Source organism: Muntiacus reevesi, chromosome 9 (genome assembly GCF_963930625.1).
Source record: "Muntiacus reevesi chromosome 9, mMunRee1.1, whole genome shotgun sequence".
Classification (NCBI taxonomy): domain Eukaryota; kingdom Metazoa; phylum Chordata; class Mammalia; order Artiodactyla; family Cervidae; genus Muntiacus; species Muntiacus reevesi.
Window position 1 is genome coordinate 41,729,255 of NC_089257.1, and position 144,179 is coordinate 41,873,433.

Sequence of the window (144,179 nt, forward strand, 5' to 3'; positions counted from 1 at the left end):
AGCATATCCATTGTATATATAATAAGCATAAAAATGGTACATAAAATTGTTTAAAATGCTTTCCAGAAAAGTCACCAAATTTTTTAGCATAATTGTCTTTGAGATTTGCCAACAGTATTATATGCAACTTGAATATATTCATTTTCTTAGTTGTAAGCTTTTGTTTGTTGTTCAGAATATAAGAAAGAGCTGCAGAGATTTAGCTCTTCCAGTTAATCGTGCCTTTCTTTACTCCACATATTACAATTAATAGGATAGAATAGGCTTCTAGAACGCTACATATTCTTTCCATTTTCTTGATATCCTCAGACCCAAACACAATCTCTGCATGGGAACTTCTGGAGTAATTTCATTATACCTGCTACTCTTATATATATGAGACACTCCTATCATCTCTTGACTTTAATTCTCACTTGGAAGCATAAAACTCCTTTTTAATATTTTTTACTTTTTTTTCATTTATTTATATTAGTTGGAGGCTAATTACCTTACAATATTGTAGTGGGTTTAGCCATACATTGACATGAATCAGCCATGGATTTACATGTATTCCCCATCCTGAACCCCCCCTCCCACCTCCCTGCCCATCCCATCCCTCTGGGTCATCCTAGTGCACCAGCGCTGAGAACTTGTCTCATGCATCAAACCTGGACTGGCGATCTGTTTCACAATTGATAATGTACATGTTTCAATGCTATACTCTCAAATCATCCCACCCTCACCTTTTCCCACAGAGTCCAAAAGTCTGTTTTATACATCTGTGGCTCTTTTCCTGCCTTGCATATAGGGTGATTGTTACCATCTTTCTAAATTCCATAAAAATACATTAGTATACTGTATTGGTGTTTTTCTTTCTTTCTTTTTTTTATCCATTTATCTTTATTCATTGGAGGCTAATTACTTTACAATATTGTAGTGGCTTTTGCCATACACTGACATGAATCAGTCATGGATTTACATGTATTCCCCATCCCAATCCCCCCTCCCGCCTTCCTCCCCATCCCACTCCTCTGGGTCTTCCCAGTGCATCAGGCCTGAGCACCCGTCTCATGCATCCAACCTGGGCTGGTGATCTGTTTCACCCTTGATGGTGTTTTTCTTTCTGGTTTACTTCACTCTGTAAAATGGGTTCCAGTTTCATCCACCTCAGAACTGATTCAAATGTATTCTTTTTAATGGCTGAATAATATTCCATTATGTATATGTACCATAGTTTCCTTATCCATTCGTCTGCTGATGGACATCTAGGTTGCTTCCATGTCCTCGCTATTATAAACAGTGCAGCGATGGGGTACCCATGTCTCTTTCAGTTCTGGTTTCCTCAGTGTGTATGCCCAGAAGTGGTATTGCTGGGCCATATGACAGTTCTATTTCCAGTTATTTAAGGAATCTCCACACTGTTCTCCATAGTGGCTGTACTAGTTTGCATTCCCATCAACAGTGTAAGAGGGTTCCCTTTTCTCCACACCCTCTCCAGCATTTATTGCTTGTAGACTTTTGGATAGCAGCCATTCTGACTGGCCTATAATGGTACCTCATTGTGGTTTTGATTTGCATTTCTCTGAAAATGAGTGATGTTGAGCATCTTTTCATGTGTTTGTTAGCCATCTATCTGTACGTCTTCTTTGGAGAAATGTCTGTTTAGTTCTTTGACCCATTTTTTGATTGGGTCATTTATTTTTCTGGAATTGAGCTGCAGGAGTTGCTTGTATATTTTTGAGATTAATCCTTTGTCTGTTGCTTCGTTAGCTATTATTTTCTCCCATTCTGAAGTCTGTCTTCTCACCTTGCTTATAGTTTCCTTTGTTGTGCAAAAGCTTTTAAGTTTCATTAGGTCCCATTTGTTTATTTTTGCTTTTATTTCCAATATTCTGGGAGGTGGGTCATAGAGGATCCTGCTGTGATTTATGTCAGAGAGTGTTTTGCCTATGTTCTCCTCTAGAAGTTTTATAGTTTCTGGTCTTATATTTAGATCTTTAATCCATTTTGAGTTTATTTTTGTGTACGGTGTTAGAAAGTGTTCTAGTTTCATTCTTTTACAGGGATTGACAAGTTTTCCTGGCACCACTTGTTAAAGAGGTTGTCTTTTCTCCATTGTATATTCTTGCTTCCTTTGTCAATTATAAGGTGTCCATAGATATATGGATTAATCTCTAGGCTTTCTATTTTGTCCCATTGATTTATATTTCTGTCTTAGTGCCAGTACCATACTGTCTTGATGACCGTGGCTTTGTAGTAGAGCCAAGTCAGGCAGGTTGATTCCTCCAGTTCCATTCTTCTTTCTCGAGATTGCTTTGGCTATTCGAGGTTTTTTGTATTTCCATACAAATTGTGAAATTATTTGTTCTAGTTCTGTGAAAAATACTTTGGTAGCTTGATAGGGGGAAAGGCAATTACATCCCACTTCAGTACTCTTGCCTGGGAAATTCCATGGACGGAGGAACCTGGTAGGCTGCAGTCCATGGGCTCGCTAAGAGTCGGACACGACTGAGCGACTTCACTTTCAGTTTTCACTTTCATGCATTGGAGAAATAAATGGCCACAAACTCCAGTATTACCTGGAGAATCCCAGGGACGGGGGAGCCTGGTGGGCTGCCATCTATGGGGTCGCACAGAGTCGGACACGACTGAAGTGACTTAGCAGCAGCAGCAGCAGCTTAATAGGTATTGCATGGAATCTATAGATTGCTTTGGGCAGTATACTCATTTTCACTATATTGATTCTTCCAGTGCATAAACGCGGTATATTTCTCCATCTATTTTTGTCCTCTTTGATTTCTTTCATCAGTGTTTTATAGTTTTGTATATATAGGTCTTTGTTTCTTTAGGTAGATATATTCCTATGTATTTTATTCTTTTCATTACAATGGTGAATGGTATTGTTTCCTTACTTTATCTTTCTGTTTTCTCATTGTTAGTGTATAGGAACACAAAGGATTTCTGTGTGTTAATTTTATAGCCTGCAACATTACTATATTCATTGATTAGCTGTAGTAATTTTCTGGTAGTCTTTAGGGTTTTCTATATAGAGGATCATGTCATCTTCAAACAGTGAGAGTTTCACCTCTACTTTTCCTATCTGGATTCCTTTTATTTCTTTTTCTACTCTGATTGGTGTAGCCAAAACTTCCAAAACTATGTTGAATAGTAGTGGTGAGAGTGGGCACCCTTGCCTTGTTCCTGACTTTAGGGGAAATGCTTTCAATTTTTCACCATTGAGAATAATGTTTGCTGTGGGTTTGTCATATATAGCCTTTATTGTGTTGAGGTATGTTTCTTCTATTCCTGCTTTCAGGAGAGGTTTTTTATTTTTTTTTATCATACATTTATGTTGAATTTTGTTAAAGGCTTTTTCTGCATTTATTGATCTAATCATATGGTTTTTAATCTTTCAATTTGTTAATGTGGTGTATTACATTGATTGATTTGTGATTATTAAAGAATCCTTGCATCCCTGGGATAAAGCCCACTTGGTCATGATGTATGATCTTTTAAATATGTTGTTGGATTCTGTTTGCTAGAATTTTGTTAAGGATTTTTGCATCTATGTTCATCAGTGATATTGGCCTGTAGTTTTCTTTTCTTGTGGCATCTTTGTCAGGTTTTGGAATTAGGGTGATCGTGGCCTCATAGAATGAATTTGGAAGTTTACCTTCTTCTGCAATTTTCTGGAAGAGTTTGAGTAAGATAGGTGTTATCTCTTCTCTAAATTTTTGGTAGAATTCAGCTGTGAAGCCATCTAGTCCTGGGCTTTTGTTTGCTGAAAGATTTCTGATTACAGTTTCAATTTCTGTGCTTGTGATGGATCTGTTAAATTCTTCTGTTTCTTCCTGGTTCAGTTTTGGAAAGTTATATTTTTCTAAGAATTTGTCCATTTCTTCCAAGTTGTCCATTTGACTGGCATATAGCTGCTGGTAGTAGTCTCTTATGATCCTCTGTATTTCAGAGTTGTCTGTTGTGATCTCTCCATTTTCATTTCTAATTTTGTTAATTTGTTTCTTCTCCATTTGCTTCTTAATGACTCTGGCTTATGGTTTGTCAATTTTATTTACCTTCTCAAAGAACCAGCTTTTGGTTTTATTGATTTTTGCTATGGTCTCTTTTGTTTCTTTTGCATTTATTTCTGCCCTTATTTAAAAGATTTCTTCCTTCTACTAACCCTGGGGTTTTTCATTTCTTCCTTCTCTTGTTGCTTTAGGTGTAGAGTTAGGTTGTTTATTTGACTTTTTTCTTGTTTCTTGAGGTAAGCCTGTATTACTATGAACCTTCCCCTCAGCACTGCTAAAGTGTCCCATAGGTTTGGGGTTGTTGTGTTTTCATTTTCATTCATTTCTATGCATATTTTGATTTCTTTTTTGATTTCTTCTATGATTTGTTGGGTATTCAGAAGCATGTTATTTAGCCTTCATATGTTGGAATTTTTAATAGCTTTTTTCCTGTAATTGAGATCTAATCTTACTGCACTGTGGTCAGAAAAGATGACTGGAATGATTTCAATTTTTTTTGAATTTCCCAAGGCTAGATTTATGGCCCAGGATGTGATCTATTCTGGAGAAGGTTCCGTGTGCACTTGAGAGAAAGGTGAAATTGATTGTTTTGGCATGAAATGTACTATAGATATCAGTTAGGTCTAGCTGGTCCATTGTATCATTTAAAGTTTGTGTTTCCTTATTAATTTTCTGTATAGTTGATCTATCCATAGGTGTGAGTGGACTGTTAAAGTCTCCCACTATTACTGTGTTATTGTTAATTTCCCCTTTCATACTTCTTAGCATTTGCCTTACATACTGCAGTGCTCCTATGTTGGGTGCATATATATTTATAATTGTTATATCTTCTTTTTGGATTGATCCTTTGATCATTACGTAGTGTCCTTCTTTGTCTTTTTTCACAGCCTTTATTTTAAAGTCTATTTTATCTGATATGAATATTGTGACTCCTGCTTTCTTTTGGTCTCCGTTTTCATGAAATATTTTTTTTCCAGCCCTTCACTTTCAGTCTGTAGCTGTCCCTTGTTTTGAGGTGGGTCTCTTGTAGACAGCATATATAGGGGTCTTGTTTTTGTATTCATTCAGCCAACCTTTGTCTTTTGGTTGGGGCATTCAACCCATTTACTTTTAAGGTAATTATTGATAAGTATGGTCCCATTGCCATTTACTTTGTTGTTTTGGGTTCGCGTTTATACAACCTTTCTGTGTTTCCTGTCTAGAGAAGATCCTTTAGCATTTGTTGAAGAGCTGGTTTGGTGGTGCTGAATTCTCTCAACTTTTGTTTGTCTGTAAAGCTTTTGAATTCTCCTTCATATCTGAATGAGATTCTTGCTGGGTACAGTAATCTGGGTAGTAGTTTATTGTCTTTCATTACTTTAAGTGTGTCCTACCATTCCCTTCTGGCCTGAAGAGTTTCTATTAAAAGATCAATTGTTATCCTTATGGGAATCCCTTTGTGTGTTATTTGTTGTTTTTCCCTTGCTGCTTTTAATATTTGTTCTTTGTGTTTGATCTTTGTTAATTTCATTAATATGTGTCTTTGGGTGTTTTGCCTTGGGTTTATCCTGTTTGGGACTCTCTGGGTTTCTTGGATTTGGGTGATTATTTCCTTCCCCACTTTAGGGAAGTTTTGAACTCTTATCTCCTCTAGTATTGTCTCATGGGCTTTCTTTTTGTCTTCTTCTTCTGGCACTCCTATGATTCGAATGTTGGAGCATTTCACATTGTCTCAGAGATCCCTGAGGTTGTCCTCATTTCTTTTGATTCTTTTTTCCTCTCTGTTTCATTTATTTCCACCATTCTATCTTCTACCTCACTTATCTTATCTTTTGCCTCCGTTATTCTACTGTTGGTTACCTCCAGAGTGTTTTTGATCTCATTTACTGCATTATTCATTAATTGACTCTTTTTTATTTCTTCTAGGTCCTTGTTAAACATTTATTGCATCTTCTCAACCCTTGTCTCCTGGCTATTTATCTGTAACTCATTTTGTTTTCAAGATTTTGGATCATTTTTATTATCATTATTCTAAATTCTTTTTCAGGTAGTTTCCCTATCTCCTTCTCTTTTGTTTGGTTTGGTGGGCATTTTTCATGTTCCTTTACCTGCTGAGTATTTCTCTGCCTTTACATCTTGTTTAGATTGCTTTGCTTGGGGTGGCCTTTCTGTATTCTGGTAGTTTGTGGTTCCTTTTTATTATGGAGGTTCCTCCCAGTGGGTGGGGTTGGATGATTGGCTTCTCAAGGTTTCCTGGTTAGGGAAGCTTGCGTTGGTGTTCTGGTGGGTGGAGCTTGATTTCTTCTCTCTGGCGTGCAATGGAGTGTCCAGTAGTGAGTTTTGAGATGTCTATGAGTTTGGTGTGACTTTAGGCAGCCTGTATATTGATGCTCAGGGCTATGTTCTTGCATTGCTGGAGAATTTGCGTGGTATGTCTTGCTGTGGAACTTATTAACTCTTAGGTGGTAGTTGGTTTCAGTGTAGGTATCGAGGCTTTTGGATGATCTCTTATTAATTAATGTTCCCTGGAGTCAGGAGTCCTCTGGTGTTCTCAGGTTTTGGGTTTAAGCGTCCTGCCTCTGGTTTTCAGTCTTATTCTTCCAGTAGCCTCAAGACTTCTCCATCCTTACAGTACTGATACTAAAACTTCTAGGTTAGTGGTGAAAAGATTCTCCACTCCTTTCGAAGACAATGGGCTGCTTTTCTGGGTGCCTGATGTCCTCTGCCAGCATTCAGAAGTTGTTTTGTGGAGTTTGCTCAGCATTCAAATGTTCTTTTGATGAATTTGTGGGGGAGAAAATGGTATACCTATCCTATTTCTCTGCCATCTTAGCTCCTCCTCTACCTTTTTAATTTTGTATTCGGGTATGGAGTGAAGTGAAGTGAAGTCCCTCAGTCGTGTCCAACTCTTTGCAACCCCGTGGACTGTAGCCTGCCAGACTCCTCTGTCCATGGGATTCTTCAGGCAAGAATACTGGAGTGGGTTGCCATTTCCTTCTCCAGGGGATATTCCCAACAAATAATGTTGTGACAGTTCCAGTGAAGAGCAAAGGGACTCAGCCATACATATACATGTATCTATTCTCCCCTAGACTCTCCTCTCATCCAGGCAGTCACATAGCATTGAGTAGAGCTCCCTGTGCTATACAGTATGTCCTTGTTGATTATCCATTTTAAATACAGTAGTGTGTACATGTCCATCCCAAACTCCCTAACTATCCTTTCCTCTCGTCCTTCCCCCTGGCAACCATAAATTCATTCTCTAAGTCTATGAGTTTCTTTCTCCTTTGTAAGTTCAATTGCAACAATTCTTTTTGGATTCCACATATAAAGGATATCATACGATGAGAATTGGACAAAAAAAGAAAGCTGAATGCCAAAGAATAGGATGCTTTTGAGCTGTTTTGTTGGAGAAATCTCTTGAGAGACCCTTGGAGTGCAAATAAATCAAACCAGTCAATCCTAAAGGAAATCAGTCCTGAATATTCACTGAAATATTCAGTGAAATATTCAATTAAATATGCTGAAGCTGAAGCTTCAATGCTTTGGCCACCTGGTGGGAACAGTCTACTCATTGGAAAAGACCCTGATGCTGGGAAAGATTGAAGGCAGGAGGAGAAGGTGATGACAGAGGACAAGATGGTTGGATGGCATCACCAATTTGATGGACATGAGTTTGAGCAAGCTCTGGGAGATAGTGAAGGACAGGGAAACCTGGATTGCTGCAGTTCATGGGATTGCAAAGAGTAGGATATGATTGAGTGACTGAACAAATATGATATTTCTCCTTCTCTCTCCGACTTACTGCACTCAGTGCATAAAATTCCTTTTGACCTATATTCTGGTGTTTCAACCAAATTTTTACTCTCACTCTATGTTTTTTCTTCTCAAACATTAGACTGAATTTTGGCCCATCAAATATCCCTACATTTAACCTTAGAATAAATATATTACCTTATGTGGCAAAAGGAACTTTGCAGATGTAATTAAACTAAAGATCTTGAGGTGAGGACATCATCCTGAATTTTCTGAGTGGGCCTGAGGCAATCACAAGATTTTTGTAAGGAGGAGGCAGGCTGTCAGAAGAGAAGACACTATACTGATGGCTTTGAAGGTAGAAAAATGAGGCCATAAGCCAAGAAATGAGAAACATCTGCTAGGTTCTGAGAAAGGCAAGACAGCAGATTCCTCTCCATATCCTTCAGAAAGAACTTGTCCAGTAAATACCTTGATTTTGGCCCAGGAAGATTCATTTTGGATGTTTTAATTTCCAGAGCTGTAAGATAGCAATGTTGTACTATTTTAAGCCATGAGTTTGTGGTGATTTGATTTAGCAGTAATAGGAAATGAACATATCTACCTTACCAAGCATGAGTATCCTGTGCTTCTTTAAATATAAGTAATTATCTCCAGTGACTGCTTTTCCACTAGCTGCTTAGAAACAGTTTTAAAATACATTATTAAGACTCTCCAGCAGATATGGCTATCACTCAGTACCTAATCTAAATTTTCCCTCTGGCTCAAAATCAAGCTACTTGAAAAAAAAATGCATAAATGGTCTTAATAGTCTAAGTCTTTTCAAATCATTTTAAAATACATTTTGTTGGAGTTTAAAACCTGCATGGAAATAAATACATGATTTAACAAATTTTTGTAAAATTGAGCATCCACAAAAATATCACCTAAATAAATAACACCCAAATTTCCTCTGCAGCCTTTCCTGAAATAACCTTAACCACTGTCACCACATTAAATCCCTCTCAGACTTTTATGGTGTTCAGTTCATTATTTTTCTTTTTATTGTGATTATATAAGTGTGCACCCCCAAACAACATAGTTCATTTGTATTTAAACTGAAGTAAAAATCATTTTCTCAACTCCTTTTTCAATCAAATTTTGTCTCTATTGCTCTATTGAAACTGCTTGGGCAAAGGTCCCCAATGAACTCTAAATTATCAATACCAGATCAAATAACCTATTTCAAATCCTGTCTTCTCATCCCTGGACCGCCAGTCAATGATACTATCAACTACTGACTTCTAAGATATCTGTGCTTTCTCAGCTCTTCCAGCACGTCTCTATTCTGGTTATTCACTGGTCTCTCTGGATAATTCTACTTGCTGCATTTTCTGGCCAGTCTCTGAGTACAAATGTTGCCCTCCTCAATCCCAAATTCAACCCAGGGGAAGGGAAGGGGTGAAGAGGCAATACAAAGAAACTATTTTAACAAAGATCAATCTGTTACAAAACCAATTTATCTTGGAAGAAATCTATTAACATTATCACTCATGGAAATAATGCTCTAGAGATACAACTCTCAATATATTTACAACCAAGATATTTACAACTTAAGGAAACAATCCTCTGGATTTGGAGAAGAGTTGGAGGATATAAAGGATTGTATGTCCTGGGTATATAAATACAATGCAAGATGTTTCTGGGGACAGAATAGCTATAATCAGTGTGATGATTTTGATCTCTATGGATTTAAGAAGAGCTTAGGCTGGAAACAGAAGAAAGGAAGCCTGAAGCAGAAATGGCTGTGTGTTCTAAGTTTATACCATAGATCATTTGGAGATCTGGCAAAGACCCACAAAAATTAGCAGTGGGCAGCTCTGTCTGGTATATGCACACCTGATGTTTCTCTGAGACCCTATACCACAGGGATTGGATATAAGCCTCCAGGGAGAGCCAGAACCAGTACTTTATAAACCTGCTCACTTGGTACTATGCTCAAGGCAGGGAGCCTCAGGAGGCTCCAGCTGCACCATGATCCACAGAGGTTGTGTCCCTGCCTCGAAGTCTGGTGAGTGTTCAAATCACCTTGGTCGAGTTTAATGCAAATCACACTGTTTGTATACTTGAGATGGAAGTCAAGAGAAGTCATGAGCTATGCTAGATATGGTTGCAAGCTTGACTGTGAGAATTTCTGAGGCAGAGTGGACGTTTGTTGGAGGGATCTAGTATCTCTTATCCTCTCATATGATACATTGTACAGTTTTGGGAAACCATCCCTGACTCCTCATCCAAAAATCAGTCAATTTTTTAGATTAATTTTTAGGCTTCCCTGGTGGCTCAGATGGTAAAGCACCTATCTGCAATCGGGAGACCCAGGTTTGATCCCTGGGCTGGGAAGATCCCCAAGAGAAGGAGATGGCAGCCCACTCCAGGACTCTTGCCTGAAAATCGCATGGACAGAGGAGCCTGGTAGGCTACAGTCCATGGGGTTGCAAAGAGTTAGACATGATTGAGAGACTTTTTAAGATTAACTGCAAGATATGTTTCATTTATATAAAACATACATTAGATAATTGATAATAATTAATGTAAGAAAGAAAAGGAAATAATGAAAACAGAAAGGAAGGCAGGAAGGCTGGCAAGTAGGGGAGGAAGAAAAAGTGAGAGACTAAAAACTGGAAATATGGTTTCTAATTCTCACACTGCATTGTAACAGAGGTGACACCAAGTATTTACCAGTGAAGCTCTTACAATGAAGAAATAGTCTGAAAAGGAATGGTATAAGGAACTGATAATATTAAATCTATAAGATTTTTGAAAAGCATAATAGCTCTGTATTTATACTTTGAAGAACTGAAATGATTTAGTCTATATAGCGTTCCTCAGGTCCGTGCAAGTAACTCCAGGACTCTGTGCAAGTTAGTGTTCTAAAGCGTCATTAACACCTTTAAAGATCTGTATGGCCACAGAGCCACCTAGCATTGGACAACATAGAAATGTTTCTCTGAAAGTTGTACATTTTTGAAAAAAGAATTTTAAAATTCATATTTACATAATCTCCTATAAATATTAGAAAATGTTCAACAAAATGTCATAACCACTTTATAACAAAGAGACAGTTAAAGATGAAACTGTCGAGGGAAACATTATCCAGAGAGAAGTAAGTATTGCCTCATGCTGCAAGCTCTGGCCGTTGTCCAGAGGTGTTCTCTTCCATTCTGTGTTATCTCCTGTCATTTTAGCATTTCTTTGTGAACAAATCCAGACATTTTGTAATGTGGGTCTCTTCTCTGTGTACACATGTGTCAAAAATGTAGAGCTGCTCCTTACTAAATGTTAACATTCAAAAATCCTTTAAGACTGTGGGAGAGAAGTAAATATCCAGGTGTCTCATTTTATCAGACAAGAATGCAGACTGGAATATTTCAACACAGAGAAAATCTAGACTCAGTTATTTAGTGAGGGCTTGGAACCCTTCTCCTTCATGCATCAGAACCAATACAGGATGCTACATTTCCATAATTACTTAAGTATCACAATAAAATGAATTTGCTTTCTGAGACACAAAGTTTTACATTCTTTTAGGGATGTTGCAGAATCTCTTTTATTCATTTGTTGTTGTTGTTATTGTAGTCTATAAATCATGTCTGACTTTTTGTGACCCCCTGCATTGTAGCCTGCCAGGCTCCTTTGTCCATGGGAATTCCCGGAGAAAAATACTGGAGTGGTTTGGCATTTCCTTCTCCAAGTGTTCTTCTGATTCAAGGATCAAACCTGCATCTCCTGTTTTGCAGGCAGTTTCTTTAGCAATGAGCCACCTGGGAAGCCTACATTGTATTCACACTACAGCTTCATCTTTATCTGTCTCATCATTATCAAGTGAGACATTTTGTTGAACAGTTTCTAATATTTATAGGAGATTATGGAAGCCTGAATAAAATATTCTCCCACGAATAATAATGCTGAATTTCAGTTGATTTTTTAAACTTTTATTATCTATACTTACAGAAATTTCATTTTATTACATTTTGAGGGGAGTGCTTTTTCTCTCTGTTGAAAATATACTGTGATTAACAGTATATAAATAAAATTTGTTAGGAGGTCAGTTTGATGGATACAAAGAATACTCATTGCCCACCTCTCCCTCTGTAACTGCAACTCAGAGAGGTTTTTTTTTTTTTTTTTTTGGAACAATATAGGTAATTCCTAGGACTTATCTGCCCTCACATCTCAATTAGTGTACTCACATAAAATTCCAGTATTCTTCTTTGGATCACAGATCCATTTCAAATATGATAGACCTGCTTCTGCTTTTTGCTGTCTTTACAGATAGCTCTTTTCCTTTTCCTTCTTTTTCTTCATCTTCATCATATTCCTTCACTACTTGTCCTATAATTGCTATCAATATTTACTATTAAATTACCCCACTTGTTTTGGTTCTGATCATTGTTACGCACCCTCCACAGAAATTCTTCTTTAGTTTCTCTTTAGACTAACAGAATGGGTATTGTAGGTATCTTTTATTACTTTATCTGGTAACATTATAGTCAGTTTATGAAAAAGAATTAGAATATCATGAAGATTAGTTAGGGCTTCCATGGTGGCTCAGACGGTGAAGAATCTGCTAGCAATGAAGGAGACTCAGGTTCAGTTCCTGGCTGGGGAAGATCCCCTGGAGAAAGTAATGGCTATTCTTGCCTGGACAGAGGAGCTGTGTGGACTACAGTCCATGGGGTCATAAAAGCTGATCATAACTGCCACATATATGATTGCCCAAGAGGATGTTAACAAAGAGACTCACCATTCAATGTGAACAAAGTTTCTTTAGAATTCCATGAACTCAAATTTTTCACTTTAGTCCTTTCTTTAATAATTGTCCTCAAGGTACCCAGAATCATTAAAAAGGTGAGTCATGGAAAGTAGGATACAGATTCACAGTTGGGATTCTTTATCTGTCTCATGGTCAGTGCCCTCATGAACTAGTTTGTGAACGTGTTCTCTGGTGACCCATGGGTTACAGGACCTTCAGAAACACAACTTGTATATCGTATATCAGTATGTGACTTAAATTGAGTACATAGCAGGAACTCAGTAATTGTGTAAGACCACTGAGAATATATTGTATCTCCAACAACAAATACTATCTAGTCTTCAACTTCTTCTTCTCACATGTCTGTACCAGCTATTCAGATATATTTAGAGACCTAGAAGTAGGATTGAGAAGAGACTTGAGTCCAGTAAACAAACACATCAAGCTCAAACCCTTCCTGGTGTCTTCCTGTCAGATATTACTTTTGATGTCCTGTCTGCCAAAGCAAAATATACATCTGGTAATATCAGTTCAGAGTTAAAACTAACATTTCTATATACATTATTTCCTAACCCCTGAGCATTCATTAGATATGATTATCTGAATCTTGGTTTCCTTACAACCCTATTATATTATAAAAACTGTTTTAGATTATGCACATGAACTCTGTGCTCTCAATACAGAGTTCCCCTTTGCATTTTTTATACCTTGAAACATCTTCATATGAGGAAGGAATTTTCTATATGTGAAGGGCCAAATTTGATTCTGATAACTAGGACAAACCACCAAGAAGAGAGCAGAGCATTATTCCCCAGGCAGAGGTCAACAACCCTTTTGGCATCAAAGATGGTTTGCCTGGAAGACAAGTTTTTGCCTGCCAGACCAGGAGGGTGGGTGGGTGGCTTAGGGATGACTCAAGTGCATTACATTTATTGAGATTTCCATTTATCACATTTATTGAGATTTCCATTTATTTCCAATACTATTACATCACTTCCACCTCAGAAGATCAGGCATTAGGACCCTGAGATTGGGGAATACTGTCCTAGGGAAATTTCTACGGGATTACAATTCAGTATTATGACCAGAGCAGTATTACTCTAGGCATGGGCCAGGGGTACCACATGGGATGAGGTGATAGAAAATGCTATGAAAGAATAATATTTTGTTGCTTCCACAATTTTTAAAGGAGAAAATTCTCTCAGAGTTATGTTAATTCCTGTCAACAATAATGCCAGCAGTTTCTTCTTCATACTGATGGATTTCCCAGGACTGGAGACTGCTCATTGCTGGACAGCGATTCCTGTCTGCATCATCTATGTTCTCTCTCTGCTGGGCAACACCACCATCCTGCACATTGTCAAGTCTGTTCCCAGCCTCCACACTCCCATGTACCTCTTCCTCTCCATGCTCTCAGTGGCTGACCTGGGGCTCGCAGTTTCCACACTGCCTTCCATGGCAGCTGTTTTTCTCCTGGGGCAGAGGAAGGTGGGAGCTGCAACCTGCTTTGTGCAGCTTTTCTTCATCCACACATGTTCAGTAATTGAATCTGCTGTGCTGCTGGCCATGGCTTTTGACCGTTGTGTGGCTATCCGAGCGCCCTTACGCTATGCCACCATCCTGACAACCAAGCGCATCGGGGCCATTGGGCTGGCCAGTGTGACCCGTAGTGCTGCCCTCCACCTGCCTCTGCCTGTACTCCTTGGAAGACTGCAATTCCAACCTGTGAATGCACTGTCACATTCCTATTGTGTTCACCCTGATGTTCTGAGGCTGACCAGTTCCAGCACAGTTGTGAACAGTGGTCTTGGGCTCTTTGTGATGCTCTCCACACTGGGGGTGGATGCAATCCTCATTCTCCTCTCTTATGTGATGATTTTGAAGACAGTATTGAACATTGCTTCCAATGTTGGACGGCTGAAAGCCCTCAATACTTGTATTTCCCATATTTGTGCTGTATTATTATTTTATACACCACTGGTCAGCCTGTCTGTGATCCATCGCTTTGGGAAAAAGAAGCTGCCAGCTCAGGTATACATGCTTCTCTCCTATTTGCACTTTCTTGTACCTCCAATGCTCAACCCAATTGTTTACACTGTCAAAACCAAAGAAATTCGAGCACGCATTCTGAAGATGCTCCAACCCAGTAAACTCTGAGCCTCAGGGTTGAAATCCTGGTTATGATTACCAGCTTGCTGACTGAAGATTTCTCAGACAGAAGGCAGAGAGTACTTTTCATACAATCTATCAACTGATTAGTCAGAAACACTGACCAAAATACATTATGGTGTTTTTCCAGCCTGCTTAACAGTGCCTGCTTAATGAAAAGCAAAACAAAACAAAACAAAAAAACTAACCAACAAATATGTTTCTTATTTGACAAAGTCATTATCAGTCTGCGGACTACTCAGATTATTGCAGAGGAAACCGACAGCCTCCTGAGAATATCATCTTCATGTAAAAGCAAGCAAATTAGAAGAGTAGGATTCCAAAATGACATCTAATGATGTCTTCCAACTAAAAACCTAAAACAACACAAAATTAAGCTCAAAAGAGCCTCACTTTGTTGTACTGTCTGAAAATTTGACAAATATGTGAAATCAAAATATGTTTTTCTTATGATTTGCATACTAACTTGAGATGTGGGTTACACTGGTTAATGTAAACCAAGTAGAATATTTCAGAAAACTGAAGTGCATTTTGAAGAAATAAATACTTTAATTATTATAATAAAATAAAATGTATTACAATGTGAATATTAGGCAGATCAGTGTTTCTTTAAGTTTCATGAGGCATGAAAAGCAGCTACAGACTCCAATATTCTTCAGCCCTCTGAATGTAATTAAAGCACTGCTCCTCACCTTCTAGTAAAGACATGGGATATTCTGAGCCTTCATAAGCTATTGTGTTATAGTCTTTGAATGATAAATACCATGTACAACTGAATTTTCTCTGAATTTTAAGGAGGATTTAAAAAGTAAACAAAGTTGTCATCTTACAAGGCCATTTTTATGAGAACTGACTAGGCTTTCATAGAGAAGTCAAAGCTAGAGAAACTGATTCGCTCTGGTGTCATGGTTTTTTTCTTTCAAAAGTAAATCTTGAGTTAACTTCTTTGATAGAACTGCTCTATTACAAACATAATCTGTACTAGTGATATAGGGAAAAGCAAATTTTGACTCTAAGTTGCATCTGTTTCTTTCATTTTAATCTTTGCTTACCATTGCTTTTGTTCACTAAAATGACATTGTCTATACATAATGGCCTGCCATAGGGAACCCTGCCCCTCTATCTGAATGTTAAACCAAAATGCCTTTGTTCAGGACCCTGTCCACATGTAGATATCTACAGGAAGGAAGAAATTAACACATCACTTCCCTGAGACTGGCCATTCCAGGAGATATTTGTAAGATTAATGACATTCTCCTTTTACTTCCTCACCTTCCCACCTCCCCAATCTGTGCTATATTAAAGAATCTGGAATCCAGACCCCAATATGATGTTATCTTTAGACAATATTCTGCCATCTTCTACAGCAGCCAGCTTCCTATATAAGGTCACATGCCTTGCCTCAACACCTAGTCTCTCGGATTTATTGATTTGTCATGTGTTGAGCTTCCCTGATAGCTTAGTTGGTAAAGAATCCGCCTGCAATCCAGGAGACCCTGGTTCGATCCCTGGGTTGGGAAGATTCTCTGGAGAAGGGATAGGCTACCCACTTCAGTATTCTTGGGCTTCCCTTTTGGCTCAGCTGGTAAAGAATTCACCTGCAACGCAGGAGACCTTGGTTAATCCCTGGGTTGGGAAGATCCCCTGGAGAAAGGAAAGGCTACTCACTCTAGTAATCTGGCCCAGAGAATTCTGTGGACTGGCTGTAGAGTCCATGGGGTCCCAAAGAGTTGGACAAGACTGAGCAACTTTCACTTTCATATGTGGTAAGCAGAGGGAGCTTGGATTTGGTAACACTAGGTAACATTAGGTCAAGTAGGACTATCACTCACAGGCTAATAGTTTCCTCCATTAGGAAGAGAACTGCTCTAAATTTGCATTCAATTTCCCTGTCTGAGCCTGTAAAATACAGTCAGGCAGAAAGCCCAGATGGATATGAATTTCACATCTTGTTTCCTTTATCACAAGAAATCAAAGATCTTCCTGCTTGTTTTTCAAGGTTTGGTATATTTTACATATCTCACCCAGAGTTAGAGTTATTTATTTATTAGTTGGAATATGTTTAATATCCATTATTTCTTTATGACATATAACACGAAGGTGGAAATTGAAGTGGAAAATTTTTCGAGCCTTTCTATTTTTCTGCATTCATACTCAGGGATTTGACAAGTAAGTGTGTCTACAAAAATTAAGCTTTCATTTTATTTTGCCTATACTGTGAAACAAAGAGCTTTACAAAACATTATTTCATAGTAGCATTAATTGTCTTGGTTTTCAATGCTATGGCTAAATTTCTAATTTCTGTTTAACTATAGAGACATGTCCTCAAAGTTGGAAAGTCTTTCATTTTATTGAACTTTAAAATTTCTGTGGCAACAATAGAAAGTTTCTCTGCTGCATTTATATGACCATCATTATCATATAATTTATTTAATGTTTAATATGTGCTTTTAAAATAACTTACTAGTGATTTGTGTATATTATTATATTAAAAACTCACTATAGTATTATAAAATAATAATCAGATAATTATTTGAATATTTGAATAGCAAGCATTGATTTAAATTTTTTAATGGAGTACCTGGTTTAATCCTCAAAACTACAGTGAATTAGCTCTTTTCACTATTCCAATTTTATGGATAAGGAAACTGAGTCAATGAGATTAAATAACATACCCAAATATTCTGAGCTATTAAGCGACAGAGTTGAGATTCAATCCTAGACAGTCTAACCCCAGGGCCATTGATGTTAATCATATATCCATTACTTCCCAATGGTAGTAGTGTTATATTTTAGGGACATGAGAAATGAGGCCCAAAAGAGCCTACACATCTTAGACAATTATCAGTAAAGACTTTTTTCAACTCAGGCCTTTCTGATGTTGAAGCTTGTACCCTCAAAAAGGCCAACTGCTTTTTAATTGGTATATACAGGGACTCAGTAACTGAAAAATTCAGCCTTGGTAGGTCCAAAGAACTTCCAATCACAACAAAGTCTTTGGCCCATTGCAAAACTTGCTTGGCAGTGACATGGTTAAAGGCAGTAGCTTCCCCAAAGCCCAGAGTGTTCATCAAGGGAGGAAATTCAGTAATGTACCCAGGAGAGGGGTGGGAAATGTTCTCAGATCTTATCTCCTTCTGGTAAGTAAACAATCTGTGGGGTTTGGAGTGGAAAGAAGGAGCAAAACCAATTTACCAAGTTTCCTTATTAGTACTAGTTTAAAGACTTGTTAATATGTTTTGAATTAAGACCCTGAGAAAGGATATTATATTGAAGATTTAGAAGAAGAAAAGGGGCTCTTCATCTTCAGATACTATCTAGGAGCTATTGGATAGGTTTTCTAAAGAATTTCTCAGAAGTGTTGTCATAACAAATATAACTAATTAAATGGGCAAATAGGAGCTAGCAACTTATTTTCAAAAGCCTCCACTGTCTTAAATACAGTCTGATATGTGTGTACCTGAATTTCTAGGCAGATGGATTCTATGCTTCTTAGGGAGATAAGCTAAAGTGAGGAAAACTTTAAGGAACAGAATGGCATGGGGATTGCTGGTTTGTGAAGACAGTTTGAAAAGATGGTCTATTTTTCCTTGCAAGATGGAGGTGAACAAAAAAATGTGAATTGATAAGCCTAAGGTGATCAAGATTAATTGCAATTTTGTCTAAATCTCTGAAGAATCAGCATTGAAAATGTGCCTTGGATTTTGATTATGGTAAGTAAATTTTCTAAATTAAAGGATGGACCAATATTCACAGTTATTATTTACTTTCTAAACACTTTATAGAATATTAGGAACTCTTCTATCCACTGTCTTAGTTTATCTTCAAGTAAAACTATCAGATTGACACACTATGAGAATTAGTACAATTCACCCATTTCCATTCTTAAATGATGGGAGAAGTAAAAGTAGCATAGTATATGTGAGTGTGTGTATGCAGTGTGAGAGGAGAATACTTTATGAATGTGAAGCCTATTCTCTGATTATTTCCTATTACTATCCTGACAGAATATTCTCTCTCAATGCTATTGATCCGAATCCTAATGTGCCTAAGGATGCTATAGTCATTCCCTGTGGCTCAGTTGGTAAAGAATTCGCCTGCAATGAGGGAGACCCAGTCCCTGGGATGGGAAAATCCCCTGGAGAAGGGAAAGGCTACCCACTCTAGTATTCTGGCCTGGAGAATTCCATGAACTGTATAGTCCTTGGGATTGCAAAGAGTCAGACATGACTGAGCAAGACTTTCACTTTAATGTGCCTGCAGAAGAAAATAAATACTGGTGTTAGAAAAATCCAGTGTGGCTTCCCACTTTTTACCTTGATGCCACAGGTTTTCTCCTAGTTGGAAATCTGTGCACAAAACAAAAGGAGGGATTCCTATGAGGAAGTAGCTCACAGTGCATCCTTAACTCTTGTGGAAACAGCTCTTGTTTAAGTCTGAGTTTTGTCCAAGTTGCTTTGCTTGTTTATTTATTTAGTGTTTTATTGCTGGAGCCTGCACCAGAGGCAGGTACCCAGACTTTTCAACCATATTATTCTCTTTCTTACAATGAAACCCCTTCACTCAGCAAATACTTTTTAAAAGAAAATAAAACAAGAAAAATCATCACATACACATGAATACACACACAGACAAACAAAACTTTCCCTCTTCTAGGCAGTCAGTTTAGCACAAAACATAAAAAATAATAATACACACTACATATATGAGCATCTCAATGCCTTTTTTCAGAGCTCCATTTCTCAAAGACTAAGTAAGTGAAATAATGCCAGGAACCCTGAATCTGCTTATTTTAGGGGCATTCATTGTACTTTTCCTATACATGTAAAACCTGTGAGTGACGCAAAGGGTCTTTCAATCTGTTAAAGCAATGTTAAAGATTCTTCTTTAACTTTGAAGAAACTATGCAGAGTGAAGATAGGATGAGAAATCAGTAATTGACTAGAAATTTCATAAATCTGCATGTAAAAAGGATACAAAAGCATTTGCAACTTCCTACAGCAGCAGATTTTAGTGGACAGATTACCTTATTAACAATTTGATACTTTTCAAACAGATTCTTTACCCAGTGAGCCATCAGGGAAGTCCTGAATTTTTTTTTGTCTTAAATAGTATCCTTGTTTATTATAATCTCTACATGTTTCTTTAATCTTTATTGATCTATGGTAAACCCATTTGGTACATCCTACTATAATACTCTGTGTTTGTGACTGTCTTTGCTGATCCCATCTCAGAATTTAGCACTAAGGTGCAAGGTTTCTTTCTTTAAGAGTGTTCCTTTTCTCCTAACTCATGACTTTTAATTCTCACCCACTTTTTTGTTTTAGTGGGACTTCAAGAGCACTGCACTCAACTGTTTACTAAGCAATACTATTCCCAAGAATGTACCACAGTGACTCTCAGACTTTGGTTTGCATCAGAATTACCTGCAGAATTGGTTAAAGCACCTTAATTCTGGGCTTCTTCTTGAGAAACCATCATTCAGTAGGCTTGGGTGGGACCTAATAATTTGTACTTACTACAATTTCTCATGCTGCTGCTATCACTAGCCCAGGGTCCACACTTTCAGAGCCACTTGCTATATATTCAGCACAGAAGAGAACACCAACCTGAAGCCCCAGCAAATGGAATACAGTTTTCTTAAGTGATGGTATTGGTTCTAGAAGTTTCACCTAACTCTCTTATTTCTGTTGCAATTACATTCTGTCGTAGATACCTACCTCCTAGTTAACCTGTGTGCTAACATAAGGTATTCCTTGATATATCTATATAGGACAGGAAAGACTGGCATGCTGCAATCCATGGGGCCACAAACAGTAGGATATGACTGAGCAACTCAACAACAACAACAATAACAACAAACCCAAGCACTCAATCACATACACAAAAATCTCCAACTTTCTTGTTCCTTTTCATCCTTCTGCTTTCTTCAATTGCCCCCTCCTGAGAGAACTTCAATGTAAACTGGCAGTCTAAAATAACACCCCCTTCTCTTTCCACATTGTTTATTTTCTTCACATATTTAAAATAATATTGACTCATGCATCACTTTTTTATTGAGATCTCATTATTTTTTTCATCATTCTATTTCCTGGATCTTGAACATTGCCTCAGACAGTTTAATTACTGACTGAAAATGCAGGCATCTAATCTGGTGGTAAGAAAGTAGATTATAAAAGACAAACCTGACGGGGCCATTATGAAGGAACTTTAAAAAAACAGGAATTCATGAGAGTTTTTCGTTTACTTTGATTTAAAGATAAGGTTTGTGAGTACCTCAAGTTTGTTTGACTGGCCTTTGTCTTCCAAGCAACAATATTCAGAATAAAAAACACTAAGTCAGAGAGAATCACTTCCAGTCCTGGATCCACCTTTCACTGATTTATTTTTAAAATAATTTTATTTATTTCTTTATGGCTGTGTTGGACCTTTGTTGCTGCTTGGGCTTTCTCTAGTTGCAGCAAACTGGGGCTACTCTCCAGTTGCAGTGTGCAGGCTTCTCACCACAGCAACTTCTCTTGTTGTAGAGCATGGGCTCTAGAGTAGGCTGGTTTCAGTAGTTGCAGTATGTGGGCTCAATATTGTGACTCCTGGTCTCTAGAGTACAGGCTCTGTAGTTGTGGCGCACGGACTTAGTTACTCCATAGCATGTGGGAACTTCCTGGACCAGGAGTCAAACCCGTGTCTCCTGCTTTGGCAGATGGACTCTTTACCCCTGAGCCATGAGGAAAGCCTCCCTCCTTTTATTATCTGTGTAAACTTAGGAAAGTTCAGTATTTGAATTTTTAATGATTAAGTTGCTTTGTCTGGAAAAACTGATTTGCTACATTCTGAAGTTTGAATTGCTATAAAATGGTATATATGAAAATGTTCTGTAAAGTACTTTAAGTGAAATAAAAAGGTAATGAACTATAAGAAGAAAAAGTAAAAGAATTCTCAAATATGATGACTTCCTTTTCAAAGAGAGGGTAATACTGGATTGCATTTCCCCTGGCATATAAAATGAAATGTGATAAAGAAAAAATATCAATACCATCTGAAAAAACGTCTCTGAGTATAAGATTAAGTAAGGTTCTTCAAAATTAAATCACCCTTTTCATTGTGATTCTTTAATGTTTTATATTTCTGGAAAACTGCAGTAATCTTCCTTTGTTTATGATTAGGTTAGGAAGGAAAGTGAAAAACCTTTCAAGCTGAGTTCTCTTTCACTGTATTCTCAAAAATGGAACTCATAATGGGCAAAGTATCGGAAGGTGGTTGAGATGGCATGGAGTGACACAGCAGCCAAAATTCAAGGGAGAAAACACAGAGAAAACAAAAGATCTACTCTCAGATTTTGGTACTCCTCCAGAAATTACTTTTTAAGTGGAGCCAAATCCTGATTCCTTGGCAAACAAATGTCTTTTTCTAGTTTCTATAATCTCATAATGCTGAATAGTTACTGATGATCTTTAAAGTGTCTGTTCAATATTCGATGAGTTAGGAATCATTCTGTTTATATGTTATACATACGCATATAAGACAGTGAATCATAGACATTAGACAATGAATCATATTTGGATAAATGTCCATAACTTGATATTTTAGATTGCATGTAGAAAGGCTTCATTTGTGTGCCCACACGGGTGTGTTAATGTGTTAAAGGGAACTATGTTTTAGTATGTTTAGTATGTTTTAGAAGGTATCTTTCTGCAAAATTCTCATGTTCACCTTATTAAAGAAGTACTTACTGAAAAGTATGTGAAGGAGATCCTGACAGGGAGTGAGGAAAACCGAACTCTGCTTTTAGATCAGACACACTGACTTCACAGGAACTTGGGTTTAATTTCCCGGTAGGTATAATGTAGAGTTAGAACCAATATGGTCTCACTCCCTTTCAAGAACCATGATTCTGATTTAGGGTTAAATTTTGTTGTGTGGCTCCTGATACAATCTTATTACATATGCAAGATTCCTTTGAATCATTCAAACTCACTTTTTTTTTTTTTAAGTGTTCCTGATCTATGAACTAGGGGGAATACTTGAAGAAATTAAAAGGCTGTGATTATCAGAGAATCATTTTGGGGAGTCTTTTCAATGTATTAATTCATAAAACAGATTCTGACCCAGTAATCTTTTAATTCTAGGGCGTGTGATTGTATTTCTGTTTGGAATTCCACCCCTCAGGTCACCATGGCAGACTCCAACCACACGGGCACTTCCTTCTTCCTCACAGGCCTGCCAGGCCTTGAGGCTGTGCACACGTGGCTCTCCATTCCCCTGTGTGCCCTGTATGTGGCTGCTCTGGCAGGAAACAGCCTGATCCTGTGGGTGGTGAGGTCAGAGCCCTCCCTGCACCAGCCCATGTACTACTTCCTGTCCATGTTGGCTGTGACCGACCTGGGCCTGTCTGCCTCCACCCTGCCCACCATGCTCTCCATCTACATGCTGGGAGTCAGGGAGGTGGCCCTGGATGTGTGCCTGGCCCAGCTCTTCTTCATCCACACCTTCTCAATCATGGAGTCCTCTGTGCTGCTGGCCATGGCCTTTGACCGTTTTGTAGCCATCAGCAAGCCCCTGCACTATGGCACCATCCTCACGAGTCCCAGGATTGCCAGGCTGGGCCTGGCCATTGTGATACGCAGCGTCGGTCTCCACATCCCAGCCCCGATCATGCTGAAGCAGCTCCCTTACTGCCGGACTCGCCTGCTGTCCCACTCCTACTGCCTGCACCCAGACGTCATGAAGCTGGCCTGTGCTGACACCCACATCAACAGCGCCTACGGTCTCTTCGTGGTGCTGTCCACACTGGGGGTGGACTCTGTGCTCATTGTCCTGTCCTATGGGCTCATCCTCCAGACAGTGCTGTCCATTGCATCCAAGGCTGAGCGCCTCAAAGCCCTCAACACTTGTGTCTCCCACATCTGTGCTGTGCTGCTCTTCTACACACCTATGATTGGCCTGTCCATGATCCACAGATTTGGAAGACGAGCTTCCCCTTCCAGCCATGTGCTGCTCTCTTATCTGCACTTTCTCACACCTCCAGTGATCAACCCAGTGGTTTACACCATTAAGACCAAGCAGATCCGACTGAGGATGCTGCACCTCTTCCGCTCAGATGGGACTGGCATCAGAGATACTCAGGATCGTTAAGTCTTTGGTAGAGAGAGAAAAAGCATGCAAGACTCCATCATAGTTTTCTAATGAGCCACTGAACATAAAGTACGTCCCATAATGAAGAGAAGAATACAGGGATGAGACACACAACATCTTCCACAGAAAATTCTCAGTCATGGGAATAAATAACCACATCAGTGACTTATTTTTCATTAAACAAAGTTCAGCCTCTGTTTTAAAAGGAAAGTTCATAAAATTTAAGACTCAAGGGGAGAATTACCATTGTAAATGGAAAAGGGACTCTAAAGAATTACTTGCAAACTTTACAAATGTATTAAAAAAAAAAAAAAAGGACATTAAAAAAGCTTTTCCTGGGAGTTTAGGATAATTTGGGGCAAACAGGGTTATGGGTATGTTTGGAATTCAGTGATATTAGAAGTATTTTGGAAAATCTCCATTAAATATAATCTTTATGAGGAAATGAATTCTTTATTTATTGTTGACAATTACATCCCCTTTCTTTAACATAGTACCTTCTATTTATTAGGTGTTTGGCTTGTATTTATTGAATTAAAGGATAAATGAATGCCTGGGTTATATTTTTGAGGAAGATGGCAAGAATGGAGTATTCATAAGGCAATAAATGTAACTCTAGATATGTGAAAATCAAGCATAAGGGTACTTCTTATTTTCCCTTTTAGGGCATTTCAGGATTTTGCTGTTTCCCTCTATTTCTCAATATTAATTTCAGATATGGTTTCAATATTCTACTTTTAAACAGCAAATATCTTTGGCCAGAGTTATAATCCCATTTTTTAAATAATAAGAATGAAAGCAAGAAGATTGTTCCTTCAAAAGGCTCATAATATATAATTTTAATAAATTGAGCTTTGATCAAACATTTTAAAAGCAAAAGTATTCATAGTAGTGGTAATATGGTAAATGTTGCTACGGGCACTTTATCCTGGTGTTTTTTTTGCTGCTTTTAGGACTGCATTAATGATCTAATAGGTAAATATCCTCTTAATCATGAAAAAAAATATTCTCAGAAACTAGTTTTTTATGATCAATAAATTAAGGAATGAGGGAGACCAGGAGAACATTCATGGTTCAAATTGTTGCTAATTACAACTGCAAATAATCTAATAATAAAAGTATTTTCATGTCATGAACTGTGCAATTTCAGCTTATTAGTCACTATTTGTACTGAAAATAGGAAGCAGAGAAGTGAGATTCACCTAAGAAGTGGTATTATTTTGCCACTTTTTATGATATACTGTGATAATTGTCATTCTGTAATTGATGTATTCAATACACTGACTGCACTCAATATGCCAGAAAATTTGGAAAACTCAGCAGTGGCCACAGGACTGGAAAAGATCAGTTTTTATTCCAATCCCAAAGAATGACAATGGCAAAGAATGTTCAAACTACTACACTGTTGCACTCATCTCACACACTAGCAAAGTAATGCTCAAAATTCTCCAACCCAGACTTCAACAGTACATCAGCCAAGAACTCCCAGATGTTCAAGCTGAATTTAGAAAGGGCACAGGAACCAGAGATCAAATTGTCAACATCCACTGGATCACAGAATAAGTAAGAGAATTCCAGACATATATCTACTTTTGCTTCATTGACTACACTAAAGCCTTTGACAGTGTAGATCACAGCAAACTGTGGAAAATTCTTAAAGAGATGAGAATACTAGACCACCTTACCTGCCTCCTGAGAAACCTGTATGCAGGTCAAGAAGAAACAATTAGAACCAGATATGAAACAACACACTGGTTCCAAATTTGGAAAGGAGTATGTCAAAAGTCTACATTGTCACTTTGTTTATTTAACTTATATGCAGATTAAATCATGTGAAATGCCAGGCTGGATGAAGCACAAGCTGCAATCAAGATTGCTGGGAGAAATATAAATAGCCTCAGATATGCAGATGATGCCATCTTTATGACAGAAAGTGAAGAGGGACTAAAGAACCTTTTGATGAAAGTGAAAAAGGAGAGTGAAAAGTTGGGTTAAAACTCAACATTCAAAAAATGAAGATCATGGCATCTGGTCCCATCAATTCGTGGCAAATAGATGGGGAAACAATGGAAACAGTGACAGACTTTACTTCCTTGGGCACCAAAATCACTGCAGATGGTGACTACAGCCATGAAATTAAAAGACATTTGCTCCTTGGAAGAAAAGCAATGACCAACCTAGATGGCACATTAAAAAGCAAAAGCATTACTTTGCCAACAAAGGTCCATCACCTAAGCTATGGTTTATCTAGTAGTCATGTATGGATGTGAGATATGGACCATAAAGAAAACTGAGCACCAAAGAATTGATGTTTTTGAATTGTGGTGTTGGAGAAGACTCTTGCACGTCCCTTGACCACAAGGGGATCAAACCAGTCAATCCTAATGGAAATTAGTCCTAAATATTCATTGGAAGGACTGATGCTGAAGCTGAAACTCCAATACTTTGGCCATCTGATGCAAAGAACTGACTCGTTGGAAAAGACCCTGATGCTGGGAAAGATTGAAGGCAGGAGGAGAAGGGGATGGCAGAGGATGAGATGGTTGGATGGTATCACTGACTCGATGGACATGAGTTTGAGCAGGCTCCAGGAGCTGGTGATGGACAGGGAAGCCTGGCATGCTGCAGTCCAGGGTCAGACACAACTGAGTGACTGAACTGAACTGATGATGAAAATTATCCATGAGTTTCCATTAATTTTCTGATTAAACAGTCAACTCACTGGAAAAGACCCTGATGCTGGTAGTGATTGAAATAAAAAGGAGAAAAGGGCAGCAGAGGATGAGATGGTTGGATGGTGTCACCTTTTCAATCGACATGAACTTGGACAAACTCTGGGAGATGGTGAGGAAAAAGAAGGCCTGGCATGCTGCAGCCCATGGGGTCACAGGAGTCAGATACAACTTAATGACTGAACATTACCATATATTACACTATGAGTAAGAGGGTCTCAATTTATAAACCCATGTACAAATAAGATAGATGCTTAGATCATATTATTGTGAATTTAGGGAAAAACAAGAGGCCTTCCTCTTTCAATAGCACTATCTATTTGCTGGGACGTCAGCTTTCATTAAATTTTTAAAAACAAGATAGTACTTCTATTCTCAAATCATCAAACTTGCGATCATAGCATAATACAAAATGCTATTCATTCATTTGTTTATTCAATCACTCATGTCTTCACTGACTATATTTCACTGGAAGAGTTATCTTAATTTTGAGATTATGTGTTTCCTGAATGTTTTTAGTAAAGTATATTTTATGAATATAATATTACTCATAATAATTTTAAGAAACATTAGAGGATAATAATATGTAAAGTCAAAAGTTGGCTTGCATATTTAGTTATTCATTTACACATTTTTCTTTGTGAGTGAAATGAAAAGTCTAAGATTCAATATTTTAAATATATTTCTGTTAGCCAAGAAAATGGTAAAGCTTTTCATTTTTTGGAGCAGAAGCATTATAATAGATGTGTTCAGCAAGCAGACACTAAAATATATTTTGAATTTGAAGGTTTTATAGAATTGCTATAGTTAAATGTTATTTTTATGACATACAGCAGATGATAATGTTCACATTTTCTTCTAAAATTTATTTCTATTAATTTTATTTTTCTTATCTACTTCAGGAAATATTAAGTAAGTCTGATGTTCATATATCTTGCTTTATTTTTCCTTGATATCCCTTTGGTCAAAGTGAATATGCTGAAGGAAAAGGGTAATTAGAAATAGAATTAAGAAATAAGAAAAAGAGAGATGGGAACAGACATAATTGAATTTAAACTAGGCAAAAGAAATAAGTCATGTGAAGACATCCTTCACATGCTTGACATTTGCAATGGAGTTAATAATACCTCTTTTGTTATATGAAATGTGGGCTCATGACAGGTGAAATCTTTCTCTCCAAGACTTCTTTAAAAACCCAATAGAACTAGTTCTTCTATATCCAATGATTGATTCATTTCTTAATCAATTATGCATTCAATAATTATTAAGTTCATAATTTAACTAAACTAGTGTTCACTCTCACAAGTAGCAAGGTGCATGAGAAACAGTTCCTACAGTAGATAGAATAAGATTTGAGAAAACATATTACTTATTATTAAAACCAATATACATACCGAAAGTTATAAAGCACTCTTAAAATCTTTTTTTTCTGCTTAATTTACTTGTCTTTGAAAAAGTGTAGACATGTGAATTAAGAAATTTCAATGAGAAGTGTAAGTTTTTTATACAACTCTATGCCCACCTGCAACTAGATCATTTGAGTTATATGAAAAGAGTTTGTATGCTAAAAGAGTTCTGGGCAAAATGATTTATATTTTGTTTCTTGGTATCACAAATGTAAGTGGCTATACCTTCGTGACTTGGAATTTTTATATTTGAATACTATATCCTGAATTATTCTTAGATACATTTAATCCAATGGATTATAAACACTGACTTCACAAGACATTATCTCAGGGATTTCAAAAGGTTCTGAGTTGCAGATTTCTGTAAGAATAAAATTATTTCTCAAAATTAAGTAAAAACAAACAGACTATGAAAGTTGATTGTTTCTATTCCTGGTGAAACTAAATTTCCTCAGAAAAGACTGAACACATGTATAAAATTTTAATATATGCTACTGATGTACCATGAAAATAGATAAAATGCTGTGAGCTCTAATAAACTCTTACATCAACATATGATTTTTTCCAATCTTTAATAAAGGTAACTTTAGCAGATTTATAAACACACTTATCAGAAAGGTAATATAATAATCATGGACAAATACAGTATGTCAAGAAGCAAAAAAGAAAAAAAAGGGTTGTGCTAGAATACTCAGGGAAAACATCATGGATGGGCAACCTTAATCACAGTTAGGATTAGAAATGAGAGACAATAGATGGAAATGATTTCCAAAACTCCACTCCAACAATTTCATACTTAAAGGAGATTTGTGAAGCACATGCTAAGTCAGTCTTTATAATTCCAGTGGACATCAACTCTCTCCTTTAGATCTATTGTCAGTTCTATTTCTGTTTATAAAGTAATCTTTTATTGGTAACTCTGGTGCCAACATAGAGTGTAGACATTCACTATGTATTTTCACACTTAAGGTTGATGCCATCATTGACTTGAGGACGTGTCTACATCACAGAAGAACTGATTCTTAGGGGGAAAAGCAGGTTGAGAATTCCTTGGCGGATCTGCTTGGTCTTCACACTATAGATGATTGGGTTGAGCACAGGTGGAACTAGGAGGTAGATATGCGCCATGAAGATGTGGATGAGAGGGGATGAGTGTTTGGCAAAACGATGGACAATAGAGAGCCCAATCATAGGCACATAAAGAATAAGTACAGCACAGATGTGAGATGCACATGTGTTGAGGGCCTTAAATCTCCCCTCCTGAGATGAAATTTTTAATACTGAGTGAAGGATGGAAACATAAGACACAAAAATACCCAGAGAGTCCATTCCCCACAGCAAAGTGATCAGAACTAACCCATAAATAACATTAAACTTAGTGTCAGCACAAGCAAGGCGGATCATATCCTGATGTAGACAGTAAGAATGAGAAAGGATGTGGGAGTGGCAGAAGGGAAAGAAAGCCAGCCGGGCCAGAAGTGGAATCATGGCAAAGGCACTTCTAAGCAGGGCTGCAATTCCAATTTTAGTGATAAGTGTTGGAGTGAGAATGGTAGCATATCTTAGTGGGTGGCAGATGGCCACATATCGGTCAAAGGCCATGGCCAAGAGCACAGATGATTCAGTGAAGGAGAAAGTGTGAATGAAAAACATTTGGACCACACAGGTGTTGAACTGGATCTCCCTGGAAATCGACCACAACACCCTGAAGAGTGATGTCATTGTGGGCAAGGACATGCCCATGTCAGTGAGAGAAAGCACGGCCAAGAAGTAGTACATGGGCTGATGGAGCCTGGGGTCTGTCCGGACAATATGTAGGATAGTACAGTTACCCATGATCCCAACCAGGTAGAGGAGACAGAATGGGATGGAAATCCATTGGTGAAATTCCTCATATCCTGGGATACCTGTGAGATAGAAGGTGGAGGAGAGGATATTGCTGGAGTTTGCAGATGTCATAGGGCTTACTGTTAAACCACAATCACACTCCAGAAGGGGAACAAATGAGAAGATCAGCACCTGTGTCACAAAAACAAAACAAAACTTCAGAGTGTCCTATAATCACTCCTAGATTCACCCTCACATTTTTGCTTGTTTTTCTTCATTTCATTGCTGAGTGTCATCAATTAAGAAAAACATTTACTTTTATAGCCATAAGGACTTTCCCTTCTCCTCAGATGAAGAACTATTAACAAGCTGACTGAATATACACATTTTCCTTCAAAGACACTGCCCACAGAGCAGCATACACTAAACCATGGGAGAGCACATTATTAATTTTATGCTTTTTTTAGAACAATCTTGGCCAGAGTCACTGGTCTTATGTGCTACGCTGTGCTTAGTCGCTCAGTCATATTGGACTCCGTGATTGCGTGGACTGTAGCCTTCCAGGCTCCTCTGTCCATGGGGATTCTCCAGGAAAGAATACTAGAGTTGGTTATCATGCCAAAAGGGATCTTTCCAACCAGGGATCAAACCCAGGTCCCCCACATAGCAGGCAGATTCTTTACCATCTGAGCCACTAGGGAAGTCCACTGGTCTTATGCTGCTGCTGCTGCTGCTAAGTCGCTTCAGTTGTGTCCGAATCTGTGCGACCGCATAGACGGCAGCCCACCAGGTTCCCCCATCCCTGGGATTCTCCAGGCAAGAATACTGGAGTGGGTTGCCATTTCCTTATACTAGACCTTTAAAAACAAATGACTTTCTATAATACTCCAGTATTCTTGCCTGGAGAATCCCATAGACAGAGGAGCCTGGCATGGGGTCACAAGGGTCGAACACAACTTAACGACTAAAGAGAGAGAGAGAGAGAGAGAATGACTTATATGAAGTTCTTTGTCTGAGCTTGAAAGATTTTTCAGCAATACTCGAATATCATGCAAGACATCATTACACTATTCAGGCAAGATTTGGTCAGGATGGTTCTTATCCTTACTAAACATAAGTTTGACTACATAATTGATACCACAGGGATGGGATCCACATGTGCATGCTAAGTTGCTTTAGTCAAGTCCAACTTTTTGGGACCCTATGGACTGGGACCAGGCAGGCTCCTCTGTCCATGGGATTTTTCAGACAAGAATACTGGAGTGGGCTGCCATTTCCCCCTCCAGGGGATCTTCTTTACCCAGATATAGAACCCACCTCTCTTAAGTCTCCTGCATTGGCTGATGGGTTCTTTATCACTAGTGCCACCTAAGGATTATATCCACATAGAGTCAACTCTAATATCAATATGTTCTGTGATGAGCATCCCCCTGAGGTAAATACAGGTTAAGATGATATAGAAGAATATGTGGATTTAAGAATTTTTAATTGTAGAATATATAATATATGGAATGTTAAGCAAATTATAATTGATTTTGAATCTGATTTGAAAGATTCAGAACATTCTTCCTCTTATGTTACAGTACTGATTAATCATTTAGAGACTTTTTTTCTACAAAAAATTTTAAACAATAGTTATAGGGGTTGTTGAGAGATTAGAAACTTATCCATCAAAGCAAAAATAAGAGAAAACAACAAAAGTAAACTGCATAAAAAATGCCTACTGGCATCTGACCTTCACACTAAAACTTTTATGCTCAAATGAGAAAATATATCTTCCCCCACTAGGTTCCAGGATTTCTTCTGTGGTCAAGAAAGACATCTCTGTATTAAGAAAGGTGAGCCACTTCTCAAAACCCACTTGCTCATCAACTGCCCAGCCTCCATGCTCACCAAAATATTGGTTTAAGAATTTAAAGTCTATGGGACAAATTACCTTCCACTGTAAACTAATAAATCAGCATCTTCTGTCCTGGAAAGTCTCTTTTGATGTTCTGGGAAATGAAATCCCCTCGGTCTCCTCTAGTTCCATGTAAATAAACTTGATTATAGAAGATATTTCCTCAAATTGCTTAATAATTTTCTAAGAAATGCAAGATCCATAATCAAGACATCAAATAAGTAAATTTTAGAAACAAATTCAATCTTTCTGACTGTTCATATTACACTTAAGTTCTAGCCACTTACTGTATGAACTGAAACTTCTTATGCCCCTGCTTTAATTTAATTTCTCAAATTCCTATCTCCTCAGCTTCCTTTCTAAAATTGCACTGGTTATTACTTTCAATGCTCAGATTTTCCAATATTATCCCTTCTTTTTGTTGATTCTTTCCCAATTGCTATTCTATAATCAAAATTTTAAAATATGGTTTTTATCTCACTGCTTAGTCAATTCAGACCATTTTTTGGATTTTATAAATGTTCTCTCCCATTAACATGAAGTAGAAAACATGAAGTTTCATTGAGAACTGGAAGATACCTGATCTAGAGGTCATCTTTCATCATATCACTGATTTTGTTCTGAGGTTTTAAAGAGACAGAAAACCTCTTGATGAAAGTGAAAGAGGAGAGTGAAAAAGTTAGTTTAAAGCTTAACATTCAGAAAACTAAGATCATGGCATCTGGTCCCATCACTTCATGGGAAATAGATGGGGAGATAGTGGAAACAGTGTCAGACTTTATTTCTTGGGGCTCCAAAATCACTGCAGATGGTGACTGCAGCCATGAAATTAAAAGATGCTCACTCCTTGGAAGGAAAGTGATGACCAACCTAGATAGCATATTAAAAAGCAGAGACATTACTTTGCCAACAAAGGTCCATCTAGTCAAGGCTATGGTTTTTCCAGTAGTCACGTATGGATGTGAGAGTTGGACTATAAAGTAAGCTGAGCGCTGAAAATTTGATGCTTTTGAACTATGGTGTTAGAGAAGACTCTTGAGAGTCCCTTGGACTGCAAGGAGATCCAACCAATCCATCCTGAAGATCAGTCCTTGGTGTTCATTGGAAGGCCTGATGCTGAAGCTGAAACTCCAGTACTTTGGCCACCTCATGAAAAGAGTTGACTCATTGGAAAAGACCCTGATGATAGGAGGGATTGAGGGCAGGAGGAGAAGGGGATGACAGAGGATGAGATGGCTGAATGGCATCACCAACTCAATGGACATGGGTTTCAGTAAACTCCGGGAGTTTGTGATGGACTGGGAGGCCTGGCCTGCTATGATTCATGGGGTCACAAAGAGTCAGACACGACTGAGTGACAGAACTGAACTGAACTGAACTGATGTAGAATCTGTTTCTCTGGTTCTGCAATCACATTAACTTAAGTTATATTCTGGTTTCAAAGCTTACTCACTTTCATTTAGATGAAATGACTCTTTTTTCTCTGTACCAAAGTTGCTTCCTCTGTAAACTGAAGATACTAATAGTTTGATGGGATGTGCTGATGTGAAGGAGATATTATGTGTTAAATACTTGGTATAGAGCCTTTTCTGTGATGATGATAGTGATGAAATGAGAACAATGATGATGACAACATCAACAATGATGATGATAACAATAACACCAACAGTGACTGAAGTATAATGAGAGGCGGAAGACAAAGGAAGACTATTAAGTATTCTCCCCTAGAGGAAACACCATGAGTGGCCATCTTACAAGTGACCTAGATGCTCTGAGAAGTAGAAAACGAACTGTATCAATTTAATCTCCTTTTCCTCTGCTAAAATTTCAGTATAGCAAGAAATATGAATTGCTCCTTAGTATTTTTTTAATGCAGAAATTCCTCTGATCATCATGATGAAACTACATATATACATTTCATTTTAATCAGTACCAATATTGGGGGTTGTAAGAAGAGTCCAAAATAGAATGAGAAATCTCACCAAGAGTATGAATGAGATTTTGGGGACTTCAGTGAACTGGAGCCTGAGTGAACTGGAATCTTCAGTGAACTGGAATATAAGCAGTCACATTAGCATTCTGTTATCACAACATAAATATTCATTACTCTCCATATTCACTAGTATCTGGTCCATCTATTATTTCACAGTCCCCATGTTTTAGCTCCCATTTGGTTTGACAATCCAATACCTCTTTGTCCTGATACTGAAATTTCAAATTCATTCACATAGTTTTTGATATCTTCCACATCCCCGGAGAAGGAGGTCAGTGGAGTTAGGTAATAAATTAAAAAATTTATAAGTCTTAGAGGTTTAAAACATAATTAATAGAGTGAGTGAAGTCACTCAGTCATGTCCAACTCTTTGCGACCCCATGGACTGTAGCCTACCACGCTCCTCCATTCATGGGATTTTCCAGGCAAGAGTACTGGGGTGGGTTGTCATTTCCTTCACCAGAGGATCTTCCCGACCCAGGGATTGAACCTGGGTCCCCCGCATTGTAGGCAGATGCTTTACCGTCTGAGCCACCAGGGAAGTTTTTAATTAAAAACTTTTTTTTTTTAATTTGAAGTTTTTAATTGATAGTTAATATCATGTTAAAAATCACTGATACATGGGATTAGAAGGGATCTAGAATTTTATCTGCTGTAATCCCACTCTTATTCTGGATTCTTCTTCTGTTATGTCTGGTAATATTCTGTTATGCTGTGTAAACAGTCATGTCCACTGACAGACAGGGGACTACTTGCCATGAAAGTCTTGGGTATATTAAGCAAGTTCTCTCTGAAAAACCTATGTCTGGCTTGAAACCTCTGTCTATGGGTATGGACAATAAAGATTTGGAGAAAGTATGCCCTCTAATAACCTGAGAACCTCTTCCTTCTCAAACCATTCCCCTGGCCCTTCTTTTCACACTTTGGGTGTCTGCCCTGCTCTCTTTGATCTCTCAGACCCCGTCTGTATTTTCCTATTACCTCCCAGTTTTACTGTTCCCAGTCATTACCTACTTGGTAGAATAGTTGCTCTTGTCATGAGTGACTGCTCTAATTCTCAAGGAAAGAAGGATGAGTTTATAAGTCTTCCTCCAGCCCTTAGAGATGTGAGTCCCCATGAGAAATTCAAGACTGCACCTGTAACCCTGTCTGTGCCACCCTTGTAGTTTATGGCCCTTCTTCAAATCCTCTGTTTTCCATTCCCTAATTCAGTCCTGAATATCCATTGGAAGGACTGATGCTAAAGCTGAAGCTCCAATACGTTGGCCACTTGATGTGAAGAACTGACTCATTGGAAAAGACCCTATGCTAGGAAAGATTGAAGGCAGGAAGAGAAGGGGATGGCAGAGGATGAGATGATTTGATGCCATCACCAGCATGATGGACATGAATTTGAGTAAACTCCAGGAATTGGTGATGGACACCAATTCTAGGACACCAGCCTAGGGTTCACAGTCCATGGGGATGCAAAAAGTTGGACATGACTGAGCAACTAACACACACACAGCCTTCTTGCCTTTGCATTCCCAAACTGCATTATCAGTTCAGTTCACTTGCTCAGTCATGTCCGACTCTTTGTGATCTCTGGGACTGTAGCCTTCCAGGCATCTCTGGCCATGGAATTCTACAGGCAAGAATACTGAAGTAGATTGCCATTCCCTTCTCCAGAGGAACTTCTCAACCCAGGAATAGAACCCTGGTATCCTGCATTGCAGGCAGATTCTTTACCATTTTTGCTACAGGCAAAGAACCATGAAGGCTATAGAGAGTCTCAAATATTGATCACCTTGATATCTGGAACAAACATGGTAGTGCAACATGTGATCAAATGGTAGCTTGTATCCAGAATGTGGCTGGGTAATAAAGATGTTGGGCTTCCCAGGTGGCTCAGTGGTAAAGAATCCACCGGTTAATACAGGAGATGCAGGTTTGATTTCTGGGTTAGGAGATTCCCTGGAGTAGGAAATGACAACCCACTTGTATTCTTGCCTGGAAAATTCCATGGACAGAGGAGCCTGAAGGGCTACAGCACATAGAGTCACAAAGAGTCGGATAAAATGAGTCACTGACAGGCACGCATGCATGCGATAAAGAATGTTAGCTATGGAGTATCCAATGAGGACTTTATTAAGGACTTAAACTGTTGAGGGACATAAAGTCTATAACTTAAAGGCTGGGAATGACTCTAGTTCAGTTCTGTTACCAAATACTAGATAAAAATGAAACACTTATGTGAGTCAACTCCCTCAAAACTGTTACAATATGGAATATGTGAGAAATATCTATTAACTTCCACTCAACTTTGCTGTACTCTTAAAATTACAATAAAAAATAAAATGTATTTGAAAGATCATAAACAGTAAAGTCAATGTGATCGCTCAAATCTTGATTCTGTGGAGTGGTACTTTCTTCACTGTGTTGTTGAGTTCTTCCTGCTAAATAGATTATATACACTGGATCAGACTATGAAGAACTTTCACTCAATGAATAAGGTTCACTATGTCTGCCAACAATATCGACTTCTAAATGTCTATTTGTGATTATACCATGCAGCAGGGTTGGCATGTGGACTACTCAGGGTGAATAAAACTGACTTGCTCAGTCATCAACAATACTGACTTTTAAATGCTTAGTACAGGAACTCTTTTAAAAATGTGTTCTACTGTTAATCTTTGCAGTTCTGGTCTTGAGACTAGTAATATTGATTTAATTACAAGTCTTAACACTATTACTGATTCACCCAACTAAGATACTGTAGATTGCATCCATCAACAATACTGACTTTTAAATGCTTAGTACAGGAACTCTTTTAAAAATGTGTTCTACTGTTAATCTTTGCAATTCTGGTCTTGAGACTGGTAATATTGATTTAATTGTAAGTCTTAACACTATTACTGATTCACCCAACTAAGATACTGTAGATTGCACGTATGTCATGACTTAGTACTCTTCCAGTATTTAAGATACTCATTGAGAACTGGCTCTTTCAGGAATTGAAAATAGAAGTAATTATGTCAGTAGAAGCAATAGCTCTCATAATGAAAAATTACTTATTAAAAAATTCACCATCTACTAATTGTCTATGAAAATAATAGGCTATTTCTATCATAGCACTAGAAACCCTTTGGAACTCCAAATTAACACATCTCTTTTTGAAATTACCAGAAAAAGATTTGAATTTACTTGATTTCAGTGGTACCAGTTGCCTTATACTTTTCCTTATACTTATTTTTAAAATATGAACTTAAATCACTTTGACATCATGTAAGTTTGATATGATCAAAGATCCCAAATTCAGATGATTATTAGTAAGTACAACTATATTCCTTCATCATGATGTCTATATATTTCTCATGTATAAAATAGAGGGAAATAAAAAAGCAATTTCAACCTCTCATTGCTGAATTATTTGGCAACTTAAGTGTAAGCTCAATTATGAATGATTCATTCTGATGATGAGAAGGTAATGGGCAAATGTTCACATTAACGGGGATATAGAGAGCACTACCTAGGCCACAAAGCCCGAGAGTAGATACAACTATGAAAGGAAGACTGGTTGTCTGGTTACAGGAAGAAGGGCATCCTTAAGCTCTTTTCCAGATCTGCAATGTTCTGTGTCCTGACCACAGTGAGCTGCCTCAACAGGCCACTTTGCCCTCTGACTTCAGGTTTGATTTGATCAACAACAGAAATGGCACAACACAGGAATACAGAAAAAACCTACAGCTGGAGGGTTTACTCCCTTGATTCCCCACCAACCCTCACTGTGGCTTCCTCATGGAGGCTGCATCTCTCTATAGAAACAGGAAACTCAGGCTGAGTGTCCTTCTCTATATCCTTCCTGTCCCTTCCATATTTTGGTAAATTTTTTTTTTTTTCCTTGACACTTTAGGACTAGTGTTGGCAGCAAATTCTCTTCTGTAATACTGTAATATATACATCATCTATATATTTATAAGACATACAAATAAATATTTCTTTTTGGTTTTCATAAATCATGCACACATATTTTCAATTACCCCCTGATGCCTTTATCAAAGTCCTTATGCAGTTTGAGAATGACTTTTCTTCCCCTAACAGAACCTTACTTAATACAAAGGAGAAATTTCTACCTCATATATATGTGTACACCTTCTGTCAATTTCTATATCTGTCTCTGGTTTATCATCATGACTATCTACAAGCTTATTATATATTCAAGTTTTAATATGTGCAATTATCATTTTTTAAAAGGAAGCTTAATGTTCATTTTTTGGTTAATCAGACCAAAAAGTTATTTTTTCTTCCAAAATGGGGCTATTCAACTCAAAAGCATCAGTTTCCCAAGTGTAAGAGACAAAGCATTAGGTAAATTTTTGCATATTTAGTTTTTCTACATATAACAAAGAGAAAAAACTGTGACTAATGAAGAGTAAGGAGAGGACAGAGTGCAAGTAAGCCTAGATATGAAGGAGAAAAGAAGACTCTTTTAGAAAGGGAAGTCAAACAAATTCCTTAATAGACAACGCACGTATGACAAGTTTGCCCTGCTGCTCAGCTTGCACATAGTTAGGATGAAGAAATAATGCTACCATCATGTGTAAATCTTAACAGTAACTCTATGGCTGATTCGTGTCAATGTATGACAAAACCCACTGAAAAATTAAAAAAATAAATAAATAAATAAAAAGTTAAAAAATAAAATAAAATAAAATAAATAAATAAATAAATAAAATTCTTTTTGGTATTCTCCAGTGTTCATTGACCCACTCCAGTTCAAAATCTGTCTTCTTATCTGATTTAATTTCAAGGTATATTTTGGCAGAATTTTTTCTGTTTTCAATTTATTTGAAACTGCAGAGTTTATTATCTATTTTAATTATGTTTCCTGAGTTTAGTTTACTTTTTAAAAGAATTTTTGAAAATTATGGTTCTGTATAGTTTTATTTTTAAAGTTACTTTCTGTGTTTCTCTGCTTTCCAATTAATCTAGCCATTGTTGTTCAGTCATTCAGTTGTGTTTGACTCTTTTTGGTCCCATGGCAGGCTTCCCTGTCCTTCCCAATCCCTTGGAATATACTCAAACTCATGTCCACTGAGTTGGTGATGCCATCCAAACATGTCATCCTTTGTCATCCCCTTCTCCTCCTATCTTCAATATTTCCCAGCATCAGGGTCTTTTCTAACGAGTCAGTTCTTTGCATCCGGTGGTCAAATTATTGGAGCTTCAGCTTCAGCATTAGTTCTTCCAAACAGTATTCCAGTCATACCCTTGCAAAAAATATTGATTTATGATTTTTGGCTTCCCATAATTTAACAAAGGGGGGTGTTGGGGTGATTTAAAATAGTGTCTGTACAAAAATTATTAGTTAGGATTCTCATTAAATTCTCTAATTGTCTTAGATCCATTTCTATTCTTTCATTAAAATTTGTACTTTAAGCTTAGCTGTTGACAATATCTTTCTTCTTATTTTCTAGGGAATTGTAAGAAACAGCAAGGGTGGTGGGCAGTTACAATTCATGGTGATCTGGAGGGAATCTCTCTTTTTTTTATTTTTGTTCAAAGTTCTGAACATGTTATATTAGATTTAATAAGAGTGTACATTGACCAAATGATTTTTACATTTTTTCTTTCCCATTACACTAGTAGAGAGCCCCTTTTGTGTGAAGTCTGGATTTGTCTTGTGAGTTTTCTCCACTGATGAAAAGTAAGTCTATGCATTTACTGTCTAGCTTTTTTCTGACAATCATTTGAGTAGATGTAAAGGAGACAAATGCAATATTTTCATTGATCCCATCTCTAAAATCAAACATTTGTTTGACTATTATGTGACTTAAAATATGGAGAATGAAGTCTAATTTGCCTCAATGGAAACAAAATGTAGCTAGCCATCAACACCAACTCTACTATATATTATCTCTTTTTCCTTTGAATAGTTAACTTCTCTGTCTTAGTTTTAACATGCAAACTTGATTTTATCCTAAAATCTAAATGGAAAATATCACCATAAAATAGCTGAATGAAATAAATTCCCTCTTACTAAATCTCCTGACACAAAGATTTTGAGATGATTTAAAACAAGCAAGTAATGATAGAAACAAGTACAATTATTTTCCTTGAGGTGACATGTAGAATTTATTGACTATCATGGAACTATACATACAAAATGTGTCTAAGAATTTCTGACAGGTTATCTTCAGGATGAAGAAAATGAATGTAGAGGTTGAAAGGGGATCAAATATCTTCTAAGTGTGAGCAAGCCCAATCCTTTCAGATAATAATATCTTTAGCAAGCCTTGGCGAATCTGCTTTGTCTTGATGCTATAAATAATTGGGTTGAGAACTGGTGGAACTAACAGGTAAATATCTGCCATGGTAATATGAATAACGGGAGAGGAATGCTTTGCAAAACGATGCACTAAGGACAATCCTATCATTGGCACATATAGAATGAGCACAGCACAAATATGAGAGACACATGTGTTGAGGGCTTTGAGTTTCCCTCCCCGGGACGCAATGCGCAACACAGAGTGGAGGATGAAAGCATAAGATAAAAAGATTCCTAGAGAATCTACACCCCAATAAAATGCAACAACAAACAAACCATACAAAACATTGAATGAGATGTCAGAACAGGCCAATTGGATGACATCTTGATGTAAGCAGAAGGAGTGGGAGAGAACATGGGAGTGGCAGAAAGAAAATGTGGGGATACGAACAAGAATAACAGGGAGGACAGTGGAGCATCTGATTATGATGAACACCCCTATGTAGACGATGCGCTGTGGGGTAAGTTTGCTGGAATACCTCAAAGGATCACAGATGGCAACATAGCGGTCAAAAGCCATGGCTAGGAGCACAGCTGATTCCATTAGAGAAAAAGTGTGAATGAAATACATCTGGGCTACACAAGTATTCATCTCAATCTCCTTAGCATCAAACCAGAAGGTTCTCAGTACTGTGGGCAGGGTGGAGATGGACATGCCCATGTCCGTGAAGGACAGCATGGCCAGGAAGTAGTACATGGGCTCATGGAGACTCTTGTCAGTGTGGATGATGTGAAGAATTGTACAGTTGCCCACTATTCCAGTCAGATAGAACACACAAAAGGGGATGGAAATAAAGTGTTGAGCATCCTCATAGCCAGGAATCCCAGAGAGGTAGAATGAAGCCAACTGTCCAATACTTGAATTAGAGCTTGTCATGAGGCTGTCCCATGGAGCCATTCTTCTACCATAAAAATGTGAACTCCTAAAAGGAATAATAACACACAACCTTAAAGCATTCATTTTCTCTGACAAGGATATTTGGTGGAAACATTTTAGAATGTATGACAGAAAAAACTAAAGCAATGAATGCATGGATTTAGTTTTAACCAATGGATAAAGCCCACAAGAATAATTAAGTAACATTATAAGGTATGAACTGTGCAGTAAGGGTGCATAGTTGAAAGAGGCACACAGACAGGCCCTCAAACTTGTCTAAATGGGAATCAGATCCAAAAGCATCTGAGGGTAAATAGGGTTGACCTAATTTACAGTCTAGAGTATTTGGAATTTGGTTTCTCTTTCATATTCTCCACCAAGGTTTCTTTATGTACTTACCCCAAAATAATCACTCAGATGGTAAAGAATCTGCCTGCAGTGTGGTAGACCCTGGTTCAATCCCTGGTTCAATCCCTGGGTCAGTAGGTCAGGAAAATTCCTTGGAGAATGGAACGGCAACTCACTCCAGTATTCTTGCCTGGAGAATTTCATAGACAGAGGTACAGTCTATGGAGTTGCAAAGACTAACAGTAATACCCTGCAATGAAACAAAAGTTTTATTTAAGTGAATTTCAATCATTTGTTCCACTGATAATAATTGATATGAGAGTTATGTCAGTTTGTTGATCGATCCCTTTTATTGTCACTGGAACTCACAAGTTTTCTGATGCTTCTGTGGACATGGCCTTTGGCCATCTCTGACAGCTACAAGAAAAATAACCATCACAGCCTCATCATCCCTAAATATCAGAATGAAATTAACTCACCCACAAACTGCGATTCAGTGGTCCACTGTAATTGCAATAACATAGTGCCATTCTCTTGATATTTTTGTTTTGCTCCTCTGCTCACTGCTTTAATGTATTTCATTGAAAAAGATAACAAGCCTTGTCCCACAATATTGTATAGACAATTAAATAATTTATAAAAATGCTTACCACAGTCCCCCTTCCTTTTGAATTTTTACATTTTGATAATCATATTTGTACCATAAAGTATCTCAGTGGTGTCAACAGAAAGAAATGTTTTAGATAAGTAAATGGAGGCTTAGAGACTCAAATGGTTTGCCCAATACCCCATAAGTACAATAATAGCTTTAATGAATATCAGTTTTAGGGTTCTGCTCATGTGCATGGTGATTTCTCAGAACAGCAGCTAACTCATCTACATGGTTGCTACAGTTATGTGACTGGCTTGGTCAGTGCTTGAAGATTCAGTCATATGCCTGACATCATGTGCTAGTCCTAATGCCACAATGATATTAAAATAAACAAAGAAAGTAGTTCCTTCAGACATTTAAATAAATTAGTACTTAACTAGTCTATATGTTTACTACCAGGCTGTCTGTCACAACAGCCATATAGCATCTTAGGCCTATTATCAAATCCCCTGAAATTTAATCATCTGGGCTTTTTTCTGCATGATTCAATGACTCTTTCATGAGTAGTTCAGTTCAGTTCAGTCACTCAGTCGTGTCCGACTCCTTGTGACCCCATGGACTGCAGCGTGCCAGGCTTTCCTGTCCATCACCAACTTCCAGAGCCTACTCAAACTCGTGTCCATTGAGTCAGTGATGCCATCCAACCATCTCATCCTCTGTCTTCCTCTTCTCCTCCTGCCTTCAATCTTTCCCAGCATCCGGGTCTTTTCCAAACAGTCAGTTCTTCACATCAGTTGGCCAACGTATTGGAGTTTCAGCTTCAGCATCAGTCCTTCCAATGAATACTCAGGATTGATCTCCTTTAGGATGGACTGGTTGGATCTCTTTGCAGTCCAAGGGGCTCTCAAGAGTCTTTTCCAACACTACAGTTCAAAAGCATTAATTCTGTGGCACTCAGCTTCCTTTATAGTCCAACTCTCACATCCATACATGACTACTCAAAAAAACATAACTTCGACTAGATGGACCTTTATTGGCAAAGTAATATCTCTGCTTTTTAATATGCTGTCCAGTTTGGTCATTGCTTTTCTTCCAAGGAACAAGCATCTTTTAATTTCATGAGTAGAGATGTCTTATTAACACAGATCTTTCCATAGCTTAAGAAAAACAGGCACTCTTATTCAATTCCGTAAGTTTTATTCATGAATCATATTCAGGTCCTAATATCCAAAAGAACTTTCAAAATCTTAAAATGATTTGTGTATTGTCTTATTTAAACCACTAAATACTTATATGAGATCAACACATGTCCTTTGCTATTCAAATCCACTAACATATCCTCTTGTTTCAATGCCCAAAATATTTTAACTTATTCACTTCTGCTGTTTACCACTGTCATGATTTCTCTTCTAAACTATTTTATTAGCCACTTACCTCATCTAATACTTTCCACTTTTGTGTCATTCTCCTCAAACCAATTCTCCTTGGAGCAGTGAATTCTTAAAGACAAAAACAAGTCAGTTCATTTCTGTGTTTAAAATATGTTAAATGACCTACTGATCTCTGAATGAAAGGGAAGCCATTTCAGTACTTATAATATCCTTCTTCCCTGTGTATGGAAAAAAAGAGGTGGATTATACATGTGATTTTTCCCTTTCCTGTCCATCTTTGTGCTATCATTCTCAAATCCCCTAGATTGCCTCATACACATTTTGCTACTTTTGACCTCATTGACACTCCTGTTCACTAAATTGCAGGCCTTCTTTCCTTCTTTCAATTTGTATAATCAAGTTTCTTTCCTCATCACTCTATTCAAATACTCTTTTCCAAAGTATTTAAAATAAAACACATTTCGTCTCATATTATTGCTTCACATGATATATTTTTTCCCTGCAAAATTCACTATTTTTTCACTTCATTCAAATTCTCTAGCTCCAACTACCCAAAGCCAATCTTTTACCTTTGACCCACAGTTTCTTCCCTTCTTTCCACTGAGAAATTGAGAGTGATTTTCCCTCCCAGATCTGCCCTCCCCCATAATGAACTTACTCCTGTCTGTAGGCCACTTGTGTTTCTCTGTCACTTGATTAACTTTCGCCACTTTGCTTTCTTGCTCATAGTTAAAGTGCTCAAATTGGAAATAGTGTTTTCTAAGGAGTGTAGAATGTTTCCAGCTTATACATCTGTGATAAAAGAAGCTCTTCATTTCTCCTGGTTTTTTGGGTCTCTGGAAGCCTGAGGGAATCATAGACACTAGCGGTACAATAAGGAATAGGGACTTGTGAGCCTAAGGGAGCGATGTTGTTCAGGATGAGACAGCAGGAATTCCACAGGAACAGAGAAAGCTCCAGGGAGACACAAGTGGACAAATGCAAGGAAACTCTGACTCTACCGCTGATGGCTGCTGAGTTTAGATACACAATGGGAGGTTGGAGGGTTCCAGCTGAAAAACTCCTTGGTGGAAAAAAAGAACTATGAATACTAAAACTACACAATAAAATAAAAAGACTACAGGCGAAAATAGATATTAGTACTGGACAGATGCTAGCGATTACCCAGGTCCTAGGGAATACCTAGACGATATGGGATCTTCCCTAGATGTACGGGTGATTCACAAATAGATAAATTCTTAGAGGGGCTAACATAGGTGAAAATAACCTCAAATTCTGATTTTATTAAAGAAATATGAGATTATCAGTGGCAATAACCATCTACCAGAAGTGTATACATATCCTGGAAAGTTGTATAATATTATATTACATTATCCTAGGCTTAAATTATTTCTAGTTTATTTTTACACATAATATTTGGCCATAGCATAACCAAGCAGAAAAAGAAACAAGTAATGTGTTATAAGATTAATATTAAAAATAATAATAATACATGGATAAACATAGGGGATCCAAAAATAAAAATTTTAGATAAGCTTTAAAATAATTATGAATAAACATAGTGAAAAAAACCAGAAAGTAAGATTTAAATATTCAGGAAGAAACGAATATTTTTTAAACATTCAAATGAAAAATGTATAATTGAAAATGCTATGAGGGAGCTATAAAATTGAAAAGGTAAGTAAATGCCCAAATCACAGGATTCTTATGTAGTAAATTCTAGATTTAAGTTCAGGCAATGGTGTTCAGGATGAGACAGCAGGATTTTCCACAGGAACAGAAGAATGCCTAACAGAGGCAAAAGTGGACAAATTAAAGGAAATCCTGACTTTACCTCTTCTGGCTACTGAGTTTAGATACACAATGGGAGACAGGAGGGTTCCAACTGAATAAATACTTGGTGGAATAAAAGAACTGTGAATACTAAAGACTATAAAATAAAATAAGGCGACTATAGAACTAAAAAATAGACATAGAACTGGGCAGGTCCTAGAGATTATGCTGGTCCTCTAGAATACCTGCTGCCAATGCAGGAGACACAGGAGATGTGGGTTCAATCCCTGGGTCGGGAAGATTTCCTGGAGAAAGGAATGGCAACCCACTCCAGTATTCTTGCCTGAGAAATGTCATGGACAGAGGAGACTGACAGGCTACATACAGTCCATGAGGTTGCAAAGAATTGGACACGACTGAGCAGATAGGCATATATGTCAACTATATCGCAAAAAAACTAGAAGGAAAAAACTTTGCCATTATGTGTCATTTGAGATCCACACATGAGGGAACACTGCCATCTTGTGCTTGTTAGCAAGAAGGAACCCTTAAAATTTTGTAATTATCAAACCAGTACCTTTTTATCACTATATAAACCAATGGAAATTATTCTGTTCCCTAAATGAGGTATCTATGCAAGAATGATTATTAGTCTTCTCTGACTTAGATGACACCTGAAAGTGAAAGTGTTAATTGCTCAGTTGTGTCTGACTCTTTTTTACCCCATGAACAGTAGGATTTCTCAGGCAAGACTACTGGAGTAGGTTGCCATTTCCTCCTCCACGGGATCTTCCCAACCCAGGGATCCTTTTGTTTAAAATCACTATTAAGATAACATCTCTATGACATCTCTTAACTTTCTTCTCTCAATTTTATGCATTCATATATGATACTTGATAACATCTTAGTGCATTATCATCTCTATGTTATTATCATTTGTGTATTAATCATTATATTAGTACTTATCATACCCATCCTGCTTCCTTATTTGTTTAGTGCTAGATATTTTTTGGATAGCTACTACCTAGTAACTTTCTACTTTGCAAATTTTGTAAATGAAACACAACTTTATTGTCAATAACGGCAATGTTGATTATATATTTCCTATGTCTTCTCCACTAAGTTTTAAAATTGCTTTATTGAGAATGATTATGTTTTTGCACTGCAAGATTTAGAAGCTCTAAACAGTCAGCAAAAACAAGACCTGGAACTGACTGTGGCTCAGATCATCAGCTACTTATTACAAAAATCAGGCTTAAATTGAAGAAAATAGAGAAAACCACCAGGTCATTCAGGCATGACCTATATAAAATCTTTTATGATTATACAGTAAAAGTGACAAGTAGTTTTAAAGGATTAGGTCTGGTAGACAGAGTGCCTGAAGAACAATGGACAGCAGTTCAAAGCACTGTATAGGAGGCAGTGACCAAAAGCACATGAAATAAAAAGAAATGCAAGAAGGCAAAGTGATTGTCTGAGGAGGCTTTACAAATAGTTGAGAAAAGAGAAGTGAACAGCAGGGAAGAAAGAGAAAGATACACCCAAATGAATGCAGAGTTCCAGAGAATAGAAAGAAGAGAGGCCTTCTTAGAAGGCCTTCTTAAGTGAAGTATGCAAAGAAATAGAGGAAAACAATAGAATGGGAAAGACTAGAGATCTCCTCAAGAAACTGGGGATATCAAAGGAAAATTTCATGCAAAGATGGACATGATAAAAATCATGGCATCTGGTCCCATCACTTCATGGTGAATAGAAGGGGAAAAAGCAAAAGTTGTATAGATTTTATTTTGGGGGGCTCCAAAATCATTGTGGACAGTGACTATAGCTATTATATTGAAAGACATTTGCTCCTTGGAAGGAAAGCTTTGACAAACTTAGACAGCATATTAAAAGCAGAGACATCACTTTCGTGACAAAAGTCCATAGAGGCAAAGCTATGGTTTTTCCAGTAGTCATGTAGGGACGTGAGAGTTGGACCATAAATAAGGCTGAGCAACAAAGAACTGATGCTTTCAGATTGTGGTGCTGGAAAAAACCCTTGAGAGTCCCTTGGATAGCAAGGAGATCCAACCAGTAACTCTAAAAAAGGAAATCAATTCTGAATATCCATTGGAAGGACTGAGGTTGAAGCTGAAGCTCTGATACTTTGGCCATTTGATGCAAAGATCTGACTCATTGGGGAAGACTCTGATGTTGGGAAAAACTAAAGGCAAAAGAAGTGGACATCAGAGGATGAGATGCTTATATAGCATCACTGACACAATGGACATGAATCTGAGAAAACTCCAAGAGACAGTGGAGGACAGAGGAGCCTGGCGACCCTCATGGGACCACAAAAAGTCAGACACTACTGGACAACAGCATTGAGATACCTATGCCAGAAAACACATCCATTTTAATTGTACATTTTCATGCATTTTACTTTATTGAAAGACTTATTCAACTATTGCTGCTGCTAAGTCACTTCAGTTGTGTCTGACTGTGTGACCCCATAGACGGCAGCCCACCAGGCTCCTCTGTCTCTGGGATTCTCTAGGCAAGAATACTGGAGTGGGTTGCCGCTTCCTTCTCCTCTGTTTTGTCTAATGTCCATTATATCATAATGCATACTTACTTGTTTACAAAAATCCCACACAAGTGAGTTGATGGGGGCAGTAGCCCTGGAGGCAGCACTTCTGGAGAAGAATTTGGCACCATGTGTTCAAAGTCTTCAAAAATACAGACATTTGACCCAGAGTTCACTTCTTAGGAATTTAACTTAAAGAAATAATTAAGAACCTATGCAAATATTCAACCATTACCACACTAATTTTAAGATATCTCCATCATTCCCAAAATGAACCAATTGTCCATTAGCAGTAACTTTTCATTCTCGTCCTCAAACCTAGGTAACCACTTATCTACTTTCTGACTCTATATATTATCCTTACTGGATATTTCATATAGATAAAAGCATATAATAGCTGGTCTTTGGTCTCTAGCTTCTTTTACCTACTGTAATGTATTTGAGGTTCATCTATGTTATAATATACATTAATACTTTGTTCTTTTTATATCAACAAGAAGCATTTAATTTTGGGGGTAGGCCACATCTTATTTATCCATTCACCAGTTGATAGACAATTGGGTCACTTCCTCATTGGGACTATTATGAATAATATTCCTAGTAAAATTAATACACAAGTCCATGTGAACGTATCTTTTAATTTCTCTTGGTTAGATACCTAGAGGTGGAATTGCGAACTGTGTGGTCACTCTATTTAGTATTTTAAAAAACTGCCAACATATTTTTCCAAGTTGGTTTCACTCTTCTATATTCATAGCAACAATGAATATTTCAGTTTTTTTCACAGTTACCAATACTTTTCTGCCTTCATGATTATAGGCATTCTAATGGGTATGAAGTAGTATCTCACTGTGATTTATATTTGTATTTTCCTAAGAATCTATGATGTAAACAGTCTCCATTTGATCATTTTTTATTTTGCATTCTTTGGGAAATTTGGATTAATGAATTTTAATGCCATTCATTTATAATGATTTTTAAAGATTTTAGTGAAATTTAACAGCACTTTAGGAATTTTTAAAAATGTATTAAGTGTATAAATCATGCCATATTTTCTCTTAGCACAGCACAAGATATTCTGAGAAAGGATGGACATGGTTTAAACTTTCATGTTCAAAAGGGCATAAAAATTCATAGTCATGGTAGCAACTCTTCAGCTGTCAGCAGGGAAATAGTATATGTATTGAATACTTACTGTACTCCTATATAGAGCTGTAGGGGGAAAAATGCTTAAGGGATAGCTTATTATGTCTTTGGAAATAGAAATTAGAGAGATAAATATCAAATACTGATGAGTTACATATGAAAGTCAATTCTATAAAAGATATAAATTGTAATGGTTTTAATTAGCCTTGAAGGTTAGTCAGGGAGGGTCACTCAGATGTATGATGATGGAACAGACCACCATGTATCATTATGTCTGGCATATGAAAGGAAATTTTAAAGTTGGTGAAAGAAATAAAAGAAATGAGGGAAGTGAAGGAGGAAGGGAGGAAGAAAAGTAGAGTCTGTAGATGAAAATGCAGCCCAGCAGACACTGACAGCAGCCTTAGAGATTCTAAGTAGAGAACCCAGCTAAGAGTGCCTGCAATCCTCAAAATAATGGATCTGGATGAACTTGATATTCAGGATCATCTCAGAAACAAGCACCTCCGAGTTGGTTTGTAGACAAGACCACATTGTACATAGATCCAAAGGTCAGGTCTCAGATATTTGCGAGTTGTCCAGATATCTTAGAGAGGCTGAAACTAACCAACTGCCCAGCCAACTACTTTCTCATAGTAGATAGAAGGCAGCTTTCTGTTGTCCTCGCTTACTGGCCTAGCTGACATTATATTATCTAGCTGCAGGGATTAACAAACCCATGGATTAAAAACATGGCTTGCTAGGATATCAAGGATAATAAGAAAAAAACAAAGTTATATTTTGTTAACAAATTACAATGCATCTGCATACTTTGCTAAATGTTTCACATTTGTCATATTTTGAGTATAGCCCCAAGGTGGGTATGGTTTATTATGCCCCATTTACAGAAGATAAAGTTAAGCCTCAGAGGACTATCCATTCTCAGACATAGAGCTATGATTAGAGTACTTGCCTCTTACATTCCTGGAGGAGGAAATGGCAACTCACTCCAGTATTCTCACCAGGAAAGTCCTATGGGACTCTGTCTATGGACAGAGGGGCCTGGTGGGCTACAGTCCATGGGGTCCCAAAGAGTTGGACATGACTGAGCATACACACACACTCTTCCATTCCAAAACATAGTTTCTTCATAGAACACCATGAGAAAACAGGTTGAAGCTAATAATAAACCTTTATTATAGTGCAATAAGCTGAGATCAGTTCCCAAATCAGAGAGGAGCAATCTCTCCTTATCTCCTGCTTATCTATCTTCAAAGGAAATCCCTTACACAATATTTTTTAAAGAAATGAAGACAAGATATTTTTCTCTAGGTAAATGGATAAATTGTGGTATACTGATACAATGGAATGTCACTCAGGAATAAAAATAAGTGAGCTAATCAAGCCACAAAAGGTATGGGAGAAACTTAAGTGTATATTGCTAAGTAGAAGAAGTCTATATGAAATGCCTACAGTGCAGTATGATTCCAATCAACTACAGGACATTGTGGGGGAAAAAAAGCTATAGAGAATGAAAAAGATCAGTGGTTGTCAGAGGGGTTAAAGGGAAGGAAGAATAAATAGGTAGAATCCCTACAGGGGATCCGTGGGGCAGTGAAACTATTTTGTATGATGCTATAATGGTAGATGCATGTCATTATACATTTGTCAACACTCATAGAAAATATAACACAAAGAGTCAATCCTAATGTATAAACTATGGATTGTAGTTAGTAAAGTGTCTATATTGGCTCTTCAGTTGTAACAAATGTATCACACTAATGTTAGAGGTTAAGATTAAGACAGAGCTTGGTGGATGGGTTATGGGGAACATACATAAACTCTGCAGTGTCTCATATTTTCTGAAAATCTAAAACTGCTCTATAAAGTAATATATGTGAATTTTTAAAATCTTCATTTGAAAAGTGAGAGTTTTTCAAATATTCTATCATACTTTTACCTCAGTGAAATATTAACACATCCTGATAAAGAACAAGTGGTAATGTACTGACATATATTTTGTCTTTGTCATGAAAGTAATGAAAGTGAAAGTTGCTCAGTCGTATCCAACTCTTTGAGACCCCAGGGATTATATATAATCCATGGAATTCTCCAGGTCAGAATACTGGAGTGGGTAGCCACTCCTTTCTCCAGGGGATCTTCCCAACCCAGGGATCGAATCCAGGTCTCCTGTATTGCAGGCAGTTTCTTTACCAGCTGAGCCACCAGGGAAGCCCCAGGGAAGCTTATGTTGCAGAGAAGTCAAGTAATAGGAAATCCCCGTGGTTTTTTTTTTTTTTTTTGTCTTGTTTTATTTCTTTTTTTGTATTATTTCAGGCTTGCATATTAAGCTGGCAAAATGGCAGAGCTGTTGCTCAGAAGTGGCTCTGGGATGGAAAATTACCAAATGCAGTTTAAAACTGGAAAACCTAATTTCCCAAGAATGAAAGGAAAACTTAGTCAGCTAATCTAAATAATGACTGTGGGTTTCAGTTAGAGAAGGAGTTACTCAGCATGTAAAATACCCAAAAGACTTCTCAGCCCAGAGGTTATTCCCTGATCTGTTTTCATGGATATCTATGCACAATACAGATGAACCTATAAATATATTTATTTTTCTGTATCCTTATAAGCTAGACATTCCCTTTTGTCTAGGACCTGGCAATACCACTGGGAATATACAAAGAGGAAATTTAAGACTGTCTTTTTTATGTTCTAATCATTTAGAAAAACCATGCATCTAAAAGGTAAGTTAGAACAGTTTCGTGGTTATAACTGTAAATTCTGTCATTAGGATCTCTGGATTTTAAAGCAGGCTTTACATACTCATTAGTGATGTGACCTTGAGAAAGTCCTCCAATGCCTGAGTTCCATTCTGTGTAAAACTGGGATACCAATAATAACTAATTTATCGGGTATTTGTGACCATTAAATTAGATAATCCATGGAACGTGGTTAGAACAGATTTTAGGAAAATACTTAGCACATAATAAGAGACTTGATACCAATTTGAAATTATTATTTTTACCAGTACTGTTGTACTGTCCATTCCTATGTTGGTATCTGATATGTCTTCTATGTAAACATGCTGATATTTTCTGCGTGTGTTTTACAACAAAGCCAGGAACCATTAGGACATAGCCACAGAAATGAAGGAAAGCTTCAGTCTAGTGAAGTTAATAAAATTATGAATTTTATTATGAATTTTAATGAAATAACTGTTCAAAATATCCTTTCTTGGAGTTTTCATTAAAAGCTCCTTTACCTAATCTATGTGTTTGCTTCTTGATGAGAAGTTTTGTTTTTCCTTCCTCCCTTGAATTTCATGAAAGGAGGGTGAGAAAGAGAGAGAGGAGGATAAATTTATGTTGATAATTTGGTAACGTGCCCTACTTCCTTCATAAGGATTGGGATAATGTGAAAAGGATTTCAGTTAACTCAGGAGAGGATTGTCAGGTGTCTTGAAATGCAGGGTAGTTTTCCATCTGCTAAATGGTGTGACAGCCTCACATGAGAGTGAAGCATGGGCAGATTCCAGATTTTTTTTTTTTTTTTTGGTTCTTTTTGGATTAAATAATGTTTATTATCCATCACTTTAAACATGCTAAGAGTTGCAGTCAGAAAGTGTTGACTTATATATATGATTCATATTTATATATATGATTTTATATATATATATATATATCTACCAAATGTACCACTTTGGGTTATAAACATGACCAACTGAATTTATGTTCTATGAGTCTGAATAATGGATAATTTCAAATGAGGGATTTTTGAAAATTTTCTTTATACTTTTTGATATATTAACAGCAAGAACTGCTGCTACTAAAGAAAAGTAGCTGAAATTATGTCTTAATCTTTTATTTGTGAATAAAAAATTGCAGTCACTCTATCTACTCTTTGGAAATTTCTTTCAAAAATAGGTACTGAATAACAGTAGGCTATGACTTTTTTCAGTGATCTACTTGCTCTAGTAAGATCATTCAGTACTCTGAGTTTCATTTGTGTTCTCTGACTCCATTTCTTGATCCTTGAGAGCTAGTCTTATGATGGTATGGATAACGCTACAATTTTTTCACAACAGTTTAAATGTCATGTTAATATGAACATTATCTTCAAGAGTTCAGATGGGAGACAGATGAGTAAATCTTTTTTTCTTTTTTTTATTGTGGGAAAACTTAAACCAAGGGAAATATCTCATCCCCTCAGGATGGAAAATAAGAATTCAACCTTTCATGCTGCCTTCAATTCTTTATCAGTCTACCATCCAACCCATCTCCTCCCATTAAATTTGTCCACTGAAGAACAGAATATTAATTCTCTCCAAACTTCTATTCAGTGTCACAAGACAAAGGAGAGAGAAAAATTGCCTTTTCAGTATTTAAGAATTTATTACCAAATTAGAGGGAAACACTATACCCACAGAACTGTTAAAGGTTCAAAAGACATGTATAAATTGTATAGTTATAACAACTGGCTTTACAAAAATTTAACTCAACTCCTTTTTGATTCACAAATTTTTTTCACAGAGAAAAAGATGTTCCATAAAAAGGAACTGGTTTGCCCATGATGGTTCATTTTTTTGAGTACTTTGCTTTCATCCATTATCATGCCAAAATTAATGGTTTGGATTTGACTAAGCTGAAGGAATAAATGCTCATTTTTGCTGTTATTTACTCTGGCTCTTTTCCTTCTGTTTTTCACATAAAAGACTTCTGCCACTTCTCTACAACAACATCAAACTGTACATCCACTCCCCTCACTGCCTTCTTGCTGACTGGTATCCCAGGATTAGAAGACTTCCAAATTTGGATTTCCATCCCTTTCAGCTTCATGTACCTTTTGGCTGTGATAGGTAATGGCCTGGTTATGGCGGTGGTGATCTGCGACAGAAGCCTCCATGAACCCATGTATCTCTTCCTGGCCATGCTAGCACTCAATGATGTTCTCCTTTGTACTGTCACGGTGCCCAAAACGCTTCTTATCTTTTGGCAGGGCCCTTCCATATCAACATTTCCTGCCTGTCTCACGCAGATGTTTTTCGTTCATGCTCTGTTTGTCTCTGAATCTGCGGTCCTACTGGCCATGGCTTTTGACCGCTATGTGGCTATCTGTGCACCACTCCATTATGCTACCATACTTACAGGCTCTCTCATTAGCAAAGTGGTCCTGGCTCTGGTAGCTCGAAGTGTGACTGTGGTCACCCCTGGCGTCCTACTCATTCTCCGCCTGCACTTCTGCCAGAGCAACGTCATTCACCATACTTACTGTGAGAACATGGGCATCGCCAAATTGGCTTGCAATAGCAATGTCCCTAATAGCATTTATGGGCTCACTGCTGCTCTCCTCACCACAGGACTCGACTTTGTCCTTATCTCCCTGTCCTACTGGTTAATCTTGAGAACAGTCTTCCAACTGCCTTCTAGGGAAGCCCGGACAAAGGCCTTTGGAACTTGTGGAGCGCATACATGTGTCATCCTGATATTCTACACTCTGGCCTTCTTTTCCTTCTTTACCCATCGCTTTGGACACCATGTACCCAGGCATGTCCTTATCCTCCTGGCAAATCTCTACTTACTGGTACCACCTACCATGAACCCCATTGTTTACGGGGTAAAGACAAAAGAGATAAGGATGCGAGTGCTAGGACTCTGCCCAACCTAAATGATCCAAGAGTAATAAAGCAACAAGGAACAGGGCAGTCCAGGATTGAGATACAGGTTTAAATGTCGTCTAAATCAATTTGGACAGATTTATTCCTGCAACACCTATGCAATGAATAAAGCTTTAAAAATTTGTATTTCCAAATGTTATCTTCCTGATATTGGGTTAAAAGGAAGCTAACAAGGAACTGCTCAAGTACCACCAAGAATTATTTCAACATACTAAGATAATGTGCCACTGTAGTTGCATATGGCATTTAAATATCCTTTTGGTAATAAACCATGCCTCTTCACTTCAATTTGCTATAGACAGGTTGATATATAAACTGTACATACTCAGAAATTAGTTCTGATTCCACTCTTCACCATAACATCTGCAGGGCCCAAAATATGAAAGAAAGAAAGTGAAAGTGGCTCAGTTGTGTCTGATTCTTTGCGACTCCATGGACTATACAGTCCATGGAACTCTCCAGGCCAGAATACTTGAATGGGTAGCCTTTCTCTCCTCCAGGGTATCTTCCCTACCTAAGGTTTGAACCCAGGTCTCGCACATTGCAAGCAGATTCTTTACCAGCTGAGCCACAAGGGAAGACCTCAAAATATACAAATAATTAATAAATATTTGTTGAATGGATAAATATCTTAATTAATCAAAATAAATGCTAATGATTTTATGTAACAACCCCCGATATATCTCTATATATTATATATGACCTACAACTAAAACATTCATTTCATTTCTTCTCAAAAAACTTTCCTTTAGCATCCACAAAGTATGACTTTCTTATCTCTTCAATACCTTAATGTATTAAAGATTCTTTTGGTGACAACGAATAGAAATTACCTTTGGTTAGATAAAGGGATCAAAAAGCAGGATATTTCATGGTAACATTCTGTGGGATGTTATGACAGCCAAGGATAACTGCATTTCTATTTCTCAGGTAGGACTAACGTCAGGCTGCTATTAGACCTCACCAGCAGGAATGGAAGCTTCTTAATTGAATTTGGGCTTCCCTGGTACCTTAGCTGGTAAAGAATCCTCCTGCAATGCAGTTTGATTCCTGGGTTGGGAAGATTCCCTGGAGGAGGACATGGCAACCCACTCCAGTATTCTTGCCTGTACAATCCCCATGGACAGAGAAGCAAAGAGGGCTCCAGTCCATGGGGTCGCAAGGAGTCAGACACGATTAAGTGACTAAGCACACACACCTGGTCTTAACTACAATAACTGTGGGACAAAATATATGATTTCTGTAAATAGGATCAATTGCTAAACCTGGATCAAACTGTTGTATTTCTTATTCTGATTTAATGGGGATAAAATTGTGTCAGGGTAATTCTGAAGAAAAGGGAAGTATGATAGTGGTCTGGATTCTGTTCACTGGATTCATTTGGTATGTTTATATTAGCACATGCAGTCATCCTAGTTTAGCTCTTCCTACAGTATATTCTATTGCATTCCATAGTATTAGGACAAACTTTATCATCTATGAACTCTCATAAGATAATTAAGTAAGTGAAGTCGCTCAGTTGTGTCTGACTCTTTGCGACTGCATGAACTGTAGCCTATCAGGCTCCTCCATCCATGGGATTTTCCAGGCAAGAATCCTGGAGTGGGTTGCCATTTCCTTCTCCAGGAGATCTTCCCCACCCAGGGATTGAACCCAGGTCTCCTGCATTGCAGACAGACGCTTTACCATCTGAGCCACCAGAAAAGTCTAACATAATTACTGCAATGTAATTCCTTATTTCCACTAGGAAACATTCACCTCTTGATTTATAAAGGAGCTAAAATACTTCTCTGGCATCAAACAGTAAAAAAGTGCATCATGAACATAATAGAAACATATACATGGCCAAGTGGTTGCAGTAATTTGACTGTCTTGAAAATATTTATATTGTTATAATTCTTTTTATAAATACATGTGGCTGTTTATAAGTTATCTGTATAATCATGTAATTACCCATTTTGTAGGTTTTTTTAAAAAGGAAATTATGTTGTAATAGTTATTCAATTGAATGATTAAATGACTAAGTGTGCTAATGAAATATTTTGCAGCAATATTTTATATAGATGAAAATGCTAAACACTTAGGTGGTGAAATGGATACTGACCTCCTCTACTCTGATTTTTTGCTTGCTATCATGTTTTTCCACAAAGTGTTTTCTGCAGCATGTTGTTGCTCAGTCACTCAGTTGTGTCTGACTCTTTGCAGCTCCATGGACTGCAGCATGCCAGGCTCCCCTGTCCTTCACCACCTTCTGGAGTTTGCTCAATCTCATGTCCACTGAGTCAGTGATGACATCCAGCCATCTCATCCTCTGTTGCCCCTTCTCCTCCTGCCTTCAATCTTTTCCAGCATCAGGATCTCTTCCAATGAGTCAGCTCTTTGCATCAGGTGGTCAAAGTATTGGAGCTTCAGCTTCAGCATTAGTCCTTCCAATGAATATTCAGGGATGATTTCCTTTAGGATGGACTGGTTGGATCTCCCTGCAGTCCAAGGGACTCTCAAGAGTCTTCCCAAGACCACAGTTTGAAAGCATCAGTTCTTTGGTGCTCAGCCTTCTTTATGGCAAGAATACACAGAAGGACTATACAAAAAAGATCTCAATGACCCAGATAACCATGATGGTGTGATCACTCAGCATAAAGATGATTAATGTATAGCACAAAGGTTAATGTTAGATATAATGAAAATGATTGCATTGCATTTTTGCTTAATAACAGGGGATTAGAACACAAAGAAGAATTATTATTTGGCCTTTTGTATATTTACACATTCTTCAGGTAGGCAGAGAAGGCTTTTAGAAGGCAAATAAATACTCATGACTTCATCAAACAACATAAAAAGCAAAGCTATCACTTTGCTGATAAAGGTTCATGAGATGTGATAGTTGGATAGCATCACCCATTCAACGGACATGAGCTTGTCAACCCCGGGAGATGGTGAGGGACAGGGAGGCCTGGTGTGCTGCAGTCCATGGGGTCACAAAGAGTCAGACAAGACTTAGTGATTGAACATTACTATATATTACAATATGAGTAAGAGTGTCTCTTAATTTATAAGTTCATGTACAAATGAGATAGATGCTTAAATCATATTATTGTGAATTTGGGGAAGGATAAGAGGCCTTCCTCTTTCAATAGCACTGTCTACTTGCTGGGGCTCTAGCTTTTGTTAAATTTTTAAAAACAAGATAGATAGTGCTTCTGTTCTCAATTCATAATACAAACTTGATATCCATTCATTTGTATATTCAATTGCTAGTGTCTTCAATCACTATATTTTATAGGGAGAGTCACCTTAATTTTGATAATATGTTTTTTGAGTGTGTTTAGTAAAGTATACTTTATGAATATGTGTGTTGACTACTCAGTCATTTCCGACTCTTTGCAACCACATGGACTATAGCCTGCCAGGCTCCTCTGTCCATGGTATTTTGCTGGCAAGAATATTGGAGCGGGTTGCCATTCCCTTTTCTAGGGGATCTTCCCAACTCAGGGATCAAACCTGGATCTCCTGCATTAAAGGCAGATTCTTCACTGTCTGAGCTACAAGGGAAGCCCCGTTTATGAATATAAAGTACCCCTAATATATATATTAGCCCCTCTTAAGAAATATATAGAGGATAACAATTTGTAAACTCAAAAGTTGGCCTGTATATTTCATATTCATTTGTATATTTTTGTATTTGTGTGAAATGCAAAATCTAAGATTCAATAATTTAAACATATTTGTTAGCTAAAAAAAACGATAAAACTTTTCATTTTTTGGAGCAGAAGCATTATGGTAGATGTATTCAGCAAGCAGACACTAAAAATATATTTTTAATTTGATGGTTTTATAGAATGGCTATAGTTAAGTGCTACTTATATGATATACAGCAAATGATAATGTTCACATTGTCTTCCAAAATTTATTTATATTAATTTTATTTTATTTATTTACTGTAGGATATTATCTAAATTTGATGTTCATATATCTTGTTTTATTTTTACTTGATAGCCCTTTGGTCAAAGTGAAAGTGCTGAAGGAGAAGAGTATTTAGAAGTAGAGTCAAGAAATAGGATAAGAGGGATGAGGACAGATATAACTGAATTAAAACTAAGGAACAGGAATAAGTCATGTGAAGTCTTAGATATCCTTCACATGCTTGACATTTGAAATGGTAATTTTAAGTTAATAATACCTTTTTTGTCATGTGAAATGTGAGCTTATGACAAATGCAATCTCTTTCTCCAAGACTTTTTAGAGAATCCAATAAAACTAGTTATTCTTTATCCAAAGATTGATTCATTTCTTTCACTTATGCAATCAATAATTATTAAGTGCATAATTTAAATAAACATAGTGTTGTTTCTCACAGGTAGCAAGCTGCATGAGACACAGTTCCTCGTTTAGATAGAATAAGATTTGTGAAAACTTATTATGTATTATTAAGACCAGTATACATAAAGTTATAAAGCATCCTTAAAGGCTTTTTTCTTCATTTATTTGTCTTTGAACAAGTATAGGCATGTGAATTAATAAATTTAGACTAGAATTGCACATTTCTTATACAACTCTATGCATAGCCATGCACTAGATCATTTGGATAATATGAAAAAACAGTTTATATGCCAAAAGAATTGTAGAAAAAGTAAAATTTATATTTTATGTTTCTTACTGTCACAAACATAAGTAGCTACACTTCAGTCAGTTGGATTTTTTATACTTGAATACTATATCCTAAATATTGTTTGATACACTTAATCCAATGGATTATAATTACTGGCTTCATAAAACATCTCAGGAATTTTAAAAACTACTGAGTGTCAGCTGTTTGTAAGATTAAAATTATTTCTGAAAATTAAGGAAAAATAAGCAAACTATGAAGTTTGCCCATTTCTATACCTCATGAAATTTAATTTCCTGAGAAAACACAGAAGTGAAGTCGATCAGTTGTGTCTGACTCTTTGCGACCGCATGGACTGTAGCCTACCAGGTTCCTCCATGCATGGGATTTTCCAGGTAAGAATAATGGAGTGGGTTGCCATTTCCTTCTCCAGGAGATAACCTAGGTCTCCCACATTGTAGGCAGATGCTTTACTGTCTGAGCCACCAGGAAAGTTCGAGAAAATACAGAGCATGTGCATAAAATTTTAAAAGATGCGGCTGATGCACCATGAAGATAGATAAAATGCTGTGAGCTCTAATATATTTTTAAATTGATATTATCATTACCATCTTTAATAAAGGTAACTTCAGCAGATTTACAAACACACTTATAACAAGAAGGGTACTGTGAGATTCCCAGACAAATGCAGTATGTCATGAAGCACAGAAATATGAGTTTAGAATAATCAAGGAAAACTTCATGGACAGGAAACCATGAATCAGGGTTAGGATTAGAAATGAGAGACAATAGATTTAAATGGTATCTAACACATTGCATTCCAACATATTCATGTCAAGAGGAGATTTAGGAAACACTTGTTAAGTCAGTCTGTATAATCTCAGTGGACACCAACTCTCTACTTTAGGACATCTGCATGATGTAATGTCAATTTTATTTCTGTCCTTTTCAGTAACGTTTTGTTGACAATTCTGGTGCCAACATAGCATGTAGAAAAATCACTATATATTTTAAACGTAATATTGATGCCATCATTTTCTTGAGGACAAACCTACATCACAGAAGAACTGAGTTTTAGGGTGAAAAGCAGGTGGAGAATTCCTTGGCGGATCTGCTTGGTCTTCACACTATAGATGATTGGGTTGAGCACAGGTGGAACTAGGAGGTAGATATGCGCCATGAAGATGTGGATGAGAGGGGATGAGTGTTTGGCAAAACGATGGACAATAGAGAGCCCAATCATAGGCACATACAGAATAAGTACAGCACAAATGTGGGATGCACATGTGTTGAGGGCCCTAAATCTCCCCTCCTGAGATGAAATTTTTAATACTGAGTGAAGGATGAAAACATAAGACACAAAAATACCCAGAGAGTCCATTCCCCACAGCAAAGTGATCAGAACTAACCCATAAATAACATTAAACTTGGTGTCAGCACAAGCAAGGCGGATCATATCCTGGTGCAGACAGTAAGAATGAGAAAGAGTGTGAGAATGGCAAAATGGAAAGAATGCCAGCCGGGCCAGAAGTGGGGTCACAGGAAGGGCACTTCTAAGCAGGGCTACAATTCCAATTTTAGTGATAAGTGTTGGAGTGAGAATGGTAGCATATCTTAGTGGGTGGCAGATGGCCACATATCGGTCAAGGGCCATGGCCAAGAGCACAGATGATTCAGTGAAGGAGAAAGTGTGAATGAAAAACATTTGGACCACACAGGTGTTGAACTGGATCTCCCTGGAAATCGACCACAACACCCTGAAGAGTGATGTCATTGTGGGCAAGGACATGCCCATGTCAGTGAGAGAAAGCATGGCCAAGAAGTAGTACATGGGCTGATGGAGTCTGGGGTCTGTCCGGACAATATGTAGGATAGTACAGTTACCCATGATTCCAACCAGGTAGAGGAGACAGAATGGGATGGAAATCCATTGGTGAAATTCCTCATATCCTGGGATACCTGTGAGATAGAAGGTGGAGGAGAGGATATTGCTGGAGTTTGCAGTTGCCATAGGGCTTACTATTAAACGACAATCCAGATTCACATCACACTCCAGAAGGGGAACAAATGAGAAGATCAGCACCTGTGTCACAAAAACAAAACAAAACTTCAGAGTGTCCTATAATCACTCCTATATGTGCCCTCATGGTTTGCTTTGTTTTTCTTTATTTCATTGCTCAATGTCGTCAGTTAAGAAAAACATCCACTTTATAACCATAATGACTTTCCCTTCTCCTCAGATGCAGGACTATTAGCATGCTGTCTGAACATGCACAAACTTCTTCTAAAGACATTACCCCCCAGAGCAGCACACACAAAACCACTTTAGATTACATTATTAATACTTTTCTTTAGAATAATCTTGACCAGAGTCACTGGTCTTATATTAGTCCACTTTGGGAAAGAAAAAAAAAAAAAAAAAAGAGAGACCCCTGCAATGATTTATATGAATGTCTTTGTCTAAGCTTGATAGTTTTTACAGCAATCCTAGACTATCATGCAAGGCATCTTTACAGTATTCAGGTAAGTTTTTATTCTTACTAAACATATCTCTGACTACATAACTGATACCACAGTGATGGCATCCATGCATGCGTGCTAAGTTGTTTCAGGCATGTCCTACTTTCTGTGACCCTATGGATTGGGACCTGCCAGTCTCATCTGTCCAGGTGATTTTCCAGGCAAGAATACTGGAGTGTGTTGTCATATCCTCCTCCAGAAGATCTTCTTGACCCAGAGACCGATCCCATGGCTCTTAGGTCTCCTGATTTGTCAGGTAGGTTCTGTAACACTAGCACCACCAGGTAATTGATAGCAAGGGAATGGTAGCCACGTAGAATCAACTCTGATATCAGTATGTTCTTGGATTAGCATCTTCTTGAGGAAATATAGCTTAAGATGATTTAGTAGAATGTGTAGATTTTAAAATTTATAATTATAAAATACATAATTTTATGTATGATGTTAAACTATAACTGATTTTGAATCTGATTTGAAAGATTCAGAAGATTTTTCCTGTTATGTTTCAGAACTGAATAATCATTTAGAGACTGATTCTTTCTACCAAAAATGTAAAACAAAAGATATAGGGGTTGTTGAGAGAGTAGAATTTTATCCTTCAAAGCAAAAACAAGAGAAAAAAGAAAACAACAACAAAAGTAAAATGCACAAAAAATGCCTACTGGCATCTGACCTTCACATTAAAACTCTTCTGCTCAAATGAGAAAATATACTTTCTCCCTCTTGATTCCAGGATTCCTTCTGTGGTCAAGAAAGACATCTCTCTATTAAGAAAGGTGAACCATTTCTTAAACTCCACTTGCTCATCAACTGCCCAGCCTCCATGCTCACCAAAATATTGGTTTAAGATTTTAAAGTCTATGGGACAAATTACCTTTCACTGTAAACTAATAAATCAGCATCTTCTGTCTTGGAAAGTCTTTGACATGAAATCCCTTCTGTCTCCCCTAGTTCCATGTAATATCCTTGATTACAGAAGATATTTCTCCAAATTGTTTAATAATTTTCTAAGAAATGCAAGATCCATAATCAAGACATCAAATAAGTAAATTCCACAAACAAATTCAATCTTCCTGACTGTTCATATTACACTTAGTTCTACCAATACACAGTATGAACTGATACTTCTTACGGCCCTGCTATTCAGCTTCTCAAATTCCTGTCTATCTCGTCACCTTCCTGTCCAAAATTGCACTGATTATTGCTTTCAATGCTCAGATTGCCCAATATTATCCTTTCTTTTTGATGATTCTTTTCTAATTTCTATTCTATAATCAAAATTTAAAAATTTGGTTCTTTTTATCTTGCTGCTTAGTCAATTCAAACCATTTTTCCAATTTTATAAATGTTCTCTCCCATTACCAAGAAGTAAACATGAAGTTTCATTGAAAATTGGAATATACCTGAACTAGAGGTCATTTTTCATCATATCACTGACCTTCTTCTGAAGTTGAAAGGAGACTGATATCTAACATCTCTCTTATGTAGAATCTATTTCTCTGGCTCTGCAATCACATTAACTTAAGTTATATTCTGGTTTCAAAGCTTACTCACTTTAATTTAGATGAAATGACTTCTTTTTCTCTCTTCTGTAGAGGAGTTGTCTCCTCTATAAACTGAAGATAATAATAATTTGATGGGTTGTGAAGGTGAAGGAGATAATGTGTGTAAATTTGTCAGCATAGAGCCTTTCTATGATGATGATAGTGATGAAAACAAGAACAATGATGATGACAACATTAGCAATAACATCAATGACTGAAGTATAATGAGAGGAGGAAGACAAGGGGAGACTATGGAGTATCCTCCTCTAGAGGAAACACCATGAATGGCTATGTTCAAAATGACCTAACTGGTCTGAGAAGTAGAAAGTGAACTGTATCAGTTTCATTTCTTTTTTATCAACTAAATATTTAGTATAGCCAGAGATATGAATTGCTCCTTAATATTTTTTCTACCCAGAAATTCCTCTGATCAATATGATGACAGTACATATATACTTTCCATTTTATTCAGCACCAATTTTGGGGGATAAAAGAAGAGTCCAAAATAGAATGAGAAATCTCACCAAAAGTTAAAATGAGATCTTTGGGACTTCAGTGAAGTAGGAATCTGAGCAATCACATTAGCATTCTGATGCTACTGCAACATATATTTTCATTATTCTCCATATTCATTGGTATCTGGCCCATCTATTTTTTTCACAACCCCCATGTTGTAGCACCTGTTTCACATTGTCTTTTGATATCTTCTACATCCCCAGAGGAGGAGGGTGGAGTCTGGAATTAGTTAATAAACTCAACAATCTGAAGGTCTTAAGGTCTAGAACATAATTATTAGTCAATATCATGTTAAAAATCACTGATACATGGGATTGGAAGGGACCTGAAATGTTATCTACTGTAATCCCACTCCTATTTTGGATTCCTCTTCTGTTATGTCTGGTAATATTCCTTTATGCTGTGTAAGCAGTCATGTCCACTGACAGACAGGAGGCTACTTGCCATGAAAGTCTAGAGTATATTAGGCAAGTTCTATCTGAAAAACCTATATCTGGCTTGAATCCTCTGTCTATGGGTACAGACAATAAAGATTTGGAGTAAGTATGCCCTCTAATAATCTGAGAACCTCTTCCTTCTTGAACCATCCCCCTGGCCCTTCTTCTCACACTTTGGGTGTCTGCCCTGCTCTCTTTGATCTCTCAAGCCCCCTCTGTATTTTCCTGTTACCTCCCAGTTTCACTGTTCCCAGTCATTACCTACTTGGTAGAATAGTTGTTCTTGTCATGAGTGACTGCTCTAATTCTCAAGGAAAGAAGGATGAATTAATAAGTCTTCCTCCAGTCCTTAGAGATGTAAGTCCCCATGAGAAATGCAGGACCATGCCTGCAACCCTGTCTGCATGACTATTTTACTTTAGGGCCCTTCCCCAAATTCTCTGTTTTCCATTTCCTATAATGCAGTTTGGGAATACAAAGGCAGGAGGCTATAGAAAGTTCCAAACATTTATCACCCCTATGTCTGGAACAAATGTGGTAGTGTGACATATAATGAAATACTATCTTGTATCCAGACTATGGCAAGGTAATAAAGATGCTGGGCTTCCTAGGTGGCTCAGTGGTAAGGAATCTCCCTGCTAATGCAAGAGGCACAGGAAACATAGGTTTGTTGGTGGGTCAGGGAGATCCCCTAGTGAGGAAATGGCAACCCACTTGTCATTCTTGCCTAGAAAATTCCACGGACAGAGGAGATTGGTGGGCTACAGTGCATACAGTCACAAATAGTTGAGAGGATCAATTTCTAGGTAGGTTGACAAGAAGTCCAGGGTCCCCGAGGAGGAGAGAGGGGTCTGGGCCTTTCAAAGAGGAGATACGGGTCTGGAGTTCTCAAGGAGGAAACAAGGACAAAAAGTTTTTCTACATTGTTTTGTTTTAGTCAATATAACTATATATCTTGCTTGAGGACATGTTTTTCCTTCTTAAGACCCTTCTGACTAAACCTGTCATCTTAAAATGTATATTGTGGGAGTGGGTCTGGTAAGATCTTTCTATTATTAGTTCTAATTCTGTTATATTAAAGTGCAAATTATGGGATTTGGTCTGGTAAGACCTTTACAACCTTGAGATTCTTTTGATTTACCATAATAACCAATTGAAAAAGTATATAACTCCCTTGATAAGACTATAAAGGGGGGCACTCTACGTCCCCTTTCTGATGTCTATGTCAGAAGCTTTCTCTGTCTCCTTTTATACTTTAATAAAACTCTGCTACACAAAAGCTCTTGAATGATCAAACCTGGTCCCTGGTCCTGAAGCTAGATCTTCTTTGGAGATCAGGAATCCTTCACCATGAGCTATCAGAGTCAGATAAGCCTGAGTGGCTGACAGACATGTTTGCACTCAATAAAGAATGTTATCTATGGAGTAGCCAATCAGAGAGACTTAGTAAGGACTTAAACTGTTGAGGAACATAGAATCTATAGCCTAAGGGCTGGGAATGACTTGAGTTCAGTTCTGTTATTCTGCTTAGTTACTTACTTGTGTCCAACTCTTTGTGACTCCATGAACTGTAGCCTACCAGGGTCCCCTGTCCCTGGGGATTCTCCAGGCAAGAATATTGGAGTGGGTTGCCATTCCCTCTTCCAGGGAATCTTCCAAAATGAGGGATCAAATCCAGATCTCCTGCATTGCAGGTGGATTCTTTACTGTCTGAGCCACCAGGGAAGCATGCCACCTGGCTAGCCTATCCAACACCTGCAAAGCAGGACACTTCATTGAAATATTCTGCAAATATCTTGACAGCCAAAGGTAATATGAATGTCTACAACTTAGGTAAGAAAAAGAGCCAGGCTGCCATAGGACCTTAACAGCAGGAAAGGACGAACTTTTTTAGATTTGGTGACCCTATCTGGTCTCAACTACAATGATTGTTGGACAAGGAGATTAACTGCCCTATATTGGGTCAGATTGCTAATTTAAATCAATATATTTTATTTCTTATTCTGATTTAATGGTGGTGAAATTGTCAGGACAAATTCCGAAGAAAAGGAAATCTGTGGTAATGATCAGGATTATGTTCACTGGATTCATCTGGCACCTTTATGTAAGCACATACATTTTCCTAACTTAACTCTTCTCACACCAAACATTCTTGCAAATTGCACTCTATGGTTCATGGGACAAGGTTTACCATTTATAAACTTATTTGTCATAATTCCTATAACGCAATTTCTTATCTCCACTATAAAACATTTACCTCTTCATTTATAAAATAGCTAAAATATTTCTCTGGCATCAGACAATAAAAAAGTGCATAATGAATATAATAGAAACCTATATATGGCCAAGTGGTTGAATTAAATGAATTGGGTGCCTTAAAAACATCTGTACTGTTATTCTCTTTATAAATGCATATGGCTTTTTCTAGACTTTCTGTGTAATGAGGTGGTTATCTACACTGTACTTTTTTTTAAAGTAAATAATGCTTTTATGGTTTAAGTTATTCAATCAAACGACTGAATGACTAAGTGTGCTAATGATGTATTCGGGAACAATGCATGTATAAAAGAAAACATTAATCACTTAAATGGTGAAGAGTATTATTCTCTATTCTGATTTTGTGCTTTTTTAATTTTTTGTATTTTGCCACAAAGGACTTTCTGCAAATAAAGATGATCAATGCATAATCCAAAGAATAACATTTGACATCATGAAAATAATTACATTACATTTTTCCTAATGATAGGAGACTGGAAAAAATGAATTATTATTTGGTCTTCTGGATATCTTGCAGATTTTTCATATAGACAAACAATGCTTTTAAGGGACAAGAAAATACTCATGGCTTTATGAAACAAAACAGTATGTGTAAGACTGTCTCAACTTATAAGTCTATATAAAATTTGGATAGATGTTTATATCATATCATAATTCTAGGCAAGAGTAGGAGGATTTTCACTTTAAGAGAGCTAGCTACTTGCCGGAGGGCTGGACTGGACAAAATAAAGTTTCCCTCTTAGTTCATAATATAACTGTGGCATCTATTCATTCATTCAGTCATTCATTCCATTGTATAGTCAAAACTCATCTCTGATTCAATAATTCTACTCCTGGGCAAACACCTGGAGAAAAACAAGGTTGGAAAGGCTACATGAACCTCAATGTTCACTGCAGCACTATTAACAATTGCCACAACATGGAAGCAACATAAATGTCCATAGACAGATGAAGGAATAAAGAAGATGCTGTGCATACATAAAATGGAACATTATCCAGCTGTTAAAAAATAGCAAAATAATGCCATTTGCAGCAACTTAAATGGATCTGGAGATTATCATACTAAATGAGTTAAATCAGACAAAGGCAAATATATGATATTGCTTACATGCAGAAGACAAAAAACAAAATGCAAATGAGCTTATTTACAAAAAGAAACAGACACACAGGCTTAGAGAACAAACTCGTTGTTACAAGTTGGGGGGGGTGGGAGTTTAGGATTGACATATACACACTGCTATTTAAAAAATAGATAATCCAGTATAACACAGGGACTTCTGGTCAATATTCTATAGAAACCTAATAGAAAAATAATTTAAAAAAGAATAGATACATGTGTCTGTATAACTGAGTTACTTTGCTGTACATCTGAAACTATCACAACATTATTAATAAAATATACTTCAATAAAAATGCAAATTAAAAAATGAAAAGAATAACATACTTAGGAATAAATTTACTTAAAGAAACAAAAGACCTATATGTAGGAAAAACTATAAAGCACTGATGAAAGAAATCAAAGATGACACAAGTAGATAAAGTAATATACTGTGTTCATGAATCAGAAGAATCAATATAGTGAAAATGTGTATACTATCCAAAGCAATCTATAGATTCAATGTAATCACTATCAAGCTATCAACAGTATTTTTCACAGAACTAGAATAATTTCACAATTTGTATGGAAACATAAAATACTTCAAATAGCAAAAGCAATCTTGAGAAAGAAGAACGGAACTGGAGGAATCAACCTTCCTGACCTCAGACTATGCTACAAAGCTACAGTCATCATGACAGTATGGTACTGGCACAAAGAGAGAAATATAGGTCAGTGGAACAAAATAGAAAGCCCAGAGATAAATCCACACACCTATGGACACCTTATCTTTGACAAAGAAGGCAAAAATATGCAATAGAGAAACAACAATCTCTTTAACAAGTGGTGATGGGAAAACTGGTCAACCACCCATAAAAGAACCATACACAAAAATAAACTCAAAATGGATTAAAGATCTAAATGTAAGGCCAGAAACTATAAAACTCCTAGAGGAAAACATAGGCAGAACACTCTCTGACATAAGTCACAGAAAGATCCTCTATGATCCACCTCCCAGAATATTGGAAATAAAAGCAAAAATAAACAAATGGGACCTGATTAAAATTAAAAACTTCTGCACAACAAAGGAAACTATAAGCAAAGTGAAAAGGCAGTCTTCAGAATGGGAGAAAATAATAGCAAATGAAGCAACTGACAAGGAATTAATCTCCAAAATATATAAGCAACTGATGCAGCTCAAAACAAGAAAAATAAACGACGCAATAAAAAATTGGGCCAAAGAACTAACAGACATTTCTCCAAAGGAGACATACAGATGACTAAGAAACACATGAAAAGATGTTCAACATCACTCATTATCAGAGAAATGAAAATCAAAACCACAATGAGGGACCATGAAACCCTGGTCATAATGACTGCCATCAAAATATCTGCAAGCAATAAATGTTGGAGAGGGTGTGGAGAAAAGGGAACTCTCTTACATTGTTGGTGGGAATGCAAACTAGTACAGCCACTATGGAGAACAGTGTGGAGATTCCTTAAAAAACTGGAAATAGAACTGCCATATGATCCAGCAATCCCACTGCTGGACATACACACTAAGGAAACCAGAATTGAAAGAGACACATGTACCCCAATGTTCAACACAGCACCGTTTACAATAGCTAGGACATGGAAGCAACCTAGATGTCCATCAGCAGATGAATGGATAAGGAAGCTGTGGTACATATACACAATGGAATATTATTCAGCTGTAAAAATGGACACATCTGAGTCAGTTCTAATGAGGTAGATGAAACTGGAGCCTATTATACAGAGTGAAGTAAGTCAGAAAGAGAAACTCTAATGCAGTATATTAACACATATATATAGAATTTAGAAATACTGTAATGGTGACCCTATATGCAAGACAGCAAAAGAGACACAGATGTAAAAAACAGGCTTTTGGACCATGTGGGAGAATGTGAGGGTGGGATGATATGAGAGAATAGCATTGAATAATTATTAAGCAACTCTTACACTAAACATAATGTTGATTTACACAGGTAGCAAAATCCTTGAGACACAGTTCCTATAGTAGACAGAATAAGATTTGTGAAAACATACTACTTATCATTAAGACCAATATAAAAACTGGGAGTTACAAGGCATTCTTAAAGTTTTATTTTCTGCTTCATTTATTTCTTCTCTTTCAGTAAGTGCAGACAAGTGAACTAAAAAATTTCAATTAAACTTGCAAGTTTGTAAGTACAACTCTATGCACAATTATGCACCTTTCAGAGAAAGGTGAAGGCAGTTCATATATTGAAAAGAGTTCTAGATAAAAATTGAGATCTGCGTTACCTGTTTCCTACTACTATAAACTTATAAGTATCTACACCTCAGTGAGTTAGATTTTTTTAAAGTTTAAATACTATATCCTAAATTATTATTGGATACATCTAATCCAGTAGATTATATAATCACTGCCTTCACATGACATTATCTCAGGGACATAAAAATTTCACTGAGCTTTGGCTTTCTGAAACAGTAAGCTTATTTCTAAAAACTAAATAAAACTATGATAGTTGCCGCTTTCTATTCCTGATGAAACTAAATATCGTCAGAAAGAACAGAACATGTGAGTAAAATTTTAAAAGATGATGCTGATGGACCATGAAGTTAGAAAATTTCCTTTTTGAAATTTAATACGCTCTTACATCAAAGTAAGGTTTTTTCCGCTTTAAGAAAGTTAGCATAAGTAGATTTACAAACACACTTACATGATGCAAAAGGTAATATAAGATTCCCTGAATAATACAGTGTATCAAGAAGCAAAGAAATATGGCTTTAGAATAATAAAGGAAAACTTCATAGACAATCAGCATTGAATCAGATTAGGATTACAAATGAGAAACCACAGATGGAAGTGATTTCCAGCTCACTCTGTTCCAACATGTTCATACTTTGAGGGAACTTGGAAGTTCATGTTAAGTCAGTCTATTATAAATCCAGTAGACACCAACCCTCTCCTTTAGGATTTTTCACATTGTACTGTCAGAACTATTTCTGCTTTTTTTTTTTAAGTAGTTTTTTTTTTTTTTTTGTAAACCTGGTGCCAACATAAAGAGGAGACAAATCACTATATATTTACAAAATTACGATTCATGTCATCACTGTGTTGAGGACATGTCTACATCACAGAAGAGCTGATTCTTAGAGGGAAAAGCAGGTGGAGAATTCCTTGGCGGATCTGCTTTGTCTTCACACTATAGATGACTGGGTTGAACACAGGTGGAACTAGGAGGTAGACATGAGCCATGAAGATGTGGATGAGGGGGGATGAGTGTTTGGCAAAACGATGGACAATAGAGAGCCCAATCATAGGCACATAAAGAATAAGTACAGCACAGATGTGAGATGCACATGTGTTGAGGGCCTTAAATCTCCCCTCCTGAGATGAAATTTTTAATACTGAGTGAAGGATGAAAGCATAAGACACAAAAATACCCAGAGAGTCCATTCCCCACAGCAAAGTGATCATAACCATTCCATATATAACGTTAAACTTGGTGTCAGCACAAGCAAGGCGGATCATATCCTGGTGCAGACAGTAAGAATGAGAAAGAGTGTGAGAATGGCAAAATGGAAAGAAGGCCAGCCGGGCCACATTTGGAATCACAGGAAGGGCACTTCTAAGCAGGGCTACAATTCCAATTTTAGTGATAAGTGTTGGAGTGAGAATGGTAGCATATCTTAGTGGGTGGCAGATGGCCACATATCGGTCAAAGGCCATGGCCAAGAGCACAGATGATTCAGTGAAGGAGAAAGTGTGAATGAAAAACATTTGGACCACACAGGTGTTGAACTGGATCTCCCTGGAAATCGACCACAACACCCTGAAGAGTGATGTCATTGTGGGCAAGGACATGCCCATGTCAGTGAGAGAAAGCATGGCCAAGAAGTAGTACATGGGCTGATGGAGCCTGGGGTCTGTCCGGACAACATGTAGGATAGTACAGTTACCCATGATTCCAACCAGGTAGAGGAGACAGAATGGGATGGAAATCCATTGGTGAAATTCCTCATATCCTGGGATACCTGTGAGATAGAAGGTGGAGGAGAGGATATTGCTGGAGTTTGCAGTTGCCATAGGGTTTACTGTTAAACCACAATCCAGATTCACAATCACACTCCAGAAGGGGCACAAATGAGACAATCAGCACCTGTGTCACAAAAACAAAATAAAACTTCAGTCTGTCCTATAATCACTCCTAGTTTCACCCTCACAGTTTTGCTTTGTCTTTCTTAATTTCTAACTGAGCATTGTCCATTAAGAAAAACATCCACTTTTATAACCACAAGGATCTTCCCTTCTTCTTCTCAAATGCAAATGTATTATCATGATCTATGAATATGGGTAATCCCCTTCTAAAGACACTACCCAGAACAGTACACACCCATTTAGACTACATTTTTCATTTCATACTTTTCTTCAGGAAGATCCTCAACCAGAGTCACTGGTCATACATTAGAACTTTTTCTTTAAAAAAAATGACTTTGGGGTGGAGAGGGAAGTGGGAGGGGGGGATTGGGATGGGGAATACATGTAAATCCATGGCTGATTCATGTCAATGTATAACAAAAACCACTACAATATTGCAAAGTAATTAGCCTCCAACTAATAAATATAAATGAAAAAAAAAAAATGACTTTGGCAGTGACTTATATGAAATGTCTTTCCTGTCTTAGCTTGATAGGTTTTTCAGTAATGCTAAAACACCATGCAAGGCAAATTACAGAATTCAGGTAAGTATTGATCACCATAGTTTGTGCTCTTACTAACCTATCTCTGGCTATGTAAGTGATGCCACAGGGTTGGTACCCACTGAAAATCAACTCTAACATCAATTTAGTCTCAGGCTAGTATCCCCAGGAGCTAAATATAAGTTAAGATAGACAGAAGAATGTATGATTTTTAAAGATTATGAATATGTAATTTTTCTATGTAGTATAAGCAAAGTACAATTGACTGACTCTGCATTTAAAGATTCCAAACCTTCCTGCTATGTTTAGGAACTGATTTATTATTTGGAGACAGGCTCTATCTGCAAAAAATAAGCAAAATGATATATAGGGGTTGGGGAAAGATTGAATAGAAACTCATGATTCAAAGCAAAATCAAGAGAAAAAAAATAACAAAAAGATCAAAAGACCAAGAAAAGCTTACTGTGTCTAATCTTGAAACTAAATATTTTCTACTTGGATGAAAGAGTTAATATATTTTTGCCTGTTAGATTCCAGTACTTCTTCTGTAGTCAATAACAATGCTTCTGAAGTAAGAAGATGAGCCACTTGCCCTTCTTTTGACAAGCATCAACTGTAAATTAATAAATTGTCATCATGCTATCTTGGAAAGTCTACTTTGGCTTTTGGGAGGTGAAATCCTCTCAGTCTCCTCTTGCTGTTTTTATTTTAGTTGCTAAGTCATGTCTGACTCTTTTGTGACCTCATGGACTGCAGCATCTCAGGCTCTGTCCATGGGATTTTCCAGGGAAGAATACTGGAATTGGTTGCCATGTTCCCCTTCAGAGAATTTTCCTGAAGTAGGGATTGAACCCATGTCTCCTGCATTGGTAGGAGGATGCTCTACCACTGAGTCACCTGGAAAGAGTGCATTCCCCTCTAGTTACAGGTAAATAAACCCTGACTGCAAAAGATTCTTGCCTTGGATGTTTAATAACTTTCTAGGAACTGAAATATTCATAATCAAGGCACCAAATATGTATATTACAGAAACAGATTCAGGCTTTTTAACTCTTATTACAATTAAGTTCTACACACACATAGTATGAACTGATACCTCTTATTGACCTGCAATTTAACTCACCAAATTCCTATCTACTTCATCTTCCTGTCTACCCCTGCACTAATTATTAGCTTTAATGCCCAGATTTTCCAATATTATCCCTTCCTTTGTTCTTTTCCAATTTCTACACCATAATCCAAATTTAGAATTATGGTTTTCATTTCACTGCCCACCCGATTCAGACACTTTTTCTGATTTCAGAAGGTGTCTTTGAATCATCAAAAAGGAGTAAACATGAAGTTTCATTGAAAACTGGGAAGATACCTGATCTAGAGTCGTCTTACTGACTCTTCACCGAGATTTTAAGGAGACAGTTATTCAACATCTTCTTTATTTAGAATCTGTTTCTCTCCTTCTGCAATCACTTTAACCTAAGCTGCATTCTGGTTTCAATGTTTTTCTCAGTTTAATTTTGACCAAATCACTTTTTCTTCTCTCTGTACCAAAGTTGCCTCCTCTCTGAAATGAAGAAAGTAACAATTTGAAAGGATGTGCTAAGATGAAGGACATATTATGTGTAAAATACTTAGCAAAGAGCCTTTTGGATGATGATGATAATGACAACAATGATGATGACAACAGTACCACCAACAAGAATTGTTTAAAGTATAATAGGAGGAGGAACATATAGGGAGACTATGAAGTATCCTTCTTTAGAGGAAAACATCATGAACAGGCAGGCATCTCACAAGTGATCTAGGTAGCCTGAGAAGTAGAAAGTGAATTGTATTGGTTTCATTTCCTTTTCATCCAGTAAATTTCAGTATAGCCAGAGATATAAATTGCTTCTTAATAATTTTTTCTATCCAGAATCTCCTCTGATCATTATGACACCACATTTTCACTTCTCATTTTATTCAGTGCCAGATTTGGAAAAAACAACAAAAAAAGCAGACTCCAGGATAGAATGGGAAGTCTCATTAAGAGTAAGCATGAGATCTTTGGGACTTCAGTGAACTAGGAATTTGAGAAGTCATATTAGCATTCTGAAGTTACCACGACATAAATATTCATTATAGTCCATATTCACTAGAATCTGGTCTGTTATTTCACAACCTCCTTTAGTTAGCACCTGTTCATTTTGATAATTCAATTCCTATTGTTCCTGATCTTAACAATTTTAAATGCATTCACATTGCCTTGTGGTATCTTCCACATCTCCACAGAAGGAGGATGGAGTTTGTGGAGTTAGTTTATAAACTCAGAAATCTGAAGGTCTTAATGTGAATTTAGACCATAATTAATTTCATATTAAATCACTGGTAATTAGGATTAGAAGGGACCTCAAAGGTTATCTGGTGTAATCCCACTCATATTTTGTAATTCCTCTTTGTTATGTCTGATAATAGTCCTTCACCCTGTGTAAGCATTCATGCCCTGACAGAAAGCAGACCATGTGTCATGCAAGTCTAGGGTATGTTAGGCAAGTCCTATTTGAAAACTCTGCATCTGCCTTGAATGTTTTGCACAGGGTGTGAATAATAAAGATATTTGGAGAAAGGATATCCTCTAATAAACTAAGAATCTTTTCTTTCTTGAATGATTCCCTTGGTGTTTCTTCTCATGCTTTGGGTGTCTGCCCATTTCTCTCTTGTCTCTCAATCCCCACTTTGTGTTTTTCTATTACTTCCCACTCTTTCTTTTCTCAGTCCTTACCTGTTTGGTAGAATAGTTCCTCTTCACATGAGAGATTGTTTTAATTCTCAAAGCAAGATGCATGAGTTAATAAGTCTTCCTCTAATCCTTAGAGATGTGAGTCTCCATGAGAAATGCAAGACTGTGCCTGTAACCCTGTCCCTGTCACTATTTCAGTTTATAGCCCTTCCCCAAATCCTCCCTTTACCATTCCAGATATTGCAGTTTGGAAATTCAAAGTTAAGAAGGCTACAGAGAGTCTCAAGTATTTATCATTTCAATGTCTGGAACAAAGTAGGTAGTGCAACATGAGATGAAATACTAGCTTGTATCCAGAATACGGTAGAGTAGTAAAGGTTGTTAGCTATGGTGTAGCCAATGAGAACAACTTATTCAGGGCTTAGAGGTGGGAATGGCTCTAAGTTGGTACTGTTATCACATATTAGATAAAACTGAAGCTTACTTGTGTGAATTGCTTCCTTCAAAACCATTGAAATAAGGAGTATATGGGAAATCTCCATAGCTTTCACTCAAACTTGCTGTAACCTTAAAACCATAATGAAAAAAAGAAACCCATTTTAAAGATCATAAGCAATAATGCCAAGTGTGATTCTCTGTGGCATAGAGTTTTTACTGATAAAAGAGACTGTATACATTTGATCTGATTATGTGTAAATGCTTTCATTCACTGAATGAAGGGCCATATGTCTGTCAACAATTTTGACTTCTAAATATCTACTGGTGATTAAGCTATGTAGCAGAGTTGGCATGTGGACTACTGAATGATAAGAAATTTCCTCTCAGGGTGAATAAAATGGTCTTAAAAATATTGATTTCTACCTGTTACAGGAATTTCTTTTAAAAATGTGTTTTACAGTTAACCTTTTTTGTAGTTTTGAACCTTGTAATACTAATTGGGCGTGGGTTTGAGTGGACTCCGGGAGTTGGTGATGGACAGGGAAGCCTGGCATGCTGCGGTTCAAGGGATCACAAAGAGTCTGACACAACTGAGTGACTGAACTGAACTGAACTGATACTAATTTAAATCTTAACAAATCTATCATCGATTCACTTAAATAAGATATTGTTGATTGCACATGTCATAACTTGCTAATCTTCCTGTACTATTTAAGATACTCGTTGACAATTAGCTTTTTCAGGAGTTGAAAAATACAAGTAATTACTACAACAGAAGTAATAGTTCTCATAAATAATATTTACTCAGTTATTAAAATAAATTCACCATCCAATGACAGTCCATGAATATAAGAGACTATTTCTATCCCACCACTAGAAAAACCTTCACACTTCCATCTTCCCATATCTTGTTGTGAAATTAGCAGATAAATGATTCGAACTTATTTCTTTCATTGACATGGGATGCCTCAGAATTATCCTTACACTTAACTTTTTGTGATATTAAATTAAATCACTGGAGAAGGAAATGGCAACCCACTACAGTATTATTATCTGGACAATTCCATGGACAGAGGAGCCTGGAGGGCTACAGTTCAGGGAGTCACAAACAGTCAACTGAGCAACTGAGCACAATTTAAATCACTTTGATATCATCCAAGTTGGATATGTTCAATGATCTCAGATTTAGAGGATTGTTTTTAGTAAATGCAACCATACTCCTTTACTATATGGTCTGTATATTTCTCATGTAAAAAAAAAAAAGGAATACGTTAAAAAAAAAAAAAAAAAGCAATTTCATCTCTCACTGCTAAATTCTTTGGCAACCAAGACCATAAGTCCAATTTTGAATGATTCACTTGAATGGTGAGAAAATGATTTACTAATATTCACATTTACAGCTACAAGATAAGCACTACCGAGACCACAAAGCCTGAACTATACGTGTGTAGTTGACAGCAGATACTAATATGAAAGGCAGAATGCTGGCAGAAGGGCATCCTTAGGCTGTTTTCCAGATCTGCTCTGCTCTGTCTTGATCACAGTGAGCTCGATCAACAGGTCCCTTTGCTCTCTGACTTCTGATTTGACTTGATCACTAATGGACAATACAGGAAGCAAGAATCCAGAACATAGAGCTGGAATGTTTACCCCCTTGACTCCCCAACAACCCTTACTGTGGCTTCCTCATGGTGGCTGCATCTTTCTACAGAAAGGGAAAGCTCAGGTTGGGTGTCCTTCTCCTCATGCTGTCCTTCCCATGTTCTGGTAAAATATTTTATTCCCTTGCCACTTCAGGACTAACATTGCCATCAATTCCCCTTCTGTAGTACTATAACATATATATCAATGATATATTTATAAAATATGTATATAAATATTTCTTCTTGGTTTTACCAAGTCTTGTCCACATATTTTCAATGACCCCTGATGTCTGTATCAAAGTCTTCATATTATCCAATTTGAGAACAATTTTATTTTTTCCTGACAGAACCTTAATTAAAACAAAGGAGAGGTGTCTATCATATATATATATATGTATACCTCTGTTACTTTCTATCTCTGTCTTTGTGTTTATCACCATCACTATCACTACTGGCCAGTTTAATATATGTTGAAGTTCTAATAGGTGTAATCCCCCCCTCCCCTTTTTTTACAGGAGCCTGATGTTCATGTCTTGGTTAATCAAATGAAAGTCTTTTTTTCTCCCAGAATGGGGGATTCACCTCAGAAATGCCAGTTGCTCAAGCGTAAGAGAGAAAGTGTCAGATAAATCTTTGCATATTGGTTTTCAACACAGTTGAACACAGTTCAGTGGATCCCTTTGCTATAAAATCTACATTCATATCTGATTTAATTTTAACATAATTTTCACAGATTACTTTTTCTGTTTTCAATTCACTTGGAACTGCAGAGTTTGTTCCCTATTTTTATTCTGTTCCCTGAGCTGGTTTACTTTCTAAATGAATTTTTTAAACTATGATTCCTAATAGTTTTAATTTTTTTAATTATTTTATGTATTCTTTCCTCTTTTCAGAGTATCTAGCCATAATCCTGAAAAAATGTATTTATTATGTTTTACAGCTTCCCTTTATTTAAACAAGGGGATCTTTGAGGGTGATATAAAATAGTATTTGTACAAAACAAATGTGTTCTCTTTGAGCCCTCTTTCTAACTACCTTAGATCCATTTCTATTCTCCCATTAGAATATGTTGAAAACTTGTTTCCTCTTATTTCCTAGGGAACTCGGACAATTACAGTTTATGGTGATGGAGGAGGTGTTCTCTGTTGCTCTATTTTTGTTTAAATTTCTGTACATGAGATATTACACAAAATAGGAGTGTACACTGACCAAGAGATTTTGATGTCTTCACTACATTTCATGAATATAGAGTATCTCTATTATAAAGTTTGAATTGCTTTTCTAGTTTTCTCCATTGATGAAAAAGAACTTTATTTACTGTGCAGATTTTTTTCTGACAATCATTTCAATAGAACTAAGGAAATAAAGAAATGCAATAGTTTCATTTATTCCATCTCTAAATTTAAACATTCACTTGAATACAATTTGACTCAAAATATGGAGTGTGAAGTCTACTTTGACACAATGGAAAGAAAATATAACGAGTTATCAACATCAGTTCTGTTATGTATTACCTCTTTTACCATTGAGTCGTTAGTGAGTTTTTCTATTTTAGTGAATTTTTCTATTTTGATAACATAGAAAATTGGACTTCTCTTCAAACTTGAATGGAAAATATCTCCATAAAATATTTGAATGAAATTATTCTCTCTTCTAATTCTCCTGACACGAGGGTTTTGAGATGCTTTAAAGCTAGGAAATAGTGATAGAAACTGAAATGATTTTCTTGAAGGGACATATGGAATTTGTGAACTATCATGGAATTATTATATACCAAATATGTCCAAGAATTTCTAACAGGTTGATCTTCAGGATGAAGGCGATGGATGCAAAAGTTGAAATAACAGAGAATCTAAGTGTGAGCAAGCCCTGTCCTTTTGGATAATTATATCCCTAGGAAGACTTGGTGAATTTGCTTTGTCTTGATGTTATAAATAATTGGGTTGAGAACTGGTGGAACTAGCAGGTAAATATCTGCCATGGTAATATGTATAATGGGAGAAGAATGTTTTGCAAAATGATGCACTAAAGACTATCCTACTATTGGCACATATAGAATGAGCACAGCACAAATATGGGAGACACATGTATTGAGAGCTATGAGGTTCCCTCTCTGGGATGCAATGCCTAGCACAGAGTGGAGGAACAATAGACTGTTTCTAAATAGGAAAAGGAGTATGTCAAGTGTGTATATTGTCACCCTGCTTATTTAACTTATATGCAGAGTACATCATTTGAAATGCCAGGCCGGATGAAGCACAATCTGGAATCAAGATTGCAGGAGAAATAGTGATAACCTCAGATATGCAGATGACACAACCTTATGGCAGAAATTAAAGAACTAAAGAGCCTATTGATGAAAGTGAAAGAGGAAAGTGAAAAAGTTGGCTTAAATCTCAAAATTCAGAAAACTAAGATCATGGCATCCAGTCCATGGCAAATAGATGGGGAAACAGTGGAAAGAGTGACAGACTTTATTTTGGGGGGCACCAAAATCACTGTAGATGGTAACTACAGTCATGAAATTAAAAGACAGTTGCTCCTTGGAAGAAAAACTATGACCAACCTAAACAGCATGTTAAAAAGTAGAGACATTACTTTGCCAACAAAGGTCTGTCTAGTCAAAGCTATGGTTTTTCCAGTAGTCATGTATGGATGTGAGAGTTAGACTATAAAGAAAGCTGAGCACTGAAGAATTGATGCTTTTGAATTATGGTGTTGGAGAAGACTCTTGAGAGTCCCTTGGACTGCAAGGAGATTCAGCAAGTCAATCCTAAAAGAAATCAGTCCTGAATATTCATTGGAAAGACTGATGCTGAAGCTGAAACTCCAATACTTTGGCCACCTGATGTGAAGAACAGACTCATTGAAAAAGACCCTGATGCTTGGAAAGATTGAAGGCGGCAGGAGAAGTTGACGGCAGAGGATGAGATGGTTGGATGGCATCACCAACTTGATGGACATAAGTTTAAGCAGGCTCTGGGAGTTGGTGATGGACAGGGAAGCATGGTGTGCTGCAGTCTATGGGGTTGCAAAGAGTCAGACATGACTGAGTGACTGAATTGAACTGAACTGAACTGCAACAAGAATGCTACCTTATAAAGCTGTTGTGGTCTACAAAGTATACACTCTTGTTACTCTAGCATCCTGTCCAACATCCTCCCTGAATGGAACAGTTCTAGTCAAATCAATCAATAATCACTAGTCACCCAGTCAAAAAATACTCCTGTTCTCATTATAATATAATTCTCAGCAGTATGTGAAACTTTTGACTATGTTCTCATCTGAAAATATTTTACATATATATTATTTTTTGAAAACATGCTTGCTTTATTTCCTCCTACCCTACTAAGTGATCTATTTTATTTATTTCTTTAAAACTTCATTGGGTCCTACTCCAGTGCCAGATTTATAAATACTAAAAGTATCCCAGGTCTTCCTTCTGTTTTTATTTCTAATACATAACTACACTTTTTCCTAAGATATTCTATTCAGTACTTGCTCGTAAAAACTATCCACTGGCAACTTCACCATACATCTCTATCCTTAACTCTCTACTAATCCCAGAGTGATATAAAATAGTCTATCAAATGTCTCTGTTTTATGTCTAAAGACACAACAAAGATCACATGGCCAAGAAGGAACTCCTGGCAATGTCCTTACTATGTCCATCTTGGTAAATGTAACTCATGCTACACAACTGATCAAATGTAAAAACTAGGCTTTGTCCTTGATTGTTAAAATCCATGTCCTCTCATTTAAAGGTCCTTTAACCTATTCACTTCCATTGCTTACCTCTGTCAGCATTCCTCTTCTATTATATTAGCCACTTCACTTCACTTCATTTCAGTCACTCAGTCATGTCCAACTCTGTGACCCCATGGACTGCAGCACGCCAGGCCTCCCTTGTCCATCACCAACTTCTGGAGATTACTCAAACTCACATCCGTTGAGTCGGTGATGCCATCCAACCATCTCATCTTCTGTCATCCCCTTCTCCTCCTGCCTTCAACCTTTCCCAGCATCAGAATCTTTTCCAATGAGTCAGCTCTTCGCATCAAGTTGCCAAAATATTGGAGTTTCAGCTTCAACATCAGTACTTCCAATGAACATTCAGGACTGATTTCCTTTAGGATGGACTGGTTGAATCTCCTCCCTGTACAAGGGACTCTCAAGAGTCTTCTCCAACACCACAGTTAAAAAGCATCAATTCTTTGGTGCTCAGCTTTCTTTATAGTCCAACTCTCATATCCATACATGACTACTGGAAAAACCATAGCCTTGACTAGACTTTGTTGGCAAAGTAATGTCTCTGCTTTTTAATATGCTGTCTAGGTTGGTCATAACTTTTCTTCCAAGGAGTAAGCGTCTTTTTATTTCATGGTTCCAGTCAACATCTGTAGTGATTTTGGAGCCCCCAAATATAAAGTCTATCACTGTTTCCACTGTTTCTCCATCTATTTGCCATTAAGTGAAGCACCAGATGCCATGATCTTAGTTTTCTGAATGTTGAGCTTTAAGCCAACTTTTTCACTCTCCTCTTTCACTTTCATCAAGAGGCTCTTTAGTTCTTCTTCACTTTCTGCCATAAGGGTGGTGTCATCTGCATATCTGAGGTTATTGCTATTTCTCCTGCAATCTTAATTCCAGCTTGTGTTTCCTCCAGCCCAGCATTTCTCATGATGTGCTCTGCATATAAGTTAAATAAGCAGGGTGACAATATGCAGCCTTGACGTACTCCTTTTCCTATTTGGAACCAGTCTGTTGTTCTATGTCCAGTTCTAGCTGTTGCTTCTTGACCTGCATATAGATTTCTCAAGAGGCAGGTCAGGTGGTCTGGTATTCCCATCTCTTTCAGAATTTTCCACAGTTTATTGTGATCCACACAGTCAAAGGCTTTGGCATAATCAATAAAGCTGAAATAGATTATTTTCTGGAACTTCCTTGCTTTTTGAGCATTACTTTACTAGTGTGTGAGATGAGTGCAATTGTGTGGTAGTTTGAGCATTCTTTGGCATTGCCTTTCTTTGGGATTGGAATTAAAACTGACCCTTTCCAGTCCTGTGGCCACTGCTGAGTTTTCCACATTTGCTGGCATATTGAGTGCAGCACTTACACAGCATCATCTTTCAGAATTTGAAATAGCTCAACTGGAATTCCATCACCTCCACTAGCTTTGCTCATAGTGATGCTTCCTAAGGCCCACCTGCCTTCACATTCCAGGATGTCTGGCTCTAGATGTGTGATTACACCATGGTGATTATCTTGGTCGTGAAGATCATTTTTGTACAGTTATTTGTGTGCCACCTCTTCTTAATATATTCTGCTTCTGATAGGTCCATACCATTTCTGTCCTTTATTGAGCCCATCTTTGCATGAAATATTCCCTTGGTATCTCTAATTTTCTTGAAGAGATCTCATCTTTCCTATTCTATTGTTTTCTTCTTTTTCTTTGCACTATTTATTTTCCTCCTTTTATTAGCCACTTAACTAATCTCATTTCTTCCATTTTATATCCTTCTCTCAAATCAATTTTCCTTAGAGCCGTGGATTCTTAAAAGCATGAGCAAGTCATTTCACTTCTGTGTTAAAAATGTATTAATTGCTTCCTACGTATCTCTGAAGAAAAGGGAAGCCATTGTCATTACTTATCAGATCCTTCTTTCTTGTGTATGGAAAACGGGAGGTGGATTATACATGTAATTTTGCCCAGGCTCTCCTTTCTGTCCATCTATGTGCTCTCATGCTCAAATCCCCTAGATTGCCTCTTACACCGTTTACTAGTTTTTACCTCATTTTCACTCTCATTCCCAATTTACATTCTTTCCTTCTTTCTTTTTGTATAAAATTACCCAAGGCCCTTTCTTACCACTGTATTCAAATATGCTCTTCTGCTTATCTAAATACCCAAACACATCTCATCTCACATTACTGCATTGCTTTATACAATTTTTTTTCCTACAAAATTCATTACTTTTCCACCTCACTCAAATTCCCTATCTCCAACTATCCATAGCCATTCTCTTTCCCTGAGCCACAGTTACCCATTTCTTTCCATTGACAAAGTAATAGCTATTTTGCCTTCCAGCTTTGCCCTTCTGCCCCATAACAGACTTACTCCTGTCTGTAGCCCACTTTTGTTTATTCATCATTTAAACAACTTTCACTGCTTGGCTTTTTTGCCCATATTTAAAGTGCTCAAGTTGGAGGCAGTGTTTTCTAAGGGACATAAAACGTTTCCAGCTTATACATCTGTGATGATAGAAGCTTTTCATTTTTCCTGGTTATATGGGGTCCCTGGAAGCTTTAGGGAATCAGAGCCAGTGATGGTACATGGAGTAAGGACCTGTGAGCCTAAGGGATAGATGTTGTTCAGGAGGAGACAGCAGGAATTTCCCCAGGAACAGAGAAAGCTCAAGAGAGGAACAAGTGGGCAAATGCAAGGAAACTCTGCCTCTGCCTCTGATGGCTGCTGAATTTAGAGACACAATGGGAGGTAGAAGGGTGGAATAAAAGAACTGTGAATAGTAAGACTACACAATAAAATAAAGGGACTACAGAACTAAAGTAGATATTAGAACTGATCAGCTTCTAATACCTGGCCTATATGGGATCTTCCCTAGATGAGTGGGTGAATTACAAATAGATATGTTGTTAGAGGGACTAAAATAGGCATCAGTAACCTCAAATTCTGATTTTATTTGAGAGATATGAGGTTACTAGTGCCAATAACCATCTCCAGAAGTGTATACAAATCCTGTAAACTTGTGTAATATTACATGACATTATCCTAGGCTTAAATTATTTCTAGTTTAAATTTACAGAAAATATTTGACTGTAGCAGAACCGAGCAAAAAAGGAAACACAGATATCTAACATAAGACTTATATGAAAAAATAATGATACAAGAATAAACATAGAGGATTCAAAAATATAATTTTTAGATAGGATTTAAAATAACTGTGAATAAACATATTCAAGAAAATAGAAAGTAAGATTTAAATATTTAAGAAGAAATTGTAATTTGCTTAAATTTTCAAATGAAAATTGTATAATTGAAGAAAGAAAATTATAATTGAAGACAAAATGTTCTTTTTCACAAGCATTAGGTAACGCTACTTAACTCTAATTTCTTGAAAACTTTAGTGGTATAAATATATGCTTATTAGTAATTTTTTGTCAAATGGATATTAAAATAAACATATATTTGAATCCTTTTTTGGAAACAAAACAAATATACATAAATTAGTTACAACTATATATATAATTAGCTATATATTATAATTATTAATCAATATATATATGAACTGTAGCCCGCCAGGCTCCTCTGTCCATGGGATTCTCCAGGCAAGAAGACTGGAGTGGGTTGCCATGCCCTCCTCCAGGGGATCTTCCCAACTCAGGGATAGAACCCAGATCTCTTACGTCTCCTACATTGGTAGGTGGGTTCTTTACCACTAGCGCCACCTGAGAAGCCCATAACTAGTTACAATTATATATATTATTATTATACAATAATATACTGTATAATTGCTCACATATATATAAATATATAAGTAATATACATAACAGAATGTGGTCCACTGGAGAAGGAAATGGAAAACAACTTCAGTATTCTTGCCTTGAGAACCCCATGAACAGTATGAAAAGGCAAAAAGATAGGACACTGAAAGATGAACTCCCCAGGTCAGTAGGTGTTCAGTCTGCTACTGGAGATCAGTGGAGAAATAACTCCAGAAAGAATGAAGGGATGGAGCCAAAGCAAAAACAACACCCAGTTGTGAATGGGACTGGTGATGGAAGCAGGGTTCAATGCTGTAAAGAGCACTATTGCATAGTGAAGGATTGTTGCTTAACCATGCAAAGATGCTGGGATTCTTGGTCTCTGGAGAAGAAAAATTCAATCCAGGGCCAGAGACGGGGCTTGAACATTCAGAGCTTTTGTGTAATAAAGTTTTATTAAAGTATAAAGGAGTTAGAGAAAGCTTCTGACATAGACATCAGAAGGGAGCAGAAAGAGTACCCACTTGCTAGTGTTAGCCATGGAGTTATATACTCTCTAATGAGTTATTACAGTAAATCAAAAGAATGTCTGGAGGTTATAAGGACCTCACTAGACTTACTCCCATAATTTACACCTTAAGATAACAGGATTATCCAGAAGGTTTTTTCCAGAGACTGTCCTCAAGCAGGATACATTATATAATCCTAAGGAATGTAGTGGGACAAAAAAAGTTTGTCCTTTCTTCCTGTTGAGAATTCCAGACCCCTCTTTCCTTGGGGACCCCTGGACTTCTTATCAACCTGCCTAGGAAATGACTCTCTCACTTCCAATGAACACCCAGGACTGATCTCCTTTAGGATAGACTGGTTGGATCTCCTTGCAGTCCAAGGGACTCTCAAGAGTCTTCTCCAACACCACAGTTCAAAAGCATCAATTCTTCAGTGCTCAGCTTTCTTCATCGTCCAACTCTAATATCCATACATGATTACTGGAAAAACCATAGCCTTGAATAGATGGATCTTTGTTGGCAAAGTAATGTCTCTGCTTTTAAATATGCTATCTAGGTTGGACCACTTAGAAGGAATCAAATAAGTGAATGTATAAAACAAAATATTCTGATGTCCATCCCAGATATTAATCAATTTCTAGTAATGGAGATCAAGTTATTTCACAGACTACAGTGACACTTCCTTTTTGAATGACTGAAAGGAAAGAATTAGGGAAGATATCCTAAAGAGATACATTTTAATGAACTACAATTTGATGAGTTTTAAATAACATGTTCTGGCTTGCTGTGATTCATGGGGTCACAAAGAGTCAGACACAACTGAGTGACTGAACTGAACTGAACTGTAATAACATGTAAAATTTTGTGATTAGTACATCAGCCATGATATGGAACATTTTGATCCTCCAAAAAGTTGTTTCCTGCCTATTTGTACTCAGTCTCTTTATACTCCCTTTTCATCTCTGAAATCTCTGTTCAACTATCACTGATTTTGGCTTTCCTAAAATTTCTTACAAACGAGATCATACAGTATGCGGTGTTTTGCATTTGCCTTCTTTCACAGAGCACAAATGACCTATTCAAGCTATTGCCTCTATCAAGAATTATTTCCTTTTCAAATTAAAGCTTATGGATCTTTGCAATTTGTTCATCCATTCAACACTGGGTGTATGTTTGGTTTCTTTCCTTTTTTTGTTGTTTTTTTTGTTTTTTTGCTATCATGAATAAAGCTTATTTGACTATGTACAAGTCTTTGTATGGATATGTGTTTTTATTTCTCTTGGGCAAATTCTTAGAAGTGAAATTGCTGGGTAGTGTTAAATGTTTGATAAGCATGCATGTGACTTTATGTGAAACTGCCAGGCTGATATCCAAAGAGGCTCTGTACCATTTGTATCCCATCAGAGTTCCAGTTGTTCCATATGCTCACCAACCCAGTATTTTCAGGCATTTTTAATTCTAGCCATTCTAATGGTATCTTATTGTACTTCCCATTTACATTTTCCAAATAAAGATGTTGAATATTTTTTCATGTGCTTAGTTGCCATTCATAATATCAAGAGGAATGATTTTGAAGTTATAAATATAAACTCAATTTTGAGTTCTTCATATCTTAATTTTGTAACTCTGTGTTTAGGTAATCAGTTTGTTTTTAGTCAGATTTCCTGACACACAATCTCTCTTTTATAGGGTGAGAAGCGTCTTGGACTTCAGTCTTACCTACACCTTTCCATGTGGTGTTTTATTCACACTGCTTCTAATTCACCCACCTTCTCCTCCGTTGGTATTCCTGGTCTGGAGGCTGCCCAAATATGGATCTCCATTCCCTTCTGCCTCATGTACCTCCTAACCCTTGTGGGAAATGCTGTTCTGCTTATCCTAGTTAAAGCAGAACAGAATCTTCGTGAACCTCAGTTCTATTTCTTGGCCATGCTGGCCCTTACTGACCTAGGCCTTTCATTGTCTACAATGCCTAGTGTCTTGGCTATCTTCTGGTTCATTGTCCACTACATTGGCCTGGACGCCTGCTTAACCCAAATGCTCTTCATCCATGCCCTCTCCTCAGTAGAATCAGGAGTCCTTGTAGCCATGGCTTTTGACCACTTGGTAGCTGTCTGCGCTCCACTGAACTACACCAGGCTCCTGACCCACTCTGCTGTCGCCTGCCTTGGTGGAGCTGCTGTCATACGCAGTGCCACCCTGGTGGCCCCTCTGCTTTTCCTCCTCAGGACCTTCCCTTTCTGTGGGGCCAATATCCTCTCTCACTCTTACTGCTACCTCCCTGATATCCTGAACTTGGCCTGTGGAGACGCCACTTTTAGCGGTGTCTATGGATTGGTCTTTGTGCTCTTCACATTTGCAGTAGATGTTGTCTTCATCTTAGCTTCATACATGAAGATCTTGGCCACTATTATAAAGCTGGAGAATCAAGACAGAAACTGGAAATCACTGCATACCTGTGCCTGTCACCTATGCACAGTATTTGTGTTTTATCTGCCCCTCATCAGCTTGGCGGTGCTGCATCGCTACACTCAGAACACTTCCCCAATTCTGTTTACCAGCATAAGTAATGCCTTCCTCCTCATGACACCACTGCTCAACCCTCTTGTCTACAGCCTCAAATCCAGGCAGATCCAGCCTGCTCTGCGCAAGGAATTTTGGGTGCAATGTGTTATTGCTGGAGAATGACATTTTTCCATATATCAGAAGAGAAAACCCATTTACAAAGTGCTGTTCAGGATCTGCTATGTGCCAAATAGTATGTTAGGCACCATGAATTCAAAAATAAAAAGACCTAGGCCTTTTCCTCAAGCTAATCTAACTATGGAGGGAAAGAGAAGCAGAGGGCTTAAATAAATGGTCACAACTGATCATGAGTGATGCCTGTTTGGTAGTGGTAAGGAGAAAGGGCGATAGAAACTCAAGTTCAGTGGTTTTGCTGTATGACTCAGATGAAATAATATATTCACAACTGCTAAATTGAAGTGTGTGATGCTTGATTTTAAAAGATCAAAGAGGGACTGATTTTACTGAGAAAACAAGGTTTCACCTGATTCTTAATTGCCCATGTTGTTTAAGTTGAAGCATTATACAATTTTAAATTGGTGATAAATTTGACTTTATGCTTAATATTTTTGACCATTTCTTAGGGTTGGAGTACTAGTTGATATCTCAGTCTGATGGTTTTTAGCAAAAAATAAAGGAGCTGTATGAAAAGAAATAATATATAAGAATGTGAGAAATGGTTATTCTTACTCATTCTGCTACTTCATTCAGAATTCATACTTTATTTGGATTTTGTTTGGTTTCCCATTCCACACTGAGATTATATAGGGCTACATTTAGGCTTCTGAAACAAGGATGCAACTCCTTTCTCTAACTTTCTAAGAGGAAAAATGAATTATTCTCTTGGGGTCAACTATTGAGGTTCAGCTCAGTTCACTTCAGTCGCTCAGTCATGTCCAACTCTTTCCGACCCCATGAATCGCAGCACACCAAGCCTCCCTGTCCATCACCAACTCCTGGAGTTTACTTAACTCATGTCCATAGAGTCGGTGATGTCATCCAGCCATCTCATCCTCTGTCGTCCCCTTCTCCTGCCCCCAATCTCTCCCAGCCTCAGGGTCTTTTCCAATGTGTCAACTCTTCACATGAGGTGGCCAAAGTATTGGAGTTTCAGCTTCAGCATCAGTCCTTCCGATGAACACCCAGAACTGACCTCCTTCATAAACAAATGAAGACTTGTCTTGCTGAATTAGCTTAGGAAACAAATGAAAGACTTAATTGTCAGTGGCAATGAACAAACATACAATAGCTTTAGCAAGAATTTCAAACTAATTTATGAAAGTTTTAAGTAAATTTCAAAATGATCTCTAAAGTTATCAAAATATTTTTCATATTTGTCTAGCATATTTAGTAAGGCATCAGAGTCATACAGAAGGCAAAACTATAATATTCATATAGCTTCCATCCTATTAATGAAAATCATGGAACAACAGCAGACCATGCACCTAAATATAATTAGTGAATTGGAAACTCGGTTTAAATTATGTAAACTTGGAGGATAGTGAGCCAGTGAAGACTGGGTTTATTAGAAACTTCTGCCTGCAAGACTGAAAAGATCATGAAAAGACAGACCATGAAAGCTTAATGTCTATCTCAATTTCAAAAGCATTCATCTAGCTGAAATCTGTTATATATTAACAGAATAGAGGGAGTAAAATATATATAAATGTATAATCTTTGATCTTACTGAGAGATCATTTGAGAAATATCATGAGTGCCCTCAAAACATAAAATGAAATTCTGATTCTTAGTATTTTTCTACAAATTTAAAATTTAATTTAATATTTTTCTTTATTGAGTCTTTCCACTCAAAAGAGTTTTAACTCTGACAGTTTTAAGTATGATGATAGGGAAATGGGGATCATTTTTCAGCATTGTTCCATTTTTTGAAGACTGCAGATAAATTTCCTTTGAGGAACTCCTTACTTCTCTCTACAGCTTGAGTGACACCAATAATAATATTCTAATAAATCCCTCTCCTGACCTTTCAACCACAGAGATTAAAAACTGAAGAAAAAAATTCTTCCCCTTTACATAGTATGGAATAAAGAGTTTAAGATTACCATATCTACTGGACAGTGGAAGGACACAAAACCATTTACAGAACATCTTCCTGTTATGTGATTATGCACATTAGGGGGGAAAAATGAGTGTAAAACAAGATAAAAGCAGATATGAGGGATTGCTTCAGAAAGAAAAAGGGACATGATGACATTGAGTGCTAAATCTTGGGTCCCTAAGATCCTTTAATTTAATCTGTGCCCCATTCTGGTATTTCAGTTTACTTTTAAATTGCTTCATGTGTAAGCTAAATGATTAAGCAATTAATGACATGTTCTGTCTTAATGGCATGTTGTTGCCTTAAAGTATGACAATTTTATTCTTGAGTTTCCTCACTCACTATGTACTAATAATATAAATGAGAGCATTTTGTCTCATTCATTTGTCTCCTAATGTGTGGTATATAGTGGATGCCAAGAATAGCTATGTAAAAATACAAAATAAAGGGGAACATAAGAGAGTATAAGAAACAAAGGACAGAAGGTGATAAGTAAAAACAGTTATACATGACTATTGAATCAATATATTCATGAATTAATGTCCACATAGCTAATTAAAAGTGAATGGAATAATAATATATGGATCTACTCTGTGATAGTTAATTTTCAAGCATCATTAGCATAAATAAATAACTTAATGTCTATCTTTAATTTGAGGTGACAATACCGAGCAGATAAATATATGATATACATAGGTATAAAACAGGCAACTTGGTCTGAATTCTTGTAAACATTTACAAATACATACATTTTTATATTTCACCATATGAAACATATGTTAAAATGAACCTCTAAATGTGTCTTTGAACTTCAGAGCAACTGTATTATTTGCTGGTCATCTTTGATATCACCATCTGAGCAATAAAGACTTTATTCTTTCATATTTATCTTTAAATCCTGGCATGACCCTTGTCCTTATCATATTTTTAGCTTGTAATATAATGGTTAATAGTTATTGAACATTTATTATATACCAGACATTGTGGTAAGCATATTAAATAAGTTATGTGTAGCATAGCACATTTCTTCTGGCAATGTTCTTAGAAGATAGATATCAGTATCAATTCTTTTTCCATTGAGCACATTAATGGTCACTCACCATGTTCCCTGGATATATAGCACTAAATTACAGAGTCCTGATTTTCCTTTAATTGAAACATACTTATCCTCAAATTAATGTGAAATCCAATTTAATACAACCTGAGAAAATTAAGTATGATTACATAGATGGTAAATTTTAGGTACAGAAGCTTTGTTATATTTTTGCTTTAATCTCTTGTTGTATTTTTGTATCAGAGGAAGTTTATAATAATGTGGTTTCAGGAAAAATCATAAAATAGATTTCAATAAAAAATATAAAAATAAAGCCTCTTGTCTCCCATTTGGACTATTTCCCTTTGTAATATCTCAGACCCACCAAAGATAATAACTGTCTATATAATAATGTGAATATCTTGCTTTTAACCAAATTTGAGTCATTTAACTATATATGAGGGATTCTCATCCAGAAAATATTTGTCAAACTGTTTGGATTGAAATGGGGCTCCAGGATAAGTGATGTGAAATTTAGGGATACATAAATTTAGAGAAACATAATGTGAAGGTGAAGGAACCTTTAGAAATATATTCCTTGATCTAATATTTAAAACTAAAAGGGAATCTCCTACTTCCAAAAAGATTGTAGTAAAATTACACAAAGTATTAGTCACTCAGTTGTGTCTGACTGTGCATGATCCCATGGACTGGAGCCTTCCAGGCTCCTCTGTCCATGGAATTCTCCAGGCAAGGATACTGGAGTGGGTTGCCATGCCCTTCTCCAAGGGATTTTCCTGACCCAGGGATTGAACCTGGGTCTCCTGCTTTGCAGGCAGATTCTTTACCATTTTGAGTCACCTAGGAAGCAAAATCACACAGAAACATACACCAGGACTTCAACACACAAGATATAAATATTTATTCCTGTTTCTTTTTACAATTTACTCATTTACTCAAAATACTTCTTCTTTGTTCTATCTTGTCTTACATTTGAACAGTCTACCTAGTGCATTTCTAATCTGTTTTGTTTTCACACTATAAACCAATGGGTTAAGGACAGGTGTGAGAAAAAGGAAAATATTGGACAAGGTGATGTGGGGGAGAGGGGAGTGGTACCTGCCTATTCTGTGGATCAAAGTTAAGGCAATAAGTGGGACATAGAAAATGAAGACAGTGAGAATGTGGGAGACACAAGTGTTGAGCACCTTAAGGCATCCTTCCCTGGAAGCTATTCCCAGAACCGTCTTCAGGATTAGAGCATAAGACAGAACAATAAAGATGGAGTCAACCCCAAAGGAGCAGAGTACCAAGACCAGCCCATAGATAACGTTCACACGAATTGACCCACATGCCAGCTTCATCACATCAGGGTGGAGGCAGAATGAGTAGGATAGAACAATATTCCTACAGAAGGGAAGCTGTTGGAGCAGAATGGGCAAGGGCATCATCAGCGCTACCCCTCGAGCCACAGCAGCCAGGCCCATCTGAGTAATGCGGGAGGGAGTCAGGACTGTGGTGTAGCAGAGTGGGCTGCGTATGGCCAAAAAACGGTCAAAAGCCATAGCCAGCAGCATGGCTGACTCCATGGAAGAGAAGGTGTGGATGAAGAACATCTGAGCCAGGCAACCATGGAACTCAATCTCTCGGTGGTTGAAAATAAAGACTTTAAGAACAGTGGGCAGTGTAGATGCTGACATGCCTATGTCAGTGGTGGCTAGCAAGGACAAGAATACATATTGAGGCTCATGAAGGCTGGGAGTCTTGTGTATTATGTGAATGATGATGCTGTTTCCCAGGATGGCAGTCACATACATGATGCTCAGTGGGATGGAGATCCAGATATGAGATGCCTCCAGTCCTGGGATTCCTGACAGAAGGAAGAAGGGTGGTTGATGGTGGGTGCTGTTGAGCGAAGACATGATGACAAAACCTGAAAAAAGAGAGTATGTGTGGAAATTCAAGCAGTAGGGTTAACTCAGTTTCATTCCATAGTTGAAGAGATAATTTAGAGGCAGAGGAAGGTAATTTCTGTTGCATGAAGAGAAAATTGAATAGGGTTAAATTTAGTTTAATTCCAAAACCTATGTAGAAGTTTTAGGTCATTAGTAACAGTTTTGTGAGTATATTTGTTGACGCATTGGTAGCGTCCAAACACTGCCAGGTGAACTATACCATAGGATTTTAAACAGAAAGATCTCACAGAACAAATGAAGATTCACAAATAACATAATTAATTTAGTCACTTTAAAACATGCAGTGGGGGGCTTTCTTGGTGGTTCAGTGATTAAGACTTTGCCTTCTCGCTCAGGAGGTAAAGGTTCAGTCCCTGGTCGAGGTGCTGGGATCCCACATGCCTTGTGGCAAAAAACAAAATAAAACAAAAACAAATCAAAAGCAATATTTGTAACAAATAGAATGAAAACTTTAAAAATAGTATGCATCAACAAATTCTATTATAAAATAAAATAAAACAAAACAATGTATTGGAAATGCGAGTAAAGATGGGGTTCATTAGCACATTTAAAACAGTGTACAAATGGAAAGAAAGCCTGCAGTACCTGAATGCTGGATCATGCAATATCCATATGCCCTGTCTCTGCTGATGGCACTAGAAAGATGAGGTGAGCTCTGAGCAAGGGAACCCCATTAGTGAAAATTCCTTGGAGGCAGCACTTGTGCTCACTCTATCAGGAGTGAGGCATAAATTCTGCCCATATTTCTTGGGCTAAGAACATGGGGGACCAGAGTAAAACCACAATCAATGTTATTAATGGGTGATTGATTTAGGTACTTATAATTGTCATTCTAGGCATGGCGTTATCATACCTTCTGATTTATTTTCCTTTTTCTATCTAGAAATAATGTATTTGGTCTATCATATAGTTCGTATATTCTGTATTTAACATGTCCCAACATGACCTACCACTTAGCCACTATCTATATTTACTATAACTTATTAGCGTTGCCTATGTTTTATAAACTACTTGTTTGTTCTTCATAATACTACTTCACAAATACCATGCATCCTACCTAAATCTCAAAAGGACTATATCATTCAATATCTATGCTTAATGTAGATCATAGCTTTCATCTACTTCATTGTCTTCTTTTCTATACTTGAATTGAATATTTTCCAATCATACAACAAATATTCATGACTACTTCTGGGGATATGAAAGTTCTTGCTTGAAAAGAGAGAGGGAAAAAAATTGTACAAACAAAAGAAACAATAAACAAAGATTGAAATAGACAAAACTGATAAAAGAGAAATAAATTGGTAACTGTTTGTGCCCAAAACTCTTTCAAATAAGTACAATGAGAGACAGAAAAATAGAAACCTGAGTAACACAGATATTTGTTGAGCACTTAATTTTGCCATAAAATTTGATAGGATCTCTAGGTGATAGAAATGACATGCAACTTATGATCCCTTCTCTAAAGTTTCTTGCAGAGTATGACACACTTGGTGGAAGAAGCATCTATTCAAAACTAGGAACAAATAAAGACATTATAAAATGATCTCTCTATGTTATTTGCAGATATTTATTCAGTATTTTTTCCTCCAACATTATTTTATTTGATGACTTGACTTCAACAAAGAGGAAGCCAGGTTTATTGTGTCAAAGCCAAAACAAAATGAAAACAGAGGAAAGCAAAAACTAAAATCTTCTTAATAGACTGTGTGTGCTTAGCCACTCTATCATGTCCGACTCTTTGTGACCTCATGAACAGTAGTTCACGAGGCTCCTCTGTCTATGGGATTCTCCAGGCAAGAATTGTGGAGTGGGTTGCCATTTCCTTCTCTATAACAGACTTAGAGGGGTAAATAAATTCCCAAGGTCATGAGACTTTGAGTCAGTCAGTATTAGAACCTAAATTTTATGTCCTACTACTCTGTTCCTTCAATAATACCCTTGTTAAGTTATAAATAATAAATACACAGATAGTAGGCATACAGTGGCAGGGTACTAAATGAGGAGTTGTAGAGTCATAGCAGATTACAAGGAGAGAACCAAATATGAGCTCGTATTTGGGTGATGAAAAATTTAAATTAGAACAAGTCACTTGTTCTAGGCTGACTAATTTCAGGCTGATCACTTATAAGAGCAAAGGTATAAACAAAAACAAAAATGATCAAACAAAAGATAACAAAGGTATGGCCATCAGAATAAGACATATTAGGGCAGAGCACAAGGAAAATGCTTCTGAATGAAATGAAGAGTTGAAAAAGAAAGGAAAATAAAATAAGATATAATAGGTACTATGGAGTCTTGTTAGAAACCATAATGTCAGGGGTAAAGAGGATGTGGTATAATTAGGGTTTTAATGAGTATCAGAATGCAAAATCATCAGTGCTAAAGGCAGCTTGGATTTATTGCAAACTTTTTGGCTACTTTTATAGCCATTAAGAGGTCAAGTGGTGAGAACCTACACAATTGTATTTGATCCACCAGAGAGAGACATAGACAAGGGCAGTTTTAAGTGGAGGCAAAACAAAACAAGCTACAAAAACAAACAGGATTCAAATGACAAGATAAAGGAGAAGAAGTTCCCTGTCTCTTATTTTACATCAAGATTTTGAGCCTGGTTTCTGGGCTTAAAGAATGACATGAAAGGACATTTTAGACAGTTCACAACAAGAACTAAACTTTTTCAGAGAGAGGGTTCAGCTAAAAAAAATTCCATTTTAAAAACATTGATCAGTCATTTATTTTCTAGCATTATCTTTAATTCCTTGTTGAGAGTTAGAAGGACGGGACTAGGCAGAGGTAGAACTTGGTTATGGAAAAGGGGACATCACTCACACAGAGGTCATAGCTATTGTCAAGGAGGGGAAATTTCACTGCTTGATTTCTGGGTTCTTTTGGTTGTTCTAATAATTAAATGGTGACAAGTCAGATTAACAAGAGAAAAATTAATCTAGTGTGTATAGAGGTCTAGTAGATATGGGACATTAGAAGTGGCCACGGCAGATAGCTTTTATACTTTTAAAACAAAGAAACAGTACCTATGAGAGGAATTGACAGAGCAAAGAAATTTAGCCTTGACTGCTTAATTAGTGGAGAATCTAAACAGAGTTTGAGCTTGTGATGGTAAATTAGTAACAAAGTGGAAAGTTTTAGTAACATAGTCTTCTCACCTTGAATCCCTATCTCTGGGGATAGAATACCTCTCTTGGTGAGGGAAGGGTACCTTTCACATCAGAGACTTTCCTGCTTTGGAGGGCAGACAGAAAGGTTTTCTTACATTGGCTGTTTCTCAAGTAACTTTAATTCAAAATAATCAATATGCCATTGTGCCATATTTTGGGAAGGCCTGCCCTGAGAGCTAGCGCTAAAATTAGCAATAAGTGATATCTATAATGGAAAGGCTAGTCAAGAGAATTAGGGCTAAAAATGCTTAGTAGATGTAGTGTTCAGGTATTTGGAGAAGGAAAAAGAGCAATAGTAATCAACTGTTTCTATTAAGAAATAATAGTAGTAAGTTAAGATTAAAAGAGAACTGAATAACAGCTCTCCTAGGAATCACAAACCAAAAGGGTTTCAGTTGTTATTGAAGGAAAATATTCTATAATTGAAGCTGAAGAACTGAGAAACGCCCAGTATTGTAGCTGATGGTTAGAAAGATTGTTGATAAAAGTTGTTTTAGACTAGAGCACCAGGAATCAAGTATGAGAGGTGGTGTCTAGGAGTTAATGGGTAGTACAAAACTGGTGGTGAAAAATTATAAATTATAAAGTATAAGTTACAGCAAGAACAGTACTAGATTTTTGTAAGATCAGTTCAGTTGAGTCTCTCTGTTGTGTCTGACTCTTTGCGACCCCATGGACTGTAGCGTGCAAGGCTTCTCTGTCCATCACAAACTCCAATCCAGCCATCTCATCCTCTGTCATCCCCTTCTCCTGCCTTCAATCTTTCCCAACATCAGGGTCTTTTCCAATGAGTCAGTTTTGCAAGATAACAAAGATAAAAAAGACAACTTGGTATAAGGTTTAAGAGCTTAAGCTCTGGAATCAGAAATTCCCAAATCAGACTCCTCCTCCCACCACGCCTAAAATACATTAGATTTGTGATCTTGGTTAGCAGCTTAATCCTTTTGTTCCTTGGGAAAATGAACCAGGGGAATCTATCACATTGCCACTAAAGTAAGACTTTAAGCTAAGCAGATAAGCAAAGAATGCACTGTTGGAAGCTGAGAGCTATAAGAAAGAAGGAAGCTGGATAGGACCTAGGAAGAAAGAGGGAGATTTGGAAAGCAAGGACATCTTCCTTTCAAAGCCTTAGTTTTGTGAAGTCCTTCCACTGTAGAACACAAAAGAACAACTGCACTGTTAAAGTTCACAACTCTGCAACTTGTCATGTTGCACAATACATACATAGGAAGCCTTGCTTTTTCTCCTAAAGTATGCTTTTTCAGAAAATATACAGTGTATCATATAATTTCCCTTGGGGAACCTGAAAAAAAGAAGATGCTTTGATATAGAATCTTAATTTTTCTAGGTCATCTTAGAGTTGGGGAGCATTGGTCTATCTGAACTAGTCCTGGGGCAGGAAGACAGGAAGGACTTCACTTGTTTTTTGAAGTGGCAAAAGGCCTCCATGGAACCAGTACAAGGAGCAATAAGACTAACCTACCTAGTAACTCTCATCCTGTATGTTATCCTCAAATATCCCTACACAATAAAGAATGTGAGAGTCTATCTCCCTTTCACAATAGAGGGTAGATAGCACTATCATAAAACATTTATGCTACATTTAATATTTAGATGACTTAGTATCTAGAAAATGATTTAACTCAGTTCCTTCCTTGGTAGAGAATTAATGCTGGGAAAGATAATATTTGAGAGAAGGAAACAGTGAATAATGGGAGCTGGTGGAAATGGGGATGTTCAAAAAATAGGAATGACATTAGATTCAAAGCAGTACTTCAGGATGTGGAAAGACGTGAAAAACAAAGTCTAACATGATAATCATGAGAGGAAGCAATTTAAGGCACAAGCAATATTAATGATTCATTGACCTTAAATTAGTCACTATGAGAACACTTATCCTTTCAGCTTTAACCAACCTTTTCCTGTGAACTTCCTCTGAGTTGTAATAACTTACTGATTTCAGGTCTTCATACTTCAAGTTTAGTCAGAAAAGTCTTAGATCACATTTGTGGCCACGGCACCTATAACAAGGAAGTTGAACTCTGGACAATGGTTGGAGCATTTATTCACATGCTATAGTATTTTGGCACTGTTGTATATGTTCTACATGGAAAAGCTTAGTTAAAAAGCCACCTGGCTCTTCCAAATCCCTTGAGGATTGTCCAGGTCTTACAATGACTTAGGAGATCATAGAATTCCTCAGAGAATAAGGTTGAGGAACTAAAAGTGAAAAAAAAAAATCAGGCCAGAAAAAAAATATTCTTTCATTTTCTTTATACAGAGAAAACAGTTTCAGTGTGCAAGCATTCTTTTGAAAAGATAGTGGAAGTAGCCAGGTCACAATAGGATTTAGTGTTGTGTCTGAGTGTGTGCATGTGTGTGTGAGTGTGTGCCTATTTGGATGGAATAGTATTAGGATAAGAGATTAGAGCTTATTATTTTTAGTTAGAAATATATTTTTCAAGCACCTTCTTTAAAAATGTCAATCTCAATTATACTCAATGTTAACAGCACTGTCATAACTTTGAGACAATGCAAGCTGAGCCAGATCAATTTTGACAAAAAATTTAAAGCATGCTAGTTAGTTTTCTTTTGGATAGACTAAAGAATTCACAATTGTTGGAAGAAGATCCCCCCAAACAGACAAAAATATACCAACTCAGTTATGATGAGTTTTTCTTAAGAGCCATAAACACATAGAACGTTAGAACAAAACTGAACTGTAGAGTATCATAGATTTCTCATTTATAGATATGAGTCTCTGAGGAATGGATAAAGATTAGTACATATATAAAGTGGAATATTACTCAGCCATTAGAATGAACGAAATAGAGATTGTCACACTGAGTGAAGTAAATCAAACTGAAATATCATATCTAAATGCAGAATCTAGAAATAAATTATACAAATGAACTTATTTACAAAACAGAAACTGACTTAGGGAATTAATTTATGGTTATGTGGGTTGGGAAGGAGGGCAAAAGTATAATTAGGGAGTCTGGCATCAGCATGTACACACTGCTATATTTAAAATGGATAAACAACAAGTATCTATTGTATAGTACAAGGAACTCTGCTCAATATTATGTAATAACCAAATGGGAAAGGAATTTTTAAAAGTGCATGAGATAAGTGCTCGGGCCTGGTGCACTGGGAAGACCCAGAGGAATCGGGTGAAGAGGGAGGTGGGAGGGGGATCGGGATGGGGAATACATGTAACTCCATGGTTGATTTATGTCAATGTATGACAAAACCCACTACAATGTTGTGAAGTAATTAGCCTCCAACTAATAAAGATAAATGGAAAAAAAAAGATATGTATCATGCTTTACAGTAAGCAAATAAATAGAAAAGCTATAGTGGCTGTAAAAAAATAAATAAAATATAATTATAAAAAATAAAAGAATGGATACATATACACGTATAACTGAATCACTTTGCTGTATGTCTAAAACTATCACAACATTTTTTATCAACTATACTTTGGTGTAAAATGAACAATACAAAGAAATAGAGGGAAACATTAGAATGAGAAAGGCTAAAGATCTCTTCAAGAATATTAGAGATACCAAAGGAAAATTTCATTCTAAGACAGGCACAATAAGGGACAGAAATGGTATGGACCTAACAGAAGCAGAAGATACTAAGAAGAGGGGGCAAGAATACACAGAAACTATACAAAAAAATATCTTAATTACCCAGATAATCACAATGGTGTGATGACTCACCTAGAGCCAAACATCCTGGGGTGTGAAGTCAAGTAGGCCTTAGGAAGCATTGCTATGAATAAAGCTAGTGAAGTGATGGATTCCAGCTGAGCTATTTCAGATTGTAAAAGATAATGTTATTAAAGTGCTCCACTCAATATGTCATCAAATTTTGAAAACTCAGTTGTGGCCACAGGACTGGAAAAGGTCAATTTTCATTCCAATCCCAAATAGGCAATGGCAAAGATGTTCAAACTACTGCACAATTGCATTCATCTAACACACTAGCAAAGTAATGCTCAAAATTCTCCAAGCTAGGCTTCAACAGTGTATGAACCAAGAACTTCCATATGTCCAAGCTGGATTTAGAAAAGGCAGAGGAACCAGAGATCAAACTGCCCACATCCATTGGATCATAGAAAAATCAAAAGAATTCCAGAAAAATACCTGCTTCATTGACTACGCTAAAGCCTTCCAACAAACTGGGAAATTCTTCAAGAGATAGAACTACTAGACCACTTTACCTGCCTCCTAAGAAACCTGTATGCAGGTCAAAAAGCAACAGTTAGAATGAGACATGGAACAACAGACTGGTTTCAAATTGGGAAAGGAGTTTGTCAAAGTTGTATATTGTCACCCTGTTTATTTAACTTATATGCAGAGTATACCAAGTGAAATCCTGCACTGGATCAAGCACAAGCTTCATGGCATCCAGTCCCATCACTTCATGGTAAACAGATGGGGAAACAATGGAAACAGTGACATACTTTATTTTCTTGGGCTCCAAGATCACTGCGAATGTTGACTGCAACCATGAAATTAAAAGACACTTGCTCCTTGGAAGAAAAGCTATGACCAGCCTAGACAACATATTAAAAAGCAGAGACATTGCTTTGCCAACAAATGTCCATATAGTCAAAGCTATGGTCTTTCCAGTAGTCATATGTGGATGTGAGCGTTGAACCATAAAGAAGGCTAAGTGATGAAGAATTGATGCTTTTGAACTGTGGTGTTGGAGAAGACTCTTGAGCATTGCTTAGACTGCAAGGAGATCAAACCAGTGAATCCTCAATGAAATCAATCTTTTAAATTCATTGGAAGGACTTATGCTGAAGCTGATGCTCCAATACTTTGGCCATCTGACGGGAAGACCTGACTGTTTAGAACAGCCCCTGATCTGAGCACAGACTGAAGGTAGGAAGAGAAGGGGATGAAAGAAGACGAGATAGTTGGATGGCATCTCCAACTCAAGGAACATAAGTTTCAGCAAGCTCTGGGTGATGGTGAAGGACAGGTAAGCCTTGCATGCTGCAGTCCATTGGGTTGCAAAGAGTCAGACACGACTGAGCAACAACCTAAAAACCCACAAAATTGTGAACTTGCTAAATGTAAGAAAGAACACAAATTGTCCATGTTCAGGAAACGTTGGTAGTATATTTAAAAATATAAATCCAAGTTTTTGACTGAGTTTACAGAGTCACTGAGTTCAGTAATTAAAAGCCAAGATTTTGTAGCCAAACTGCCTGGGGTCAAAGCTCCACTAAACTTGGGCACTTTGGTGTCCTTCAACAAATTATTTTAACAAAATGTGCCTTTGTTTGGTTATCTATAAAATGGGTATTTAAAGAAGTAATGCAGTACTATATGTAAACAGTATAGTATATTTGGAAAATGACAACCCACTCCAGTATTCTTGCCTGGAAAATTCCACAGACAGAGGAGTCTGGCGAGCAATAGTCCATAGGGTCACAAAGAATCAGATACAAATGAGCATGCATGCATGTTATCTGAACCCAATGACCATGGAATACAGCTGTTAATCTAAAATGATAAAGTAGCTACTTATTTTACCAGCAAAACAGGTTTATTCAAAAGCAGCAAAGTATTGCAATTTGGTTACATGGAACAAGGGCTTCTCAGGTGGCTCAGTGGTAAAGAATCTTCCTGCCAATGTAGTAGACACAGGAGAACATGGGTTTGATCCTTGGGTTGGGATGATCCCCTGGAGTAGGAAATGGCACCCTGCTCCGGTATTATTGCCTGGAAAATTCAATGGACAGAGGAACCTGGAGGGCTTCAGTCCATGGAGTTGCAAATAGTTGGACACACACACGACTGAGCACACACACATGCACTTGAAATTATGCCAAACAACATGCGATCCCCATAAAGCATAAGAGAGGAAACTTTTACAGAGAAGGGGAAGCTGGGGGCAGGGCGAGGGAGTATTAAAAACAAAAACAAAGTAACATTGGAGGAAACCAGGAATTTGTAGTATAGCAGCTTTTTATTGGCTAAATGGTGACAGTCTTTCATTGTGCTATTGCCAGGTAAGGAGAAAATATTTCTTTCTCCTGCTAGTAATAAATTACTGTCACTTCCTGCCAGATACACAAAGCATGTCTTCAGTTCAGAATCTGTATTGACATCAAGCATGAAGGCTGCCCCTTTTGGTTTTCCAACTGTATTTCTGTAAGAGTTCCCATAATTAATTTGCACTCAGCAAAGTTTGAGTTCCCTAACCTTTAAGAAGTGGCTTACTGCAAGGAACCACCCTTCCCCATAGGACACATATGAGCTTCAGTGATGCCCTCTTCCTTACCTATGACAAGGCCAGCCACAGACCATTTAAATTCTCATTTTTTTTTACCTCATAAATGAGATTTTCTCTGAGCTGTTTTGCCTCCACTGATCAATCTTTCCTATCTTTAAAATAAGTAGAGTTGTTTCATGTTTTAAAATGTCCTAACATAGGTTAAGGACTATAAAGGTGTTGCTTATGACAATTTTTACTTTGTGATAGTATTAGAATCTTTATAAACTAGGCTCACAGACTTTTTAAATAACTTTATTTATTTTTAACTGAATGATAATTGCTTCACAATATGGTGTTGGCCTCTGCCATGCATCAACATGTCAGCCACAGGTACACATACGTGCCCTCCCTCTTAAACCTCCCTTGCACCTCCCACCTCTTCCCACCACTCTAGGCTGCTCACAGACTTTTAACTTAAGGTTTTAAATGTATGGATAGTTTAAATTATTATAAATAACATAACTAAAATTTTAGATGGGTTAATATGAACAAACATAACAGGATTATTAAAAGTTTGGAACATTTAAAAGTGTATGAATCACTGAAAATCTCCTCACTCCTAACAAATTATTATCACACTTGGTATCATCCTCCATCTTTTTGTAGACAGTTTAGTTTGTTATAGTTTCAATCATATACCGCTTTAAGCATTCTTCAAAAACTTATGTTTATTAATTAAAGAATAAATATATAATTCATATTCCATAATATCATTTTAAAGCATACAGCTCATGGTTTTCAATATTTTCAAAAAGCTAACTGAACATTTGAAGTAACCCTTAATACAGACCCCCTAGTGCAACAGCAAATGAATATAGGAGTTGATAGGTTTTTATGTCTGCTTTTGAAGGGACAAAAGATCCTGCTTTCCCCATAAATGAGATATAAACAAAAGACAGAGGGCAGTAGCCAAGATGGCGGAGGAATAGGACGGGGAGATCACTTTCTCTCCTACAAATTCATGGAAAGAATAATTGAACGCAGAGCAAACTTCACAAAACAACTGATCGCTAACTGAGGTCATCAGGCACCCACAGATATAAACAAAAGAGTGTATCACCAGAGACTTGAGTTATAGCTCCTTGAATTCCAGATGGAGGTCAAATCTTGTGTGCTAAAGCAATTTGGAGGATGAGAAGACATAAAATTCTCTTCATAAATTCTATTAAAAAATCCAGAGGAACGGTTTGTATCATCACAAACCCAAAAAACCAACCAAACAAGAAAAAATATGTATTACATGGTCTCTCAGTTTCTCAAACAGAAATATGTAAGCACAATTAAAATTAAAACTTTTATCCAAGATGACTAATAACACGCATATACGAAAATATCAAAAAGAGACAGAAGACAAACACCAAGCTTCTGAGCTCAGTATTTGGCCAGGGTTGTGTGCATGGTGCTGAAGCATTTATCCTCTCATAATAATAAATGGAATTTAGTAATAATCTGAGCATATCCTTATAAAGCCTCACATCTTAATATCTTAGCTATCATTTACTTCTTTTGTGGCCTGTAAATGACTGACTGGAGTGGAAAGAGTATTATTCTTGACAGGAAACAAAAAGACATCCAGTTGTTTCTTAGAACAGTATATGTATCACTTAACTAGGGCTTTCCTGGTGACTCATGGTAGAGAATCTGCCTGCAGTGCAGGAGACTCGAGTTCAATCCCTGGGTAGGGAAGATCCCCTGGAGAAGGGCATGGCAACCCACTCCAGTATTCTTGCTTGGAGAACCCCTTGGACAGAGGAGCCTGGGGGGCTACAGTACAGAGGGTCGCAGAATCAGACACAACTGAGCGACTTAGCACGCACTTAGTTAGGCATATTTGCTTGTCTAACAAGCAATTATTTCATCAAGAATTTCTCCAGAGCCCTTACCTCACAGTATCTGTCAATTCTAATCTATTTTATCATGAATTTTGCTCCATTTTAACCTCTGGATTACGTCTACATCTAAATCATTATTACTTTTAGATAGAGCTAAATCTTACCTAGGGATTAATTTTCTTCTATGGTGATCTTATGTCACAATTACTGTGCCACTTGAAGGAAAGTTTTTAAAGTGCAGGTGGAATAATCCCTTTTTCTTGCACTCCAACAATGACATATTTTGTCTGCATCATATTTCGACATTGACATTATCTGTATTTTATAATTTATTTTATATAAAATTTCTGCTTGAACATATCCATTTTTGTTGATGAAGAAGCATAAACTTTATTATGACCCTGTTGCTGTCTGCCAGTTGATTCTATTGTTTAGGTTTTTTATTTTTTTCTTCTTTTTGAAAAAAACAAAACAAAACAAATTTCCCTTGCTTTATTGAACTAAAATTGACATATAATATTCTGAAAATATAAGGCATACAACGCAGTTATTTGATACACATATATTGCAAAATTATTACAGAGTAGAGTTAGTTAATACCTCCATTGTGTCACATAATTCAGTCAGTTCAGTTCAGTCCTGTCCGACTCTGCGATCCCATGGACTGCAGCATGCCAGGCCCCCCTGTCCATCACCAACTCCTGGAGTTTACTCAAACTCATGTCCACTGGGTCAGTGATGCCATCCAACCATCTCATTCTCTGCTGTCCCCTTCTCCCGCCTTCAATTTTTTCCAGCATCAGGGTCTTTTCAATTGAGTCAGTTCTTCGCATCAGGTGGCCAAAGTATTGGAGTTTCAATTTCATAATCAGTCCTTACAAAGAATATTCAGGACTGATTTCCTTTAGGATGGACTGGTTGGATCTCCCTGCAGTCCAAGGGACACTCAAGAGTCTTCTCCAACACCATATTTCAAAAACATCAATTCTTCAACACTCTGCTTTCTTTATAGTCCAACTCTCACATCCATACATGACTACTGGAAAACACCATAGCTTTAACTAGATGGGCCTTTGTTGGCAAAGTAATATCTCTGCTTTTTAATATGCCATCTAGGTTGGTCATAACTTTTCTTCCAAGGAGCAAGTGTCTTTTTATTTCATGATTGCAGTCACCATCAGCAGTGATTTTAGAACCCCGCAAAATAAAGTCTGTCACTGTTTCCACTGTTTCCCATCTATTTGCCATGAAGTGATGGGACCAGATGCCATGAGCTTAGTTTTCTGAATACTGAGTTTTAAGCCAACTTATTCACTCTCCTCTTTCACTTTCATTAAAAGGCTTTTAGTTCTTCTTTGCTTTCTCCCATAAGGGCGGTGCATATCTGAGGTTATTGATATTTCTGCCAGTAATCTTGATTCCAGCTTGTGCTTCACCCAGTCCAGCATTTCTCATCATGTACTTTGCATGTAAGTTAAATAAGAGGGTGACAATATACAGCCTTGATGCATATTCCCAATCCTTTCCCATTTGGGAACCAGTCTGCTGTTCCCATGTCTCATTCTAACCGTTGCTTCTTGACCTACAAACAGATTTCTCAGGAGGCAGGTCAGGTGGTCTGGTATTCCCATCTCTAATAATTTTCTACAGTTTGTTGTGATTCACATAGTCACATAATTATCATTTCCTTTTTTGTGGTGGGAATCCTTAAAATATATTCTAAGCAATTTTCAAGTATATAATGCAGTATTGTTAACTATAGTCACCATGTTATACATTAGATACCCAGAATTGATTCATTTCATAAATAGAGGTTTGTGCACTCTGACCAAAGTTTCCCTGTTTCCTCACCACCCCCGACCCTGCCAAGCACCATTCTACTCTCTATTTTTATCAGTTTAGCTTTTTATATGTCATATTTGATTATGTGAGCAAATTTTTCCTGCTCTTGAATACCTTATGCACTGTGATCCTTATCTGTTTGGTTTTTAGACTATAAACCAAGGGGTTGAGAACAGGAGTTAGGAAGAGGAAGAGGTTGGCCATGGTGACATGAAGAAGAGGAGATGTGAATGTCCCAAACCTATGAATTATAGCCAACACAATGAGTGGCACATAAAAGATGCAAACAGTGAAAATGTGGGAAACACAGGTATTAAGTGCCTTGAGCTGACCATCTTTGGAGGCAATACCCAGCACTGTTTTCAAAATTAAGATGTATGAAATGACAATGAACATACAGTCAACTCCAAAGGTGCACAGAACAAGGGACAACCCATATATGATGTTGACTGTGATAGGGCCACAAGCCAGCTTCATAACATCAGGGTGGTAGCAATAACTATGTGATAGAATGACATCCTTGCAGAAGGGCAATCGCTTGAGCAAAATTGGCAAAGGTACCATCAACACCACACCCCTAATCATGGCGGCAAGCCCCATCCCCATAACCCGAGAATGGGTTAAGATTACTGTGTAGTGCAGTGGGTTGCGAATAGCTACAAATCTGTCAAAGACCATCACCAGCAGGATGGCTGACTCCATGGAGGAGAAGGTGTGGATAAAGAACATTTGCATTAGGCAGGAGTGGAACTCAATCTCTCTGTGATTCAGGAGGAAGACACTGAGGACTGTAGGCAGAGTTGATAAAGACAGACCCATATCTGTGGCTGCCAGCATGGACAGGAAGAGGTACTGAGGCTCGTGAAGGCTGGAGGTGGTTTTGATGATGAAGAAGATAGTGCTGTTTCCTAGGAGGGCAATTAGGTACATGACACACAGTGGGATAGAGATCCATATTTGCACAGCTTCAAGTCCAGGGATGCCTGTTAAAAGGAGAGTGGGTGGCTGGAACCAGCTAGTGTTTATAAGCTCCATAAAGATATGTTTGGGGGGCAGAGCCCAAATCAGTTTCTAAATGTTTCTACTGGGAGAAAAACAGAGATTTTTAAGATAGAATGTAATGCATCTAACTCTTGTGGGGCATTGTTAATTCTAGCCATCTTTACATCAAGGAATTGATCCTTAGAATGTTTCCAACTCTATGTGAATACTCAGAGTGAGGACAATGAATAACTGCTATTAAAATATAAGATCTACTAAAATTATTTCAGTCTAGAAAGCTTCAGTCATTGATTAAGTGACAATGAAAATTAAGAATACTATTTTCTATTTTTATCCTAATGCTTAGAAAAATTTCATTGTTGGATTCTGTTTCTTAATTTATCCACTTATGTTGAATCTATATATTTTGGCTAAGATGACTCTGAAAGAAGTTTTTGCACTTTCCCCACATCTATGTTACACCTATAAATATTCAGGCATCTGGGGCCTCCCCCAGAGGTCCAGAGGTTATGATTCTATGTGTCCACTGCAAGGGGTGTATATTGTCTCTGGTGGGAGAATTAAGATCTCACATGCCATGCAGTATGGCCACACACAAAAAAAATATTCAACCATCTGGTAACCTGGACATTTTTTCCTGTTAATTAGACCTGCATAAATAAAGAATAAGATATTCAATAAGCCACATAAACCTCAAGCTATTTTAATAAATACTCCAAGTGATACTGTTCATTTTCACAATTAATTTCTAGGTGTTTGACATGTCCTTTTAAAATGGTATGTTGATTTTTCAAAATATGAGAGATTGATAAAATCATCCTGATGAGTATTGCAATTACTTTTAAATTGGTGCTAGAATAGTTGCAAACATTAACAAATAATTTCTTGAATACAATTTGAAGTATCTGTATTCCAAAGCACATATATAATACATCGTGCTGTTTGTGCTTAGTTGCTCAGCCATGTCTGACTCTGCGACCCCATGGACCACAGCCTGCCAGGCTCCTCTGCCCTTGGGGATTCTCCAGACAAGAATATTGGAGTAGGTTGCCTTGCCCTCCTCATGTAATATATTAGGAAATAATAAATATCCACATTTCAATAAACATCTTAAACATGGCATAATTGGAGGAAATGGTGTTAATATTTATGTGTTGTCCTCCAAAGATGAATGGAAAAAGATTATATATGATTGTTTGAATACAGTTATATTTAAGAGTTTTGTTTAAATTTGGAAGCAGAAACAAAATAGTGAGGCAACTACATTTGGATACAGAGAAGAATGTAAGGGAGCTAATATGACTGATGTTATCTGAAAAAATATGAAATCAATATACAATCTTTTTAGTAAAATCTTATTACTTAAAAATGTAGCCAAAAAATAAAACACCAGAAGCAAAATTTAAAAAAAAAATAATGAAGGATTCCTTCTGGAAAAAAGTAAGAGACAGGGTGGATTGGAATAAAACAATATTCTGTCTTTGTCTTCAGGAAAAATTAGTACTATAGTGCTGTTTTAAAATCATGCAGATGCAAACAACAAAATTATCTTTTTATAGGTGTAAATATATCTTTGAAGAGAAGATCCCAGATGAATCACAATGTATACATTTCCATCCATTGGCGTATTAAGACCTATACTTATGCAGCTAGTCATCCAGTCTACAGTCACTCACCCATTCATGTATTCTTGGCAATGATGTCTTCTATATTCTTCTACATTCTTTCTTAGTATGCCTAGTAAAGAGTGTTCTATGAAACGTATGTTTTCAGACAGGGACTGAATCTATCATAAAGATAACCCTAGTAGAGAAGCTGACTTCTTAGGTACCTAGAATTTTAAGTTATTATATAACTTTACATGAAGTATCAGAGTCACTCATGTTTTAAAACGAGAAGAAGAAAGCCACGGTTCATAACAGAGTAGGACACCAATCATACCACAGACACCACCCACACACAGTCATTCAACACACTGCATCTCACAGCCCTAAGATGTGAGACTCACTCATAAACATAAAATTCTGAGCTACCCCAACACATTCTACATCTCATTTAAACATATGCAAAGATATATACTATTAGCAAATGGAGAAGGAAATGGCACCCCACTCCTGTATTCTTGGCTGGGACATCCCATTGGACAGAGGAGCCTGGTCGGTTGCAATTAATGGGATCACAAAGAGTCAGACATGACTTAGCAACTCAGCATGCATGCATACTACTAACAATAGCAGACATGGACATTAAAATAGTTGTTATAACTGTATTCTGCATGTCAAATTAAATAGAGACAGTGGAGTAATACTGAATCTGAACTACTGTATACAGTGGAAGTATACAGTATACTGAAGTACTATATACTGTATATAGTTGTATATATTTGGCAATGCTGCCCTTTCTCCAGTACAGATTCCCTTCTCACTCAAGACAGGCTCTGACATCCTGAATAGGGCTCCCTCTACCACATGATGGACTCCTCACCCAACTTGGGTTCCAGCATTTCATGTCAGGTTGCCATGTCCGAGTGTGAGAACATCCTCCTTAGCTCACACAGGTCCACATTTCATTTTGGGACACCTCTCACAGATATATACCCTTCCCACTTTGCTCAGGCTCTGGTGTTCATCACTTGGACTACATTTAGAATCCAACTTCCTGCTGGGCTGAAGTTGGATTCACTTCCCTTGGATTCACTTGGATTTACCCTCCCTTCCACTCTCATCTGAATGAACATCATTATCATGGTCTCTTGTTCTGACATCCCATGCTGGTCTACCCCTCACAAAGCACCCTCCTCACAACTGTCAAGACCAAGTGCCCTGTTTAGGTGCATTAACCATATCCACTCCCCACCCCATACACAGTGGAGATGTCTACATCTGTGCTTCAACCAACAGATATAGGACATAATCATTCAGGATGAGAATAAAAAGGAAGGAAAGGAAAGGGGAACAAAAGAGAAAGGGAAAGGTGAAGAGTCAACTTTGTTTATATTAAACACAGAATGTTTAATTTTATTTCCCATGTTTTGCTTTTTGCATGATGTGGGGCATGCAGGGCATGTGGGATCTTCATTCCCAGACCAGGGGTTGAACCCACACCCTCTGTAGTAAAAGTGTAGTCATAACCATTTGACTGCCAGGAAAGTCCAATTCTTATTCACTTTATATATTAAGTTGATTTTGATTTGAAAAATAACTTTATATACGTTGACAGTCAATCCATCATATGATGGGCATGCTGCCAATATATTACATCTGAGAATTACATCTTTCAAATTAACATATTCTCTATATTTCCTTGAGCCAAACATGAATTTTCATGTATCTTTAGTAGTAAAATCTGTGATTTTAAAAATTAGGACTTCTGGGTTTATATCATGAAAAGAAAGGAGTTTCTAACAGTTATAAAACTATATTCCAACACAGTGTACTGATTTTATGAGTAAATTTTATGTTCAGAACTTTTATTAATATTGATAATAAAAATTAATTCATGCTTTCTACATGTATTTTTGCCTGGTAAATCCCATGGAGAGAGGAGCCTGGTGGGTATAGTCCATTAGGGTCATAAAGAATTGGACCCAGACTGAAGCTACTTAGCATGCATGAACGTGCGTATTAGACACTGTTATACTTGTTTACATTTTTCTCAATTAATCTTCATGAAAGTTTTACTACTGTTATTTATATTCTGCAGAGAAAGAATCTAAGGACCAAGGAGGTTAAGTAACATTAGTGAATGATAGTAGAGGAATATTAACCCAGACCATCTGGCTTCAGAACTAGCTTTTGTACCTATTTTTCTAGGTTTGTTGTGTCCTTGTTATGGCATATAATTCTCATTTTTCCATGTGGCTTGATGAAAAATTCTAATTTATATAGTGCATTTAAGTATTTTCAAATGGTTTACCAATTTAACAAATGATTTAAATTATGTGTTGCATGTATGTTAAGCCACTTCAGTCATGTCAGACTCTTTGCTATCCTATGGACTAGAGCCCACCAGGCTTCTGTGTCCATGGGTTCTCCAGGCAAGAGTACTGGAGTGGGTTGCCATGCCCTCCTCCAGGGGATCTTCCTCACCCAGGAATTGAACCCTGTCTTTTATATCTCCTGCACTGGCAGGAGTGTTCTTTACCATTAGCGATCTGGGAAGCCTGATTTAAGAATATAGTAGCAGTTTTATAATAAACTAAATCTTTATATTTAACAGTATCAAAAATGTTCAACTACATCTCAACAGAAAATTTTATTTTTTTGAATAGTACTATTCTCAATTTGATCACTATTATGAGAATACATGTATATGTAATAGCAATTGGAAGTTTTCATGAAATAATCTCCTGCTTAAGGGTAGATCATGTCTTTTGAGTTAAAGAAAGCCTGTGTTAAACATCCTTGTTATGAGTATCTTGAATCAACTCAAAATTGAATCCTTATATTTAAACATTCTCCTAAAAATTTCACTACACTGAAAGGAAAAATCAACATAAAACAGTGTCATGACTGCTTATACTTTCTTGGATCCTGAAATGTACCCACTGCTGTATTTTCTGTAGCTTGTGTCTTTTGTCTAAGTATAACAACAACAAAAACAAACAAACAAAAAATTAGTGTCATCAATCCACTCCTTACCTTGGTTTTGTAGCTTTCCTGACTTGCTAGTGATTTCAATGAAGGTCCAGTATTGACTACACTGCTAATAGACCTTGACATTAAGAACATTTTTCTTCTCATCTTGGCATTCACCTAACAAGTTTAGAGCAGTACTCACAGCTCTTGTCAACCACCTTCAGTGAGACACATAAGGGTCCCTGCTTCACATGGACAGCATATGGAAGTTGGAAATTCAGCAGATGTCTTTCCAGATACTCTAGTTAGACATGCCACATGCCACTTACAGTCTAAGTCACTGCTCCGGGTTAGCACAGTGCTGCCTGCAAATCAATTTTATTTCAAATTTCTTATTTGAAACTGAACAATTTGCATTCAGTGCCTCCCTTAACATATTTTAGGTATTTACCAGCATGTTCACCAACTCCGTGAATGAAGACTAGATAAGAGGAGAGCACTGGGCGTCATCTTCCACATTTCATTTCTTACTAAATGTCACACCATCACTGTTCACGGGAAGGGCTTTTATTTTTCCTTTGTATCTGATAAGCATTTCCGTATCTAGTAACCACTCTGTCCCTATGCTTCGTTCTAAGGAACATATACCATGCTCTTCCCTGGGAAATTAATCCACAGGACTTTACTATAGAAGTAAACAAACAAACAACAGGAAATACTATATACACCAATATTTTAAAATTCCTTAGTCTTTCACCTACCTTTTTAGATGCTCACCATATCTAGACACTCACTGTAAAACATTCTTGGAAGTTTGAAATTTGATGGAAATCTTCTGTGAGGACCTCCATTGTGCTAAGAAAAGTGTTCTGCTTGGTTCTGTACTTTACCCAAATACATATATCCTAAAGCACAATATGAAGGGATATTTGGACTCACTTATCAAGAAGGTAAGACTTTGTAGATTCAGAGCTTCCTCTGTCCCTAGTTAAACCTAATCTGCCTTCTCAACAGCCTTATCTAATTTCTGACAGTGTTCAATGCCAGGAGGGTCCTGGTCAAGCAGATTATCCTCGTATCTGACCTTACTATATAGAAGAATTTTACTGTTCAGGGAATTTCTGGTTCTCTCTGGAGGCTGGTATAAACCTCAGAGCAATGGTTTCATCAGGGCCTCTCGTAGGATAGAGAAGGTTATAGGAAAGTACATTTAATTGGTGTAGGGCCCTGTCAAGATAAACAGTTTTATTGTTTGATTAAAAATGTAATGCAAAATCCAATATGAGGCATAGTTGCTTCTCAAAAAACATTTAGAATAATGGGTAGAGAAGAAGTATTTGTATATTGCTTATTGTCCAAATCAATGCATGTGAAGGTTTTTTATAGTGTTTAAGCACTAGTTTTTTCTTCTTCTGGTCTGAGAACTATCTTTATGTGTTCTTTGCTGCAACATGCCATCACCCTTGCTGATTTCATATCTCCCACCATGAGAAAAAAGGAAATGTGCATGTATATGTTCTAAGTCACTTTAGTTGTGTCTAAATCTTTGCGACCCTGTGGACTGTCTATAGCCCATCAATCTCTTCTGTCCATGGGATTCTTCAGGCAAGAATACTGGAGTGGGTTTCCATGCTCTCTTCCAGGGAATCTTCCCATCTCAGGGATCAAACACGTGTCTCTTAAGTCTCCTGCATTGGCAGGCAGGTTCTTCACCACTAGTACCACCTGGGAAGCCCTCAAAAGAAAAATTAGCAACACAGTTAAAACTGTAAATGCCACAGTTCTTTAAGAATCACTTTGTATTGATAAGCTATAGATCTTGTTGCCTTTTTGTTCCCTAAAACCATGAGTTCATGTTTGCTAAATCGTTAATAATGAACCTGCATTATCTATTGTGTTTCTGGGGTATATTGGATTATTGAGGGCAAACCACAGGTGGACATCAGAAAGAACCAAGGGTAGAGTTATGCACAAGCCAGAAACAACCTCTGTCTGATTATATCAGGGTGATACTGTATAGAGAAATATGCTGGTAGATTTATTATCACATGTTTCATCCCACTCCTTTCAAATTGGAGTCTTTCTTAATATTGCAGTTCTGGTTGAGGTGGGTGCATGATGGTGTATTGGATCTCTGCCATACATATAATACATATAATCCATACACTCCAATACCATTTGCATAGTATCTTCCATATAGAAATAATAAATTATACCTAAACAGTTTCTGACTTTAAATTAATGATTTTTGTTCTGTTGGAAAAGCGCTTCTTTTGCTTGATCACTCTAAATTTTTAATGACAATGTTGTCTAAGAAGAGCATAGGATTGGACAAAGGCAAACCTACATTCAACTTTTAGCTCAATTTCTTATTACATGTGCAGATGAAATTTCAGGACTTCAATGCCCTCATCTAGTCACTGGAAACATAATAATATCAGGAGTCAGTGTGTTTTTAAAAGTACTGATACATCAGAAATATGTTTTAAACTTGCTAAGAACTATGGCAATAGTAGCTGATATTAAAGGCTAATTTCCCCCCACATACATATCTCCCTTCCTAAACTAAACAGTTAGCAGGGTTGAGGAGTGTATATTGCTTTGTAAGTGAAAGGGTTAGTAGCTCAGTCATGTCTGCCTCTTTGTGATCCCATGGACTGTAGCCTGCTAGGCTCATTTGTTCACGGGATTTCTCAGGCAAGAATACTGGAGTGGGTAGCCATTCCCTTCTCCAGGGAATCTTCCCCAACCAGGGAGTGAACCCAGATCTTCTGCACTCCAAGCAGATTCTATACTCTCTGAGGCACCAGGGAAGCCCCATATATTGCATTACATGTTGTTGCTGTTCTGTTACCCATTCATGTCCAACTCTTTGTGACCCCATGGACTGCAACACTCCAGGCCTCCCTGCCCCTCACCATCTCCTGAACTTTGCCCAAGTACCTATTAATATATTTGACTCATATTTAATAAGAAAAAAGTCTTAGAAATATTTGATGGCTCTACCTCTCCATGGATTTTTTTATGTTTCTTGAGAGACAATAAATTCCTAAGGATTGTGTTCTCTCAACACTAAAAAATAGACCTTCCAACTCTTACAACTGTTCATGCATTTAATAAATGGAAAACCTTGACAACATCCTATATTTCTATGAATTTTTGTGTCTGTCAGGGCAGTCTATGTATGGGTTGCTGCCGCTAATACAGGTGTTTGTTAATTCCCCAGGGTTGTCTAAGAAGTATGATCTTCCCATAAGCCTAGTTATTCATTCAATGGGTCTTTCTTGGCCTTAATAAAAGGATCAAGAACTCAGAAGGTCACAGATGCTTTTCTATATTCCCAAATTCTCTTGGGTTTTAGTTCTCCTGGGATAAACAAAACTATAGAACCAGCCTCGGAGTCAACATTGGAACTGAAATCAAGGATAGACAGCCTGTCTTATGGGATGTCTGTGAGCGTGTGGCTGTAGAATAAAGAAGGTAATGAGGACCTGGTGTCTGATATTGGACAGTAGGTAACTGCCTGATGAATTCTGAAGGGGTTCTGTGAGTCTCAGATATTATACTAGTCTCACTCCTATTCCAAAGAACCTGTGATCATTTTCCTGCCATATATGCTTACATTATAGCACCTGCCCAGGGCCATGATTTAAGCAGACCCAAGATTGGGAGTGGAGGCATGTCTAATGCTTGTGAAATGATATTTGTTAATAATGAGAATCTCTGGCTACCTGGCCAAACCATGATCTTTCAAGTTAATGAAGGGTTCATTGAAAGGTGATTTAAAACTTTTGAAACAGCCAATCTTTGTGAGGAAGAAATTTTTCAGGATTTAAAAGTTGGGATAAATCTATAGTCAGGTTCATCAGAAGAAAAGGACCTGGTGTTTTTCTTGCTCTGACTGTAGTCAGTCACAGATTCTTGAGATTCTTTTTTTTTTTTAAACATTCTATCTCATAGGTTTCTGTGTGGTTTCTTTATTTATTTTCAGCTTGCTGGTTAAAATTCTCTTTGGAATAGTTTAGTGCAGAAGGAGTTAGTCTCATTTTATCTAAAACAAAAAAGGAATTGAGACACAAGGATAGATGCAATGGGTGTGGAAGCCAGTTTGGCAGAACTGAAAGAGCAGGCATCTCAGGAGGCTCTGAAAGTGGTTTTTTCATACACAGGCTTTTTTTTTTTTTTCCTGATGGGAAAGTGTATTCTTATCTATTTGGAACAAGATAGAATTAGGATGGTAAAAAAAATGAAAATAGTAAATTATGACTTAAATCACAAGCTGAGAATATGAGAATATTAAGACATTGGGAATAAGAAAAAAAATTCAAAGGAGAGCATTTAGTGCAATTTCCATCTTGATAAGTAACAAACCCACGAGGGCTGTTGGATGACATGTGCCTGACAAAGTTCCGAGGTTTCTCAGGTCAGCTGACTCACTATTTATGGCATCTCCTTCTACCACAGTTCCTCAATATGATCTCACGGCTGCAGTTAGAAGATGCTTTGAGTGAGGTAACCAGTGAGTATTGGGGAGAGAGAAATGATGGGAATTATAATGGAAAATGCTGAGGTTCAAGAAGATCTTTAGAATAGAACTGAATGACTAAAGGCTTCTTTTTGAAGCTTAGATGGTGGACTATGAGGATCATGTTATCTCAACTTATGTTACAAACTGTGGTTGAATTGATATCTAAGCTGGTTTTCAAAATCAGCTCATTTCTGCATCTTTATGGATTTATTTTAATGTATTAGTACACTTTCACTTAAAAGATGAAAGTACTTCTGAAAGGAAAGTGGATAGAGTGGGCGTAAGAGGAAAAAAAAAATGAAGGAGGAATATAATTGCAGACCTGTAGTTAGTGAGAAAAGAGATTAGAAAGATCCAGGACAGAATTTTGAGCTTGATTAGCTTCAGGTGAACAGGAAAAAAATTCCTCCCTCCTCCACCCCTCCCCTGACAAAACCTGCTTTTTCTCTTTTGGTCCCTTGGAATCCCGTTTATCTTTGGGAACCACTTGTGCATTAATTCATCATTTCCTTCAACTGCCGGCCAACTATGCTCTCTTGTGATTAGGTCGCCTCTTTCTGTTTAAATTTTCTTGATTCTGGAAAATTGAACTTTCCTGAAGAAGAATCAGTTGACTCTTTAGTCATGTATAGTCTCTTCTGCCAGAGTATCCTCAACTCTGTTATAAAATATTTCTCTCCTCTCAGCTCAATAGCCTTCACTTCTGTTGGACAATGGCTTATTCTTTTGTTTTCTCTTCTACATACCTTTTGTTTTCAATAGTATCTCTCTCTGTGTCTCTCGACCTTCTTTTTTTTTTTTTTTTTTTATGAGCTTTGACACTAACTCTAATATGCATTTTGTTGTTGTTGTTGTTTTGTCATTCAGTCATGTCCAAATCTTTTGTGTGCCCATGAAATGTAGACAGTCAGGCGCCTTTCACTACGGGATTTCCCAGTCTAGACTACTGGAGCGGGTCGCCATTTCCTTCTCCAGGGGATCTTCCTGACCCGAGGACTGAGCCCTCGTCTCCATCATTGGCAGGTGGATTCTTTACTGCTGAGCCATCAAAAGTAAGTAAGTAAGTGTTAGTTGCTCTGTTCTGCCTGACTCTTTGCAACCCCATGGACTGCAGCCCAACAGGCTCCTCTATCCATGAGATTTTCCAGGCAAGGTTACTGAAGTGGGTTGCCATTTCTCCCTCCAGGGGATCTTCCCAACTCGGGGATCGAACCCGGGTCTCCTGCACTGCAGGCAGATTCTTTACCGACTGAGCTACAAGGGAAGTCCATCAGAGAAGTCCCCTAACAAGCATTGCCTTTCAATTTATTATAAATATCTGGATCAAATGTGAGTCTTTTGACAATTTTCCTTATACCCCATATTCTGACTTCCTAGTACCTTTTGACCCTTCTAGTTACTCTTTTCCTTTCCTCAGCCCCAATCTTCTTGAGTTGCCTACCACTGCTGTTTTCAGCTGTTACACATCCAATGTCTTGCAGTCTGTGATCAGACTTTATCCTCACTAATTTCTTGAAATTGTACTAGATGCTAATGAAAGCCCAATGGTTTTCACTAGACACTAGTGAAGGTCTAATATTTTTATTTGATGTTCTACGCTCAACACAACAGTTTGGAAGTGGCACTGAACAATAAGAGCAATAACAATAATAATAACAACAGCAATAGTGATACCACTGCAAACAATCAGAGTAAGAAAGGCATCGGAGAAAAGACTCAGAACTGTGGAAATGTAGGAGAAAGACGGGTATAATGGGATCAAGGAAATCAAAGGCAAAGAAAGGTTAAAGAAGGGATTGTTCACAAGTGGGAAATGAAGTTTAGATTTCTGTATCTAGAAGGGAACCGTCTATGAGTTAATTTGATTCCAATCTAGGATGTATAGAGAGTTCAGAGTGGTGAAATGCCTCTACCAAGATCTCAGTCTGTTGATGGCATAACTGAGGCTACAGCTCAGCTAGAGCCTCATACCTAGTCCAATTCTCTTTCCAGGGTGCTAAGCAGGTTTGGGTCAGTCACTCACATTGATTCCCTCAGTCATTCCATAGACATGTTAAATATTAATAGTTTCAGAACAATTGCATTAACTTTCTCTGAATTCTGCATCTCCTAGCTTATTCTCTTTATTGGTTAGAGGTATCGTTATTCTTTTCAGAGCAATATGTCTCAAAATATTTTATTGCCTTTCATTTGTCCCTCATATAACCTATCATCTGGCAGCCTATTTTTTTTTTTCTAGACATATTTCTTCTCTATACCCTGTTTTCACTGTTAAAGTTACATTCCTGACTTCTTTGATCTGTTGGAAAATTTTCCTAGAGCAACTCTGGGTAGCTATCTTCCTTCATTTCAATAAGTTTCACCAACTTTTAACTATATTTACTCAACAAAAGTGTATTATACTGGATACTGAAGATGTACTCATAGCTAACAGTGAAATTGAAATGTATTAGAGAACAATATTGCAAAATTTGTAATTAAGAATTATTTAGCTATGCTACTGGGAGATAGGAGATTTAAAAAAGAATTGCCCACCAGCAAAAGTGTTTCTGAAAAAATAAATCTTAATTTTTTTTATCATATTATATTCTTCTTAAAATTTTGCTAAAACATTACAGACTCAGTAAATACAGTTGACTAATAAATTTGTTCTTTGTGTGACAAACTAAACTCAAAGCCACAAAGCCATTATCTTGACTTTTAAAATTGTTTATCTTTAAGACACAATCTACTTGCTCAGTCATACCTCTTATATCTCTAAGCTCTCAATAAGCTAGATGATCTTATTTTTACAGTAACTTAAAAACCTTACTTTAGCTTTTTGTTTGACTTTGTTGTTATTTCCTGAAGTTTTTTGCTTCTGAGAAACAGACTAATGACCACACTTCCACGAATCTTTTCATTATCTCTCTATTGAAGGTTATGCTTCTTTGTGTCATACACATTTGATTGAATATCTCAAATAATTTATCCTGATCTTTGAAGGGAGGTGTTTTGTTGTCTACATTTCATGACCTTCACAAGGGTAGGAATCCTTGAAATAGAAAATATTTATGATCCATATTTGATTCCTTCCTCAGTGAGTTATTAAATACAGAGGAAGCTTAAAGAAATATTCATTAACTTGTTTAACGCTTGTGTGTTTAATTCTTGAGTGTTGAAACTCATTTTCTATTTTGTTATCTACAAGCTGTTTTTTTTCCCTCCCTCTGGAAAGAGTATTCAAATTTGAGCTAAAAAAAAGAAGAGAAGGAAAGGGCAAATATTTGAATATAAGCTGGGAGAAATAAATGGGAAAAGAGAAAAAGCGGGGTAGACAATTGAGACTGGAGGGAGGAAGGTAATGTACGTGAGTGATGGGAGGACATAAGTTCTGTATTATGATGATTTATCAGCCCTTGCTTTGCACAGGATTACTTCACCTGAAATGCATGCATCTTGGGACCATGCAAAGAGAGAACATGGTTTCAATATGCACACTATTAAGTTAGAAAAAGACTGTTCAAAGTAAGGGCTATCTACATTTATATTACTCTTTTAAGTTCTCATTTGATAATGAAAATCTTCATATTAAATCATAAGAATAATGATTGTTATTGAGCTCCCTAAAAGGCCAGACAAGTATTCCGAACACTTGTTTCTTTAGTTCTAAAAAAAAAAAAAGTGTCTATTAATCACCAGGAGTGACTAGTCAGACAAGAAGGAAAACTGATGATACTCAAGAGCTTATAAAGAAGTTTTCATATATGATGCTAAATCAATAAATACAATGTATTGGTCACAGAGCCTAAATGAAATTATAAGCCCATTCAATGTTTATTATTATTGTTATTTTCATTATCATTACTAGTAGCATTAGCTCTATTAAGTCATGGTAACTTTCATGTCAGTTAGTCTATTTGGCTTATCATCCTTGAATCATTACTTATTACCATCCTTTTTTGAGGCAGATAAATTACTGCAATGCCAAGAGTCATACTTAATCTGATAAAACAGCCCTGACACTTCATTCTCATTCTCTCTCTCTTTCTCTCCCTCACCCTATTTCAGGGTCAAGCATCAGAGGACAGAGTAACAGATGACAACCTCTTCAAACTACACTAATCTTAGAGATATTTGGTACACCATGATTGGGATCCCAGGACTGGAAGATGCACACACGTGGATCTCCATCCCCATTTGTTCCATGTACATAGTTGCTGTTGTAGGAAATACTCTCTTGCTATTTCTGATCTTCACAGAGCACAGTCTTCATGAACCCATGTACCTTTTCCTCTCCATGTTAGCCTTGGCAGATATCTTTCTCTCCACTGTCACCACACCCAAGATGTTAGCAATCTTCTGGTTCCAAGAAGGGGGTATATCTTTTGGTAGCTGTGTGTCCCAGATGTTTTTCCTCCACTTCATCTTTGTGGCAGAGTCTGCCATACTGCTGGCCATGGCATTTGATCGCTATGTAGCCATCTGTTATCCACTAAGATACACTGCCATTCTAACACCCTCAGTCATTGGAAAAATAGGCATTGCTTCTATAATTAGGAGTTTCTTCATCTGTTTCCCCTTGGTTTTTCTGGTTTATCGGCTTACTTACTGCGGAAGGAACATTATTCATCACTCATACTGTGAACATATGGGCATTGCCAGGCTTGCCTGTGATAGCATTCAGGTCAACATCTACTATGGGGTGATTGTGGTTCTATTTTCCACATGCCTGGATGTGGTGCTTATCATCATCTCTTATGCCCTAATCCTCTGTACTGTGTTTAGAATTCCTTCCCAAGATGCCCGGCTCAAGGCTCTGGGTGCTTGTGGCTCCCATGTCTGTGTTATATTACTGTTCTATACCCCAGCCTTTTTTTCATTCTTTGCTCACCGATTTGGGGGCCACAGTATACCACTCCATATACATATTCTTCTTGCCAATCTTTATGTGGTGGTACCACCCACTCTCAACCCCATCATTTATGGAGTTAAGACCAAGCAAATTCAGGAGAAATTTATCCAGGTCTTTTCTTTGAGCAAGAAATTTTGCTGATGTAGTTTAAACAGCATAGTTCTTCAATTCTCTATGTAACTCCACTAATTGAAGAGTATCTACAATTATATTTAATATCTTACATCATGCCAGCATTAAGAGAGAACAATAGCATTAAGATTTCAGTAAATCAGATCATGTTAAAATCTTGTTTCACTGCTTTTGTTCAGGACAGTGTCAGACCATGGACATTTTAGAGTCTGTGTAATAATGAGCTTTGTTACAAGTTTAAAGCAAAGAAATTCAATAGCTAATTTCAACTTTATGTTAATATAAACAAAAAGGAGAACTGAAGACACAGCCCACCCACACACACTTAAAAAAAATGAAAAAAAATCTCAAATCAACTTATCAGGGTTTTAGTTTATTCTCCTATAATATGACCGCTGTAAATCAGAGAAAATAGTACCCATGTATTTAGCATCCTGATAATATTAGCTGAGCATCTGGGCTCTAAGTTCAAGCCTTGAATTTCAGATGTATGGCCTTGGCAGAGTGCATTTACTCTTTCTGGAATTCTGTACACTTATCTTTATAACAGGCACAAAATATTCTGTAACTTATAAGGTTGTTAAAATTATTAAGTAAAATGATTTATATAAATCTTCTAAAACACTGCATAGCATGTAATGAAAATGAAGGAAGGTTGTTTATTGTTACTATTACCAGTAATACTACTGTAATCAGCCTGCATCCTACATACACTGGATTTGCACGACAGAGAAAGGAATCTCCTTTATATTTCCTCCTTGTGTGTAACACACATTGCTTCAGTCATGTCCAATTCCATGACCCCATGGACAGTAACCAACCAGTCTCCTCTGTCCATGGGATTCTCTAGGCAAGAATACTGGAGTGGATTGCCATGCCCTTCCCAAAGGGATCTTCCTGACCCAGGGATCCAGCCACCTCTGATATCTTCTGCTTTGATCGGAGGGTTCTTTACCATTAGTGCCACTTGGGAAGCCCATATTTCTCCTTTCCTAAGTATAATTTCAGGCATTATGGGACATAATGATTTTAGGTGATCTTGGGGCATCAAACTATTTTAATTTTTCACTCTGGAGACATGCTCCTCAAATGAATGTCAAAGATCCTCTTGATTATTTTATAATCATACAATAGACTGCATTTATTTTACCATAGTGGTAATAATTATTACTCTTACTAGCAACAGTAAAAGGTATTCATCAGGGAAGAAAAGAAACAGTGAGATGTCTGAGAGCACAAATGATTTATAAAATAATAAAGAATAAAGAATATTTTACATGTTCACTTGTACAAGTACTAATGAAAACTCATGAACATGTTTATTTCCTCACAGCATTGATGACAAAAAATGAAAACTAGAAATATAAATGCACAGGATGAGTGTATTGCAAGACATTTTAAAAATTTGGTACAATTATTACTGAATATGTTAGTACAAAGTGCTAAATTGGAAATATGCCTAAAACATTTTAAAGAGAAGTTACAGGTTGCTGAACAATACATATCAGATGATTTTAAGTATGGGGATGTACACACATATACTAATGTATGGAATCTTAAACACAAGTGTATTTTCATAGAAATTCTGGTAGAATAATTAGAATTCTCCTGATAGTGTGTATATTTTTAAAAGGATATTAAATTAAACTAATTATAAAAAGTTATATCTAATGATTCCTGTACAAGATGAGATATTTAGCATTAGCATGATTTTATATTATTCTACTTCCCCTGCAGATGTCCCTAATATTTTCTTAATTCCTTAAGTATCCAGAATTTATATTTAGTTACTTTAATTGTCTCTTGAAATTATTCTCTTTTTTTTTAACTCTGATGGAGGATATTTTGAGTATTTTTGTAGTAGGATTTTTAGCTAAGTAAAAATAGAATTTCTACTTTATTCTACAAGTTAGCAGTGAAGAAGAGAAATCTAGGTTTTTCATGATTTCCAGATTTTTATATAATTACTGATTAATTATATTGTTTCTGATTCTTTCTGTATTTACTATTTTGCTTAAATTCTGTGCTATTTTCCCTAGATATTGAAAGAAAACAGAAGTATAAAGAAGTGATTTGGGCAAACTTTTGTTTCCCATACATGTATAAACATCAAAATTTTAAAAGATTTTAAGCTTATTAAGTATATTATACTCAGTGAAACTTTCTGTTCTTCTTTTTCTTCTGTAGAAGAAATAACTCTATAAGTTCTATCTTTAAAGTCTATTTTTTAAACTTTTAAATTCATATTGTGAGTGTATTCATGTACAATCAACTATAGTGATTGTGAATTCTTATATTTTCATAAATGCTAGTTGGCCTAAATATTGCTTTAGAACTTGAAATTTGATTCATTGTTTTGTTGATACCTGTTTACAAAAGATAACTTTATTATTTTATTGTTGGATATCACACATATCTCCTTGAAATTTACAAGAAAAAGTATGAACTGTCTTTTTAAAAGATTAATATAACTAACAAACAGTCAAAATTATCAGGAAATAGAAAATATACAACAAAATAAAAATTAACTTCATTATATTTGATAACTAAGACAAATGAGAAAATCCCTTGCTATGTACAAACTACTGAAGCTCATTTTGAAAGAAATAGATAATCTAAGTACTCTCATATCTACTGGAGAAATTGTAGTTTGAAACTTTCCAACAAGGAATTTTCCAGACCCATATAAATTTACTAGATGAGTACAACCAAACAATAAGAATGAAACTAATATGGATTTCATAAAAACTTTTATCAGAAAATGGTAAGGGATAAAGCCCATCCCAAATTATTTAATAAGAGCAGCTCTATACTGCTATATAACCGTGAGTATGCAAGATAAAGAAACCACTACAATATTTTTATAAAGAAAATCCCCTCTCTTTCCACATATATTTGTTCTTCCCTCTGCTATCTATATTTAAAGTCAAACTAATCCTGGGATTTTTTTCCTCTTTGGATCAGCATTACGGAGCGTTCCCATATTTACAATCCTTCGACATGCCTTCCTGTGGAGTTAAGTACCTCACAAGGTCTGATCACCTCCTCATACATTAGTTCACAAATTTAAGTTCTAGCCACATTGTCAGCCTTACACAGTGATAGCAAGTACCTTTTCACAGGGGATGACTGGAAAAGAGTCTGATGCTGGGCAAGATTGAAGGCAAGAGGAAAATGGGATGACAGAGGATGAGATGGTTGGCTGGCATCACCAACTCGATGGACATGAGTTTGAGCAAGCTGTGGGAATTGGTGATGGACAGGGAGGTCTGGTGTGCTGCAGTCCATGGTATCTCAAAGAATCAGACATGACTGAGTGACTGAAATGAACTGAACTTCCAGGTGGTGCTAGTGGCAAAGAATCTCCCAGTCAATGCAGGACATGCAAAAGAACTGGGCTGGATCTCTGGGTTAGGAGGATCCCTTGGAGGAGGTCATGGCAACCCACTCCAATATTCTTGCCTGGAGAATGCCCATGGATAGAGGACCCTGGTGAGCTAGAGTCCATAGGGTCGCCAAGAGTTGGACACAACTGAAGCAACTTAGCAGGCACAAACTTCAAGATCTCATAAATATCAGTATTTTTGAAGATTAAAAGAAATAGATAAAACATGGATCACTGTCAAATACTGTGTATTTGGCATAGTGTGACTCTGGTTGTTTTCTTTAAATTGATAAGACTCCATGGGAACTCTTTAGCAACCTCCAGGTTATAGAGAAGCTAAAAACATCTGAAAATATGATGGTCCTGGTAAGATAATAAGAATAAAAAGAGAAATAAATGCATTTTAATTATAATGTAGGACCAGGTTAAAGAAACAGACTACTAGTTACAAAGCCAATAATTCTAAAGAGTTATTCCAATATCCAATAGCATATTTTAAAATATATATATATATAATTGGGGTTGCGATTGTTTGCAAAATTGCCTTGCAGCCATAGACACAGGGAGGGCTGTGGGAACTAATGATGCAATGAGAGAATCAATGATGCCTCAAAGTGGATCCAGCAAGTTCAAGGATTTACCATTCCAAGAGGAAAGCACCAGCCCTATAAAAGTCAGCAAGAGTTCAAAAAAAACTAAGAGTTCTTCACAGAGACAAGGCCAGTTAATGTGTTCTGGAACTATGTGTCTTCTTGCAGGAGCTAATGACTAAGAATTATCTCTTTTCCTTGTTTAGGAGACTTAATACAACATTTTAAAAACTTCCTAGATATCTGAATATCATGTGACTTAAAATGAACTTTAGAATGTGCATCTGGGTAATTTACTAGCAGTCCAGTTTTGGGACTCAGTACTTTCACTGCCAGAACCTGGGTTCAATCCCTGGTCAGGGAATTAAGATCATGCCACAAGCAGCACAAAGTGGCAAAAATAAATTAATTACTACATTTGACAGAAGAATGTGTATCTGACATATCAGGCAGAAACTGAAGAAATGTATATCACAAAAGAAACTATTAATAGAGGAGTCAGGAAAGTGTAATTGTGATTAACAATTATAAGACAAAATAGTGCAGAGAATATATAGAATCATAGTAAAACTTAAGAATGCAAAAGCATAGGGCTTTAAATGCTTTTATTAAGAGTGAAGTTAAAAAAAATAAGAGTGCAGTCATTTTCGTGTAATTAATTGGAATTACTAGTTTGAAGCATTAGGGCACAGTGTAGGCTTGTGACTAAAGAGGACAATCTCTGGAGTCAGAATTCTAATAATCAAATCTTGGTCCCATTGCTTCTAGGTATAAAATCTTAGGAAACTTATTTTATATGTGTGGATATTCTGTTAAATAGAGGAAATATTTAAGGCACTTGTAACAATATCTGGACCATAAGAAGTGTCCAGTAAATGTCAATAGGGACTAACAGAGTTTTTCCAACAGAATGCACTGGTCATAGCAAATACACTCTTCCAGCAATGCAAGAGACAGTTCTACACATGGACTTCACCAGATGGTCAATACCAAAATCAGATTGATTGTAATATTTGCAGCCAAAGATGGAGAGGTTCTCTACGGTGAGCAAAAACAAGACCAGGAGCTGACTGTGGCTCAGCTCATGAACTCCTTATTGCCAAATTCAGACTCAAATTAAAGAAAGTAGGGAATTAGACCATTCAGGTATGACCTAAATCAAATTTTTTATGATTATACAGTGGAAGTGACACATAGATTTAAGGGATTAGATCTGATAGACAGAGTGCCTGAACAATTATGGACAGAGGTTTGTAACACTGTACACAAGGTGGTGATCAAAACCATCCTCCCCCAAAAATAATGCAAAAAGGAAAAATGGTTGTCTGAGGAGACCTTACAAATAGCTGAGAAAAGAAGAGAAGCTAAAGGCAAAGGAGAAAAGGAAAGATATATCTGAATGCAGAGTTCCAAAGAATAGCAAGGAGAGATAAGAAAGCCTTCCTAAGTGATCAATGCAAAGTAATAAAGGAAAACAATAGAATGGGAAAGACTACAGATCACTTCAAGAAAAGTAGAGATACCAAGGGAACATTTCATGCAAAAATGGACATAATAAGAAACAGAAATGGTAGGGACCTAACAGAAGCAGAAGATATTAAGAAGAGGTGGCAAGGATACCCAGTAGAACTATACAAAAAAGATCTTCATGATCTAGATAACCACGATGGTGCGATCACTCACCTAGGGTCAAATATCCTGCAGTCAGAACACAAGTGGGCCTTAGGAAGTATAACCAGAACTAAAACTACTGGAGGTGATGGAATTCCAGTTGAGCTATTTCAAATCCTAAAAGATGATGCTATTAAGTGCTGCACTCAATATGCCAGCAAATTTGGAAAACTCAGCAGTGGCCATGGGACAGGTCAGTTTTCATTCCAGTCCCAAAGAAAAGCAGTGCCAAAGAATGTTCAAACTACCTCACAATTGCAGTAGACTCTCACACTAGCAACAAAATGCTCCAAGCTAGGCTTCAGCAGTATGTGAAACGAGAACTTCCAGATGTTCAAGCTGGATTTAGAAAAGGCAGAGGAACCAGAGATCAAGTTGCCAACATCTGTTGGATCATAGAAAAAGTAAGAGAATTCCAGAAAAACATCTACTTCTGCTTCATTGGCTACACTGAATACTTTGACTATGTGGATCACAACAAACTGTGGAAAATTCCTCAAGAGATGGGAATATCAGACCACCTTACCTATCTCCTGAGAAATCTGTATGCACGTCAAGAAGCAACAATTAGAAGTGGACATGGAACAACAGACTGGTTCCCAATTGGGAAAGGAATATGTCAAGTCTCTATATGGTCACCCTGGTTATTTAATCTATATGCAGAAAACATCATGTGAAATGCCATGCTGGATGAAACACAAGCTGGAATCAAGATTGCAGAGAGAAATATCAGTAACCTCAGATATGCAGATGACATCACCTTTATGGCAGAAAGCAAAGAGCCTCTTGATGAAAGTGAAAGAGGAGAGTGAAAAAGCTGGCTTAAAATTCAACATTCAAAAAACTAAGATCATGACATTTGGTGCCATCAATACACAGCAAATAGATGGGGAAACAATGGAAACAGTGAGAGACATTATTTTCTTGGGCTCCAACATCACTACAGATGGTGACTGCAGCCATGAAATTAAAAGACACTTGTTCCTTGGAAGAAAATCTATGACAAACCTAGACAGCATATTAAAAAGCAGGGACATTAGTTTGCTGACAAATGTCCATGTAGTCAAAGCTATGGCTTTTTCAGTAGTCATGTATGGATGTGAGAGTTGGACTATAAAGAAAGCTGAAAGCTGAAGAACTGGGACTTTTGAACTGTGGTGTTGGAGAAGACTCTTGAGAGTCCATTGGACAGCAGGGAGATAAAACCAGTCTATTCTAAAGAAAATCAGTCCTGGATATTCACTGAAGGACTGATGCTGAAGCTGATGCTCAAGTACTTTGGCCACCTGATGTGAAGAACTGACTTATTGGAAAATACTCTGATTCTGGGAAAGATTAAAGGCCAGAGGGAAAGGGGACAACAGAGGATGAGATGGTTGGATGGCATCACTGACACAATGGACATGAGTTTGAGCAAGTTCCGGGAGTTAGTGATGGACAGAGAAGCCCTGCATGTGGCAGTCCACAAGGTCACAAAGAGTCAGACACAACTGAGTGACTGAACTGAACTGAAATGTCAATAATCATTTACAAATAAAATAGTAAAATTTAGCTTGCACTTTTGCAGTGTCATGTTGGTGTTGGGACTTGATTTAAATGTAGTACTATGGAAAAAAAATGTTTAACTTATGCCAAAAATGTATTAGCATTATTCTATAGCAAGTAGAATTTGCTAAAATTCAGAAGTATTATCAAAAGAAAAGAATTACTTGAAACCACTCAGAATATGTATATATATATATGTGTGTATATATACATTTGTATATATGTGTGTGCATATATATATTTGTATATATGTGTGTGCATATATATATATAAACATATATAAAATAGTTTGCCTTTTGCATATTATGGATTTTTCTTTTCTTTCACTAGCATCCTACTGTTATCGACTACTTCTGTTAGAGGGTACCGGCTAGAACAAAGATAGAAAGTAAAGAGTTTGGGATGTAGAGAAAGTTTCTTTTGGATATTAAAACAAAAGAGAAGTAATGGAACCCCTTTCTGCACTAGATGGAGAAGAGAAACACAGACAGGCAAGGAGAATTGAAAAGATATAATCTTCAAGGTCTCAGGTTCAGCTGCATTCTTTGGCCCTCATTCAGAGTGTCAGGCCATAAGAAGCTAGAAACCCAATGTCTTTTGAGGGAGAAGTTAAAAGCAGAAGGAGATTAATAACCTACTATTTGTTTATCACCTGAGGGAGATTTCCATGAAAACTATCTCATGCCATTATCAGAGAGCAGCATTAGGGTAAAAACTAGCACATGGCATATTCAGAGAGGAAACCAGTTTCTTGCTCTTCCACAATGCAGCACATGGATCTAGGTGTTCTTTACAGCGATGTGGGGGACACAGAAATCATGGTGAATGCTGACTAGTGGAGTTGTCAAGGGAACCGTTATGCCTAGGAAAAAATGTTTCTGCAGCCATAGGCTAAAAAAGAAAAAAAAAAACACACACACACAAGAAATAAGAGAAAATGGGTCAGTTTTCAGAGTTTATAGACTAAGAACCATTTACAGTTGGATTGCTAACTAGATTGAAGAGAAAATCAGTCAAAATGCAGCAGAGGATGAGAAAAATAAGCATTCCATACAGAGTGAGGAGGTAAGATAAGATTCATTTAGCAAGAGTTTGCCAAGTGTTACAGACTTAGAAGAGAGGCCCATCCAGTTTTTGAATCCAGGGCCATGTCAGCTTCCCCTTCAATGCAGTGATGAGGGGTCTGTAGGGAGGTGACAGTTAGTGGCAGAGACCTGTGGAAGAAAGAAATTTCCTGGCAGAGAATATCAGTTTCCAATTGACAGAAAATATGACACCACAACAAACAAAGCTTAATTTTTAAGCTCAAAAACTTTAATTGATGTTTTAAGTGGAAGAACCATTGGCTCTTTGAGAGCAGATAAGACTAAAAACAAAACTAAACTCACTACATCTTATTATTTGAGTAAAAAATTATAAAACCTTTTACATTAGAATTTTATATATCATAACACTGGCTGACAAAAGAATGGCCTACTAAATGATTGTTTCAAGTGTTAACACATTTGAAAACATATTTACAGCAATACACAATTAAAAATTTTTAATTCACACCATGAACACCACCAATAATAGAAACAAATAGAATGATGGGGAGATAACTACAATGTAAAATGGAACAGTGATGGCAGTGGTAAAAGTGCTGTGAAACTAAAGTGCCCCACAATTATTTTCTACTTTTTAAAAATCCTTTTACTTCAATTTCCTCATTTGCAAAATTCACTGATTATGATTTACACATAGACTGGCTCTAAAGATCAACAGTGAGAATTGTTACTGTGTCCTTCCACAGTACCTGGCATATAGTAGGAATCTGATAAATATAAACTAATTATTATTTTATGACCATTATTATTGTTATTGTGGTGATTAAAAATAAACTCTAACAATATTAGGGACATGCTTTTAAAATTGTATGGTGTAGCTGTTTACAACTGCTTCATTCAAAATGAAAAATATAAAATGCTAACCCAATCAATTAATGAATAGCTTTCCCTATGTAGTACAATGGAATAAAACTCAAATATAAAAATGAGTTGTGGATGCAGTCAACAACAACAAGGTGAATCTCAAAAGTATTATTGCAAGTGAAAGGATCTGAACAAAAAGATTACATTACTTATGACTCAATTTACGGGATCTTCTCTAAAATGTGCTTCCCGGGGTAGCTCAGTGGTAAAGAATCTGCCTGCCAATGCAGGAGACACAGAAGATGAGGGTTCAATCCCTGGTCAGGAAGATCTCCTGCAGTAGGAAATAAACCCACTCCAGTACTCTTGCCAGGATAATCCCATGGACAGAGGAGCCTGGTGGGCTACAGTCCATGGGGTTGCAAAAGAGCTAGACACAACTGAGCACACAAATAGGGGCTCTCTTAAAGGCAAAACCTATGATAGAAATTAGTTTGGAGGCAGTGGAGAGTTTGGGGCTGTGGGAAAACAGTGACTGCAAAGAGATAAGAGGCTCTTGTGGGGTGATGGAAATATTCCATATCTTGATTGATTGTGGCGGTGATTTCATGACTATAAATATTTTTGAGAATTTATCAGACAGTGCCTGTATATCTAAACAGAATGAACTACTATTTGAAAGTATACATTAACAAAACATGACTTTAACATATCAAGTAGATTATATAAATATCCTTGCAGCAATAATATCTTATGGAAATTTACTCATACCAAGAGTCCAAATGTGTGCATTATTTTGCTATCCATGATTTATTTGTGTTTTTGCTCACTTTATTTATTTTATAAAAACTTATGATGGTTGTGGAACCATTTAACAAACTTCATGTTAAAAAGGACAGAGGGGAGATAGGAGAGAAAGACTTTTCATGTGATTTGAAAATAAACCAGAGACTATTTCAATTCACATCACTTACTACCACCTAAAAATTTGATGAATTATTTAATCTTTGTGTGTTTTAAACTACAAATCATATATGTATTAGAAAGTAGCATCTACCACAGAGTATTGATGGGAAGATAAATTGGAAACATTTTTCTTTGATCACAGTAATACTCTATCCCCATTGGATTTAAAGGATTTATAGGTTCAGAGTAAACATTTTCAAATGGTTTTCAAGTGGCATAGCTATTTGCATTGTTCCTTGGATTAAGAAAATAAAACTAATCACAAAAGTCTATTTTTTTCCTACTCTTGCAATTACTGGTTGTCTCTGTCTCCAGTTCAGTAGGGTGGGAGTCGGGAGGATTTGCTGGTGGACAAAAAGCGTCAAGATTAATTTTTTGTTGTTTGCTTGTTTCATTGGCTTTTGAATTTATTCAAAAAGGTCAAATTCTCTATTATGCTTATTCAGTGACATGGGCATGTGGCTAAACTGGGAAAATTGGGTAGACAATAAACAAGAATGTTGTTTAGAATAGGGAGAACAAGAAAATTTTTTGTCCTTAAGTAATTACTTGGGGAATTTTAATCAGCAAAATGTACCTTTTTATAATGAATGAATCCCAAACTGGCCATAATGAAATGAATTTTAATAACTAATCTGCCTCAGACCTTTTTAAGATTCTGAAACTATTATATATGTATTTTCAGATATATAAAAATCATTGACAGCATAACATGTTAATTTCACTGATATAATAGTTTCAAGGAAAAAACAGAGGAAGGTATTTGTAAAATGGAAAGCCTCATTCAAACGAAAGTCATTAAAATATTTTAATTATTCACTGATTCTAACCCTTTTGAACTCCTTTGCTGAATTTTAAATACATTCACATTTGATATTAAGACTTACATTTTGTCAAGTAAAACAGTCTCTGGACTCTTCTTCGTATTTGCTGGGTCTTGATACTATAAATAATGGGGTTCATCAACGGTGGAAAAAGAATATAGACATTACCCATGAGAACATGAACCCAGGGTGAAAGATGTCTGCCAAAACGATGAACCATGGTCAGACCAATGATTGGGATGTAAAAAACTAAAACAGCACAGATGTGAGATACACAGGTCTGCAAAGACTTGATTCTCTCTTCTCGTGATGCAATTGCTAAGACTGCATGCAAGATCATGATATAGGAGATAATGATGAGCACTGCATCCAACAACAGGTTGCTGACCACCAGGGCCAGACCATAGATGCTATTGAAGCGGATGTTTGAACAGGCCATTCGAATTAAGTCTTGGTGTAGGCAGAAAGAGTGAGAAAGGATGTGGGGGTGACAATAATTTAAGAACTTTAGGCGAATAATGACTGGAGGTATGAGCATAGAACTCCTACATAAGATTGCCACCCCAATCTTCATGATTTTGTCATTAGTTAGGATGGAAGAATAGCGTAATGGGTTGCAAATGGGAATGTAGCGGTCAAAAGCCATAGTAAGGAGGACAGAGGACTCCATGAAGGACAGACCGTGGATGAAATAGGACTGAGCAATGCAGGAATCCAGGCTGATCTCTTGAATGACCCCCCATAGGATTCCCAGCACTGTGTGCACAGTGGACAGCCCCACACACAGGTCAGTGAGGGCCAGCATGGCCAGGAAGTAGAACATGGGCTGGTGTAGGCTCGGCTCAGTCCTGATCACGTGGAGCACCATGCAGTTCCCCAGGAAAACCATGGCATAAATGGAGGCGAAAGGGATGGAGAGCCAGAGGTAGTCAACTTCTAAGCCAGGGAAACCAGTGAGAGTAAATCTGGAACTATTGAAATTCAAGATAGAGATAGCAGACATTAATAGAGGATTAAAAATATTTCTAGGGAGGTATTAAAAATTAGATCTCTTTATGACCCTTTAATTTCTAGTAATGTTTGTCTGCTTTTGAGAAGAAAATATAATACAGTTTCCTTAAGTATCATGAACTCAGCAAAATTGAGACCTGATTTTTTATTCTTTAGGTCAAGAACCAGTTGTCTAAACATAGCTATTCCAGTGCTAGTGACTAAGAATGTCAGAAGACCAGAGGGTTTTATACAGAAGCAATAATGTTAATAGGCTCATGGAACTCAGTTGGGGATACACTTCTGGGATCTCTGTTTATTTCAAAAGTTAGATAATATATGACCACAGGAGCATATGCTGCCATGGCTGGTAGCACCACTGGGAAAATGTGAAATGCATGTGTGATTTTTCTCTTGGGTAGAACAGCTGATCATTTTACTATCATCAAAGTATCATAAGATCCCAAAGGAGATAAACTTGTTAAAGTAACCTAACTTTGCATCAAATAAAGTTAGCCAAAATAAATCTAACAAAATAAGTGGAATCAGAATTGTTGTGTGGTGCATTCCACATGGCTTAGCTTCTAATACATTATTTACTGATTTTAGTTGTACTTTATTTTTCTTCTCTATGTTTATGTATCTCTTTATCCTGTTAAAAGCTCACTTTTCTGACATTCTCAATACTTTTACTTTTTATGTCTTTACATAAAATATAAGTCATGCATTTTAGACTGTAAAGTCCAAAATCTACATTTGATCTTGAGTAATAGCTGGGCATGAAATAGCTTGATCATATGGTAGATATTTAATACTTTGGCAAGAATAGAGCGGAATGAAATATTTGAGTATTCTAAGGAAAAAGAAAGTCTAAATTCTACCTGTAGTGACATTATCCTTCAAAAGTGAAAGAGAAATACTTTCTTAGGTGTGCAGAAACAGAGAATCAATAGGTAATAAACTGACACTGCAAGAATTACTTTAAAAATTTTCTCAGAATAATGAAAAATGTACTGTCAGAAATTTATATCCACATTAAAAAAGCATCAGAAATGGAATAATGAAGCTAAAAGATACTTTATTTTTATTTTTAATTAATGTAATAGATAACCATTTATTCAAATAAATAGTTTTAAGTATTTATTTTGTGATTATATGGATAAGTGAATGGTTAACAACGATGTTATAAAGCATGGGAAAGAGAAATTGGGAGTTGGGAATATTCTAATGTAAGTTACCTTTGGTACTCATAACGTGGCGTGTTTTTGAGTCGCTAAGTCATGTCTGACTCTTTTTCAACCCCGTAGACTATAGCCTGCCAGGTTCCCCCGTCCATGGGATTTCCAAGGCAAGAATACCGCAGTGAGTTGCCATTTCCTTCTCCAGGGGATCTTTCAGACCCAGGGACTGAACCTGCATCTCCTGCATAGCAGGAAGATTCTCTACTGCTGCAGATTTCTCTACCAGGGAAGCACATAAAGTGATATATTATTGTGTAAAAGTGAACTTGGATTAGGCACTTGCTAAACAAAAATGAAAAATATGTAAAATTGATATGCAAGCAGATAAAAAAGAATCATCTAATGTGCTCAATTAAAACTAGGGAAGAGGAAAAAAGAGAGAAAGGGAACAGAAACAAGAAAGAAGAGAAAAGTAGATCAAGTATAACTTATAGAAAACAATATCAAACATGGCTGATTTTAATCCAATTAAATCAAAGATCACTTTAGGTGTGAAACATCTGAATATCAAAAGTAATAGGGATAACTTGTCAGAATGAATTTTAAAAACCCATAATTAGGTACAGGTTAAAAGTTAAAGAAAATCATTGTATGAACACTAATAAAAAGAAATCTTAATTAAATACATTGTTTTCAGACAAAACCGATTTCAGAACAATGAAAACTATCATGGATGAGGTAGAACATGACATAGTAAAAAGAAAAGGGTGGGGCAATTTTTACCCAAAATTAGTATTCAGAGTTTTTGTGGTTATTTGTGGACATGCTCAGAGAGGGAGGAAAGTGAGTCTCCTGATGTAAATACATGTCCCTGATATAATACTTTCTTTCTTGGTTCAGCTCTCATACTGCAAATCATCTTCTTCATGATGCATTTTGTGCCATCATTAAACATTTTTGTGCTTTTGATAATAAATTTGCTCCTTGAAAAGCCTTCAAACATAGTGCTGTCCAGTATAACAGCAGGAAGGCTGAGATGGACCTTACAGAAAATGTGTGTGTTACAAAACCTTTCTTCAAGTGTGGTTCATACTGCTGTTGTGAGTTCAAAGTCAATGAACCCATGATAGAGTACATCCAGGGGAAAAAAAAAAAGAGAAAATACCTGCATCCATATATGAGGACCCTCTAGGAAGTGCTACAATAACATCTGTAGTGCATTATGAAACTTGAAGAAAATGGGATAGCAGCTAAATTTGTGGATTCATGAGACAGCAGCTGACAAGAAATTCATAGTGGACATCATTGTTGAATAATTGAAAGCCAAAGAAATTAATGGTCAAGATTTCAGGCTTTGAAGAATGGTATCCCTTTTCAGCTAATGCTAGCTGATTGAGTGTTTCAAATGGCCTTTGGCATGGTAAATTTTAAATGTTAGACAGAGTAGTTTTTATATATGAGGAAGTAGAGGAATTTTTTTTTAATTAGTTAACTTTTTATTGAAGGATAATTGCTTTACAGAATTTTGCTGTTTTGGTCAAACCTCAACGTGAATCAGCCATAGATATACATATATCCCCTGGCTTTTGAACCTTCCTCCCATCTCCCTCCTCATCCCAAGCTTCAGGTTGATACAGAGCCCCTATTTGAGTTTCCTGAGCCATACAGCAAATTCCTGTTTGCTACCTATTTGACATATGGTAATGTAAGTTTGATTTAGGTCATACCTGAATGGTCTAGTGGTTTTCCTTACTTTATTTAATTTAAGTTTGAATTTGGCAAGAAGGAGTTCATGATCTGAGCCACAGTCAGCTCCCAGTCTTGTTTTAGCTGACTGTATAGAGCTTCTCCATCTTTGGCTGCAAAGAATATAATCAATCTGATTTCGGTGTCGACCATCTGGTGATGCCCATGTGTAGAGTCTTCTCTTGTGTTGTTGGAAGAGGATGTTTGCTATGACCAGAGCGTTCTCTTGGCAAAACTCTATTAGCCTTTACCCTGCTTCATTGCGTACTCCAAGGCCAAATTTGCCTGTTACTCCAGGTGTTTCTTGACTTCCTACTTTTGCATTCCAGTCCCCTATAATGAGAAGTCCATCTTTTTGGAGTGTTAGTTCTAAAAGGTCTTGTAGGTCTTCATAGAACTGTTCAACTTCGGCTTCTTCAGCTTTACTGGTTGGGGCATAGGCTTGGATTATCATGATATTGAATGGTTTGCCTTGGAAAAACAAACAGAGATCATTCTGTCATTTTTGAGACTGCATTCAAGTACTGCATTTTGGACTCTTTTGTTGACCATGATGGCTATTGCATTTCTCCTAAGGGATTCCTGCCCACAGTAGAAGATATAATGGTCATCTGGTTTAAATTCACCCATTCCAGTCCATTTTAATTCACTGATTCCTAGAATGTTGACATTCACTCTTGCCATCTCCTATTTGACCACTTCTAATTTACCTTGATTCATGGACCTAACATTCCAGGTTCCTAGGCAATGTTGTTCTTTACAGCATCGGACCTTGCTTCTATCACCAGCCCCATCCACAACTGGGTGTTGTTTTTGCTTTGGCTCCATCCCTTCATTCTTTCTGGAGTTATTTCTCCACTGATCTCCAGTAGCATATTGGGCACCTACCACCCTGGGGAGTTCCTCTTTCAGTATCCTATCAATTTGCCTTTTCCTACTGTTCATGGGGTTCTCAAGACAACAATTCTGAAGTGGTTTGCCATTCCCTTCTCCAGTGGACCACATTCTGTCAGACCTCTCCACCATGACCCGACCATCTTGGGTGACCCCACACGGCATGGCTTAGTTTCATTGAGTTAGACAAGGCTGTGATCCTGTGATCAGATTGGCTAGTTTTCTGTGATTGTGGTTTCAGTGTGTCTGCCCTCTGATGCCCTCTCGTAACACCTACCGTCTTACTTGGGTTTCTCGTACCTTGGACGTGGGGTACCTCTACATGGCTGGTCCAGCAAAGTGCAGCTGCTGCTCCTTACCTTGGACGAGGGGTATCTCCTCACAGCCACCCCTCCTGACCTTGAACGTGGAATAGCTCCTCTCAGCCCTCCTGCACCCAGCGCAGCCGCCGCTCCTTGGCTGAGAGGACGGCAGCTCCTCTCAGCCGCTGCCCTTGACCTCGGACATGGGGAAGCTCCTCTCGGTTGCCACCCCTGACCTTGCATTGGGTTCTACAAACTCAATGGTAATAATGTGTCAGTGTTAATTTCATGATTTGATGATTGTATTATTGTCATGTAGGAGATTGTCATTATTTGTAGAGAACACATACTAAAGAATTTGAGGATTGTGAGACATCAGATAAGAAACTTACTCTAAGTGAATCAGGAAAACTGTTAGGTGTGCTATGTTTGAAACTTTTAAACAAGAAAAGATTTACTGAATTGCTTCAGAGGAACAAATTAAATAAAAGTTACCTAAAATTTCATATACAGCACTTGACAATAATTATACACATATGAAGATGAGAAAATACACTAAGTATTCCATAGATAAGTGCATGATGAACTAAGTATAATTAACCCTAATTGAATGTTTTAGCAATATGTGTATGTGCTCAATCTTATCTGATTTTTCAACCCCATGAACTGTAACCTGCCTGGCTCCTCTGTCTAAGGAATTTTCCAGGCAAGCATACTACAGCAGGTTGCCCTTTCCTCCTCCAGGGGGTCTTCTCCACCCAGGAATCAAATCCACATCCCCTGCATTGCAGGTGTATTCTTACCACTAGCGCTACCTGTGAGGCCCAAATGTGTGTCATTATTATAGCATATTTTCAAAAAAAATTTTAATATATGGTTCTCAATATTATGCCTGTCAAAAAGGAAACATATTTCACTACAGTTCAGAAGAGAGAATGATCAACTAATAAAAAAAAAGAAGAAGAAGAAGAAGAAGAACTTTAGAAAAAAAGCAATAAATCAGTTCAGTTGCTCAGTCATGTTAAACTCTTTGCGACCTCATTAACTGCAGCACACCAGGCTTCCCTGTCCATCACCAATTCCTGGAGCTTACTCAAACTTATGTCCATTGAGTCGGTGATGCCATCCAAACATCTCATCCTCTGTTGTCCCTCTCTAGTCCTGCCTTCAATCTTTCCCAGCATCAGGGTCTTTTCCATTGAGTCAGTTCTTTGCGTCAAGTGGCCAAATTATTGGAGCATCAGCTTCAGCATCAGTCCTTCCGATGAATATTCAAGACCAATTTTCTTTAGGATTGATTGGTTGAATCTCGGTGCAGTCCAAGGGACTCTCAAGAGTCTTCTTTAATGACACTTTTCAAAAGCATCAATTCTTTGGTGCCCATTCTTCTTTATAGTCCAACTCACACATCCATACATGACTACTTGAAAAACCATAGCTTTGACTAGATGGGCCTTTGTTGGCAAAGTAATGTCTCTGCTTTTTAATATGTTGTCAAGGTTAGTCATAGCTTTTCTTCCAATGAGCAAGAGTCTTCATTTCATGGATGCAGTCACCATCTGCAGTGATTTTGGAGCCCAAGAAAGTAATGTCTCTCACTGTTTTCTTTGTTTCCCCACCTATTTGCCAAGAAATGGTGTGACTGAATGCCATGATCTTAGTTTTCTGAGTGCTGAGTTTTAAATCAGGTTTTTCACTCTCTTCTTTCACTTTCATCAAGAGGCTCTTTAGTTCTCCCTTGCTTTCTGCCATAAGGGTGGTGTCATCTGCATATCTGAGGTTATTGCTATTTCTCCTGGCAATCTTGATTCCAACTTGTGCTTCATCCAGCCCTACATTTTGCATCATGAACTCTGCATGTAGGTTAAATAAGCAGGTTGATAATATTCAACCTTGACATACTTCTTTCCTGATTTGGAACCAGTCTGTTGTTCATTGTCCAGTTCTAACTATTGCTTCCTGACCTGCATACAGATTTCTCAGGAGGCAGGTAAGATGGTCTGGTATTCCCATTTCTTTAAGAATATAGCAATAAATAATAATAAGCAATAAATAATGAATAAATAAATAATAAAACAATAAATCAGCCTTACTAAAACATATTTCTTATTTCAGAGTGAAAACGAGTCAAGAAAAATGCTTCAGAATGCTGATATTCTATTTTCCCATTGAATGTTCATGTTTTGCCTTCTCCTTTTGAGTAAGTATTGGATTTTCAGTCCATTCAATAATGTTCCTCTAAGATTAGAAAAGAGTTGAGGACTCCCGGGAAAATGCAGTTATTCATCTATTCCTCACATTTCCAAGGAACTACTACTTTGTAAGTGACCACACAGAATCTCTCACTTGCATCATTCACCCGAGGGGACACTGGTGTCCCAGGAGCATAGGTTCACTGGACTCACACAATCAGTCCTCTACTTCCCTTCCTCATAAACATGAACACTCTAACTGCCTGGGCTCAAGGACTTGGGATGGAGAAAGTGTGCAGAGGCTTCTCAGGAGCAGCAGAGCAAGACAGCAGTGTGCTCTCAATAACTTCAGTCACTGTCACCTGGATCGTGTGCTGCCAGTCTCTCAGAGAGACTAAGAAGGAATGAGGTTTATGACTTACTCTGCCTAAAATCATCAGGATCTGATCTTCTCTAACTTCTCCTCTAACCAAGGAGGTTCCCTATGAAGTCATCTTGCGCTATAACTTCTAGTACAGAGTTGACACTGCCTGGAATTCTACAATCAGCTTTCCCTGGGTGATAATCCAAGAGGCTGTGTTATATCTGACTATTCTTATAGGCAGCAAACAGTTTAAACAAAACTGTGAATAAACATTCACTTTAACTTGGAAATTATTTTACAAATATTCATGTCTGCTTCTTTTGCTTCCAATATCAATTCTTCGATATTCATTCTCACTGGGTTCCCTGGCCTAGAATAATACTATCCTTGGTTTTCATTTCCATTTTCTTTGATCTATGCTGTGGTTTTCCTGGGAAACTGCTTGGTGCTACATGTGGTTCATACTGAGCCGAGCCTGCATGAGCCCATGTTCTACTTCTTGGCCATGCTGGCCCTCACTGACCTCTTCATGGGGTTGTCCACAGCACGCACAGTGCTGGGGACCATGTGGGGGCTCAGCCAGGAGATTGGTCTAGATGCCTGCATTTCCCAGACTTATTTTGTTCATGGACTGTCTTTAATGGAGTCTGGAGTCCTTCTGGCCATGGCTTTTGATCGCTTTATAGCAATTTGCATTCCTCTGAGATATACATCCATTCTGACTAATAGCAGGATCGTTTACTTCATGGTGACCATTTTGACAAGAAGCTCTTTGTCTATTCTTCCTGTCATCATCCGTTTGAAGTTCTTTCCTTACTGCAGACCCCACATTCTCTCTCATTCCTTCTGCCTGCACCAGGATCTACTCCGGCTGGCCTGCTCTGACATTCGCTTCAATAGCTTCTATGCCCTGGCTCTGGTGATTTGTACCTTGTTGCTGGATGCTGTCCTTATTCTCCTCTCCTATGTTTTCATCTTACATACAGTGCTCGCAATTGCATCTCAAAAAGAGAGGCTCAAGGCTCTGGAGACCTGTGTCTCCCACCTCTGTGCAGTCCTGGTTTTCTACATTCCCATCGTTGGTCTCACTATGGTACACCGCTTTGGGAAGCATCTCTCACCTCTGGTTCATGTCCTTATGGGCAACATCTATATTCTCTTTCCCCCCATGATGAATCCAATAATCTATAGTGTAAAGACCCAACAGATTCGAAGCAGGATGAAGAAGTGGTTTTCCCTGAAAATGTAGTGCAACCCCCTTTTTCTTAATCAGTAAGAATACTGTAATGTCAACACAATATGCTAGTTCCTATTTGTACAACCATTTACACATTGAGTACTATTTTCTATAACTTTTTGTCCTTTTATGAGGGCTTGAATATAAAGAACTTACATGTCTTGGTAATCATAAAGGTGAGAATTGAGTTTTTCTAATCCACATTCCAGGATAGGCTTCTAAAGTTTGCTGTAGAATAATCATAGCTCTTATGAACATGACAATGAATGTCTCTACATTTTATGGACATATTCTTTAAGCATGATTATCATATAAAAATTGTGTTACCCTGAATTCATCAATATTTTAATCATCTAGACCTATTTATAACTAAAATTTTGAAAATACATTTATGGTTTAAACTTTTATGTAATGTTCATGTCAAAACATATGGTGCAGTGAAATTGGGTTTCCCTCATTTCTAGCGGTGATGTAAGTATCATCTGAAACTGATGCAGAACCTTCCCTTTCATCTAGTTATTTTTCCCCATTAGTGACCTTATGGAAGTCTATTGAAGGAATTTTGACATAAGAAAATCAATATTTTCTCTATTGCAAAGATTGCCTTCTTAACCTCTATCCTCTTAAAATGAGATTATTGCATGAATACTCTTCATTCTACATTTTTGCTAAATAGTTTTTTGAAAGTTAGTTCAGTTCAGTTCAGTCACTTAGTTGTGTGGGGTCACTCTTTGTGACCCCATGGACTGCAGCATGCCGGGCTTCCCTGCCCATCACCAACTCATGGAGTTTACTCAAACTCATGTCCATTGAGTCAGTGATGTCATCCAACCATCTCATCCACTGTCATTCCCTTCTCCTCCTGCCTTTAATCTTTCCCAGCATCAGGGTCTTTTCAAATGAGTCAGCTCTTCACATCAGGTGGCCAAAGAATTGAAGTTTCAGTTTCAACATCAGTCTTTCCGATGAATATTCAGGACTGATTTCCTTTAAGATTGACTGGTTGGATCTCCTTGAAGTCCAAGGGACTCTCAAGAGTTTTCTCCAACACCAGAGTTCAAAAGTATTAATTCTTCGTCACTCAGCTTTCTTTATGAAAGTTAGGAAGTAGTTTTATTTTTGAAATTTAAAAAAAAAAAAAAAACTTTTTTCTTTAAATTTTTTATTGGAAGATAACTGCTTTTCAATGTGGTGTTGGTTTGTGCTATTCAACAACATGAATCAGTTATAAGTATACATATATCCCTCTATATATATAGAGGCTCTATATAGCCTCTATTCCACCCCTCGAAGTCATTGTAGATCACTGAGCTAAGTTCCCTGTGCTGAATAGATGCTTCCGGCTGGCTATCATTAGGATTTCTTTATGGCACTGTGTTTTTAAGATATTTAAAATATACATCATTGTGATTTGATGAATTCATTATTTTTAATGATTATCTTATATTTTTAACTATGAATACTTGAAGGATGGAGTCAAGTCAGCTTCTTTAGAAATCATTATATCCTCAATACTACAGTTAACCATGAGTCAAAGGATACATTCAATACAAGTTTTACTTAAAAAACAAATGAACAAATGAATTCTGAATAAATCTACTGGCACAGTTACATATTTTATTTCTTTCCATGCCTTTTTGCATTTTTAAGAAGAAAATGAGCTTCATCTTTGTGGTGAATGAATCAAGTCCATCTTTGTATATGGGACACAAAAACACTAAATCAGCATGGGCTAATCCAGAATAGTCTGCATTTTGATACATTATCTTTCAATTCATGTGAGCAATGGAATACATGATTGCAATTTTTATTTACATAGGCAAATAATTAGCTAACTGCTTTTCAATGAATGTATTATTTTTTCCCTTCTAGATAAACACTATGCTAAATAATGCTCTCATCATCTGCCAAGCAAACCCTAAATATCATCCCATTGCAGAGAGAATTTTAGTCAGTAAAATCACAGCACAGAGCCCATAAGGATTTCTAGTCCCATTATAAAGTAATATTGGACATATTGTTTGAATTATTTATTTTTTCAAATTGAATCTTTAATATTATGAAGAAATATTCTACATGTCTCTTTCATCCTTCTGCAGCCTCTAGCTGTTTCTTCTAGAAGGCAATCTCAAGAACATTGACATTTCTGATTCACTTCTATGTTTCCAGTACTTTAGAATCCAGTTACCAAGGCCTCTGAAAATACCCACTTCACTAATGGTGCTATGTTGATATTACACACAGAGATAGTCTGCTACCAGGATTTAAATAATCAAATTCAAAGTGGTGGTGGTTTAGTCTCTAAGTCGTGTCCAACTATTGTGACCCCTTGAACTGTAGCCTGCCAGGCTCCTCTGTCTGTGGGATTCTCCAGGCAAGAATACTAGAGTGTGTTGCCATTTCTTTCTCCATAGATCATCAATATAATTTCTACAGGATTAATCTTGCCTTGTTTTGAAAACAGCAACTGTTTCTTCAACTGACCGTAAAATATCTCTCTATTAGTTTTCTATTATCACTAACAAATTATTGCAAATCTGCTGGGCTGAAGCATAGATTTATTACCTTACTAATTTGTAGGTTAGAAGTCTAAAATGGGTTACCAGGTCTCTGTGCTGTCAGAGACTCTAAGTAGGAATCTGTTTCTTTGCCTGTTTCAGCTTTCAGAGACTGTCTGCATTCCTTAGATTGTATTTCTAATATGATTTGCTTCTGTTGACCCAGTACTTTCTCTGATTCTGACCGTCAGAAGTTTCCCCATTAATCCCACCTGGATAATGCATAAACTTTGCTGTATGTCAAGATGCTTAACTTAATTACATTTGAAAATTCCCTTTCAATATGTAAACTGACATATTTACAGGTTCTAGAGATTAGGACATAAACATCTTTAGTGGGTTATTATTCAGCCTATTAGAATCTCCATTTTGAAATGTCTAAATTGAAATTATTTTGATTTGGAATCCATGGGGCTTCCTTGTTTTCAGTTTAATAAAGTATTTGATAAAAGAGTTTTTGTTGTGATGGTAAAATATCCATAAGACAAAACTCACAATTTTAGCTATTTTTCAATATACAGTTCAGTGTCATTAGAATAATTACATTTTTTATGTAACCACAACTCAGCTCCAGAAATTTTTCATCATCCTACACTGAAATTCTGTTCAGTTCAGTCACTCAGTTGTGTCCAACACTTTGCAACCCCTGCAGCACTCCAGGATTCACTGTCCATTACTAACTCCCGGAGCTTGCTCAAAGTCATGTCCATAGAGTTGGTGATGCCATCCAACCATCATCCTCTGTTGTCCCTTCTCCTCCCACCTTCAATCTTTCCCAGCATTACAGTCTTTGCCAATGAGTCAGTTCTTCGCATCAGCGGGCCAAAATATTGGAGTTTCTGCTAAAACATCAGTCCTTCCAATGAATATTCAAGACTGATTTCCCTTAGGATTGACTCGTTGGATCTCCTGGCTGTCCAAGGGACAGTCAAGAGTCTTCTCCAACACCACAGTTCAAAAGCATCAATACTTTGTTGCTCAGCTTTCTCTACAGTCCAAATATCACATCCATACATGACTACTGGAAAAACCATAGCTTTG

The 144,179-nt window shown here is 37.1% G+C and overlaps 12 protein-coding genes and 1 pseudogene across 12 annotated transcripts; 6 read left to right on the plus strand and 7 right to left on the minus strand.

The window, feature by feature from the left end:
• The first annotated feature begins 13,743 nt into the window (after positions 1–13,743).
• On the plus strand, positions 13,744–14,691 carry LOC136175812 (olfactory receptor 51G1-like). Its single transcript, XM_065946023.1, has one exon. The coding sequence runs from the start codon at positions 13,744–13,746 to the stop codon at positions 14,689–14,691; it is 948 nt and encodes a 315-aa protein (XP_065802095.1).
• An 8,184-nt stretch (positions 14,692–22,875) lies between these two features.
• Positions 22,876–23,835, plus strand: LOC136175813 (olfactory receptor 51G2-like). The gene has a single exon (XM_065946024.1). It carries the CDS (start codon positions 22,876–22,878, stop codon positions 23,833–23,835), a length of 960 nt encoding a protein of 319 aa, XP_065802096.1.
• A 5,137-nt stretch (positions 23,836–28,972) lies between these two features.
• On the minus strand, positions 28,973–29,932 carry LOC136175205 (olfactory receptor 51L1-like). The gene has a single exon (XM_065945531.1). It carries the CDS (start codon positions 29,930–29,932, stop codon positions 28,973–28,975), a length of 960 nt encoding a protein of 319 aa, XP_065801603.1.
• Positions 29,933–39,917: 9,985 nt separating this feature from the next.
• On the minus strand, positions 39,918–40,877 carry LOC136175814 (olfactory receptor 51G1-like). The gene has a single exon (XM_065946025.1). It carries the CDS (start codon positions 40,875–40,877, stop codon positions 39,918–39,920), a length of 960 nt encoding a protein of 319 aa, XP_065802097.1.
• A 10,529-nt stretch (positions 40,878–51,406) lies between these two features.
• LOC136175815 (olfactory receptor 52Z1P-like) lies at positions 51,407–57,678 on the plus strand. Its single transcript, XM_065946026.1, has 3 exons — positions 51,407–51,419; positions 53,387–54,315; positions 57,541–57,678. The coding sequence occupies exons 1-3, from the start codon at positions 51,407–51,409 to the stop codon at positions 57,676–57,678; spliced, it is 1,080 nt and encodes a 359-aa protein (XP_065802098.1).
• A 2,328-nt stretch (positions 57,679–60,006) lies between these two features.
• Positions 60,007–60,966, minus strand: LOC136175249 (olfactory receptor 51L1-like). The gene has a single exon (XM_065945570.1). It carries the CDS (start codon positions 60,964–60,966, stop codon positions 60,007–60,009), a length of 960 nt encoding a protein of 319 aa, XP_065801642.1.
• A 9,512-nt stretch (positions 60,967–70,478) lies between these two features.
• LOC136175233 (olfactory receptor 51G2-like) lies at positions 70,479–71,438 on the minus strand. The gene has a single exon (XM_065945558.1). The coding sequence runs from the start codon at positions 71,436–71,438 to the stop codon at positions 70,479–70,481; it is 960 nt and encodes a 319-aa protein (XP_065801630.1).
• A 15,154-nt stretch (positions 71,439–86,592) lies between these two features.
• On the plus strand, positions 86,593–87,549 carry LOC136175816 (olfactory receptor 51G2-like). Its single transcript, XM_065946027.1, has one exon. It carries the CDS (start codon positions 86,593–86,595, stop codon positions 87,547–87,549), a length of 957 nt encoding a protein of 318 aa, XP_065802099.1.
• Positions 87,550–91,495: 3,946 nt separating this feature from the next.
• On the minus strand, positions 91,496–92,440 carry LOC136175818 (olfactory receptor 51I2-like). The gene has a single exon (XM_065946028.1). The coding sequence runs from the start codon at positions 92,438–92,440 to the stop codon at positions 91,496–91,498; it is 945 nt and encodes a 314-aa protein (XP_065802100.1).
• A 13,291-nt stretch (positions 92,441–105,731) lies between these two features.
• Positions 105,732–106,685, minus strand: LOC136175819 (olfactory receptor 51A4-like). The gene has a single exon (XM_065946029.1). The coding sequence runs from the start codon at positions 106,683–106,685 to the stop codon at positions 105,732–105,734; it is 954 nt and encodes a 317-aa protein (XP_065802101.1).
• A 13,150-nt stretch (positions 106,686–119,835) lies between these two features.
• Positions 119,836–120,792, plus strand: LOC136174436 (olfactory receptor 52Z1P-like). The gene has a single exon (XM_065944631.1). The coding sequence runs from the start codon at positions 119,836–119,838 to the stop codon at positions 120,790–120,792; it is 957 nt and encodes a 318-aa protein (XP_065800703.1).
• A 10,934-nt stretch (positions 120,793–131,726) lies between these two features.
• LOC136175820 (olfactory receptor 51V1-like) lies at positions 131,727–132,677 on the minus strand. The gene has a single exon (XM_065946030.1). The coding sequence runs from the start codon at positions 132,675–132,677 to the stop codon at positions 131,727–131,729; it is 951 nt and encodes a 316-aa protein (XP_065802102.1).
• Positions 132,678–139,650: 6,973 nt separating this feature from the next.
• On the plus strand, positions 139,651–140,592 carry LOC136175821 (olfactory receptor 51V1-like; annotated as a pseudogene).
• The last annotated feature ends 3,587 nt before the right edge of the window (positions 140,593–144,179 follow it).

Excerpts from the sequence above, each read along its gene's own strand:
- LOC136175205 (XM_065945531.1), bottom strand. The coding sequence starts at position 29,932 with ATGACATCTGCAAACTCCAGCAATATCCTCTCCTCCACCTTCTATCTC.
- LOC136175816 (XM_065946027.1), top strand. The coding sequence starts at position 86,593 with ATGTGGTGTTTTATTCACACTGCTTCTAATTCACCCACCTTCTCCTCC.
- LOC136175815 (XM_065946026.1), top strand. Across the intron at positions 54,316-57,540 it reads CAAAAGAGATAAGGATGCGA|ATAGTGCTTCTGTTCTCAAT; the intron begins GTGCTAGGACTC and ends AAAACAAGATAG.
- LOC136175814 (XM_065946025.1), bottom strand. The coding sequence starts at position 40,877 with ATGACAAGCTCTAATTCAAGTATTGGACAGTTGGCTTCATTCTACCTC.
- LOC136175818 (XM_065946028.1), bottom strand. The coding sequence starts at position 92,440 with ATGTCTTCGCTCAACAGCACCCACCATCAACCACCCTTCTTCCTTCTG.
- LOC136174436 (XM_065944631.1), top strand. The coding sequence starts at position 119,836 with ATGACAACCTCTTCAAACTACACTAATCTTAGAGATATTTGGTACACC.
- LOC136175249 (XM_065945570.1), bottom strand. The coding sequence starts at position 60,966 with ATGGCAACTGCAAACTCCAGCAATATCCTCTCCTCCACCTTCTATCTC.
- LOC136175233 (XM_065945558.1), bottom strand. The coding sequence starts at position 71,438 with ATGGCAACTGCAAACTCCAGCAATATCCTCTCCTCCACCTTCTATCTC.
- LOC136175813 (XM_065946024.1), top strand. The coding sequence starts at position 22,876 with ATGGCAGACTCCAACCACACGGGCACTTCCTTCTTCCTCACAGGCCTG.
- LOC136175812 (XM_065946023.1), top strand. The coding sequence starts at position 13,744 with ATGTTAATTCCTGTCAACAATAATGCCAGCAGTTTCTTCTTCATACTG.
- LOC136175819 (XM_065946029.1), bottom strand. The coding sequence starts at position 106,685 with ATGGAGCTTATAAACACTAGCTGGTTCCAGCCACCCACTCTCCTTTTA.
- LOC136175820 (XM_065946030.1), bottom strand. The coding sequence starts at position 132,677 with ATGTCTGCTATCTCTATCTTGAATTTCAATAGTTCCAGATTTACTCTC.